Source organism: Chrysemys picta, chromosome 4, assembly GCF_011386835.1.
Source record: "Chrysemys picta bellii isolate R12L10 chromosome 4, ASM1138683v2, whole genome shotgun sequence".
NCBI classification, from domain to species: Eukaryota; Metazoa; Chordata; order Testudines; family Emydidae; genus Chrysemys; species Chrysemys picta.
In genome coordinates, this window is record NC_088794.1 from 30,887,807 (window position 1) to 31,010,506 (window position 122,700).

At 45.7% G+C, this 122,700-nt stretch overlaps 4 protein-coding genes across 8 annotated transcripts; 2 read left to right on the forward strand and 2 right to left on the reverse strand.

Moving 5' to 3' along the window:
- The first annotated feature begins 7,760 nt into the window (after positions 1-7,760).
- Positions 7,761-52,456, forward strand: LOC101940099 (serine/threonine-protein phosphatase 6 regulatory subunit 3-like). 5 transcript variants are annotated; one of them, XM_065591953.1, is made up of 10 exons: positions 7,761-12,241; positions 19,058-19,207; positions 19,979-20,043; positions 28,265-28,379; positions 29,908-29,993; positions 38,241-38,327; positions 42,587-42,684; positions 45,113-45,167; positions 46,685-46,835; positions 50,875-52,456. In XM_065591953.1, the coding sequence occupies exons 1-5, from the start codon at positions 12,164-12,166 to the stop codon at positions 29,959-29,961; spliced, it is 462 nt and encodes a 153-aa protein (XP_065448025.1). In that variant the 5' UTR covers positions 7,761-12,163; the 3' UTR covers positions 29,962-29,993; positions 38,241-38,327; positions 42,587-42,684; positions 45,113-45,167; positions 46,685-46,835; positions 50,875-52,456. The 5 variants fall into 5 exon arrangements, with proteins under 5 accessions (XP_065448025.1, XP_065448022.1, XP_065448023.1 ...); XM_065591950.1 differs by lacking the exons at positions 19,979-20,043; positions 28,265-28,379; positions 29,908-29,993; XM_065591951.1 differs by lacking the exons at positions 19,979-20,043; positions 28,265-28,379; positions 29,908-29,993 and having other exon boundaries at positions 42,605-42,684.
- Positions 46,777-62,300, forward strand: LOC101940276 (glutamine amidotransferase-like class 1 domain-containing protein 1). Its single transcript, XM_065594048.1, has 7 exons — positions 46,777-46,835; positions 50,972-50,997; positions 53,989-54,096; positions 54,972-55,066; positions 57,691-57,784; positions 59,547-59,658; positions 61,933-62,300. Exons 1-7 carry the CDS (start codon positions 46,777-46,779, stop codon positions 61,940-61,942), a joined length of 504 nt encoding a protein of 167 aa, XP_065450120.1. The 3' UTR covers positions 61,943-62,300.
- A 903-nt stretch (positions 62,301-63,203) lies between these two features.
- On the reverse strand, positions 63,204-98,541 carry LOC101932419 (uncharacterized). The gene is made up of 11 exons (XM_005290631.5): positions 97,433-98,541; positions 93,144-93,322; positions 86,164-86,322; positions 84,121-84,259; positions 80,220-80,415; positions 78,960-79,101; positions 77,391-77,552; positions 77,221-77,258; positions 71,093-71,263; positions 64,377-69,392; positions 63,204-64,024 (listed from the first exon to the last, which is right to left on the reverse strand). The coding sequence occupies exons 1-10, from the start codon at positions 97,568-97,570 to the stop codon at positions 69,268-69,270; spliced, it is 1,449 nt and encodes a 482-aa protein (XP_005290688.4). The 5' UTR covers positions 97,571-98,541; the 3' UTR covers positions 63,204-64,024; positions 64,377-69,267.
- Positions 98,542-104,486: 5,945 nt separating this feature from the next.
- On the reverse strand, positions 104,487-119,428 carry TALDO1 (transaldolase 1). Its single transcript, XM_005290610.5, has 8 exons — positions 119,147-119,428; positions 109,824-109,947; positions 108,856-108,963; positions 107,882-108,013; positions 107,371-107,546; positions 106,993-107,190; positions 105,544-105,689; positions 104,487-104,718 (listed from the first exon to the last, which is right to left on the reverse strand). Exons 1-8 carry the CDS (start codon positions 119,241-119,243, stop codon positions 104,686-104,688), a joined length of 1,014 nt encoding a protein of 337 aa, XP_005290667.1. The 5' UTR covers positions 119,244-119,428; the 3' UTR covers positions 104,487-104,685.
- Positions 119,429-122,700: the final 3,272 nt, after the last annotated feature.

Consider the following 122,700-nt stretch of genomic DNA (forward strand, 5'->3'; position numbering starts at 1 on the left):
GCGGGGCTCTGTCTTCCTGCCTCTGTTCCTGCAGAACATCCACAAGGCGCCGGAGCGTGTCCGTTTGCTCCCTCAGTAGTCCAAGCAGCGTTTGAGTTGCCTGCTGGTCTTCCTGCCGCCACCTCTCCTCCCGATCCATGTTTGCTTGGTGCATTTGGGACAAGTTCTCCCGCCACTGGGTCTGCTGTGCTGCCTGGGCTCGGGAGCAGGCCATAAGCTCCGAGAACATGTCCTCCCGTGTCCTCTTCTTCCTACACCTAATCTGCGCTAGCCTCTGGGAGTGTGATGCCAGGCTAGGTTGTGAGACAGTCGCAGATGTGGCTGTGGGAATGGGAAAAAGGGAGTGAATTCCTCAGAAAGATAAATGTAGTTGTGAACAAAGAACATAGTCTTTCTCTGTGAACAAGACCATGCACAGCACCTATCACATGCGCACTCAGCACAAGGTCGAATTCTCAGCCTTCGCATTCAGTGCCTGGGGTCTTGCACAGCACATTTGAGAAGCGGGGCAGGACAACGGAATTTCTGTAGCAGGCAGACATGGTAAGCCGTAGACTTGTGGCAGCTTAAAACTTTAATATTAGCACTGGCCTCATTTCACATTGAAAGCAATGTCAGTCCCTGCTGCCAGCAATCCGGCAAGCAGGAACTCTACTCCTGTCCCACCCCCTCGCGGCTGTCCCCGGGAACGGTCCCTGTAGGCTGCCCCTCTCCCGCCTCCACCGTGTGGCTGCAAACCAGCGGTTACAGTTCTGTAAAGGAATGGGCAAGCAGTCCCAACACTAACATTCCCCTACCTCATTCAAAGCAGGTCACCATGAGCGACATCACCCTCATGAGGATCTCTGACAGCGAGAAAGAGAGAATGCTCCAGGAAAGCCTCCAAAGACCAGGGCCGTATGCCACCCTGCAGTGCAGAGCAATGATTCCCGAGTACTTGCTTGTCTCGTGGCGCGGCAACGTGTCGTACTTCGGAGGACCCAATAAGGCCGCTCTCCCCAGGAACCTAATGCAACGGCTTTCACATTACCTCCAGGAGAGCTTCCTCGAGATGTCACAGGAGGATTTCTGCTCTATCCCCGGACATATAGACCGCATTTTACTGTAGCTGCAGTAGCAGTGACTAAACAGTAGAGCGGCTTGGGCAGGACAATCATGCAAAACCGGACATTGCTAGATTTTTTTTTCAATAGTTGCACTGCCCATGACTGAACCGTTAAGCGCCTAGGGCAAACGAATCATGAGAAACCCATTTTTTTAATTGTTAATATTCCTGTTCTGTTAAAAATAAATGTTTAGATGTTTACAACACTTACTGGCTGATCCTTCCCCAGATTCTGTGTCCGGGGTAACGGCTGGGGACGGTTGGTAGGGGATCTCTGTAAGGGTGATGAAGAGATCCTGGCTGTTGGGGAAATCAGCGTTGTGAGCGCTGTCGACTGCCTCGTCCTCCTCATCTCCTTCCTCATCTTCCCCGTCCACTAACATGTCCGAGGAACCGGCCGTGGACAATATCCCATCCTCAGAGTCCACGGTCAGTGGTGGGGTAGTGGTGGCGGCCGCACCGAGGACGGAATGCAGTGCCTCGTAGAAACGGGATGTCTGGGGATGGGATCCGGAGCATCTGTTTGCCTCTTTGGTCTTCTGGTAGCCTTGTCTCAGCTCCTTGATTTTCACGCGGCACTGCGTTGCATCCTGGCTGTATCCTTTCTCTGACATGTCTTTAGAGATCTTCTCGTAGATCTTTGCATTCCGTTTCTTGGAGCTCAGCTCGGAAAGCACGGACTCATCGCCCCACACAGCGATGAGATCCAAGACTTCCCGATCAGTCCATGCTGGGGCCCTCTTTCTATTCTGAGATTGCACGGCCATCACTGCTGGAGAGCTCTGCATCGTTGCCAGTGCTGCTGAGCTCGCCACGATGTCCAGACAGGAAATGAGATTCAAACTGGCCAGACAGGAAAAGGAATTCAAATTCAAATTTTCCCGGGGCTTTTCCTGTGTGGTTGGTCAGAGCATCCGAGCTTGTACTGCTGTCCAGAGCGTCAACAGAGTGGTGCACTGTGGGATAGCTCCCGGAGCTATTAGCGTCGATTTCCATCCACATCTAGCCTAATTCGACATGGCCATGTCGAATTTAGCGCTACTCCCCTCGTCGGGGAGGAGTACAGAAGTCGAATTAAAGAGACCTCTATGTCGAACTAAATAGCTTTGCGGTGTGGACGGGTGCAGGGTTAATTCGATGTAACGGCGCTAACTTCGACATAAACGCCTAGTGTAGACCAGGCCTGAGTGATGTAAACATCTGAGGAGATGTTTCTCAACTGGTGCAGCCCTAGCACCACTGTTTTTCTCCTTCAGATACAGACTGAGAACTCTGCAGTTTACAAGGTGCAGAAAAACAGGCAGAAGCAACATTAGCCCAAGAGGAAAGTTGGTCTTTTGCTTGAAGCACTGAGCTAGAATTCAAGGGATCTGGATTTAAGTCCCAACTCCTATGTGATGTTGAGGCAGTGACCCTCTGTGCCTTGGTTCTCCTTTGTAAAATGTGACTAGGAAAGTTTCCTTTGGCTTTGCCTACAGCGGAAAGGCTTTTTTTCCAGTATAACCTAAAGTATGAATTTAAACCAATACACTTACACCTGTCAGGGATGGTCTAAATAATACTTAGTCCTGCCATGAGTGCAGGGGACTGCACTAGATGACCTCTCGAGGTCCCTTCCAATCCTATGATTCTGTGATATGGGGTCACAAATTGCGCTAGCCCTTTAAGAGGGTTGGGGTGCCACTGCACTTGTCCCAGCTTAGCTCTCCTCCCCAGATGAAGGAGCTAAGTGCTGAACTCATGTGACAAAGAGCCTGTGACTAAACCAGGCTTGTTGGGGCCGGAGAGCGAACAGCCTGTGGAGCATGAGCAGGGAGGAATTGCAAACAGCAGTAGAACTGGGAGATCCGAGGAAGTCGGAATTAGTGCTTTATAAAGAGTGGGAGGAGAGTGAATCCAGGAAGAGGCCCTGGGAAATCGGAAACCCACAATGAGGCTATCTGAGGGAGGCTAGATAGCCCTGTTACGGAGGGTTCCCAGGATCGGAAACCTGTAGTAGAGAGTGGATGTGGGTGCCCCCATACTGCTGTTGTGTGTGAGGAGGATGGAAAGACTGTATTGTCATCTAGTGAGGTGATGTGGTGAGCCCTGTGACCAAGGGAGGATGACAGGTCTGACTAGTGCCCAGCACCTAAAGTGTTAGATGCCAGTGGTTGGCTGGAGTGAGGGAAACTGAGGCAGCACATGGGCCTGAAGCCAAGCTGTGTAGCTTCCTGCTGCAACTTGTATAATCCCTATGTAGCTGTTCTTGTTATGGTATAAGTCTCTTTTGGGTTAGTTTATGTGGCTTAGGAAGGGGGTTAAGCTAAAGCAAAAAAAGCCACTCTGACTCTGGAATAAGAGTGTCCACATGGACAGTTATGCTGGCATAAATGGAAAAATTCTCCTGTGTAGACAAGGCTTACATCTGCCTTGTCTGTGAGCTCATCAGGGCACAGGCTAACTTTTAAGCTTTGTCTACATGGGAACACATCACCAGTTATAGCAGTGTTTCATTTTTTTCTTGATCCTGAGACCACTGAAACCAATGGTAATTAGGATACTGGATTCCCCCACTGCAAGTGTTCCCAACCTGACTATTGTGCTTGTCAAGATCCAGCAGTTTAGCTTATTAATTACTACTGTTACAAGCAGTTATGATTCTAGTAGGCCTATCTTAGCTGACAGAAAATCTTAAAGCAATATTGTAATCAGAAATAGGACTTTAATATCAGTATTGACTTTGCTTATTTATGGAATTAGTACTTATTATCATACCTCCATCAAAGTCTGGCCCCTGAAATTCTTGAGGGGATGAAATAGGATGGCAGGAGTCTCCTAGCTGTGATATTCTGCCATCTTGGTGGCAGTGGAATAGAGTCCTGTCTAAAGGCATTTGATGTTTAGAAATGTGTTTGAAAAAAACTTTACCTTCCCCTGTAAAATAACATAAATTGCTTGGCATCTGGTCATGTTTTTTGTGCACAACTTCATAATTTCTGGGATGAGAAGTATTCTTTAGATGGTGTGTAGTCCTATACTGCTTTAACAACAACAACCACCATTTCTTTTTCAGAGGCATTCAAATGCATCACAGTCGCTCTGTGAAATTATTCGCCTGAGCAGAGTCCAGATGTTACAAGTGTAACCCTTCTGCTCATCTAAGTTGGCAGCAACAGGGGCCGGGTTCTGTATCTATGGGTTCCGTTTCAATAATGCAAAACCGGCTCGAGCCCCCACCCAGTGACCTGGGACAATTACATACCACCCTCTGGGCGCCTCTAAGAGGCAATACTTCCCCTCTCGCAAGCACGGAGTCTGAGTGTAGCAGAAAATGTTTAATAACATGAGGTAAACGACATCAGCATTAAATTGGAAAAAACACCACAAACAGGATTCATAACACAAACCAGGAGCAAAAAACCCACCCCAGCAAATTGGGCTGTGTCCTTTCCCTTTGGTTCTTGAATCCAGCAACCCAAAAATCACTGAGAGTCCCCAAAGTCCAAGACCCTCAAAGTCTCTTGGGTCCAGCAACCCCCCAAAGTCCCAAAAGTCCAACAACCACCAAAGTCTCTGTCCCTGGTCAGTGCAGCCCCAGAGTAAAAGGTGGGCATGTAGGGTGTTAAGGGGCACCTTACGTGATCCGAGGCCAGCCGGCCATCTCTCCATGGGGTTCTGCTGCAGCCTTCACCACTTTCTGCCATCCCACGAACTGCTCCGCTCCACGAACTGCTCCGCTCCGCTCACCGATCTGTGAGCCGACCTATGAGCCGCTCCAGCCGTCTCCACAAATGGCACCGCTCACCGACCTGTGAGCCGCTCCAGCCATCCCCGCAAACAGTTCCGCTCACCATTCCTTGAGCAGCTCCAACCATCCCCAACGGGCTCCACACCGCTCACTGCTTAGCCAGCCACTTAGCAATATAGCTTCAGGCTCCCCCACTATTTAACACAGCACTCAGTGATCTCAGCTCTTAATAACTTCAGCACTTTTGTGATTTCAGCTCTTAGCAATTTCAGCTCAAGAGGAGCCCCAGTGCACCATTAGCCCAAAATGAATTCAGCTCAGCAGTCTGTAACTAGACTCCTAATGGAATCAAAGTTAGCAACATTCAACAATGGAGAGAGAAGATGGTGCAATTGGTGTTTCAAGCCATCAAAGCAGGCTCAGAGCATCAGGCACAAATACCTATCCCTATCCCCATCCTCTCTTAATTCACTGGGTTTTGTAACCCATGCCCCTTGTCTAGCAAGTGCTACTTAATTACTGGTGAGTCTCTCTGTCATACAACAGTTCCACTGGCCTTGATTCCCAGAATCAGGGTAACAACACTTTATTCTTCCTGCTCTTACAACAGAGAAACTGGGGATCCCACACCAGCCAAAGTAACCACTTTCAGTTGTTCTTGTCCCAGGCTAGGCGGGTAGGTGTGTCTATGCAAACAAGGTCAGCCCCTGAAGTTCTTTTCAACCCTCACCATAATTCACCACCAGATGTCAGGGTAGAGCTTATCCTGACTCTGCTTACAGCAGTACAGAACAGTTCAGAACCAGACCCGCTGCTTGCAACTCTAGAAAAGTATGTTGGACAGTTTAACTTCTGATTTATTTGCCTTGTACCTCTGAGAAGAGGGCCAGTGCAAGGAAGTTTCGCGCCCTAGGCGAAACTTCCACCTTGCACCCCCCACCCAGCCCTGCGGCAGCTCCCCGCCCCCCCTCCACCCTGAGGCGCTCCCCCCTGCGGAGCTCCCCCCCGCCCTGAGGCGCCCCCGCCCCCCCCCGCGGCAGTTCCCCCCTGGCACGGGGGACCGTGTGGCAGCTCCTCCACCGCCCTGAGGCACCCCCCCACGGCAGCTCCCCAGGCCTGGGGAGCCGTGCGGCAGCTCTGACCCAGGGGTTCCCCTGGGCTGCCGGGGGCACGCTGACCCAGGGGAACCCCTGGGCTGCCGATGGCGCGCTGACCCAGGGGAACTCCTGGGCTGCCGGCGGCACGCGGACGAGGGCCAGTGCAAGTTTCGTGCCCTAGGCGAAAGTTCCACCTTGCGTTCCCCCACCCCCAGCTAACCCCGCTCCCCCACGGCAGCTAACCCAGCCCCCCACCCGGGGAGTCCGCCACCCCCCCGAACCGGGGAGCTCCCCCCCCGCAGCAGCTTCCCACCACACCCCCCACCCGGGGAGCCCTCCCTGCAGTAGCTATCCCCCCCCCGCAGCTAATCCCGTCCGGGGAGCCCCCCCATCTGTGGCAGCTAATCCCGCCTGGGGAGCCCCCCCAGCTCACCTCGGCTCCGCCTCCTCCACTGAGCATGCCGGCGCCGCTCTAATTCTCCCGTCCCAGGCTTGCGACGCCGATTGGAGGAGACTTAGAGCGGGGGCTGTGTGCTCAGCGGAGGAGGCAGAGTGGAGGTGATCTGGGGCGGGGAGTGGTTCCCCTGTGCATCCCCCCCTGTTACTGCGGGCGGCCCTCCCCGCGCCCCCCCACCCCAGCTCACCTTCACTCCACCTCCTCGCAGGGGTGGCATGTTTGTAGAAATTTTGGTGGTGCCCAGAACCCGCCCCCGCCCAAACTCTGCCCCCCCAAACTCCACTCCCCACCTGCCTAAGTCTCAGGGAGGGAGTGTGGGTGAGGGAGGAGGTCTGGGGTGCAGGCCCTAGGCTGGGGCAGGGGATTAGGGTGCAGGGTGCAAGCTCTGGAAGGGAGTTTTGGGATGGGAGGGGTGCAGAGGGATGGGGTGCAGGGGTGATGGCTGTGGGGTGTGGCTGCAGATGAGGGGTTTGGAGTGTGGGAGGGGCTCAGGGCGAGAGTAGGGGTGTAGGGGGTGAGGGCTCTGTCTGGGGCTGGGAATGGGGGATTTGGGGTGTGGGAGGGGCTCAGGGCGAGAGTAGGAGTGTGGGGGGAGAGGGCTCTGGCTGGGACTGGGGATAAGGTGTTTGGGGTGCTGGAGGGGCTCAGGGCTTGGGCAGAGGGTTGAGGGTGCGGTGGGGGGGTGAAAGCTCTGGCTAGGGGTGTAGGCTCTGGGGTGGGGCAGAGCTGGGGATGAGTTTGGGGTACAGGCAGGTTGCTCTGGGACAGGGGCCAGGGAGGAGGTCTCCCCCCATCTCTTTCCCTGCCAGCAGCAGCAAGCTCTGGGGTATGAGCCCCCTCTTCCCGCCCCCCCCCCAGCAGCACACTCACCCCCACCACTGTCACTGCATGTGCTCCGAGGGTCCCTCTCAGGTCCTGGAATCTCCCTCGCCTCCCCCATGGTGGGGCACTGTGTGTGCCTCCTCCCCTGCTGTTGCCCCTGACTGTAGCCTCACTGGGGGTGAAGGATGGGGGTGCCTCCTTGCCCAGCATGGGGCAGGAGCAGTGACTGCGGGCAGGGGAGTCCCCTGTGCTGCTGGAGGGTCCCATTGGAAAATGAAAGGGTTTGAGGGGTAAGGGCAGGCTCAGAGTCAGTCTGCCCTGGCAGTGGTGGCAGTGTAGGGGGGGGGCACTAGGACCCTGCGGCAGTAGTTGTTGCAGAGAAGCAGCATGGAGGAGACAGAGACAGACAGGCTCTGCTCCGGGACAGAGACTCTGGGGGCTTGAAAGGCGAGCGGGGGGGCTGGGGCAGCAAGTCGGGGCCAGGGGACACTTGGGGAAGGCTGGGGGGGCTGCAGGTGGGGTTGGGGGGGACACATGGCCCCAAGTATTGCTGGAGCTGGGCCCCTGGCTCTGAGTATTGCTGGTGCCCGAGCACCACGTGGATCGGCTTTTAGGCGCCCCCAACCACTAGGCGCCCTAGGTGGCCGCCTAGTTTGCCTAAATAGTTGCACCGGCCCTGCTCAGCGCCTCGGCTTCGATGTAAAGCACTCTCTGGCACTGCGTGTTTCTCAGCACCTGTCCAGTACTGAGAGAGAAGCACAAGAAACTGGTCCGAGAGAGGACACTGCCCAATATCGAGGAAGGACAAACATGGAAAGTGTGACCCGTGTTGGACCACAACTCCACTCCTGTTCTGCTAGCAGCACCATAGACTCCACCGTGCTCGCAGGTGCCATTGAGTCCGGTGCGGGGCCATCTGCCAATGCCAGGGGATCATCATGGTGCCAGCGGGATCGCAGTGCCTTCCAACCTTGAGACCTTTGCAAGGGCCAGGGCCCTGATGGGACAACTACTGGCTCTGATGAGCGTGTCGAACAGAATGGAGCATGTTGCCCCGATCTCATATCCAGCACCAGGCCCTTCGGTACTGACCAGAGGAAAACTGGCCTTTCTGCCATCGGCAAAGATGTCTCTGGTACGGCACCGGTCGATGGAAACAAAGGGTACTGCTACCCCATGGTCTCCTGAAGAGTTCTCTTCCTCAGAGTCAGAGGTGGAGCCCTGTGCAGAGCCAAAGGGCCACTGCCAATATCTGTCCTACATCCCGCTGGATCTTGGTGTCTTCAAGCTGGCTCCGATCCCCCTCCCTGGCTCCGACCAAGAAGCCAAAGAAAACCACGAGGGGAAGATCCCCCATTTCCCGTAAGGGCTCTCCTCCGTCCTGTCCTTTCCAAGACCCGTGCCGGGCGACTTGACACCTCCATCACGGAGTTGGGCCCCAGCTCAAGTAGAGCGGTCCAGCCCATCCTGCACTATGCCTGCCACCCCAGACAGTGATTAGGTCCTCTGTCATCTAGAAGTCCCGTCGACACCGGAGGCCCTGCAGGCAGCGCAAGAGATCCTGACACTACCAGTGCTGCCCACACCAGCTCTGGCAGTACCCTGGTCAAAGGGTAAACCCACCTTGGGTCCTTACTGTGTGTCCCCACCTCAGCGGCACCGCTCCCCATCACGGGGGATGTCCTGTCAATTCTCGCCCACTCGGAGCCGTCAAATTAGGGAGGAAAGCTCAACGAAGCCGTCTTCGGTCTCCGGGCCCTTGGCACTGACACGCACCCCCCAGCAAGAGCATCGCGACCAGCTGTTCATGTCTCCAAGGCCTCGGCACTGGTCACGCGAACCATCATTTGAACGTGGCCACTGGTAACTGATGCCCGTTGCCGACACATGGACCCCCGCCGTCGGGAAATCAGACAATGCGGTACCAGTCGAGCAGCGTGAGGCGTGGATCGCAGGTCTACCGATGCCGATCTGCTGAACACCAGTGGTCCCTGAGTTCCCGCATGAGGGACTGGTCTCGGTCGGTCAGGTCGACGTCGAGGCGTAGCGGCTGGCACCGCATGGAGAAGGAACGCCGGTCCACTCGATCATGATTGCCTGTCAGCGACCATTCTGCCTCCGGCTCCAGAACTGAGCAGGTGTCCTTGATGGCAGGACAAGCCCCGGCACCAGCGGTACCATCCAATTGTCGGGAAGGCAACTGGCCCCGTGGCCCCAAAGCCAATGGCTACCAGCTGCCTGGTACCCCTGGAACCTGTGGGGGTTTCCCCAGCTCTTGGAGACAGTCCGCTTGGTGGCGGAGTCCTCAGATAGGCCATCAGCCTCAGCATCCCACCCTCCAAGAGAAGTAGAGGCCCTGTAAGTTAGGACACCCTAGGCCCACGAGCAGACAGGGGAACAGTCTGCTGGACCACCAGGGGACGTGGCGACTCCCACAGCACTGGCTTCGTCCTCGAGGAGGGCATGGCTGTGGCCAGGGTGGCCCTCCAAGCAGGTTCGGACGCGGCGGACTCCGCAGCTGGCACCATGGCCTCTGCCATCTCATGCAGCGGGCATCCTGGCTGCTCCTCTCTGGCCTGTTGACAGAGGCTCAGCAGTCAATGCAGGACCTCCCCTTCGACGGCCAGGCCCTGTTTGCAGAACAGACTGACAGTAAGCTGCATGAGCTAAACGACTCCTGCCCCACCCTGAAAACTCTAGGGCTGTACGTCCTCGGTCCAGCCTGTAAGTGGTTCAAACCGCACCCAGCTCAGGGTCAAGACAGCCAACCCCAGTAGGGCCGCCCCCCAAAAAGAGCAGGAGCTACAAACACCGTCCGAGCTACCCACCTTCTCCCTTCGCCCAATCATGTTCGACCTGCAATAAGCAGGGGAGCAAGTGGGCGTTTTGAGGGTGGGCCCGAGGGCGATCTACCAGACTATACCCTGGATCTATCTTTCCCGCCTTTCTCCAATCGCCTTTCTTTTTTCTTCCCAACATGGACTACCATAACTTCAGACCGCTGGGTCTTCAGTACAGTGGCGCAGGGTTACACCTTCCAGTTTCTGTCTTCCCCCCCTACACCCTTCTTCCCCGTCCCTCTTTAGGGACTTCCCTCATGAGAATCTCCTCGCACAGGAGGTAGAAGGGTTGCTGCAGCTGGGTGCGATGGAAGAGGTTCCTCATGAATACAGGAACAAGGGGTTCTATTCCCAGTATTACTTAATCCCAAAGGCCAGGGGCGGTCTACGGCCCATCCTGGCCCTGCAAGACCTCAGCAAATACCTAAAGAAGTTGAAGTTTCACATGGTCTCCCTGACATCCATCATCCCCTCCCTAGATCCGGTAGACTGGTTTGCCACTCTTGACTTGAAGGACATGTATTTTCATACAGCGATCTTCCAAGCACACAGGCACTTCCTACACTTCACAGTGGGGTCGGACCACTACCAGTTTGCGGTCCTCCCTTTCGGAGACAAAGCAAGGGTCATCCTTATAGCCACTACTTGGCCGTCACAACATTTGTTTGGTATGCTGCTGGACCTGGCAGTAACACCCACACTTCCACTTTTGTCCCGCCCAGACCTGATCTTGCAAGATCACAGCTGTTTACTCCTCTTGAACCTCAGGGCCCTCCACCTGACCATGTGAATGTGCCATGGTTGATCCCAGCAGAACAGACCTGTTCAGAACAAGTCTGCCAGGTCTTGCTAGGTAATGGGAAACTGTCTACTAAAGTGACTTACCTAGCCAAGTGGAAGCATTTCTGTGTGGTCTTCCCAACGAGGTCTCTCTCTGACTTGGTTGCCCCTCCAGTCTGTGCTGGAATACCCGCTCCATCTGAAACAGGGACTAGCTTTTTCATCAATCACAGTGTATCTAAGAGCAATCTCAGCCTTCCACCCGCTGATGGACAGTATGTCGATCTTCTCTCATGAAATGTCCATCCTCTTCCTGAAGGGATTAGAAAGATTTTATCCTCAGATTCGCAAACTGATTCCACCTAAACCTGGTCTTATCAAGACTCATGGGCCTCCCCTTTGAGCCCCTGGCATCGTTCCCGCTCTTGTATCTCTCCTGGAAGGTTGGCTTCCTGGTAACAATTACTTTGGCCAGGAGGGTCTCAGAAATCAGGGCCGTTACATCAGAACCTCCGTATATGATGTTCTTTAAGGACAAGGTTCAACTGCATCCCCACCCAGCGTTCCTTCCAAAGGTGGTCTCATAGTTTCATAGTAATCGGGCTATTTCCTGCCGGTTTTCTTCCTGAAATCGCACAGGAATGCAGAGGAGTGGCATCTCCACTAGCTGGATGTTAGACGCGCCCTGGCCTTCTACGTGGAGAGGACCAAACCGGTCTGTAAACCACGCAGCCCTTTGTGTCAGTAGAAGACAGGATGAAAGGCCTATCGATTTCAACCCAGAGAATTTAATCCTGGATCACTCCCTGTATGTGCACATGCTACAAGCAGGTGGGCAGTCCAACCTCTTGCCATCTTGACCATCCATTCGACCAGGGCTCAGGCTTCAGCAGCAGCATTTCTGGCCCATGTCCCGGTCCAAGACCTCTGCAGATCAGCGACCTGGTCGTCAGTTCATACCTTCTCCATCCACTATGCTATCACCCAGCAGGCCAGAGATGATGCCAAATTTGGCAGAGCAGTGTTGCAGTCTGCATGTCCATGAACTCTGAACCTATCTCCTTGGTCACCGCTTGTCATCTAATGTGAAATGGACATGAGCAAGCACTCGAAGAAGAAAAAAAGATTACTAATCTTTCCGTAACTCTTGTTCTTCAAGATGTGTTCCTCATATCCGTTCCACAACCTCCTGCCCCCCTGTCGGAGTTAGCTGGCAAGAAGGAACTGAGAGGGTGTGGGACTATTAGGCCCCTTTATGCTGGTGCATGAGCTCACGGCACCAGAGGATGCTAGTTGCCTTAATAGATACCACTGAGGGAAAAATCTTCAGCAATGGTGAACGTGGCGTGCGCACACCTAATGTGGAATGGACATGAGCCACACAGCTTGAAGAACAGTGGTTACAGAAAGGTTAGTAACTTTTTTTATTCAAAAGCCAGTTTAATGAAAGCTAAAAAGTACATTTTAGCCTGTGTAACGCACAGACTATAAGCCTTTTTCTGAGCCACTTATAGTTTGGTTATTCATTAGTGATCAACTACCTCTGTAATGTATTGACTTTGTTTAATGGAGCAAAATAGAGAAAAAGCAATTGCACTAAAATGCAACAAAATATCCTTTCCTTTCTTTGGAAAGGAGCATGCTTTGGTATGACATACCAAAATAAAGCAGAAATAAGTGGTCCAGAAGAAGGATGTATCATGGGGGGCAAGACAAAGTTTCTGTATACACGGTGGAAAAGATTAGGGAAGCTCACTTTAGAGATATGCTTAAGAGGATCTGAGGTCTATAAAAAGACAGAGGAGAAAAGGTAGATCATTTGTAGATCACCAGGGACATCTGGTAAAATTGAAAGGCTACAGATATAAAAAAAAAAGTGCATTTTTCATAAGGAAACCTGCAGAAATCAGTGTTTTAAGATTATAATTGTGGTCAAGAGCATACAATTTGAAGGATAGTGAGAATATCCATATTTGTAGTAGGTAGTGTGACAGACCCAGACCAGTGGGGTACAGGAGTCTGGTAGAGGGCAAATATACTGGTCACTGGATGAATAGTTTTCTGTTCCCTGAGTGACCAGAGCAGGGGCTGCACTAGAGTATCAGGAACCTGCTAGAACCAGTTAAGGCAGGCAGGCTAATTAGGACACCTGGAGCCAATTAAGAAGAAGCTGCTAGAATCAATTAAGGCAGGCTAATCAGGGCACCTGGGTTTTAAAAGGAGCTCACTTCAGCTTGTGCTGCTGGAGGACTGAGAAGCACAAGTGTTATCAGACACTAGGAGGAAGGTCCCGTGGTGAGAATAAGGAAGGTGTTTGGAGGAGGCGATGGGGAAGTAGCCCAGGGAGTTGTAGCTGTCATGCAGCTGTTACAGGAGGCACTATAGACAGCTGCAGTCCACAGGGCCCTGGGCTGGAACCCGGAGTAGAGGGCGGGCCCGGGTTCCCCCCAAACCTCCCAATTGACCTGGACTGTGGGTTCTTCCAGAGAGGAAGGCCTCTGGGCTGTTCCCCAACCCACATGGTGAATCTCTGAGGCAAGAAAATCCGCCAATAAGTGCAGGACCCACCAAGATAGAGGAGGAACTTTGTCACAGTAGGTAGGATGCTTTCTTAGAAAGGAGATAAAAATCTCCATTCAGGGCACAACTGAACCACTAAATAACAGGGACACTTCTTCCTAATCCCTGTTTGCTGTTTATTGTATAACTGTCCACTATGAGCTTTTTGCCTTCCTTGGAAGCAGCTGGTATCGACCACTGTCAGACAGTTTATCTGAGTACACAAACCACTCGTCTGATTTGGTATTGCAATTCCTAAATTCCTGTTCACAGGGCCGGCTTTAGCAAGAGCGGGGCCCGATTCCCGGGGGCGGGGCTTGCTGCAAGCCCCGCCCCCAGGAATCGAGCCGCACTCTGGCCGTGTTCGCCGGGCTTGGGTCCGGCCCAGAGCCCCTGGGCGGCCGAAGCCGAGCCATGGGGGCCAGGCTGGAGCTGTGCTGCGGGGGCCGGGCCTGAAGCCGCGCCGCGGGGGCCGGGCTGGGGGCCGGACCCGAAGCTGCGCCACGGGGGCCGGGCCGGGGGCCGGACCCGAAGCCGCGCCACGGGGGCCGGGCCGGGCTGGGGGGCTGGAGCCACGCTGCGGGTTGGGCCGGAGCCATGCCACGGGCCGGCGCAGTCGGCCGGAACCGGGGCCGGACTAGGCCATGCCTCCCCGGAGCCCTCCTCGCGCCCCCCACCACCCCGGGTTATCTAGTGCTGCCTGCCCGCCAGACAGATCTAGATTGCTACCTTATCTTTGCTATCTCCCCATGCTCAAATTCTTTCAGCCAACCTACGTAAACGTACTTTGCTTTTATTCTTTCTTCCTGAGTCATTCCTTAATATTTTTGTTCTTTTAATTCCTTTTAAATGTGTCAGCTGTATATAGTGCATTAAGTACAGTCCCATCAGTGACATTAAGGACTGGTTATCTCCCTGGTCTGAAGTGGTACCTCTCTGTATGCTGCCAAACCTGTGGTGGTTTCGCCACTGTATTGCACTTGAAAACCTGTATCTAGTTGGCGATCTTCTTGCCACATAGATTTTCCCACTGAATATGTATTTTTGCCTTATGTTCTAGCATGCATTTTTTCCAGGTTGACTTTTATTTCCTACTTATGCTTCAACCTTTTTATTAGTTGCCATTATTTTTGTCCTCCTTGGCTTTGCATACATCTCCATTTTATATAATCTTAATTTGGTATGCTGTTTGTATAATACGTTATATTAGTGTAGGGTGTAAAATAAAACTAGGCCTAAGCCATTTAAATGTTCTTCATATTCTGCAGTGGATGCCATTTTAAAATGATTTTACAAATGCAAAGTTTACTATGGTATTCCCTATACTTGGAATGGGAAATACCATAAATCTCTTGGTAGGCTTAATTACTGTGAGTAGTAACCATCCAGTTTTAATAGCACCTTCTTAAGGAAGACTGTTGCTATTTCCTAAAGACATTTTGAATGATACATTGTCACAGTTCAGGGCAACTGCACTTGTATTCCCTCTCTATGGTCCCTCGAGGACACCCACTCTAGGCTTCCTCAGCAGTCACATCTCTTGGACAGAGACCCAGGTCTCCACTCCCTCCTGATTAGGGTTTTTCCAGGATGCACAGTCCCCTTCTTACATTGTGTGATATTCCCAGCAAGCAGCATTTGCACTTAGCTGTTTATATCATTTGGAGAGAAAGCAAAGTGCCCACACAACCCTATCTAAGCAAGCACACTTATTCTTAAGGTGAAAGCATTACAGAAAAAAATATTAAACAATAAAAACCTACATGCATGCTAATAAGCTTACCAGAGTTCACCCCAACTAACCTCGGGCTCGGATAGGTGTCAGTTCTTCAAAACCCACAACTGAGTTTTTCCCCATAGTTAAAAGGTCAGAACTATCTCAGATTCAGAACCACCATGAATAGTTTGGTCTTTCCTTTATTCAGCTTGGGTCTTTGATCTTTAGGTTCCAGGAACAGGTAATCAACAATATTGTCTCCTCAGGGGGTAGCTTCAAAAATCTGGGTTTTTGCATAACTGGATGTGGGAAATTTACATTCACGTCCCCCTAGAGATTCCCAGGAGAACCACTTAACACTGTATGTCCTAAAAGTCCATTCTTATCTGGCACATAATTTAATACGGTCATTTGAAGTTCATAACACTTGCCAGGATTCACATAACATTCTCTTTCCCTTTCCCCCCAGCCCCAGGCTATAAACAATACATATTGGGGAGACTACAATGGGTCATATTGGAAGGTGAACTGTTAGGCTGGAGGGAGGTTACCAGTGGAGTTTCTCAGGGAACAGTCTTGGGACCAATCCTTTTAACATTTTTATTAATGACCCTGGCACAAAAAGTGGGAGTGTGCTAATAAAATTTGCAGATGACACAAAGTTGTGAGGTAATGACAGTACAGAGGAGGACTGGAATATCCTACAAAAAGATCTGGATTTCCTTAAAAACTGGATTAATAGAAATGGGATGAAATTTAATAGTGCAAGGTCATGCACTTAGGGACTAACAATAACAGTTTTTGCTCTAAACTGGGGATTTATCAGTTGAAGCATCAGAGGAGAAAGACCTGGATGTATAGGTTGATCACAGGATAAGGCTGGTAAGCCTAATTGGTTGAAACTGTAGTACAGAACAGAATTATCAGACACCTAGATGAATACAATTTTGTTGGGGAACAGTCAACATGTTTTTTTGTAAAGGGAAATCATGCTTCACCCATCTATTAGAATTCTTTGAGGAGGTCAACAGGCATGTGGACACGGGAGATCCAGTGAATATAGTGTACTTAGATTTTCAGAAAGCCTTTGACAAGTTCCCTCATCAAAGGCTCCTAAGCAAAGTAAGGTGTCATGGGATAAGAGGGAAGGTCCTCTATGGATCAGTAACTGGTTAAAAGATAGGAAACAAATGGTAGGAATAAATGGTCAGTTTTCAGAATGGAGAGAGGTAAATAGCGGTGTTCCCTGGGGGTCTGTACTGGGACCAGTCCTGTTCAACATATTCATAAATTATCTGGAAAAAGGGATAAACAGTTATGTGGCAAAATTTGCAGATAACTATTTTGAGTAGTTGGGTAAGTCCAAAGCAGACTGTGAAGAGTTACAAAAGAATCTCACAAAACTGGGTGACTGGGCAACAAAATGGCAGATGAAATGCAGTGTTGTTAAATGCAAAGTAATGCACATTGGAAAACATAATCCCAACTATACATATAAAATTATGGGGTCTAAATTAGCTGTTACCACTCAAGAAAGAGATCTTGAAGTCATTGTGGATAGTTCACTGAAAACATCTATTCAGTGTGCAGTGGCAGTCAAAAAGAATGTTGGGAATCATTAGGAAAGGGATAGATAAGACAGAAAATATCACATTACCTCCATATAAATCCGTGGTACACTCACTTCTTGAATACTGCATGTAGATTGGTTGCCCCATCTCAAAGATATATTGGAATTGGAAAAGGTACAGAAAAGCGCAATAAAAATGATAAGGGATATGAATCAACTTCCATATGAGGAGAGATGAATAAGACTGGGACTTTTCAGCTTGGAAGAGAGATGATTAAGGGGGGATATGATAGAGGTCTATGAAATCATGACTGGTGTGGGGAAAGTAAATAAGGAAGTGTTATTTACTCCTTCTCATAAGACAAGAACTAGGGGTCACCAAATGAAATTAATAGGCAGCAGGTTTAAAACAAACAAAAGGAAGTATTTCTTCACACAATGCAGTGTCAGCCTCTGGAACTCTTTGCCAGAGGCCTGTTGTGAAGGCCAAGACTATAACACGGTTCAAAAAAGAACTGATAAATTCATGGAGGATATGTCTATCAATGACTATTAGCCACGATGAGCAGGGATGGTATCCCTAGCCTCTGTTTGCCAGAAGCTGGGAATGGGTGATGGGATGGATCACTTGATTACCTCTCTGTTCATTCCGTCTGAAGCATCTGGCATTGGCCACTGTTGGAAGACAGGATACTGAGCTAGATAGACCATTGCTCTGACCCAATATGGCCACTTTTATGTTCTTACAATGACTGTGAGCCACCAATGAGCTGCGGCTGTGAAAAAGTAATGCAGTCCTAGGATCCATCAGGCAAGGTATTTCCAGTAGACACAGGGAAGTGTTAATACCATTATACAAAGGATTGGTGAGACCTCATCCGGAATATTGTGTGCAATTTTGGTCTCCCATGTTTAAGAAAGATGAATTCAAACTGGAACAGGTGCAGAGAAGGGCTACTAGGATGATCTGAGGAATGGAAACCTACCTCATGAGGTAGGAGACTCAATGAGCTTGGCTGAGGGGAGATATGATTGCTCTTTATATATATACTTCAGAGGGATAAACACCAGGGAGGGAGAGGAGTTATTTAAGCTAAGCGCCAGTGTGGACCTGACAAAAATGGATATAAACTGGCCATCAACAAGTTTAGGCTTGAAATTAGACCAAGGTTTCTACCTGTCAGAGAAGTAAAGTTCTGGAGCAGCCTTCCAAGGGGAGCAGTGAGGGCAAAAAAACTGACGTCCAGACTGAGCTTTATACATTTATGGAGGGGATGATATGGTGAGACTGCCTACAATGGCATGTAGCCGATCTGTGACTGCTAGTAACAAACATCTCCAATGGCTGGTGATGGGATACTAGACGGGGAGGGCTCTGAGTTACTACAGAGATTTCTTTCACAGGTGGGTGTCTGGTGGATCTTACCCATATACTCAGGGTCTAACTGATCACCATATTTGGCGTCGACAAGGAATTTTGCCCTGGGTCGATTGGTAGACCCTGGGGGTGTTTTGTCTTCCTCTGCGTCATAGGGCACAGGTTGCTTGTAGGTTTAAAATAATGTAAATGGTGGATTCTCTGTAACTTCAAGTCTTTAAATCATGATTTGAAGACTTCAGTAACTCAGCCAGAGGTAGGGGTCTATTACCGGAGCGGGTGGGTGAGGTTCTGTGGTCTGCAGTATGCCGGAGGTCAGACTAGATGATCATGATGGTCCCTTCTGGCCTTAAAGTCTGAGTACCTTTGGACTCCAAGTTACTTAATTTTAATTAAATAATGATTTTCAAGTATATTACAGGAAGTTGCCATGTCTGTCACACATAATGGCATTGCTAAATTTTATTAAAAAATCTCAGATCATTGAGTATTTCTAAGAACTCTCTCATAATTCTGAATGTTGCCAGTGACAGCTGCCAAATTTCTTGTTTCCATATAAGAAACATAATTGATCTTAATCAGAGAGACAGAAAAATTAATATTTAAATGTATATTTTTTCACTATGTGCCTTTGTGTAGCCAGTACTTGAACATAAAAATATGAAAGTATTGTAGGAAATGAAGGGTAGGATTGGAAGTATGGACATCTGGGTTGTCTTTCTGACTCCACTTTTGTCCCTCTATTTCCCTATCTATAAATTGACCAGTACTGATCTACATCATATGGCAACTATGGGTTGTAAAATTGCTATTTAGGTGCCAAATGTGTGTAGATTTGTCTTTCTAAAACAATAAATTGCTATCTAAGCCATATACAAAATTTTAAAGTATTTAAGAGATTGCCAGTTACTGTCTGACTTTCTAGAACTACACTGCTGCTTGTTGTGTTCAGTGAAAAGACCCCAGTATGTGTAATCAAATCCTTTTGAATTTGTCTTGCAGGATATGTTTTTTAAATACACATGGAATAACTTCTTGCATACTCAAGTAGAAATCTGTATTGCATTGATTCTTGCAAGTCCCCTTGAGAGCACAGAAAATGGCATAATTACAGATCAGGACTCCATTGGGGACAATCTCTTACTGAAACATGTAAGTTGTGCTTTTGTGGACCTTTTGATGTTGTAAGCCTTGTTCTTAACTATTGTAGCTGTTTTCTCTTTCTAGTGGAAATAAAACCGTGTCTTATTAAATAGAGGCATGGAATAAAAAAAAGATTTAGTGACAGTTCACTACCCATGTTGAAGGCATGGTTTTGTTGATGCATGGTAGATTGCTCTCCAGTCTGCTAGGGGCTGGGAGGGCTGCAGCAGTAGCTCATCCATCCCTAGGATGAGACTGTTGTGTGGGACAACTAGTGTCTTGGGTCTGTCTGAAGAGGAATCCCTTTAACTTAAGAGTAGATTTGACTAGCTCTGCAGAGAATCCTTTCTGGTTTGCTGGGAGGCTTGTAAACGTTGTATGATTTGGGACCCAAAGTTAGGGTAATCTGGACATTCTGGACTAATTAATTTTGTCATTCATGAAAATAGATTTTCTGAATATAGCTCATAGTTCACTTACGGACAGATTTTCAAAAATGTTCAGTACTCAGCAGATTGTGTTGAGAACAAAGGGACCTGAACACTCACTTAGGTGCCTAAATAGGAGTTGTAGGGTGCTGATCTCAAGAATTTTGGTCTTTAATATAGTGAAAAGGGCTTAATGCACTTTGAGTTTTGTTTTGTGAACTTAAAAACACATTATGTGATCTAATAGTTTTCTGCCTGAAACTAATTGCTACTTCTATTTGAAATTATCTTAATATATGATCCTTTGTACTTAAGCTTCTAGAAACACTAAGCAAACACTTTATTTTAATAGCTTTTTCTTAAGTGCCAATTAGTGGAACGAATACTTGAAGCATGGGAAATGAATGAGAAGAAACAGTGAGTAACAAAGCCTTTACTCCTTTCCCAGAAATTGAAGTGCTACATTAGGGGGCTCAGAGCTGGAGGTTGGGGGGCAGGAGGGGGTGTGGGCTGCTGGATCCGGGCGGCACTCACCTGTGGCAGCTCTCCACAAGCGGTGACATCCCTTCCGCTCCTAGACAGAGGCGTGCCTCCGCCCGCGGGCGCTGCCCCCACAGCTCCAATTGGCCGCATTTCCCGACCAATGGGAGTTGCAGGGCCAGTGCTCAGGGTGGGGCGGAGACAGTGCACAGAGCTGCCTAGCCTCTGTCTAGGAGCGACAGGGACATGTTGCCGCTTGCAGGGAGCTGCCCAAAGTGAGCACCGCTCTCCCACTCCCCAATCCCCTGCCCTGAGCCCCCTCCCGAACCCAAACTCCCTCCCACAGCCCGAGCCCCGCAACCTCTCCCACACTCCGAACCCCTCGTGGCCGTTCCTCCACCTAGGAACAGCAGGGACATGTCTCCCCTTCCGAGGAGCCACGCGGAGTCAGGTAGGGAGCTTGCCGGCCTCGTGCCAACCGGACTATAAATCGGACTTTCAATGAAGATCAGAAATGCTGGTTTATAGAGCTTTCCAGTTAGTAAAGTGCTGGATAACACAGCTTTTACTGCAATGTGTTCTTCCCTACCTCACCTTAAAATAAATTTTACAAGAGGCATAAACAAACATGGAATATGTTGAACATGCTTTTCTTCATTTGTCAGTAGGTGTGAGGTGTAATTATCTTTTGTACATGAATAAAAATACAAGTTAAGCTGGTAAAATAACTTGAGCAAGGAAGCACACTGACACTTGGACTAGAGCTTCTGTTGGCCTTTAATTTTCTGATTTCAATTCCTTATACTTTTCTTCCCCTGGCAATGTTGGTTCTTCCCAGACTGAACCTGTTGGTCCAATAAGTATAGGGTTTGGAAATTCCCAACTGATTCTGGTGTGAGCCCTTGGTCCAACTCTTGTTCATCAGACCCTCCTGTACATCAGGAAGAGGTACTGAGAAGTGCCATTCCTGGCACACTGACCTCCAGGTCTGGGGTTCACAGCCTGGAGGAATCCTTCGCTCTACTCCTCTCATCCAAAAAGAGGGCCTCTTCTCCAACCACTTCCAAGTTGAGTGAGAGGCCATGCCCTGATACAGGAGTGTTAGGATCACACAAGGAGAATGCTACCATTCTCCCAGCTCTGATGGGCAAAAGCACTCTGAAACCAGCACTGTGTGTAGGGGTGGGGCAATCCCTGGTATGGGCAAGAGGAAAAACAAAAGTGGGTACCTCCTACACAGACACACAATTGTAATGAGTCATTGGTACCAAAGACTGCAATGAGACTGATGCTGGTGGCGCCATGAAAAGAAGGGAGCCCATCCCACTCCCTTGAGTCGAGGGCTAGGTATGCTGCCCAGAGGACATGGCCATCTTCACTAACCTGGAATCCCCGCTCCTGTCAGAACAGATCCTGAGCAGGGACATCTCCGCACCATTGGTCCAGGGCATGCAGGAAAGGGAGTGTCGCTCACTGATACCATCTACCAGACGGTGTGTAAGGATCCAAGGATCAATGGCACCGCCCATGGATTTTGAATCTGCTACCTCATCTGATGAGTGTTAGGGGGCGAGTGCCATCACTGAGACAAGGGGTCAGTCCAGACAGAGGATCCAGAGTCTCTTGGGCATAGTCTGTATCTCATAAGAGAGATTGTGCACCTCAGAACCAATGGTACCCTACTCCATGGAGACCACCCCAGTTCCCTTTTGTCTCCTCACATTAGCCTTACTGGGGTCCATGGGATCCATACGTGCGACATCCTGAATTCTTACAGTACCACAGGGAATCCAGACAGCCCTCCCTTTGCAGAGAAGATCCTGAACCACAAAAACTAATGGAGGGAAGAGGAGGAACCACCAGCTCAAACGGGGTTGGAATCTTCAAGCGCAGGCGAGGTGGTTGCACCAACCTCATCATTACCATGTGATGACTACAGACAATTTAAAGACCAACTGAGGAGGACAACTGACAGACCTTTCCACATGTTCCACTTTTACCTCAGGTTCTGAGGAATGTGAAGCAACAGGGAGTATCAATGATGTTGATTTGCTCCCAGATGGCCCAGGCAATTCTGGTTTCCCAGCATTCACCAGATATCAGCATGCCCATGCATCCATATTCAGCTCTTCCCAGACCTGTTGACCAAGGACAGAGGCAAGATCAGACATCCCACTCCAGCATCCCTCCACCTGATAGCCTGGTATTTGGATGGGCAACAAACCTAGAAAGTGCATGTCCAGAAGCACTACAATCTGTCCTTAACAACAGTAGGAAGGATTCCATACAAGTGCTACAGAGAAAAGTGGAAAGGAGTTTTCGGCTTGGCACCAACATTGTCTAATAACCCCGAAAGATGACAACATCCCTGTCATTTTGAATTACCTTTTTTCCTGAAAGACTTCGGAAGTAGCTCTTAGCTCTATGTGGATTCACTTAGCATTTATCAAGACCTGTCACCCTCTTGGGTGAAGAACAACCAGAGGGGTGAAGAATGTTTTTTAAAAGATAGTGTTGGTGTTAGAACCTCTGATAACAAAACATACCTTGACTGGGACCTCAGTCTAGTCCTGTCAGCATTAACAAAGACTGTGTGAACCCTTGGCATCATGTTCATCTGTCGATGAAGGTTGCCTTTCTGGTTGATATCACCTCAGCCAGAGGAGTAGGTAAGCTGGGGGCCCTCCTGGCTGATCTGCCTTACACTTTCTTCCACAGACAAAATTTCGCTGAGACTACTTTGGAAGTGAATTTTTGATGTAATCTCTGAGTTCCATCTAAATCAGAATATTCACTTAATCTGTTTTCTTTCCAAAGCTTCATGGTACCAGTGAAGGATAGGAGACTTCACTCCGGACATCTGTTGGACCTTGGCTTTCTACCTACAAAGGGCAAAGTGCTATTTAAATCCTTCGTGGAATATAAGGGAGGGGAAGTAATCTCCTCTGACACTTTCCAAATGGATTTTGGGCTCCATCCTGCTTTGAGTTAACGATGCCCCTTCTCCACCATTGTGTGAGGACTCACTCAACTAAAGTTGAGGCTGCATCAGTAGGTTCCCTTCAAGACATCCCTCTCCTCAAAAGCTGTAAAGCGACAATGTGGGGCTCTGTTCGCACCTTTACAAAACATTACAGTCTTGTGCAAGCTCCTTCATCTGATGCTTCCTTCAGCAGAGCAGTCCTCTGATCGGTGGTGCAGCAGATGTCCTTGCACCCCCCTCCTCAATTAATACTGCTTGTTAGTCATCCACAGGATTTACACATATAGACGATTACTTGAAGGAATGTTCCCTATCTTGTATAGTAATTGGAGTTCTTCAAGATGTGGGGTTCCTATCTCTGTTCTGCGACTGCCCTCCCCCTCTGAAGTCTTAGGGCTATTTGTGGTAGAAATTGTTGGTCTGCACCACTCCTTATGCCCTCAGTTCACCACATGAGGAGGAAAAGGGCACAGGCACAGACCAATGGACACAGCTGGCAAGAATCTTCTGGTGTTTGGCTCATGGAGCGCATGCATACCAGCAGTGGAATACCAGTAGAGACCCATATTTTGAAGAACTCAGTTACTGTACAAGCTAAGTAACTTTTCATTCTGCAAAGATCTTGGTGTGCTTTGTTGGACAGTGTTGTTGACACTGAACTCTCATGAGGAAGTAGTATGGAAAATGACTCCCTACAGATCTACTAACCTCAAGCTCCCATTAAAAGATGTGCAGACTTTCTCAAAGATGAACCAATGTTTAGCACACAGGCCAGTTCTCTGACTTTTTCATGTAAAGCAGCTTGATACCTGTGGCTGGTAACCTACTACAGTAAAGAACTGAGAATGTATTGCGTACGCATGGAAGTGACTCGTGTAAGAAATATGCAATATGCAAACCCACCTTTAACTCTTATTGCACACTGTAGTAAATGTAACGAAAGAAATCCCAGTTGTTTTGTTCTTCAGTAAGTTTTTTTTTTTCCCCTAAGGATTATTAAAATTGGGAGCCTAATGTGAGACTTAGGGTAGGTCTACACTGGGGGGGCGGAGAATCGATTTAAGATACGCACGTAGCTGAATTCGACGTATCTGAGCCGACTTACCCCGCTGTGAGGACGGTGGCAAATCGACTGCCGCGGCTCCCCCATCGACAGCGCTTACTCCTACCTGTGTTGGTGGAGTACACGCGTCGATTCGGGGATCGATTGTTGCGTCCCGACGAGATGCGATAGATTGATTTCTACCCGCCGATCCAGGCGGGTAGTGAAGACAAGCCCTTACATTCCTGTGACAGGACACCAATTAATTAATATTACACACTATTTATATAGCACCAAAAATTATGCCTGACAATTCAGACAAGGACCTTCAAGCGCTTACAATCTAAACTTCACGAGAGTTGTTTTGGGGGAGGGGATGCATTATAAAGCAAAATTACGGAGGGGCTGTTCTTGGCTTGGTTCTTTAACTTTTACAATCTTTTTGTCTTTATAATAGAACATAGTCTCTCATTTTCTGATGTTGAATCCATATTCTTCTTCCTTTCACTGTTTTTATTCCTGGCCAAATGCTCTGGTCTTGTGGAGTCTGCTTCTCTTTTTGATATAGACAGAAATGAAAGAGACCAGCTATTAGTTAGGTTTTCATACTATGCCCATTTCCGTGATATCCAAATACTTCCAAACCCACAATAGGAAGTAGTACCTCCAACCACCAAAATAGACCATGATTTAAATGGGGAGAGAAACTGCCGGTCATTTCTCTGCCTCATATATGGACAGTTATAAGGATAACAAGTCATCTGTTATGCTAATTTATACACGTTTTAGGCTGATAGGTGTACTGTAGGAATGAGGGAGAGGGAGGAACTGGTAATTAAATAAACAAAAGCAGTCACTCACTTCAGGCCTTCAGTCTCCTTAATTCATTACCAAAAAATAAATAAATTAAATAAATAAATTCCTAAATCCTGAGCAATCACTCATGTAGGATTTATAGAGCACCAGATAGAAAGGGAGAGGTAAAACAATGTTTACGCCTGAGGGCATTCTGCGCCAAAATATTAAAAATTCTGCACCAAAAAAATTAAAATTCTGTACACAATATTTTAAAATGCTGCAAAATTCTTTAAATGTTATTTGTCAAATAAATGTGGAGGCTCCAGCATGGCACTGAGGAGCACAGGCCACTGGCTGCACAGAAGTGAGAGATCACTGTGCAGCTCCCTCCACCCCCATCCCAGACAGACTCAGCAGTGAGGCTGCACCCAATCCTAACACAGTGCAAGGACAGGGCCTGCCCCAGAAACACCCCAGAGCCCCGCCCCTCTGTGCTCAGTCGGGTATCCGGGTGTGGAGGGGATCTGGATGCAGAGGGGCTTGTTGGGGTGGGGAGGGGTTTGGTGCAATAGTAATGGGACTCTGCAGGGGGTCCAGGTGAAGGTGGTTGAGGCTCAGCAGGGTCTGGGTGTGGGAGGCTAGGCTCAGTGGGGTGGGGTGGGGTCCAGATGCTGGGGGAATGGGGCTCAGTGGGGTGGGTATTGAGGTGCAACTGGTTGGGGCTTGGTAGGGCGGAGATCTGAGTGTGGGTGGCTCGAGGCTCATCGGGAGGGTTCTGAGTGCAGGGGATGGGGGATTAGGTTCAGCAGGAGGGTCTGGGTATGAGGGCGTCTGGATGCACAGGGGTTGGGCAGATGAGGGAGCAGCTCCTTGTACAGAGATCCTTCCCCCTGCAGCTGAGGAGCGATGGGTGCAGGAAGCAGAGGGAGAGGGTGTGCGAGTTTGCAGAGCTTTCTGCAGCTGGGGGAGAAATCTGTGGGTGGGTCTGACCTGGCCGCGAATGCTGTCCAGGGGAAGAGGAAATCCCGTCCTCCCTAGCCCAGCCCGGATTAGCAACTGAGCCTACACATGTTAGGAGCCACCAGCTGGGTCTTTCTCAGTTCCATCTCCTGCCCCACAGTGATTTACCTCTCTGCCGGCTGCCCTGGGCACCCAAAACATACTGCCAGGAAGGGTTGCTTGACCGCTCCTGTGGCTTCCCTTTGCTTCCCCATCAGAAAGTCATTTTTCTGCAGGGAAGCAAAGAAATCTGTGGGGGTCATAAATTCTTTGCATGTGCAATATTCTCCCAGGAGTAAATGTTGTACAGATTAAGTCTGGAAGAACACCACACTTGGCTGTAAGTGTGCACACAGTGTATGTCAGTGCTTAAGCTTGCAATTCTTAAATAACTTCTCTGCTTTCACAATGCTCAAAGAGATTCTGCTTGATGGTTGTGTTTCTCCATTGAGGGGCTTGTCTTGCCTCTCTAAATACAGTAACTGACAACACTCCATGTGGATCTCAGTGCTTTAATCAATTAACTTTAAAAGCAAGACCAAGTGAGTTTTAAATTGGATTGAATTGTAGCTAAAAGACTCACGAGAACATCTTGTCTTGGTTCTTATTGTGGGTTGGGGTGGTGAAATATTCACTATAATCAGGTTTGATTCATATCATCAAGAAAGGGCATCAGTTAAGAGACTTTGATAAAAGTGTAACTCTTAATAAGGTGTCTAATATTAAAATGGGGTTGAGACCCATTTTGGGATCGCAACCCACAGTTTGAGAACCCCTGCATTAAGCTATATTTGAATTAAGGCCACTTCCATTCTGAATGTGTCTCCACACAGGGGTTTAATGCAGTCTTTCAAACAGGGCTATGTTAATGTGAATTACGCATCTTTTAGTTTGTGCCAGCAGCATCCATGTGGGGCAGTTAGAGCATAACATTTTGGTGTACTCTGCTTTTCACACCTCCGTAGTGTGCATTGTGGCACAGTGTAGACAAGTCTTTAATTCATTAAACAAAACCTAATTAAGATCACTTTAATTCTGCATGAGTTTCCACACGGGTTTAATGCATTTTAACTAATCTACTTTAACACCTTTAGTTAATTTGGATTAATTTTCCTTAGTGTCCCTATGTAGACAAGCTCTTTGTGCAAGATATGGCGTCTAAGTTTTCTTTCTCCTGGGCTGCCCATCTAGTTGCTTTTATAACTGAGAAGCTCCATTTGAACAGCAGACTGGATGCCTGCCTGCCCAACTGGGCAAGTGGTTCTTTAACCCAATCTTGCTTGTCCTCAAATGAAGCCAATATGTCCAGGCTGAGGACAGATATCCCTGTCCTGCAACCAGCTGCTGGTATTTGGCAGTGCAGCTCAGATCTAGATGTTTGTCTAACTTTCAGTTTCTCAAGGCTAGGCCAGCTCCGGCTAGGCTTAACTGTTGTCCTTCAGCCCTGCAAGGTGTCATTCTGGGAGCTGTTATTTCCAGTTCCTTGTCAGGCATGTTAGCTTTGGCAGCGGAACACTTTGGACAAAGACCTAGGAATTTCTAGTAATGTCCGGAATGCCATTCTCAACTACAGTCCCAATTAATCTAGTATGTAGAAGTTTGTTAGGCTAGCCCTGGGACAGAATTTACAAAATCTGGGAATATTTTATTGTAGCCTAAATTAGTGAATTGTCTTAGCACTGTTAGAGACTCAAAACTCCCTTTCTGGAATATTTTGAAGTATTAAGTGAAAAGTATTAGTTTTCAGGAAAGGTGTCTGAACATCCTATGTGAGGTAAAAAGCAACAGAGGGTCCTGTGACACCTTTAAGACTAATAAGTATTGGAGCATAAGCTTTTGTGGGTGAATGCCCACTTCATCAGACGCCAGTGAGACCCTCTGTTGCTTTTTACAGATTCAGACTAACACGGCTACCCCTCTGATACTTAACACTATGTGAGGTAGGTTCTCCAAACCTGTTAGCAAATTGGATCTAATATTAAATGGATTTTCGCTCTTATTCTGACCAGACTAACTTCCCTCAAAACTATGTAGAAGCAGGAGAATAACTTGATGACTAAACATGCTTCTCTTTCTTTATGGATAGCTTTATGCATTTTAAAAACAGTTCAGAGAGGGAGCCCAAAAAACGTGTTTTAGCAGCCCAAAAACGTTTTGGTTTGAAGTATACATTACTCATTCTCCTTCCGAGTATTTAAAGTACTTTGCTTCCTCGCTTGTCTGGTCTAAATTTTTGTGTTGCTTCCTTGGATTTATAGGCTTAGCATTCCATAACTACAAAATACTTCAACAGCCAGCTATTTGGGAAAATGAACATTTGAACAACTCTTTTTCAGGGCTGAAGGAGGAAGGTGGCATGGTTATATGGGTCATTTAACAAGGATAGCTAACTGTATTGTGCACAGTACTGATAAGGGGCCAAACAGCGCACTAGTACAACAGCTATTAAAGGTAACATTAAACTTCTGCAAGTTTGTTTCACCATTCTGTTAGTTGGATTTGTACAATTAAATTATGCTAGGAATTTAAAAGGCAGCTTTTAATAGGGGCTTTCGTTCCAAAAGCTGTTTGTCCAAGGGAAAGAAGCAAAGGTCTTACTGTTTGTGTAAGTCCAGGTAACCTATTAAATTAGGATACCCTTAAATATATGACTTGCTCTCCCCAAATTTAGGGAAGCAGTGTCCTGGCTTCTTCAAATAAATGTGAGTGGGGGTTGCCTGCTAAATTCCCTGTGAGCTGTGTGGCCATGCAGCAGCCCATTAAGCACTGTGCAGGGGCTTAGGAAACCCAGCCCCGGCGAACCTGCTGCAGCCGGGGGACAGGTGCTCCTCCCCCAACCTCAACCCAGCTCTGGCCTGGACCTGCTGTTGCCGGGGGACAGGTGCCTCTCCCTCAACCCAGCCACGGCTGGGAGAGAAGTGCCCGGACCCCACCTAGCCTGGCCCCCCGACCTGCTGTGACCGGGGGACAGGTGCCCCTCTCCCGGCCCCCACCTAGCCTGCCCCCTCCTCCCCAACCTGCCATAGTCAGAGGATAGGTGCCAGTCTCCCGGCCCCAGCCCACCCCTCGACCTGCCATGGGTGGGGGAGAGGGACCTATCGCATGGCCCCAGTCCCAGAGCTGCTGCAGCGGGGAGAGGTGCCTCTCCCTTCCCAGCCCAGATGCTGCTGTGGAGAGAGAGCTGGGGGGAATCCTCACTCCCTGCCATAGCCCTGGGGCAGCCTGCACCCCAAACTCCTCATCCCTGGCCCCACCCCAGAGCCCTCACACACATACACACCCCATGCCAACCCCAGCCCTGAGCCCCTCATCTCCAACCCCACCCCAGAGCCCGCACCCACAGCTGGAGCCCTCACACCCCTGCATCTCAACCCACTATCCCAGCCCTGAGTCCCCTACCACACTCCAAACCCCTTGGCCCCACCCCTACCACATGAATTTTGTTATGTGCACCAATATGAAGGTGCTATGTCACACATATCCTCCATATTGGTGCACATAACAAAATTCATTCTGCACATGTAGGAAAAATTAGAGGGAACACTGGTGGCCTGACCTAATGAAAACTACACTGAGTCAAGTATCTTCTTCTGGAGAATGGCTTATTTACACAGGTACTTCTCTGCAGCATAGACCTTCTCAGTCTCAGCTATCCCTTGTGTTCCTTCTTGCAGTGTTAATCTTTCCCAAATCCTCACGTGCTCGAGGTTACTCCCACATTCCTTATACTCCTGTACAGTTACAGGCTTACTGCACCAGTGAGCCATTGAGATTGTCATCTAATAGACTGGAAATGTCTGCCTGAAAACCACACCTTGTTAGAATAAACAGTGCCTGAGGAAATTTTCAATTGTATGTATAGCAGAACATGTTCTGCAGTGATTTTTCCAAGTTTAACTTTGGGAGCTGAGAAGAGAGTGAAAACTAACTGCCTTGAGTGATATTGGTACTAAAACTTTTTTCCTCCATTTTACTCTAGAGCTTCCAGATGATGTCAGGGAGCGATGGGAGACCTTCTGTACAAACTCCTTAGGAGAAACTAACAAAAGGAACACAGTGGCTCTAGTAGGTTTTGTAAGATGAAGTTTGAAAAGTTACTGCAGTTATAAGGGCATCCTTTTCCCTTCCCATGTGTCAGGGATACAGTTGCACTGCAGCCTTTTCAGCCATCATGCTTCTCAGACAGAATGTCTGCAAACCTCTCCAGTAGCTGCACTGTGGAATTGGCACCTCCCTGTTTCCTTTGCAAATATGGCTGCCTTATTGGCACTTTAATATGGTTTTGCAAGGGTGTTTGGAGTTGGGCTCATATTGTATTGCACCTCACTCTTAAAGCACCACCCAACAGGAAGATGTCACTTTGGGGTCTTTGCAAGTCCAAAACTGCTTGAAGAATTGAGACTAAAATTGCTGAAGCTGGGGTTTTTCATATGCAGTATGTAAGCAAGCCTACATACAGTTAAAGTGAAACTGCTTCCTGCATCATTGAATGATGCACACAAAAACCTACCTCACTTTTAATGAAGAAATATAACTTTGCCTTGATTACAGTCCTGTTATGACTATTCTGTTCTGCACTGAGTGATTCAGAGATTACATTGGCCTTTTAAAGGCTAAACACATCTAATTGTGAGGTGCAGAAATAGTCTTAAACAGAGGCAGCATTTTCTGTTTGTTATATTTAAAGTCAAAGTGTCAGTGTATCAGCAGTCAGGTCTCTCAATTCAAAATAGGACAAACTTGATTTTTTTTTTTAAACTGAGGTGGTTGCCTACTTGGGCCTCATTATAATTGTGGTGTGGTTTTTTTTGTTTTGTTTTTTTAATTTCTCCAAGAATCACTGGTTTATTTGTGGGTTCACTAAGTGGCAATTATACATCACTAATTTGGACCAAAAATGAATAAAGATTGTTAAATCTGTTCTTAATTTATTAAAATTTTCATGTGAGAATACAACAATGCAAGATTCACAGCAGAAGGCCATGTGTGAAATAAAAATAATTCAGAACTCTAGAGTTGCCTAACAAAGGCATAAAAACAATGAATTCATGGGGTTTTCTGATATCTAATGGATACTAGTCAGAACTGCATTGGATATTTATTCAAGAAAACAATGCATCCTACTGGGGAAGAAAAATGATTTTTTTGGATCTATAGCCTTATTGGAAATGGCCCACAGGTCTGCAGTGTGATTCTGATCCAACTTACCTTGATAGCCTCCTGACATTTAGAAATGTTGCATGGTTTAGGTAAATGTGTGGAACCATTAAATTTCTTTGTTTGAGAAAAGCTTTTTCTTGGTCCTGGGGTAAAACAACTTGCCACGATTAATAATAACCTAATCTGAGAAACATTAATCTAAAATATAGATTACTAGTGTTGTGAGGTCAGAGCCTCCAGCAGGTTTTCTTACAAGTTTTCTCTAGGTCAGTCTACATTTTTAAGACAGGTAGAATATTGGATTATTAACTTTCTTTGATATAGATATGCCCCATTCCTTTTAAAACTGTATATCCAACAGAATTCCAGTCAAAGTGGGGCCAGCAAAGTTTAATGCTGAACCGTCTCATGTTCAGTTTAAGTTTTTTGAATTAACTGCAAGACTCCTAGCTCTTCTGTAGTAGATCCCCTTGAGTCTGACAACTGCAAGTCTCTCACAAATGGGGGTCTGATCTCTCCAGGTACACTAACTGGTCTGACATAAGCTCTAATTAAAATAGCACTTTTAAGCAAGTTTGCTGTTGTAAGTTCATTGAAATAACTAATCGTAAAGATCTCCAATTTTTCATGATTATGGTATCCCTTCCATCAAAAATAAAGCCTTTCTTACATTATTACTTTGGGGCCTTTAACACAATTCTTATTTTGAAAATCTTAAATAGTTAAGGAAAGTGAACCCAGCCTCTGTCTTCTTATACAGCATAAGTTGGAAATTGGCTACAGTGAGTAACTTAGTGTTTCTGTAGTTGTTGTGATTCACTCATGTCTTATTTAGGCTGGTTTATTTATTTTGACTTTTTAAAAATAATTTTAGAATCATAGTATCATAGAATCCTAGAAGATTAGAGTTGGAAGAGACCTCAGGAGGTCATCTAGTCCAACCCCTTGTTGCTCAAAGCAGGACGAACCCCCAACTAAATCATCCCAGCCAGGGCTTTGTCAAGCCGGGCCTTAAAAACCTCTAAGGAGATTCCACCACCTCCCTACGTAACCTATTCCAGTGCTTCACCACCCTCCTAGTGAAATAGTTTTTCCTAATATCCAACCTAGACTTTCCCCACTGCAACTTGAAACTATTGCTCCTTGTTCTGTCATCTGCCACTACTGAGAACAGCCTAGCTCCTTCTTCTTTGGAACGCCCCCTTCCGGTAGTTGAAGGCTGCTATCAAATCCCCCCTCACTCTTTTCTTCTGCAGACTAAATAAGCCCAGTTTCCTCAACCTCTCCTCGTAAGTCATGTGCCCCAGCCCCCTAATCATTTTCATTGCCCTCTGCTGGACTCTCTCCAATATATCCACACTTTTTCTGTAGTGGGGGGCCCAAAACTGGACGGAGTACTCCTAGGGTGACCAGACGTCCCGATTTTATCGGGACTGTCCCAATATTTCCTTGTTTGTCCCGCGTCCCGACCGATGTGCGGTCAGGACACTGGACAAACAAGGAAATGCTCCGGAGCCCAGAAGTGCTCGCGACCCCCGCCCCGACTCCACCCCTTTCTCCCCCGATTGGCTCCCTCCCCGAATCCCCGCCTCTTCCCCAGGCTCACCATTCCTCCTCCCTCCACAAGCGCTGGAGGGAGGCCCGGAGACGCAGGGGAAGCTCAGGGCCGGGATGAGTGAGAGTCTGGCCTGGCCCTGAGCAGGCAGGACTCAGTTGGGTGGTAGGGAGAGGAGGGGGGCGGCCCGCGGGGCCAGGCGGCGGCTGTTCTCCCCCCCTGGGCAGCGGGACTCAGGAGCAGCCGCTGCTGCAGCTCCCACTGCCGCGGGGGGAGGAAGCGGCTGAGGGCCAAGCTCGGCGGCTGCGGCTCTGGCGCCTGGGCCTGCTGCGGGGACCCAGCAGCGTGCATGCTGCACCCAGCCCAGCCCCTGGCCAGTCGCGTCTGGGCTGGCTGCCCAGCTGGTGCTATCCCGCGGCGGCCCTGGGGCGGAGGCATTGGCAGCCCAGCCCCGTTTGTTCCCCTGCGGGACTCGAGCGGGACGGGGGGGCTGGGGCCTGCTGCCCCCACTCCGGGGCCACCGCGGGATAGCACCAGCTGGGCAGCAGCCCAGACGCGACTGGCCAGGGGCTGGGCTGGGTGCAGCATGCACGCTGCTGGGTCCCCGCAGCAGACCCGGGCGCCAGAGCCGCAGCCGCCGAGCTTGGCCATCGGCTGCTTCCTCCACGCGCGGCAGTGGGAGCTGCAGCAGCGGCTGCTCCTGAGTCCCGTTGCCCAGGGGGGGGAGAACAGCTGCCGCCTGGCACCGCGGGCCGCCCCCCTACTCTCCCTACCACCCGACTGAGTCCTGCCTGCTCGGGGCCAGGCCGGACTCTCACTCACCCTGGCCCCGCACTTCCCCTGCGTCTCCAGCGCTTGTGGAGGAAGGGTGTTTTGTTTTGTTTTTTTTGGCCCCGTCCCCCGTCCCCCCCCGCGTGTCCCGATATTTGACTTGAGTGATCTGGTCACCCTAAGTACTCCAGATGTGGCCTCACCAGTGCCGAATAGAGGGGAATAATCACTTCTCTCGATCTGCTGGCAATGCTCCTACTAACGTAGCCCAATATGCCGTTGGCCTTTTTGGCAACAAGGGCACACTGTTGACTCATATCCAACTTCTCATCCACTGTAATCCCCAGGTCCTTTTCTGTAGAACTGCTGCTTAGCCAGTTGGTCCCCAGCCTGTAGCAGTGCATGGGATTCTTCCTTCCTAAGTGCAGGACTCTGCAGTTGTCCTTGTTGAACCTCATCAAATTTCTTTTGGCCCAATCCTGTAACTTGTCTAAGTCACTCTGGACCCTATCCCTACTCTCCAGCATATCTACCTCTCCCCCCAGTGTAGTGGATAAGGTCTATATTTTTAAGCTTTTCTAATTTTTTTTATCAATTTCAGTTTTCACAGTTGTGCAAAATGGTGGGTTTTAAGCATTCTTTTCCAATTCTCTCTTTAAAATTTCACAGTTTTGGTAAATTATGGAAGGGTTGGACAAGGGGGATCAGACAATTGAATGAAAAATACTGAGCTTCAAAAAGATGAAACTTCGTAACTGTTAGAACACAAATTATCACCATCACGTCTAAATATAAAACATAAATGTCCTTAAATTCAGCTCCAAATTCTCAGCAGCATTTTTCTTAATTTGCCTATCTCTCAATTTTGATTATTAATAGAAATATTTGTTCATTGGTTTGTTTGTGTGTGATGAAATTGCAGTTTACTGACATTTACTGATTTAAAAAAAGAAATCTAATCCTTCCAAGCCTAGTCTTATGATGATAGTGATTGTTAGTAGGCCATACTGACTTTTTTAGCTCAATAAATTGGTTAATATACTAGATTTCTATGGAGAAAAGGTATGCATTTAAAGATTAATTTGTGTATCCTAATGGTAAATTGCTCCATTCATGAGACATGAAAAATCTCAAGAAGAAAGACATTAGAACTGGTAGTGAATACACAATGGGTACTTGTAAACAACACTAGTAGCTTCTAATTTTTCTTCTCAAACTGTAAAAACTGTTTTGCTACTGTCTTTGATAACTACTAGAGAAAAAGTTCAGATACTAATCTTTTAATCTAGTACTTACTTGAGCCTACTATCTGTGTTAAATGAAGAGCTTGATCAGAATCCTGAAGTGTTTCTTGCAGATATGCCTAAATTTGGTTTCAAGCTCATTCAGTTAGCTGGAATTTTGACTTGAGGATTTAAGTGTTTACTTTGGTTTGATTTTATTTCTGTGTTTTAGTTACCTATTATTTACAGATTTACTAGTTAAAATTTAAGAAACTTGAAGTTGAAACAAAAGTGATTGGGATTGTGTGTAATCCTGAACAGATGGTTTTGGTAGACTAGAAAGCAAGATCAGATGACATGATTTACTCAGTTCCATATTATAATGCCTAATTGAGGCCTAAAAGAATTTTTCAAGTGAAAAATATACTATATGCACAATCCACACTATAATTTATAAGTAATTTGCAGTTTACTGTTGAATTGTTCCAAGGACTCATTTGGTTACTTAAGTTGTTTAAAACAATTAGTATTCCATTCCCCTGTGGGGCCGTGAATTCAAAAACATTGCATAGAAAAATCTTGCTGTTTTATTTTTACACTTCTATAATTCTTTCTTTGATCTCAGATTATGGGTAGTTTTTAGGGGGTGAAACTGATTTGTTGTTATGCGTGAATTGAATGTTAAAGGTATTCTTTTTTAGGCTGTCATATTTATTTTAGAAAGTGGATAATTTGTTTCAAAATAACAAATAAAAGAATTGGTCCCTTTTCTCTATGCCAGGGGTTTTCAACCTTTTTTCATTGCTGACCCTTAAAGTTTGAATGGAGGTGCTGGACCCCTTTGGAAGTTCAACCTGTGGTCTGTTGGCTCCTACTGTAAAAATCATAGACTGAAAACTGATTGAACAAAATGCAACTATAAACATTGCATGTTCTCAGCACAGCCAGGGCCGGCTCTAGGTTTTTTGCCGCCCCAAGCAAAAAAAATGTTGGCTGCCCCCCGTCCCAGCCCTGGGCTCCTCGCCGCACACCCCTGCTGCCCCAGCTTTGGGCTCTCCCCACCCACCCACACCTCCTGCCGCCCCAGCTCTGGGCTCTCTCCCCCCTCCCCCACCTGCACCCTCCTTCCGCTGCAGCCCTGGGTCACTGGTAACTCGCTCCCACGGCAGGTCATTCAGCATGAATTTTACATGTGCACAGAACACAGACAGGATTGGTTCCCATATGGTTACAGAACTGCAGTAAAGTGGAACAATTTTCAGCTTGTGTGATTGGAGGATATCTGGATGCATATTATAAGACTGTCCTACATAAATGAGGAAAAGTTGAGGTGCCTTTATTATTCTTTTCTTCCACTCTTTCTATGGGGAATTTGCCAATGCAATATCACTGTCTTCCTTTTAAACAAACAAACAAACAAACAAAAAGGCAATGACTGTTGAAAATAGCAATTCCAGTCCTAATAACCATCGAGAAGCATTTCTTGCTCAATTTTATCCTACTTTTTCTACAGCAAGTTACAGTGGATCAGTATATTTGATTTGGGAGAAATGAAGTAACAGCTGCCCAAACTGAGCTTGAGCACTCCTGAATTCGTAGGTGTTCAAATCTGGAAGGCAGGTGTTGCGGGGGCTGTGGCTCTGCGGGGAAGCATGGCAGCATGTACGCAGCAGTGTGTCTGGCGCTGCGCGGAGCCAGACATGCTGGTCTGAGTGGCACAGTAAGGGGGCTGGGGGGTTGGATGGGGTGGAGGTTCGGGGGGGGGCAGTCAGGGGCAGGGAGAAGGGGGGGTTAGATGGGTCAGGGGTTGGGGTGGCAGTCAGGGGACAGGCAGCGGTTGGATAGGCATGGGAGTCCCGGGGATTTGTCAGGGGACAGGTAGGGGGTGGGGTCCTAGGGGGGAAGTTGGGGCGGTCTCAGGAGGGGGCAGTTGGGGACAAGGAGAAGGGAGGCTTAGATAGGGGGTGGGGTCCTGGGGGGCAGTTAGGGGCAGGGGTCCTGGGAGGGGGTGATCAGGGGACAGGGTGCAGGGGGGGTTGGATGGGTTGGGGTTTCTGTGGAGGGCAGTCAGAGGGAGTGGATGGTGGCAGGGTGGGGCTACCCTCCCTCCCTGTGGAGTGTCCTATTTTTTGAATGTTAAAATATGGTATCCCTACCTTCACAGTGCAGCTCTCCATTCATAGCAGGCTGCAGCATGAGGTCTCAGCTATCTCACTCCCTCTCCCTCCTTCCTGTTGGTAGTGGCCAAGGGAATGCTGGGAAATGTAGTTCTTTCCCTGCTCCAGGGCTGGCTCTATAGGCAGGGAGATAACCAAGGAACTACAGCTCCCAGGGCCCCCTGTTGGTTCTCGGCTCCCATGCTGGATCCCTGCCGCCCCTGCAAATGGGCTGCCCCAAGCACCTGCTTGCTTTGCTGGTGCCTAGAGCCGCCCTTGAGCAGAGCATTTGACACCGAGTGAGAGAGAGGACACTAAACTGTGGGCTTCTCCAGTAATGACAACACTTCTGGGGTTTGACCTGTAGGTGGGGGTATTCACATACCTTTTATCAGATAAACAGAACACCTTTTCTTGGATCTGAAACTTTATTTTCATAGTCACCTTTCGCGGACCCCTTAGCAGGGCCTTAACCAGAGCGGAATAGCTGCCCAGGATGCAAAATCATGGAGGTGAACAAATGGGGTGGGAAAATAATGAAAAATGGCAGGGGGCGCAAATGTGCTTGCTCACCTCGGACACTAAAATGCCTAGTTTTGGCTCTCCCCCTTAGACACAGTCTGTGGACCCCCACGGGTCCGCAGACCACAGGTTGAAAACAACTGTGCTATACGATGTTTTAGTTTTCGTAGAAAGCATTACTAAGTAGTTACCAGGTTCTGAGAATTAATTAGGAGTTGTGGGCACTCAGCACTTCTGAGGATCAAGACCCTGATGTGTATCTGTAAAAATGTGGGGTTTTGGTTTTGTAAATCTGTTTTTTCCCCCTTGTTAAATCGTCTCCAGATTTATGGGCACATAACAATTGCTATACTGGACACTGGTGAGGCAAGACGGGCTGACTCCAGCAGTGGTCAGTGCTTCAGTGGAAAGCAAATTGAGCTTCTACCCTCAAAAACAGTGTTCTTACTCAGCTGTGTAGTGCTGTAACTGGGTAAAAGGTGTTTTGATTCACAGTGGATGACTACTACACTTAATTGGTAGAATTGTTAATAAGCACACCTTCATGGAAGAACTTCCTTATTAACCAGAATAATTTCATATTGTATCTAAATGGTAAGATACAGTTTTGTTCCTGTGTTGTCCTATTGGGCCAGTTTGGACCTATTAAGTAGCATCCACTGAAGGAACTCTAGAGTTAGTTTTGCTAGATGTTAAAGATGGAATTATTCACCAAAGGTGTCAAACACTAATGTAATGACTGGTGACATGCAAATATAATGTTAGTGGATGAAATATATGCATTTACAGTTGAAATAGTGTGGTTGCTGGGCTAAAAATCTTCTAGTTCATATTTTTGTGATGAAATTAATGACCTTGCATAATAATTCTAATTTACACTAAGCCTTTTGTTTAATTAAATAGGTGTCTAAACTTTTTTGTCTAGGTTACTACCTGCCACATTCATTCATCCAGCGATGACGAAATTGACTTTAAAGAAACTGTTTTTTCACAGGATTCTTCTTTGCAGCAAGTGAGTTAAATTCATTTAACAGTGTTGTTCTTTGTAAAAGTAGCTTTTCTGTGGGATTTTTGTATTTGGGGATGGGTGGTTGCATTTGATGCAAAACACCATTTGAAGAATTCGGTGGTGAAACTGGAAAGTGTATAAAAAATGTAGGTAGTGTGCAGTTTAAAGTTCTATACGTATTTATAGTTTGCCAATTGACAATGTTACAGGATTTAATATGGTAATACCACACAAGTGGGTGGTGTTTTTCAGAGCACCAACTAACTGTATAGTGGTCTACTTGAGTTAGCACTTTCATTTAGAAAATAGTTTTTGGAAGCACTTTTAGTACTTTGCCATTTTTGATGGGTGAAGGGTGACAGCTATTCTGTACTAGCATCATTCCATTTGCAATGTACATCTTCTTTATTCCTCTGTTGGCACTGGAGGAAAGTGAAAGCTGTCAAAATCTGAATACAGTGTACATTGATTTAGATCTCCAATCCTGAAGGTGCTATAGATTCAAGTTACTAAACAAAAGTTATTTAAATTGCTGCTTGTACCATTAGCTGTTTGTAACTGCCTCAACCCAAGCACTACAATCTGTAGTTCTTAAAGTTTTATACCTTTATCATTTATATAAAGTGCAGTTGTTCCAAAAGTTTGGTTGAGGTTTTTGTTAATTTTAGAAACTATAGTTAACTTTTTCATGTCTGATATTTCAGTGATTTATTGCATCTTAGTTGCACCAATCTAGATTTGATGGGGTTGGTGTCTTCAGCAAGGTAACAGCTTCTGTAGGAACGTGGAATCTTCTAGAAAACCCTTCATAGACTTCAAGCACCATCTTCTGACTGTGTTCTTCAGTGTGAGCTCTGCCTAGACTGTCACAGCAACTGCATGTGTTTAGGTAGTTAATCCAACAGAGAACTGCAAATGGACCACTGCTGTTGCATGCTATATGGGGTAATGGTGGAACACGATATTTTTAGTGTCTTAGCAGAGTTTGTCATGAGGCTTGACAATAGAATAGAGTACCTTGATATTGTCTTCTGTAGAAAGCTGAGTATGACGTGAAAGACAGTAGACTGGAGACACCATTGTAAGGAAGAGCAGATCAGTTTTCCAGAATAAGTGGAGGCACTGTAATGTCTAGCGCACTGGTAGTCTTTTCCTTCCACTCTTCTGATCTTCTGGGAACCTATTAACCTTTCTTAGGAGGGTTTGCTTTGTTTGCCAGCTTTACTGAGGCCCAGACTAAAACAGGCAGCCTCCAGCTTTCTTTTCTTCAGCTTCCTTACTAAGTCCCATTCTAATGTTCGATTTCTCTCTAATGAAGAATCCTCAGTCCAGAAGTGTCTTCATTCTGTCGATCTCTGATCAGTGGAATGCTCAGTCAGTTCAGTCGTCAGAAATAATTTTAAAACTCTATCATTTTGAAAGAAACTTTCATTATCTCATTCTCGGGACAGTTTTTTTGAAAGACCTTCCTTACTTTAAATATTAGAGGGAGAGTCTGCTGCCTCATAACTGGAAATTGGTTCTCCCAATTTGCAAAGCATGCGGCAGGAAAGAATTGGTAATGCACACACAAGTAATCATAAACATTGAGCTCTTTGGGCAAAATTTAAGACTCCATCTAATCTAGTGCTGGTAAGAGTGGGAGTGATACTGTAGATCAGCTGCTGGCATTTTTACTATTGTGTTGTCTGGACCTGCTGTGAGCAAAGTTAGATGACATAGTGGTAAAAATTCTGACAACCTACCAGTGTACACTAATGCTCCTACAATTGCTAGCACCAGAGGAGCTGTGCTGATGTTTGTGCAGTATCATGAGATCTCCAGAAAGTTGCTGCTGTAGGCACAGTTAAGGAATAAATGCAAGTCTGCATAACTGAATATGAAAAGTGGTGTTTTCCTTTTAATGCAAATCTCTCCAAATTTATCTTCAAAGACCTACGTAAAATCTCAGGCTGCCCTAGATGATAACACCTAAAGTAGATTTGATCATGATGACTCAGGCAAAAGGGATCTTTTGGAAATTTTCTTTACGGGCCCTGGATAAGAAATTAATGCTTATAATCACTTAGGTGACTTTTTTTTTTACTTGCCAACCATTTTTAACTGTATTTACATAGCCTGTGCAGGCAAAATGTTTTTCTTTATTGGCTGGAGAAATCCATTCCTTTTTATAAAGTAAATCTTCAGACATGTTTCATAACTTTTCACACCTGACTTCTAACTTCATTTATGATGCCATAAAGATGTTAGGCCTGCTCTGCTATCTTTTTTAGCATTTTTAAAGGTAAAATTGACCCACCCACCCCTTGTTTAGGAGCTTTGTTTAGGGAAGTTCATGACAAACCCTAGAGATGGTACCCCCAAGAAGGGTCTCATGCTGTAAATCTTTCTGCAGATCCCTTTATTTTAAGGGCAACAAGCAGAAGTATATCAGCGATTCTATTCATTTTCCACTTTGCAAAACTTGTATCTGCCTTTGGCCTGTCAAACTGTCAGCAGGTTCTGACTCTTGGCTGACTATCGCTTGGAACGGTTCTCTAGTGCGCTCTTTCCCACTATTAGTCTTTAAAAGATACTGTCACTAGGATGACGTATATATTTGATAAAACAGAAGTTGCTGCCTGCACTTATTTCACTTGAAAACTGATAGAATTTTAAAAATCTAATTGACTTTTCACCATTAATTTAGTTTGTTCTTTCATCATTCCATTTATCATTAACATAACACCTTTATGAATGTCTTCTCATCCACATGCATTCAGTAATAAGAACAGGAGTACTTGTGGCACCTTAGAGACTAACAAATTTTGTTAGTCTCTAAGGTGCCACAAGTACTCCTGTTCTTTTTGCAGATACAGACTAACATGGCTGCTACTCTGAAACCATTCAGTAATAAGTTCTCTTCATCCATAGCTATCAAAGTACTTTACAGAGGAAGTGTTTAGTGCCTTTCTACAACCCAATAATGCTTTATATGGACAGTCAGCGCAGGAAGAACAAAGGTCTAATATTACTAGGCCAGCCATATGTTTTGTCCAACGTAGTGCTATTTACTGTAAAAGACTTGAGGGATTGATTGGCACTTGTGAATGTTTCAGTCAAAATTCTACCTGAAACACATGCAAAAAGGCAGGCTTCTCCAGTGGCTGCTTGGATGGAGGTTCCCCTTATTCACTCCCAATCCCAGGAGTGTGGAAAGCTGCCATTGTATCCCTCTCCTTCCTCATCACTGCCCTGTTTTAGCTTCCTCCAAGCTCCTCCATAATTTCTTGTCCCCAACCCAACCCTGTATTTTCTTTTCCCTCTGCCATCACCTATTCCTCTATACCTTACCTTCTCAGCACCTTGCTCATCTGCTTCTTTTTAGGCCATCTCTGGCTTCCCATATTCCCACGTCCTGTCTAGCTGACTAACCACACAGTCCAGAGAGTGGCTATTTTCCCTGAGGGTAACCTGGGTTCAGTTTCATTAAAAACAATGAGTTTGCAGACTCCCTTCAACATGCAAAGTCTGTAGAGAATGGTGACTGTTTTGGCAGAGAGCAGTTTGGCTTCAGCCCCACTGAAAATAATAGTTATTTTAAATAAGGGAAATTTCACAAGTTTTAAAGCCAGTAATCTGAGGTCAGTTGAGACTTTATTTAAAAACAAAAAGAACCTTAACCCCCCCAAATCTCATGAAATTTGTGATAAAATTGTGAGAGTTGGCAACATTAAATTTAGATGTGTGGTATGTCTGCATTAACTCTTTTGGTTTCAACTTGTGTTTTCTTTTGGGTAATCGAGAGATACTGTTAGTTAGATCTTACTAACTATAGATCTTATAGTTGAGATTGATAACTTCTTACGCACACATTTTTTTCTATTTATAACAATGCCCTGCTCTCCCCTTTTCCATGAGTCATGTGGTTTAAAAGTTTCATGTGGACAAGGTTGAAGGCAGCTTTTCTCCTGCACCTAATAAGCTGTCCTGTCACACAGTGTGTCCTGGGAAATGCATTTGGAAAGTTGGTATTTAAGACCACATGTACAGTGAAGATTAACTTTCCTATTAGAGCTGCTACCAAGCTGGCATCAAAGCCATCAAATGTGGGTCAGTGTATATTCAGTGGCTGAGATAATTTATAGATTTAAAACAAATTAACTTTTTATAATCCCCTGTGTTTAGATTAACAAAATTTATTTCTGGAGCAAAATGGGCAAATAGTATTCAGAGTATTATTAGAATCTTTATATCACTGTCGTTGGTCCTGGGATTTCCAGGCCTTTTCTGATTATCAGATGCAACAAATGACGTCCAATTTTATTGACCAGTTTGGCTTCAACGATGAGAAGTTTGCTGATCAAGATGACATCGGGAAGTGAGTATGACTTTATGCTGGTTTTAACTTGGGATTTTCTTCTTTATTGCATCATTTCACATTTGACTGTGTCCCAGTGATTAATTGCAGCCTTAACTGATGCTGAGCTGTCTGCATTTGGCCTTGTTTATCAGCACTAACATGGTCAGTTCTTACAATTTTTCAGAGCAACACTATTTCTTTCCTCCCCCCAACCCACAGTAGCTACATAAGAGAATACATTGCTTGTGACTATATAATTAGACTTCTTAATATCAGACTTAACCTATGGATCTGTTCTCTTATTCACAAGACCATTGGCACATGGCTCTGGTGTGGGCAGAATTCATAGGTGGGATAGTTTTTAGGCCTAGTAGATAGACATGGGGTATATTCTACACCATGGTGCATAGCATAAATTTACTTTTCCTGGCCAAGTTGGCAGGAGCAACACATCCATGAGTGTTCTTTTCTGTAGGGGACAGTAAGGAAGGGCTTCATAAATCTATCTATGGTGAAGAGCAAAGCAGTTCAGAGATACCCTAACTGTAGAAATGTAAGTGAAGAACTTAAAAATAGGAATAGTTTTAGTCCAGGTAAAACACAACCCAAGAATCTGTAGGATGATCTCTATTTCTTACAAAAAAGTAAAATGGACCATGCTTTTGAGAATCCCTCTTGAAAAATGGAGTGAATTAGTTTCTATCTAATCCCCAAATTTTATTATATTGAATTACGTGTGCATGGCGCAAAGTATCCTTTTCAAAACAAATTTGAAAAGAATCCAAGACAGCAGTTAAATATTAAAGGCAGATTAGTGTTGTCATACTGATTATTGATACTATTTTGTAGGACAAGCTACAGTAAGGTAGGGGAAACTAATTGAGGTTGACTCCTGCCTTCTCAACAGGGAAGGGAATTGTATATGAAACCTCTGAGTGTAGAGATGAAGATTCACTTTCAAGAGGTGGGATTCTGTAGAAAAGAGGTCAATTTAAATTAGTTAAATATACTTGGGTAGCAGTATTGGTATACACCTGCCATAGGAGCTAGCTTACTATACTGCTTGGGTGAGTCTGTCAAGAAGATGACACATAATTAACAAGATGCTTATATAAATATAATGCAGATCCCTGGAGGTGTGCACTCTGCCTAGATGTTATGCCTCTAGCTACCACTATGAATTTGGTCCCTGATATCGCCCATCAGAAACCACACGGCTCTCATAAAAAAAAAAATCATATATATGAGTAACTTCATTGCTTGGAATCTTACCTACTTTCTAGCTGTAAATGCTGGCTATTCTTTAGTTACTTGCATGGTGGTTCAATTATGTGATTCTAGTCCTTTTATGTAAACGGAATATTGTTAAAATTGTTGGGCCTAAAAATTGATCTGCTTTGACTTTGACGATCATATCTAACGAACTGTAAATGCTGTTTCTCTTCTACCCCCTCCTCCAACAGATCTTTAATGCAGTGAGGATTTAGGGGAAGATTAACAAATGCACAGCTAACTTTAAACTCACTCACATATGTGCTTAAAGAGAGAATACCTGTGAATTGTCCTGAAAGGCTGGCAGACTTTCCCCCCTATTTCACACCCGCAGGAAGGGTATTTTAGACATGAGGAATACTGAATGTTTGCAGTCCTTAAGATGAAACTCTGCAGGTGGGCTTGCTGTGGAGAGGTCAGTTTTTAGGCCTAAAGGGACAATAAATGTTAGTTTTTGAACTTAGTATTTCACATGTGAAATTGTTTTCCTTGCTGTTCACTAGTCAGTAAGAAAAGGGTCATCAGGTTTTTTTGCTTAGGAAATAAGTTTACAATTAATTTTGACACTTTACATTTAGGGTCCAGTCTTGCAAAAGAATCTGCCTTGGTGGACCATTATGTCTTCAGAATCCCCCTGAAGTCAGTTGGCAGGTGTAAAATCTGCCTGCATAGATCTCTTTGATGGACTTAAGGCCTTAGTTGACAACTCATTTTTAAAAATTTATTCTGTCAGTTTGGTAGACATTCCTTGGAACTGTGTACTCACTATTTTTCTATTGTAAAAAGAGAAAAAGAAATTGAGATGTGTGGTGTTTGACCACATGATATGCATTTAGTTAGTTTATTTGGATTTATTTTGTCCAAGTATCTGATAAAAGAGAGCCATTTTTATATTGGCTTAACTGTCTTGTAAGATTTTGTGCATGGAAAACATCCCATGATTTGATAAATTGTTTAACTGAATGATAGTAGGAGGCATGTTTCTCCTAAACACAAAAGTTAAAACTATTTTCTTGGGTGGGAAATTGCTACTTAAGTTTTATAGTTTCAGGTCCTCTTAGTATTCTTGCGCAGTAAAGAGTTCAAAATATGAAATGTCTCTTTATTTGTTGTGTAAATTGCAGCATCTTATTTTGCTTTTAGTGCATAAATCTGTACTTTTTTTTTTTTGCAGTGTGTCTTTTGATCGAGTGTCAGACATCAACTTTACCCTCAATACAAATGAAAGTGTGAGTATACATTCCTGCTGCTATCATGACTTTTGTCCTTGAGAGAGTGGACTGCTAAACAAATAATAAAACTTTAAAACTTCTACTTGTCTTCAACCTGGAGGATGGTGGTGGGTCAAATGATTCTTTTCAGTATTATCTTTGAGGAGTAGCTCCTCCACCCACTTTCTTGTAACGACAAAGCATTGGGAAACGTGATCACTGCTTTCTATATCAGCTTCTGAGCAGAGCCATTTTCACTTTAAGGAATGACCAGATACAAGTGCTTCTGTTAGCCGGCTCCAAAGGAAATGCAGTAAAAAGCTGCCTGTTTGCTGTGGTAGAGGTGCCTCAGAGCTTGTCTGCACAGTGCAGCATAGCGTACTAGAGGGGTGCGTGTCCATGTGTTATGTGCTAACTGGCCCGTGTAGATCCATGCTGGCATGCTCTAGGACAGAGGTGCTCAAACTTTTCCAGATGCGCTGCCCTGTCTGCGCCCTCCCCTCCTCCCCCTCTGCATTACTGCCCAGTCAAGGCTTCCTCAGCAGCAGAGCTTGGACTGAAGGCAGAGCTGCGGGAGGAGCTGGGATTACAGGCGGCGCTGGTCTGGGGATGGAGAGGGAATGAGGGCAGAGCTGGGCTGGGGCCGGAGCAGGGTGTGGAGTGGAGCTGTGGGTGAGAGCAGAGCTGGGCCTGGAGGTGGAGCAGGATTGTGGTCTGAACAGGGTTGGAGACTGATCAGATCTGGGGGTGGAGCAGGGCTGGAAGCATGGCATTCCCTTCCTATTCCCCTTTCCCCCCCCCTCATTAGTCAGTGAGACTTGGGCAGAGCTTTAGTTAATTAAGATGGCCTTTAGCATCTTGAGTCTTTGGATGCAGCAGTGAACAGTCTGTGTGCCCTTCTCTCCCTCCTGTCATCTAGCTTTTCCAACACATGCTCAAAGTGGATTAAAAATTACCAGATCAAACCCATGTTACCCCACTTCCCAATTGCATTGTTAATGAACATAACAAGTGCTGGAAGTCCGGGATCTTCAGACCTAACTATGGGCTTGTCTATGTCGGAAACTTACCAGGAGACCTGTACCAGTATGATAATACCAGTATAACTCCCCATGTGAATACTCTTGTTCCAGAATAAGTGTCAAAATGGGGAGTTATATATAAGCCCTAACTACGATCTGTAGCTGCTGCAAATTATCTACATTGCTAATTGATTTGGAAAATGAAAAGATTATTATGAAACATGTATGTTTTCTTCAGTAGCTATTAAATATTTTAAAATATTTGATTACTCTGTGTGTGTGTGTGTATTATTTATATATAATATAATATAATACAGAGAGAGAGAGAGAGAGCTGATGATGCAGAAAATTGATATTTTACCTGCCATGTGGGATTTGTTAAGTAAACAAAACTACAGGGAGATTATGTATGATTACAGTAGACATTATCCTCCTACACATCCTCACTGATTTGTACTTGCTCATTAACTATAAAAATCATTAGCAATATCCTAATTTGTTTCACTGTATCAGCCCAAGGAAGTGTTGCTATGGAGGCCAGCTCAGATGGAGAAGATGATGTGGAAAATGCAGACAAGGTAACTGAGACAGTAATGAATGGCAGCATGAAGGAAACACTGAGCCTTACTGTAGATTCTAAAACTGAAACAGCTGTCTTCAAAAGGTGAGGAAACCTAGTTCATTTCCCTTATTCACTCAGGGTGTACACATTTTTTTGTTCCTCCTTTAAAAGTGTTTTAAATAAATGTTGACTGAGCATTTTATTCAGTCCTTTTGGAAGTATTTCATAGAACTAATGATTTCCAAGACACTAATTAGACATCTGCATGCAGAGATTTTAAACTTAACAGTCTGACTCCAGTTTTCTGTTATCTGAGCTTTCATTCATATGTAAATTTCAATAGAGGTTATGGAGCTAGGTTATGTTCTGCATTGGGACAAAAACAAAACCTTTTGAGCTGTTAACCAAATTGTGCTGAGATGTCAGTTTTTAGACTGAGACTTGTTTTTTCAATTAGGGAAGGTTTTGTGTGACCAGGGCTTTTGGGTGAGTGAGCTGCTTCTTCGAGTATTGGTCCCTACATGTCTTCCACTGTGGGTGAATTCTTTCAATTAGTGTCCTTTGGTCCATATATGCACCCGTGCCTTCTGTGTGCTTTCAACCAAAGGAATTTAAGGGTGGAGCGAAGAGGACTGGACTAATTGCCTCTCCAGTTCCTTCTTACTGCCATATGGCCTGGATCAGAATGTCCAGTGTCTGGAGCTTTCCTTCGATTTCTCTGATCTGTAAATATTCCAAAACTTGCTTTTGCCTATAGTTCTTTAAACCACAGGTGTTTTCTCAGTTTCATTGTGAGCCCCGACCACTTTCAATGTAAAGTGCTCTCTTTTGGCCTTGCCACTGCCTTTACAGTTAGTTTTTTAATAGTTTTATAGCTTTTAGCAGAATTTTCTAGTTAGATTTCCTACCTCAGGAGACTCCTCTCTTCCCCTCCCCTGCCCATATCCCTTCCAGCACTATGATAATTGTTGCTGCTCTTCTGAATTTCTTCTAGTTTGAAAGTGTATTTCTGATCATGAGGTGTCTAAAACTGAATGCAAAATTGCTTGTGCAATAGCAGCAGAACTGTTTAGAGCGTATATCCCCTAAATTGCTACATGATGGTGATGTTTCTCTATATATAACAAAATATGACTCTTTTTGGCCAGTGTTTGAGTAAATCGCACATCTAACTATTCTCCTAGTCTATCCCTGTCTCTTTGAATTTTATAGTCCATTTTTATTTTGACTGGTCCTTATTTTTTGATCCATGCAGCGTGAAGTCAATTCCTACTATTATGGTTCTTTTACCTCCAGCCTAAGCTGCTTCCATTCACAAGTACTTTGCTATAGAATTGTGAATTCTGAGAGCCATAGAAGAGTGAAAAAAACAAACTCATTGTAGAAAGATATCTTGACTTCTAACCCTCTGAAGGAGACTATATAGTTAGACCTGAGCTTCAGATGAAAGTCCTAAAATACCTTTAATTTGAAAGGAAAGTCCCCTAGACTAATAGCCTGCCTAGTAAGACAGAGATCAGGTCAATGTGAAAGATGGGAGAGTAGCTTGGAATAGGAAAACATGTAATTTGTAATCCCACAAACCGGGGGAATGTTCCAGAATGCAGTATGGCAAGCTTTGATCAAATCAACTCTCTGACAATTGTAATCATGTGCCTTTTCATTCCTTGTAATCCTAATCTGTAAATATTTCAAAGCAGTGCACAGAATGTTGTGGGAGCAGTAGAACTCCCATTAGAGTCAATATTTGTGTGGCTAAAACCCCATTTGTTGCTTTGGAAAGCTTTGGGATGTGGGGATGTCCAGAAGTAGTGAGGATATAGAAATTTGCATCAGTCCTTCTGGCTTGTTCCTCCCTGAGTTAGGCACGGTATACAAATTCTTACCATATTCTCTCATTTTGAATGTATTTAGGCTGCTGCTGATAGAAAATTGGTATAATGAAATTGACAGGGTCCCAGAGAGACTTGGATGTTCAGATCAGTCTCCCTCTTTTTCCCTGAACCATGGGAGCGAAACTTGAGATTGCACAAGGGGTTTTCAATAAATGTATTTAGGGCTTACTTTAGGTCAGCTAATTTATTATTACTAACTGTTGTTTGAATTAAGGTAGCACCTGGAGGCTGTAATCAGAATTGGGCCCCTTTCGTGCTAAAATACACACATGGAGATACACATAGTTCCTGCCCCAAAGAATTTTAATTTTAAAGGAGGTATCAAAAACATTTGGGGGAGAAGATGGGGAAAATAGTTATAGGCATGTTTATTTGCAAAGACAAAACAAATACCAGAAATCCCTCTTGGGCATCTGTCATCAGTTGGGGTTGTTTTGTTTGTTTGTTTTTTGGTAGGCACCTTGGGAAAAGTTGCTCTTGAGGAAGGATTTAAAGGAGAACAGAGTAATAGCTTTATGGACTACTTAGGAAGGGTGTTTCATGCACTCTTTAGTGTTGCTGTTTATGGCAGTGCTTATGGAAGAAACTGATAAATGGGTAATGAAAGCTGACAGAGTAGAGGTATTTAAGTTGTGAAGGTCTGTAAAGACCAGAAGTTTGAATTTCAAGCAGTGAAGAAAGGAGAGGAAGTGGAGAGACCCAGAAGTGGGAGAAAATTCTGGCCATGTCACAACCTATCTGAGAGGAGAAGATCCAGACAAGAATTTTAGTAGTATGAAGAAAAAAGGGATTAGCTATGTTAGGGAGTCAATATTAGGAAGATTTGGATATGGCCTGGATGTTGTGCAGGTCTTGAACAAAGGTGGAGTCAAAGCTGACAGCCATATTATGGACCAGTGTGACAGGAAGGATAGCAGGTGTCAGGTGTGATGGAGACTGGGTGGAGTGGGGAGGGCTTTGGAGCAGACAGACTTGAGTTAAGTTTTGGTTATATTACATTTTAGTTAATGGTGAAACATCTAAAAGGAGATGCCAGTTTGGATGGGTGAGCTCTTAGGTGCTACCGTAATGCAAACAAATAATAATGGAGGGAGATGGGTCAGTGGTAGAGAGATGTCAGTATGATTGGCACAGAGGTGGTAGCGGGATCTGAAAGTGTCAGTGAGGTCACGTATAGATGGGATCTTCAGGAAGAAAGGAAGTGGGCCAAGGACAAAGCCTTGTGGGATGGGATACCTGGATAAAGTGAGATATGAAAGCAGGAGGATCCACTGAAAGAACAACCAAAGTAGTAGGACAACTGGGAGAGGAGAGTCGCTCAAATCTTGAGAGAAAAAGGACTTTGTCAGATGACTTACGTCATATGGTGGCAGGTTTACAGTTTGAGAGATGTGGTGTAAGGTTTGCACTTGAAATCAATGAAAGGTGGTTGGCTGACATCTTCTGGGTATGAACATACCCATAACAGAGTAGCTAGCAAAAAAAGAACATGTAGCATTGGAGTGCAAATGGGAAGGGTGAAAACTTTTTAATAAATATAGATGTTTCGTCCCCACCCCCTCGTAGGCTTCACGACTGTAAGGGAAATTCACACGTTTCATGTGTATTTCTAGCTGAATAAAAACCCTACCCATCTACATAAATGATCATTTTTTCTCAAATGTGTGCTGTTCATTGTCCGTCTGTTTTAGTGCTATGCAACATATGCCAGTTGTTCTTTAGCCTCCAAATGAAAAGATGTCTTCTTTAGGAATTTTGAATGAGTAGAGTGTAATATAAATAAGTGGCTTTATAAAAAGAGAAATATAAGGCTGGTTTTGCTGATGTGCTTTTCCATGGACAAATTTAGTCAAAGTGCTAATTTTGAAAGGAACCTCAAGTCTTTTATACTTTTCTCCTTCTATTTTTTGCATACTTTTGGCTTCAGAGTGTTGAAATCCTATCGGTATGTACGGTAAAGGCTGTGATTGTTCTCACTTCAGGCACCAAGCACATTCTTTATTCCCTCCTTGCACTTGTATGTAATCATTGTATTTCATGCATTTTTTCAATCCAGTTTGTGTGCAGAACACTGATGTGCTAATGGATGTCTACAGAGTCCAGATTCCCGTGCTTGATTTCCATGCTTCAATCATAATTCAAAAACCATTTGCATGTAGTCTGGACCCTTCCCTCAGTCTCCAACTATTGCATGAAATTCCCTACATCCAAAACTGAAGTTAAATTGTAACCTGCTTTTTATTTAGTGAGGAAGGAAAATTGTCTACCTCGCAAGATGTTTCTTGTAAATATGTGGTGGAGGAGAACACAGAAGCTGTAGAAGAAAATCCTGCTACTCCACAGCCTGATAGCAGCAGTCCAGAACAGAGGTAACCTTATTACAGGCTGCTTTCAAGCCTATTACCAGCTGTTTATAGCATGTTTTTCTAATAGAACTGATCCATATATCTACAATTTCTGGTTCCAGAATCCATTTATCAGCACTTGGTGTTAAGGGTCTTTTCTGCACACATTAATCTATTCTTTGTACCTGTTATGTGCATTCTTATGAGTTGTATTTTTCTATTAGTTTTTTCAGAACTCCAGACATGATTTCCTCTGAAGTATTTCATCCAAATCCCTTTTACCCAGTACCGTGTGCGTTGTGCTCAGTATACTGTAGCTAAAATGAGCTGTTTCCATTATTTTGCGAGAAAAGGTGGGTAAGGTAGTCTTTTACTGGACAATCTTCCGTTGGTGAAAGACATGCTTTTGAACTACACAGAGCTCTTCAGCCTGAGACCTATAGAGCAATTCTATGTAGCTTGAAAGCTTGCATCTTTCACCAGCAGAAGTTGATCCAGTAAAAGATACTACCTCCCCCACCTTGTCTTTCTAATACCCTGGGACCAACATGGCTACAACAACTCTACAAAGAACATTGTTTTGCAGGCAGTTTATTGGGTTGAAAATATAAAAGGCTTTAATGGTCAAACAATTTCCAAAAGATGGGGAAAACCTTAGTCTTCTCAAATGAAATTAATATTCAGATTCAGTTAGTTGGAAACTGAAGTACCTAACATATTCGTAGGTACTGTAGTGGTGACTGACACTGAATAATGCAAGAAACTGACGTGACTTCACCTAACCTGATGTTGTTTAAAAATGGAGTTAACTTTGGGTGGAATTAACCCCTAAGAGGCAGCACAAGGCTTTATGCACGGCTTATTTTGAGGGCATAACATGACATTGTGATGAATAGGTCTTGTGATGGCCTTACACACAAGAGTGACTAATTCCTTTTGACTTACTGTGGAATATCCTGGAGTCTAGAAGCAGAGAGATACTGGGAAACCTTGAATTTATCACAGAAAGCAGTTTTATCTTTTGACTTCAGACTCTCCATTTAAAATGTGATATACAGCAATTTAATCTGTGGTGTATTTAAATCCACTTTATTCACCTTTTGTTCATTTTGTGAGGTGCTTAAGATATCCATCTTCATTTTGTGTTGTAATAGTCTTTTCAGGATTATATTTTGAACCATGAATTGATATTGTGGCATAAAATGTAAAACAGTCATTTAGAAAATGACAGTTAATTTTACTCTTAGCTCCTCTGTCCTATCCTGCACAATAACCATATTTGACACTTTAGCACAATAAGCATGAGCTCACAAATGCTGCAAACACGGAGAAAGGAAAATAGCGCATTATAAATCTTGCTGTTTCAGTTCTCATGGATTGGTGAAAGTGCCAGTAATCCAACATCCCACCTTACTTTATTGTAATTTATCAATTTATGCTGGTAACTCCCATCTTTATAAATGATGATTTTGAATATATTGCTTCTCTGGATAAAACTGTTCAAAACATGTACAAATCATTTGTCTTGAAGCATAGTCCCCTTAAATCATCGTGAACCTATCGTCGGTCTCCGGCTCCACGTTCGTGGTTGCCGCCTTCTTGACATGATTCATCAAGAGAAAGGCGCCAGTCCCCCGTTATCGACATCAGTCCCAGTTACCGATGCCGTGGGAATGCTCTCCCTCCTGCAACGGCACGGCACCCGCTCCTGGCACCAGCAATACCGGTCACCTCGGGAGGGGTACCGGTCTCCAATGTCGGTGACCTCAAGGCAAACTCAGGCCTTGACAGCCCCTCCGTGGTCCCCGGGAGGGGGCTCTTCCAGAACAGAGGGACATTTGAGTCCATCACCTCGACCTCAGCGGCGAGACTGGCATTCTGAGCCAGTGGCGGCACTGGGACAGTGGCAATCAGGATAGCGGCCTGTTCAGTGTCCATGTTAGAACACCTGGGAGGTTCCGGTTATAGTATTGCCCCCATCGGCTCAATCACCTGCAGCAGCCACGGAGCAGCGACCGCTGGCACCGTCAGTACCAGCCCCAGCGCCGGAGGCACACCCAGTGACCAAGGTTATACCTATACCTAAGCCAGCCTCCCCAGCAGAGGAGAATGACCAAGCCCCCCCCTCCATTGGTTCAGTCCTCCTTCTCATTGCCTAACGAGATCGTCATGGGTCCCTCCAGTGCCAGCCCACCTGATGACTTTAAGGACCCCCAGGCCTTGCTCTGACAGGGGGTGGACAACCTGGGCCTGCAGGTGGAGATGGCCGAGCAAGAGGACACGTTCTTCAACATCCTGTCAGCCTCCACTCCTACACGTATTGCACCACCCATTCATGAAAGGGTCCTGAAAATTGCCAAGGGTATCTGGCACATGCCCTCCTACATCCCTTCCGCCTACATCCCTTCCGCCTCAAAGCGGGCTGAGAAAAAATACTTTGTGCCGGCCAAAAACTTTGAATGCCTTTATATCCACCCTTTTCCAGGCTTGCTGGTGATCTCTGCTTCCAATGAAAAGGAGAAGCAGGGACACACCAGCGCCACCCCACGAAATAAGAAGGCCAAAAGACTCGACAAGCAGGGGAAGCAGTGAAAATGTTAGACTAATAAAAAGCCAATATTTTGGCGAGATACATTTGCTCCTGAAGAAAGAGTATACTAAACTAGGCATACTGGTAACTATGGGGTCAATTAAAGGGCTTCTGCTATAGCAGAAGGAAGAATGGTAAATATTTGGCTTGTTAAGAATATCTCTTTAGAAGCTTGTGATCTTTGTAGGCCTTTATACCACAATACAGCTTTCTTCTTCCCGAGCTCTGGACTTTATAGTGAGCCACATAGGTATTTTATTTTTATTTAATTGCTTTGGTATGTGTTTTTATATAGTGTAGTAGGTGACTGACTTTTTTGTGGAGTATTTTTTGTTTTGTCAAATAAATTTTGAAAAGAAATCATGCTCAGATATTTTTGCCTGTTAATATGGTCTAAACTTGTATTATTCTCTCTTCCTGACTAGGTGCTAGATACCATGCCCTGTTGATTCCTAACTGTCCTGGGGCTTTGACTGACCTTGCAAACAATGGATACCTAGCTAGGATATTGCAGCACTTCAGCAATGAGAACAGTAGGTAAACCCTATTGGGGATCTTTATTTTGTTTTAGTAAAATCCGGAGTCTGTATGTAATTCATTACTTCATTGTTGGTCCATGCAAAAGTCCATTTATCTTGCAGTGAACACTTGTGGGCATTGTAATGGAAGAAGTGGTGATGTGGCTAGCAAACTTCCAATTACTTACACAGCTGGAAGAGTGCAGCAGCATCAGAACTGGGAAACTGCTCTAGATCAGTGTGTCCTTTCACTTAAAAAAAATAAAAAAAAAAAAATAGCAAAACCTTCCTTGTGAAAAGAGATAAAAATAAGATGTTTTGAATGCTTTTGAGAAAGAGAAGAGAATTATTCTGCCTTACCAATGTCCAAACTGGAGTGATGCTCCCTGTGAGTTAGATGGAACTCTTAGTTCATAGCCAGTTGCACAGTATTCCAGAGTCCTCTTCAATAAGTTCCTCATCCTGCAAAGAATCGCATGTGTGCTTTAATTTAAGCACTTGAGTGTGAATAGTCCTGTTGGAACTACCTCTGTTAAGCACATGTGTAACTCTGAAGGATTGGGCCCTAATCTCGTAAATTGGTGCACAGAGAAAACAGTAAAGCCCAAGAGAATGCAAACAATGCCTCATAATATTATTTTCAGAAAGGTAATATACAGTAACTTAAAGGATATTATTTTGGCTGTTCTAACTTTCAGGATATTTACAATTAAATGCATTTCTTAATTTTCTTAATTCCCATGCGTCTGACAAAGTGGGTATTCACCCACGAAAGTTTATGCTTCAATACTTCTGTTAGTCTGTAAGGTGCCACAGGACTTTTTGTCGCTTTTTACAGATCCAGACTAACACGGCTACCCCTCTGATACTTAATTCTCTTTGTTTTTTAGAGCCTATTTGTGCTGTGGGACATGGAGTTGCTGCTTTATGCTGTGCCACAAATGAGGATAAATCGTGGGTATTTCAGGGATACAGCCTGACAGGGGTAGGTACTGTGAAGCAAACTTCTCCCAAAGTGAGGTTTTCACTGTGCATGGGGCAGTGTAATTTAGTGTGGTAGTGCCAGGGATTTTGGTGTCATCCTAGGTCTTAAGAGACTTTGGGCCAAATCAAAATAATCAATCTGACATGTTCAACAACTTGTTATTCGAGAGCTGCAGGACTGTCATTGGCAAGGGGTGCTGTAGGCCAGGATGGTGAGCTGTGTAGGGGCCCAAGACTACATATGAGGGCTCTGCTGCAATTCAGCCTTGCTCTGGTGAGTGCTGTCAGTCTCAGCATTTTATAAATACCAGATGAAGGTGATAAAACCTCTAAACAAATTTGCCATAGCCTCTTTGGCTGATAGTTCATAGTTCTAAATGTCCCTAGATACTATGGTTATTCAATTTGGTGCCATAACACTGCTCGTGAATTTTATTTCTATGAATGCTTTTTACATGTTAAAGGAATCTAACTCAGAAAAGAGCTATTTGTACAAACTAAAAGAAGTACAAACTCAGGCTGCCGTTATTGATCTCTTGCTTATCCTGTTGTGCTGCTAGGCTGTAATGTCTCAGACCACCCACAGACTGTCACCTGTCTATGCAGGATCTAGACTCATTTCTCAATGTGCAAAATTCTTAATTCAACTTTCGTAGTTGAAAATTTACACACACACAGTCAGGAAATTAAAAGTTATGGTTTCCTCAGAAGCTGTAATGCAGACTCCTGGTGCATATATATTTGATATCACAGTATATGCTGATACTTTTAATGTAATATGTGCATTGTGGCCTAGTTATGGTCATAAAAGATGCAGATTTGTTTAAATTGATGATGCAGTTGTACATTGAAATGTGCGATCAGACACAAACACTGTGTCGTGCACGAAATCCATGTAACTGGGCTCTGCAGTATAGAGATCACTACTAAGCGACATTTCAGTGGGGTTAATCTATTGCATGTTGTTTACTGGATGCAGGCATATCGTTTCTGCTGTTAAATTAGTTGTCAGTATCATGATCTTGTGTGAATGCAGAAGTGGGAAGTTCCTTTATATCGTGGTTGAATGGGCTGACCTCAAAAGCAGCAAGGTAGAGAGCTATCTTTTTACCTCCCTTTAGCCAGCACTGCAGGCAAAAGTGCCACAGCAGTAGCTAACAGAAGGCAGATCGCTCATGGGACAGGGCAAAGGGCTTGTCCAATAATCTTTTGTTTAAGAAAAAGTACATCTTATGTGTGATGATTTTGTATGCATGAATGGTTGAGTGTTAACACCTCCTAGACCATAAGGAACTGAAGGTCAGGCTGTGTTTTATTTGAAAGGTAATTTTTCTCACATTTGCATTAAGGTCTTGGATTGGTTCTGTGACCCCCAATGTCATGATTTGAGAATTGTTAATATACCTGCCTGCCCATCGTGGGTTACCTTCTCATTAGTGTGTTATATTTATTTTAACTTTATGAAGTGCTAGGGTTCAAAAATATCCCCATGTGGATTCCATTAAGATACAACACCATAGGAAAACTAACACCTGTGTGAGTAAACAAGCAGATGTAATGTACAATGTGTCAGGTTGGAATAGCACATGGCCGGCACCACGTCCCTGTGGACCCTGAGGGAGCAGGGGCCAATGGGAGCTTCACGGGAGGTACCCCCAGGTGAGGGCAGAGCGTTACAAAGGGGTGTTACAAATCATGAGGTGGAGTTGAATGCCTTTTAACATCCAGAATCCCAGCTAAACATACTCATGGAGTATTTCACTGTAGCTATAAAATGGCCCCAAACATTTCTAACTTTTTACAAAACAACATAGTCGTTAATTCCATCCCAATTTACCATGTTTTGTGGGTACAAACCTTTGCTTATCTCTTCATGTAGGTGATTATACTGGATTTAATGCTGATGGAGGTCAAGTAACAAACTTTTATCAGAGATAGCTTGCTATTATCATTATTGCAAAACAACTTGAAAGTAATCAATTGGAAGTTTAATTAAGTGGAATTATATTTATAATTACAGAGCTTCAGGGTGCATTGGTATAAAGCAGTTCTCAGTCAACTATTGTTTTCTCAGAAGCTTCTCTCCTGGTTTCTGGGCATGATGTTCTACTCCTTCCCTGAGGCTGGCAGACCATTTTCACCTCTCATTATTTAAGATTTGCAGAGACCACAGAATCAGAGAAGGGAGAAGAGCAGAAAAACCCATGACATCCTCTAGCGCCATTGCTTTACTATTCTAATTAAGTGTAACATTCTCAGATGGTGCCAAAACCAAATCCTAAAATAGACAGAAGCCCCAAATCCTTAGTCATGTACTGTTGGTGCCACTATGAGGTACTTGTGTGCTTAGCCTTTCCATGCAGACTGAGATTGACTCCCATGATAATTTCCAGTTTGCTCCCTAATTTGGATATCTGTAGGATACCGGATATTTTGGGGTTTGGGTGTTTTTTTTTTTAAGTACTCCAAAAATAACTTCCGTTGGATGTTTTTATTAAAAATTTTTGGAAGAAAGAAGGGGGTAGAAGAATAGATTGTGACCAAATATTTTCCTTATTGATTTTGCTTGGATCTGTCTTATGTAAAAGCTAAGCAGACTTATCTCATTCTCCTGTTTCTTTTCAGCCCTCTGTGTATGAGCTGATAAGGCAGCCCAGTTTTGCCAGTTTGTCCATTATTGTGGAGGACTTTGTGAAAGATTCTGGAGCTACCTTTAGCGGTACGTCACTTTCTGATTGTTAGCCCTTCATGTCTTATGAATGATTGTTGGTGGGTGAAATAGCTTTTAGATCAGGGGTTGGCAAACTACGGCCCGCAGGCTGGATCTGGCCCGTCAGGGCTTCGGATCCGGCCTGCGGGATTGCCATCCCTGTGGCACCGCGGGGCTAATGCGGGACCCCTGGCTTCGGCCCGGCGCCACTCTCGAAGTGGCCGGCACCACGTCCCTGTGGACCCTGAGGGAGCAGGGGCCAATGGGAGCCTCGGGGGAGGTACCCCCAGGCGAGGGCAGAGCGTGGAGCCTGCTGCCCCCCCCACCGGACCGCAGGGACATGGTGCCGGCCACTTCTGGGAGCAGCGTGGGGCAGGCAGGGAGCCTGCCTTAGCTCCGCTGCGCGCGGCTGCCACCCCGGAGCCGCTCAAGGTAAGTGGCGCCGGACCAGAACCTGCACCCCGAACCCCTCCTGCACCCTACACCCCCACTCTCCCTACCCTGAGCCTCCTGCTATGCCCCACACCATTTCTGCACCCCAATCCCCTGCCCTGAGCCCCCTCCTGCACTCCACACCCCCTCCTGCACCCCAACACCCTGCCCTAAGCCCCAAACCTCTGCTCTGAGCCCCCTGCAACACCCCACACCATTCCAGCACCCCAACCCCTTGCCCTGAGCCCCCTTGTACACCCCGCGCCCCTCCTGCACCCCAACCCTTGCACTGAGCCCCTTCCTGCACACCGCACCCTCTCCCCCCCACCCCAAACCCCTGCCCCAGTCCTACATTCATGGCCCTGCATGCAATTTCCCCACCCAGATGTGGCCCTCTTGCCAAAAAGTTTGCTCACCCCTGTTTTATACCTTTGCCACGCATGTGAGAAGGACCATTACAGAATGTGCTCTGTTACACTCTGTTAAATTAAAATGCAACACATGCTAAAAGACTCTGGAAAGTTAAAAATGGTTTTCCATTATTGCTGCTAATCAAGCTTTTGTGTGTTTAATTAGCAGCTTTCCCCTTTCTAATTAGCTGCCTCTTCCTGATTAGTTCAGTAATGATATTCCAGCATCTGATGTCACAGTCACTTCCATGGTGACTACTTGTGATGTCATACAGATTTGGCTGAAGCTTTATTGAGTGGATTGAGCAGCAGAGGAGGAGTATGTTCAGAGATAAGCCATTTATACCTACCCACGCATTTGGATTATCATTATCAGTTGTCAGGAACGGGGTGGAATACAGAAAAAGAATGACAGATTAATGGAATTTCGTAAAATAGTACGTAAAAAAGTTTGATCAAGGACAAAAGACCAAAGTGGTTGGTGAAATACCAACATGTTACCCTGATATACTGGTGTTTGCTAGTATTTTCACTGGACAGAAAATCTGTATCATTGCAGGCTCTTTGTAAGGCAGTGATTGCTAACCTTGGTTTCTTACCTGAGAGGTATTTATAATGCATTGCATGGGTGAATGGAAGCTAAAGAAATGCACTACAAAATTTGTTTCCCAGGATAGCCTCATGAAATACACAGGGAATTTGTCCATCATTCCATGCAGGGAATTCCTGTTGAAATCCTCAGGAAGCTTTGATTGGAGGGTCAGGTTTATCTCTATCTTGTAGACAGCTCAGCATATCAATTAGTCACCAAACACTATATCTATTTGAAATAGTTAACATCTGTACTGCAGTCTCATCGGACGTGTGAAATCGAAATTATGAAGCAGTGTCCATTGACATCAGTATTCGAATATTTTTCTCTGATTCAGCCAGCAAGCCAGATGCCGTACACATAGTTCTGGACAGGCACCTTGTTACAGGACAGAATGAGAATTCCACTGTTATAGCAGTCCAGAACCTTATTCTTCTCTGCAATGGCAGGTGAGGAACTATGGGTAAAGCACTGTGGGAATGGATTCTTTGACCAGAAATATTTATATTTCAGAAATAACTCTGAATAGTGCCACAAAGATGACAATTTTTCTGATATAACAGAAGTACAAGTCTTTTTAAATTGCAGATTAAGTACATGTTTTGTCTCTTGTGTCTTTTAATTTCCTTTTACTAACGGCATTTTTGATTTACAATTATTGGGTTTGAAATGCACAGCTACACACAGACTGATAAAGGGAAATATGAAATTTGGGTTCACTCAGTCTTTTCATTAGGAGAAATTAATCTTTTAAGAGTAAATTCTTAGTGTCACAGTTTCAGGGGAACGTCACCTGTATTCCCCCCCCCCATCCATGGTCCACTCCAGGAGTTCCCAGATGGGTATCGCATTTCCAGCTGCCACTTGTGTCTGGGCGGGGACTCTTGTCCCACTGCCTTCTGACCAGGGGGTTTTAAGGCTGCATAGCTCCCCTGCCTGACACTCTGATATCACCAGCGAGCCAGTATGTCTAAAGGCCAGCACCTGTGCTTTGCTTTCTCACTTAGGGGTATGAACAGTGTATTGACAAGAGTTAAAAAATTACCACACAGTTCTTGCTAAGCAAGCACCTTTATTATTAAGGTAAAAGCATTACAGTAAAAACATAATAAAAGCAATACACAGATTTAAACATACCAGGAGTCACCCATCAATTTTATTGGACCCTTGTAGGCCAAAATCATTCCAATCCTGTCACAAGGGTTGGGAATCCCCTTGGAGATAAGCTCCTGTCCATTTGCTGAATCAGAAAGAAGCCCTGTGTGTGTTCAAGCTCATCCTTTTATACCAAAAGCTATTTTTTTGTCTCTTAGGCCTTGTCTACACTACCAAGTTTTGTCGCCAAAAACTGCCTTTTGGCGACAAAACCGCAAGAGCGTACACGCTACAATGGGACTTTTGGCGACAAAAAACTTCCATCCCCATGAGAGACTTGTCTTTTCCCCCTCCCATTTTTGACAAAGAGCCAGTGTAGACACTGCTGATTGTTTTGTCAACAGAACTGGCTTCCGCCAGTATCCCACAATGCCTGCCCTGATTGCTCTGCTCAGTGTTTTGATCTCTGCTGCCTTGCAGGCATGCGCCCCTCCCCTTTCAAAGCAGCGGGAAGTATCTGTGTGCTGCTCTGCTTGGGGAACAAACAAAGAGCAAATAATTGGAATGCTCCTGTTCTGCCCTGTGCTAGGAACACAGCAGCAGGCAGACTGCTGCAGGGGGAGTGGGATAGACTGCTGTGCTGCTTTGCCATTCCTCAGCAGGGAGAGCTCACACAGCTACTCATGATGCTGCTCTCAGCAGCTGAGGGGGCTGTGGGAGAATTCAGAGAGAATCCCAAGATGCCCAGCGATCAGCTCTTCCTTCCCACAACGCTGCACTGTGGGATACATACCCACGGTGCATTGCTCACCCTGTCGATGATGGTGCCCACAATGTGGACGTGCTCCCCCTGTCGACAGATCAGTTGTGAACACCCTTTGGAGATTTTTGTTTTGTCGACTTTTGGGTGTCAACATAAATTTTGTCAACAAAACTTGGAAGTGTAGACAAGCCCTTAATCTCTGGAAAACTCATCATGAGCCAGTATATGCAAACCACCAGGGGGGCAGTATGCTTCTAAAGTTGGTTGGTTTCAGTGACTCACCTTAATCACCACCCACTGTTTTTAGTTTCTGTAGGAGCTGCAGTAACCCTCCGCCATGGAGTAGAACACATCATACATAAACCATTTGTAAATTTATTACGATGTCCCCCCAAAATACTGCATGGGATTACAATATCTGTCATACTTTGAGCTTTGATAAGTTAGTATTTAGGCAGCTCCATATATTTTGTATAGTAGGAACGAACAGATTTCAGATACACCTCTACCCCGATATAACGCGACCCGATATAACATGAATTCGGATATAACGCGGTAAAGCAGTGCTCCGGGGGTTGGGGGGGGGCTGCGCACTCCAGTGGATCAAAGCAAGTTCAATAGAACGCGGTTTCACCTATAACACAGTAAGATTATTTTTGGCTCCCGAGGACAGCGTTATATCGGGGTAGAGGTGTATTTGTTGTTAATAGGTTGGTGGTTTCATTGATTTGTTTCTTGGATCTGCCAATATGAAAGACTGCAAATAACAAAAATCTGGATGGGATTAGGTGAATATCGGTTAGAAGTTCCTTTCCAGCTGTGGGCTGGCTAGCCATGTCATGCTGTTGGATGTGTTTCGTTTCAGCAGGAAATGAAGGAACAGGCCTCCTTGTAGCTGGGATGGATGAAGAGCCAGAGAGACTGAAGGCTTTCTTGTCTGTGAAGGGGATGTCTTGCAGATGGAGAGGGCCATCAGCACTTCTGTTGACTCGGTGATCATGAAGAGGCAGTACCAATGTACGTGCAGAGTGGATAAAGCTTGTGAACAAGAAAGCATTAACGTGTATCACTCCTTAAAGATGATCCTGAAATAGTCTCACTTCACTTTCTGGTAGTGAAACCTTTCTTGCAGATTTTCTCCCCCCTGCCCTTGAAAAAAGAAGTTTCTACATTTTACATGGGAAAACATCCTAAAAAGAGCATTTATATTTATAGTACCAACACTTCTCCTTGTGCTAAAGGGCAGAGACCCCACTCCAGGGCTATATAATGCCAGCCCTAGTTGGGAACGTGGTAATTCAGCTCCATAGCAAAACAGTTCTGGAATACTCTCAATTTAGGGCCATTCATTTATCAGCTGGTGCCTGTGGTTCAGATATCAAACTCCACAATTAATGCTGCATTGAATTGCAGTTTGAAGCCTATTCTAGCCCTCTGTCCAATGAGTCACAAAGTTGGCTCCAGACTCTTTAAATGGATTTTTGAAAGTGTGACAGATTTGAGATATAAAGGAAAATGCTTAGATAAATCCTGCATGAGTGCAACTGAACAATTGAGTCTGAAGCAGCTCACCTTGGTGATACCATTGACATAATGTGCTCTTTTCTCATTGTGTATTCAGGTTAATGCACTTCTGTAAAAAATCTACTCAAAGGTTGTTTTAAAGGACCCTCTAAAAAGTCATTTGCAGTACTGTCTTGTGCAGCATGTATTATGAATTTGTATTGTTTGGATTGTCAGAAATATTGATCTTTGGCAAGTACAGTGTCATTGTCTGGTCTTGGAATTAATTTTATTACAGAAATAAAAATGTAGAAATGAATTTACTTGGACCAAATAGATTTCATCCTGTACGTAGTTTCTTAGCAGATCAATGACTCATTCTCTTTGCATTTCATATTGAGCATGTCATTTGTTCCTTTCCATCCATTTTAAAAATGAAAGGGGACAGTCAGACCATGAAGAAGGGTTTTCTCTCCACCTTAGTCCTAACCATGCGAAAGTGTTTGCTGGAAGATGGATGCATTCATGGTTGTTTTTTTTTTCCATGACTGAAATTGAGACCACCCTTTTCTGCAGTATTTTCCAGGGAGCAGGACTCAAAGTTTCTCCTGATTACGTTTTTCCTTAAAGGGAGCATGAGATGCTGTAATCATAATCATCAGGCAGACCAGCCTGGTTTCCTTTTCTGAGGGGAAATGTTTATTAGCTCTACTTGCTCAAAACTGCTGTGTGAGTTTAAATAATCTGCCATGGGGTTTCTAGGATTTCTGGCTGTGTTATAAACTGAAGTCCTGCTTTCAGATTTGCACTTATGATGGAAATGTTGGTTAAATCTTCATCCCTGTCACAGCTCCTGTCAAGGATTTTCTTTTAGTTCTCTGCTGCCAGAACATACATCTCAGCTGCAGTTTTCAGTGGACCATCCAGTGACATGATGTGGAACATCTATTTCATTAGCATGTAGAGGTCCAGACTGAGGCCATGTCTAGACTACAAAATTAAGCCAACTTTATTTACATCAGGATACAGTCACTGCGGTAATTACATCGCTTGTGTGTGTTTACACTTTGCTACTTATGTCTGCGGTGCACGTCCTCACCAGGAGCGCTTGCACCAGTTGAACTATCAGTGTGGGGCAGTGTGGAACAGCCAGCAACAGTCAATGTAAGCAACAGTGTCTGCACACACTGTGTTGACCTAACTAAATCAACATTGACTCTGCGCCTCTCGTGGAGGTCGAGTTAAGTCAGTGTAACGGGCCAGTTACGTCTGTGGAAGCGAAATTTTACTGTAGATGCTTATATAGGTCACTGTAAGCTGTTTTGCGTCTACCTAACTCTAGAATAGACCAGGACTGAGATTGGGGCCCTATTGTGCTGGTTGATGTATTCACACAGAGCAAGAGAGAGGCTCTCCCCAAAGAATTTACAGTCTAAATAGACAAAACAGACACCCTATGTGGTGACGACGCAGGAAAGGAAACAGAACGCCAGGTCTGTGGTAGCTGAAAAGCCCCTCTACCTCCAGGAACTTTTCCTGGGGCTTTTATTCTTTACACTTCCCTGCTTACAACGCTTCTCATTGGTACAAATCTTGCGCATAGAAAAGCCAGGCAGTATACATGCACATAAGATAAGGAACCCATCTCTTGAGCGCGTGAACACCAGCTGCGAGGGTACAATCAAATCAGCCAAATAAGTTTCCCAAACACAAACGCTGGATTGAAGGTCACTCCTGCCTCGTAGCCATGGGAGCAGTTTGCCGCGCCCGTGGGCTGGCGATTCGGGAGCTATGCATCCCTACAACCCTATCCACTAGACCAGAGGTTCTCAAACTGGGAGGCGGGCCCCTGGGTGGGGGGGGAGGGGAAGGGCAGCAGACTGTATTTGGGGGGAGGGGCGAATGAGCTGCTTTAGGGGGAACAAACTTACTGTGCACATTTTACCCACAGCAATAAATAACTAGCAAAGCTGATTCCTCCAGACATCGTAGCTCCTCAGATGGCGCTGTGCATTTGACTCTAGATGGCACTGTGCATATTGATGGATTTTGTTAACCTTGCATTATACAAAGTTGTTATCATCTGTATGTTAATCTGTTTGCTACGACACGGCATGCACATTTCATTGTAAGCATCGACCACAATCGCTGTTTTGCTTTTGCTCTTATTACAATGGATTGTTGGCTCTGTTCGGATCAAAGCCTTACTTGTTTTTAAATATTTAAGTGAGAGCTGCATATTGCTTTTTTTTATTGGTGTGTGTGTGTATATATATATATATATATACACACACACACACTTGTGTAGCAGGAGGAGGGGGCATAAACTACTACAGACACAAGGGGGGCACAATCAAACAAGTTTGAGAAATACTGCACCAGTCTACACTGCCTCCCATATCTCTCTAGCATGTTCCCAGCTTTGATAGTCCATATTCCTGCCTCTCCCTTCATTTCCCCCCTTTCTCTCCCCCATTTAAAAGCAGTTGAGAGAAACCTAGTTCTCTAAGGGCAGGAAACTGAAACTTGCTCTCAAGACTGCCAATCTTTTCTGCTTTTATTTTTCTTATTGAAACATTTAGGGGCCAGTAGAGAAGACTTGTAATTTCACCAAGGCTCATTTCACCCAAAATTAAGAGTCCTAAGTACTATTTTTTCCCCCAGTGACAGCTTGAACTAGAAGTGTGATGGCAAGAACTTGTGGTTTTGAAAGCGCAAAGTGAAACGTAACTTAATTCAAAATAGTTTTTGATTGGATTTGGGTAGTAAACTGGGTTCTATTTCAAGCTGTGCCTTGGGCTTCCTACCTGATTTTGTGCAAACTTATTAACATCTCAGTTCCCCATCTGGAATAAGCACGTTGCCATCTCGGGAGTGCTGAGGCTTGATTCCTAATTGGCAATGTGTTTGGTGACCCTTGGATTGAAGATGCTAGATGAGCTCAAAGTATTAAAAAGGTAACTGTCCATCGTAACACTTCCTGTTGTAGCTGCTTATGTATTTTTTTTGACTCTTGTGACTATCTACTAAACTTTGTATGCACCTGTACGAGGAAGTTTTCCAGGTTAATCATTGTAAAAAATATGTATATGTTAAATGTACTACATAATATTTTTGAGTGCCTCCTTGTTCTCACATTAAGGGACTAGATGAAGAGGCGTCTTCCCTATTTTTCATTATTCCCTCACGTGTGCCCTTTTTCTTTCTGATCTAAATAGTCCCCATATTGGAGCCATTTTTATTGCAAAACAGGGAGTAGGCATTTCATGCCCTAGCAAGAAGTGGCTGGATAGGTGATGCATAATGTCTGCTTGCACTGTCTGATGAAAAAAGAACATTGGCTGTTTGGTAGTGACCTGATTTCTAATAGCAAAGCAAGTAAGTGATTTTGAGAAGGAAACCCTCACCCTAATGTGCATGGTGGACTAGCAAGTGACAGCCTTAGAAATTTTAGTGACAAATAGTGAACAACTGATGCTGACACTATTTTTAAAAAATATAGTTTTCATACAATACGACCAATTTAAACTCAGGGCTGTAGACGGTTCTAGGTTGATGGAAGAATTCTTCCATTGACCTAGCTACCGCCTCTCAGGGAGGTGGATTTACCACTACAGTGATGTAAGAACTCCTCCTGTCACTGTAGTTAGTGTCTACACTGGGGTGGAAAGAATGTCAGGCTGTCTTACAAAACATGTCCAAAGAGCATGTTAGCTTTGGGAGGAGTCTTCCTGTTCTTTGGTCACTGGATAAAAGTGCAAGGACACTAGCTTCTGCTGAGTGGAGCAGTGAAAGGGGTAACGGGATGAAAAAGGGGTAAAGGTAACCACAAAGGAAGCTGCAGATACTGTTTGGCTCAGGCTTTTTTAAATTTTGGAAGAAATCCTGGACTGAGAAAACATTGCAGTGATTTCAGATGGTGAAATATATTTGATTTATTTAGAAATGCAGTTGCTGTATCATTGAATTACTAAAATATGTTAGGGTGAACATTGTTACGAAAGTTAGTGCCATTTATCCCCTCCTCTCCCTCACACATACCGGAGCACAGAGAGCTGATGTCACTTTTAATCAGCTTCCATCTCATGACACACTCTCCTGTCCCCTCGCCCCTGGAGGGGCTGATAGTCTCATAGTTACAGTTTTCATAATTGAAGAACTATTGGAAAATGTTTTCAAACAGCAATATGTCTCTTGAACTTGCTTCTCAAATGCATATATGGTATGTTCTTGGTACCAAAACTACTGGCGTGTTTAACATTCCCATTCATTTTGAAATTAGTTAAATGCAAACAAAGTTGAAGTACAGGCACAGAGAAAGAAATGAAAGCTTAAGTCATTGTTATGTGCCCAGCTATTGGAGCATCTCTCAGCTGTCCCTTATTTAGTCCCAAAGTTAAACATGTTCCACACAAATTTGGCATCCCCCTCATTTTATTGTTGAAAGTGTATTTACAGCAGAAATAAATAATCATGAAAAAAAAATCCCATGACATTTTAAGTTTCCTCCCTGAATAATTTTTGACCCTTTTTGAATCTGCCACACGTTGTGTTATGCAGAGTATTGTTCTGTGTTTGGGTCTTGGCAGGTTGAGAAGTATGCATAGTAGGCATCTCAGTTCTCGCATCCAAGCAGCGACCTTTATTATGTGTGTCAAGTTTCCATCATTAGAGACTTAAATTTGTCCCTATGCCTCACAAATGGCAAGTGTACTTTTACTATTGTAAAAATGTCATAAAACAGTGCCGGTGTCACTCTAAAGAAAAGGCTCTCACATTATCTGAACATTTCTGCTGTTTTTTTCTTATTTCTTAGTGTGGATCTTGTTCTCACACTTGGATTTCACCAAATTGAGAGGTGGATACTGAAGAATAACCTTCAGTGTGTATTTCCTTCTTTTTCTCAGTTTAAAATTAGACTTGTAATGCCTCTTAAAATCCAGTTTTCTTTTGGCTTAATGGCATACTAAAACACAGCTGCAGACATTGTAGCAGCTTTTCAAATGTAGCAGACACTTTGGCCAAGGCAGTGCCCCACAAGAAGCTTTTATGATTCCATTGCAATGGTAGTTGAGACATCTGCTAACGGATATGCATCCGAACACATGGGCTGTAGGCCACGAAAGCTTATGCTCTAATAAATATTAGTCTCTAAAGTGCCACAAGTACTCCTGTTCTTTCTGCTAACACTGTAACTGGCCCTTTGTGGAGTGAAGAAAATTGAAAACTTCCATAGCCATTTTATTGCTGCTTTGGATCTGGTATGGGGTTAGTTATCAAGTGGCTTTAGAATTCTGGACGTAATTAGAGCATTCCGGCTGCTACAGGTGTGGAATATGCCCAGCGAATACACAGCCCTGACTGGGTTCTTTCATATGTAGATTATATTTCATAAATGCATTGTCACTCTGCAGGAAGTACATTTCTGGATCATGAATCATTTAGCTTTCACCCTCCTGTAACACTGCGAGACGCCTGCATCAATAATTTAAAATTCCTGTTCTCACTTCTCTGATTTATCATTTGTGCTGCCCTGGTCTCCCAATATGTTAGGCTCTGTATAACCATACAAGAAGGCACCGTCCCTGCCACAAGGAGTTTATAGTTTAACATGACACTGGAGGGTGAGAGAATGCTCAAAGTGGAAAGTGTAAGGTTTTCGAGTGAGACAGAGAAATAAATGTTATCAGTGAGCCTCACTGATTTCCTTCCAAAATGAGTGGGTGCTTGTTGAACTCCATGCAAAATCCAACAGCTTTGAAGACGCTCTTTCTTGCCTAGGCCCAACCTTACATGCATTTTTGTATAAGCTTATGTAGCCCTGCATATTCATTTCACCATTGGTTCTCCAACTCTTCTTATGCACATCTCTTCAGAAAAGAAGATCTTTCATAAGGCACCTTCCTTCCCAACAGCTAAATCTTGGTTCTACTTGGTACTCAAAATACTACATGCCCACCAGGAAGTGCTCCAGACCATTAAGCCCTGGACTGTAGTTTGAGAGCAGCTTGTTTATATGTGAGATATTTCTCGTAAGTCAGCAGTTCTTACAGAGGTTCAGACTGAAGATTTGTCTTCACGGCAGTGTTAGCTTGAGGTATAACTCAAGTATTGACCCCAACCTGACAGAAGTCCACACACAAAAATCTCTAGCTTTAGTTAGGTGATACTTTAAACCCTAGCTAGCTGGTCTGTCGGGGGGGTAGTTTGAAGTTCTAATGCATTTGATGCTCAAACTAGCAATGCATTAGGGATGCATCTCAAGTTAGCACAACTCATCAGATGCTAATCCATTCCTCTGTGTAGCTTGAGTGTTGTTTCATAGTGTGGTTGCACTCACTAGAGTTAGGCTAACGAGAGGAATAACTTAAGCTATCTGTTGCAGTGAAGACAAGTCCTTAAGCAAATCACATCTAAAAGTCACAAGTATGTGGTGTTTTCCATATTCCTTTTTTTAATCGGTGTCCTAGTGGATTCTAGAATTTAAACCACCCATCCACCACTTGATTGTGGGCTTCGTGCCACCAGGGGAACCTGTACCGAACTCAGAAATGTTGCCATAAGCAATCTGCTCAGCATCTGATTCCCACAAATGTTGATGTTGCTCTCTCGGAATTTTCAGTTGTGTCCTTCAAGTTCAAGTGCAGTAATCTTCCCAGCCATCTGACTTCCTTAAATGCCCGTTGCAGTGATGGTCTCAAATTCTTAGGGATGCATTCCTGTATGGCACCCCCACAAAGGACTTCTTCAACAGCAGAAAGACAACACACACCACTGTGCAGCCCAGCACTATCCCAACCACTAAGGCAGTGTAGTTGGTACCTGCAGGGAGGAGGGAGAGGAGGCAGATATGATCAATGTATTCAGGACCTCCAAGGGAGAACCATCAGAGATTTTAAGTGCTGGAAGTTGTAGGACAGGCCTCACCCCTGTGAAATGTTCTAAACCTCTTCTAAGCACCAAAGTGCTAGCCATTGGTTTATTTTGATACCCTGTCTCTATCTCTGGAAAAGAAAGACGGAGAGGCAAAAATCCAATAAGCCGCCAACAAGCTCTAGTGTTCAAATGGTATTTTGGGGTGCATTGTGGTATTCATGAAAGTGAGGCACCAGTGTTAGCATGAGGTATAACTCAAGAGTTGCCCCCAGCCTGCCAGCTGTCCACATACAAAAATCTCTAGTTTGAGTTAGGTAGTACTTTAAACCCTAACTAGCTGGTCTGGCAGAGGGTGCAGGTGGAAGCTCTGGTGCAGGTGGAAGCTCTTTTCTCTTGAGAACAGGCTGCTCTCCTTTTATAGATGTTTGTTGCTGTTGAGGCACCTTTTGGTTTGGCCCGATTAGAATTTTCCATAAGGTTGCTCCCATGCTCTCATGCACATGCAATAAGGCCTTCCATGCCCCACCAATGGAGATCATTATTTGTATTAACATCTCTCTAGATTTCAAGATGTACAGGTCTACCTGGAGTCTCCAAAGCAGCAGCTAAAGGAAAAGAACATTAATATGGCAGTTTGTGCTTCATTGGTAGTGGGTGGCATGTAAGTTTTGCCAACTACATCTACACTTTGGAGCCATACCAAACTCTGCTGCTGATGGCTAAGAAAGGAGTGGCTTTCCTTCAGTGACATGGAATGATCCCTATATATCCCTTCCTTACCTTTATAGGGCTACCGGGAGGCTTGAGGACTGTTATCTGGCTACTGCAGCCCCTGTAGTTTGTATACTGATGTACTCTGCATTACTATGGCTTGTAGAAGCTTTTTGTCAGATCAGATGACTGATATGGGCACATGGGGAGTATTTGGTACCTGGTACTGCTCTGCTCAGTGGCATAGAGTCAGCTAGCCCACTCCCCTCTGAGTTTTATATTTTCATGTTGTGATCTAGTATCTTGATGAGATTATGCAACATTGTGATGCTACCAATGAACATATAATCACAATGCTGCAATGCCCAAAACAATCCTGGGGACTCTTTGCTGTGTAAACCTGATTCACACACTGATGGACATTGGGATGATCCCATTTTTGTTACAAAAAACTAAAATGTGGACTATCTAATATTTTACAAGTGACAACCTCCCTCCAATTTTGAGGGATTGTCTGCACCGTTGCCTATGGATCCCCCATTACTGTGGACATTGTGGTGCCTAGAGATTGCCCTGCTTGGAAGTCAAACCTAGAGTGGCCGCTAACTCAGACAGGTCCAAATGCCACTACTCTAAATTCTGGGCATAAGCCCACTCTGCCATTTTTGTAAAATCATGTGCTTGGTGATCATTGCAGTCCTCCAAAACCAAAGTCTTTGTGGTGGCGTGAAACCCTGTGCAACAGGAGCACTCCTAGAGCGAGCTGCTGCTTGTTTCTGTTACATAAGGGCTATGAGTTCTACAATCCTATATTCTCAGTGGTGAGGTTGGTGCTGTGGGATAATACACCAACTGCTCCCAGCCTTCCCTCTCACAGCCTGTTTTAGAAGAGCCTATTAAGTGACAAATGCCTCAGAAATCCAATGACCTCTTACCGCTGGAAGGAGCCTTGGTGATCTGGATTGGCCCAGCGGTGATCCGATGGATATTTGTTTCTAGTATCTTCCATGGCGAATCGTTGCTTTTGAAGGACCTGCACCCTGAAGGGCATAGCCTGGACCTGTTCAAGCTGAGGCACAGCTTCACGTCACAAGTTACAAACACCCCTAGAAACAAGGACAGCTGGCTTTAAGTCCTAGCAGCCTTTACAGTCAGCAATATAGCGCCAAGCCTCCTCTACCACAGCCTGGGAATTTTGACTATTCATGGTTCTGTGGCAGAATTTTCCCCTTGGATACACACTGCGGTTTTGCCATTTGTGTCACTCGCTCTCTTGCATATTCCTGAATTTGGGGTGTGTATGAAACAAAGATGATTTTTGTGAAAATGTTGTCCCGTTTTTCAACCAGCTCTGCTGCAGACGTTTCTGTGCAGCATTCAGGGCCGGTTCCAGGCACCAGCTGAGCAAGCTGGTGCTTGGGGCGGCAGATTGTTCGAGGCGGCATTCTGCCCAATCCTAGGGCGGGATGGCCGCTTTTTTTTTTTTTGTTCCACTCCGGCCAGCCTGTAGGGGGCGGCAGCACGGAGAACCAGAGCACCCTGCAGGGCAGTCCTCTTCCTTCCCTCCCTGCCGACCAGAGCAGAGCCCTCGCGGCAGACGGCAGGAGGTGGCGCAGCGGGAGGGGCCGCGTGGCAGCGCCCCTGCTGTAGCCCTGGCCGCCCTCTTCTGTCTCTCTCCCGCCTGCTCCCTCCCCCTCTGCCCCCACAGCCGGTCCCCCTGCACCTGCGCTCCGGCCATGCTGAAGGGTTTTTTTTGCTTTGCAGTTCTGGCTGCCCCGTTTTTTTTTTGTTTTTGTTTTGCTTGGGGCAGCCAAAAAGCCAGAGCCGGCCCTGGCGGCATTGTTTGTGCCTGTATTTCTGTGCAGGGTGGGGAGTGACTTGTAGGAATAGAGGAGTTAATTTTCAGGAGCTGCATGGAGGAGAGTTTCTCTTTCATGTTTTACATGTTCTGTGGGAGGAGGAAGCTAGAAACCAGGTCACACATTTTTCAGAAGTGCATGATGTGTGAGAACATGCACGGCCCTAATGTAAGCTCCTTCAGAGCTCTCTGGGTATGTAGGAAGAGGCATGCATGTGTATTCTTTTTCTCTGTGTCAGTGAGGGAAGTATCTGTATTAATTTGAAGGAGATGGATGGGAGGTGTGTCCTTCATGTTTCTAATTCTGGAGGAGCTGAGAGAGGAGCCTTTATACCCTATTTGCACAGTATCACAGCCTGTTGAACACCTTGGGTTCTCATCCCAGTATCTCCCAAGAGCCCAAGGGTGTGGCAGTACTGAGCTGTTAGCTATAGTGGTATAAGAAGGAGCAAAGTGGTAAAGTACCTCAGGAATGGTGGTGGCTACTGAGGAGAGCCTGAGGCTGTACACCTTGTCCTTGGAATTTTCCAGAATCACTTCTTTGGGTCCCCCTTTCTTGACTCTCTGCACTGGTTCTTCGACATTAAGGAATGGCTAACCTTGGCCCAGTGTCATTTTTGGAGACAGTCCACATTTTCAGGAAAGGAAGAAATATTTCTCTGTCGGGTTTTTGTTTGTTTCTTTCTTTTTAATGGCAACTATATGAAGGTGCTTGGAGGTCTGGGCTATTACACTTTGTTCTGGGGATGAGCTAGTGATCTTCCTTGGGAACCGAACGTAAAATAGGAATTGCCATATTGAATCAGCAGTGGTCCCTCTAGTCTTGTACCTTGGCAGTTCTGCCTTTCCCCCAGCATTGTTGTGGTAGGTGGCCTCTTCCCCGCAAGGCTAGTGGGGCTGACAGCAATACCATGTAGCAGCAACTCTTTCTCAGTGGATTGTGCCTAGCCCCCTTCTTAGGGATGCAAGGGGGGAGGTTTCCTGCACCCTCTTCCTTTCACCCTTGCACATCGACACAGGGCTGGGCACAATCTAGCAAAATCTGTGGCTTCTGCAAACATGAGAGAAAGCTCAGACCTCTTTGATTTTGGATTACTGTTTTTAAATAGACAAAGCAGCTCTGTATGGCCTGGAGAATCTATAGGAAAGGCAGACTGGGATTTTTCAAAAACCCCACAAGGTGGTGCCCTTGCACCACACAAACCTCTACATTTATAATCAGCCAGTGCCATACTTGATTAATAAAAGATGAAACGCAGAAGCAAAGTGTTAGGGTTTGCAAGTGAACTTCCCTCTACTAATTCCTAGCATCTTACATGCTACTTTTATTTACCTATGCCCTGTGGGTAATCAGCAGCTTCTGCAAGAGAGAGGAAGATGAAAAACCTATTAAACAACCCCCTTTGGCAATAGTATGCAATAGGTATTCATCTACAATTAATATTAAACTCAGCTAGTGAGCGGGAGGTTGCAGACACAGCTGGCCCTTGCCATGTGCTATGGCTGCTGTTGCATTAAGCCCCACTCTCCAGAACCACAGAGAAGAGGAGGGCAGGCTTGCTAGCCATGAAGTCAGGTGTCTACACTCCTCTTATGCCCACCTTTCAAACCTTCGGCCAGTGACAGAAGCCTTGGCTTCCCCACCCCAGTGCCCTATAATAACATGTACCCAGCCACACTGATACGTGCCCCCCCTGCTGCCACAATTATCCTACATGCGTCACCCTAATGGCTAACCCCCGCCCCTCCCCCCAACCCTGACCTACCCAGCTAAACTGCTAAATACTCCCTCTCCGGTGGGTTATGTATGTCTGCCTGCCTGCCTGCCTGCCATCCGGACCTCTTCCTGTGCACAAAATCTAGAGCCAGCCCACCCTGCTGTGTAATCAGCAGCAAGATACTGTATCTGGGCTAGTTACTCACTCACAACCCGGGGGGGTGAGGGGCCAGGACAGCAGTTTAGTTTAGTTTGATGAGTTCCTAGTTTTATGGTGAATCAGCCTGAAGGTTATACAGATCTCCTGCTGTCCTAGACAAACATGCAACCAGGAGCAATGTGGTGAGGGCACTAGGGGAAAGGAGTTCACTGGAATGACGTCACCTGGAGGTAAGAAATGTGATTTTACTCCCCTTAGTCAGGCTGCTTCAGAGATGCTGAGACTGACCCAGGAGAGAAAGCTCCCATTCATCCCTGCAATGCGACATCACACTGAACATCCAGCCAGGGCCGGCTCTAGGTTTTTTGCTGCCCCAAGCAAAAAAATTTTGGGCTGCCCCCAACCCCAGCCCTGGGCTTTCCCCCTCTCCCCCCCAACTGCACCCTCTTGCCGCCCCAGCCCTGGGTCACTGGTAACTCGCTCCCAGGGCGGGTCATTCAGCAGGAATTTTGGATGTGCACAGAACACAGACAGGATTGATTCCCATATGGTTACAGAACTGCAGTAAAGTGGAACAATTTTCAGCTTGTGTGACTGGAGGATATCTGGATGCAAATTATAACACTGTCCTACATAAATGAGGAAAAGTTGAGGTGCCTTTATTATTCTTTTGTTCCGTTCTTTGTTTCTATGGGGAATGCACTATCACGGTCTTCCTTTTAAACAAATAAAACTAAAACTTAAAAAAAAAAAGCAATAGCTGTTGAAAATAGCAATTCCAGTCCTAATAACCACTGGGAAGCATTTCTTGCTCAATTTATTCTACTTTTTCTACAGCAAGTTACAATGGATCAGTATATTTGATTTGGGAGAAATGAAGTAACAGCTGCCCAAACTGAGCTTGAGCACTCCTGAATTTTGAGGGCATTCAATTCTGGAAGGCAGGTGCTAGATTCCCTTTCTGAATATTAGCTAAATCTGAAAAGGAAAAGTCAATTTCTGCTTCCACGGCTCAGAAGTGGAAATCCTCCTAAGTGCCTGGTACTGTATCTAAAGCTGCCCAGTCTAGTAGAGCCTCCCCTCCCTTACTTTTCATTTTAAATTCTAGTGAGATCCACATACCTCCCTTGCTAGGCTTCAGATAGAGAGGTGCACCATCCATTTAGTCCCCCCCAATTCCTTCTTTGGGGGAGAGCCCAGGGCTGGGGCGGCAGGAGGTGCGGGGGGGGGGGGGGGGGAGAGCCCAGGGCTGGGGGAGCAGGGGAGTGCAGGTGGGGCCAGAGCTGGGGCTGCACAGGGTGTGGGTGGGGGAGAGCCCAAAGCTGGGGTGGCAGGAGGTGCGGGTGGGGTGAGAGCCCAGGGCTGGGGTGGCAGGGGGTGCAGGAAGAGCCTAGGACTGGGGAGGTAGGATGTGTGTGTGTGGGGGGGGGGAGGGAGAGCCCAAGGCTGGGGCAGCAGGAGGGTGCAGGTGGGGGCCAGAGCTGGGGCAGCAGGGGGTGTGGGCGGGGGAGAGCCCAGGGCTGGGGCAGCAGGAGGGTGCAGGTGGGGGCCAGAGCTGGGGCAGCAGGGGATGTGGGCGGGGGAGAGCCCAGGGCTGGGGCAGCAGGGGATGCGTTGGGGAGAGAACCCAGGGCTGGGGCAGCAGGGGGTGTGGGCGGGGGAGAGTCCAGGGCTGGGGCAATACAGGAGGGGCGGCAAAAAACCTAGAGCTGGCTCTGTTCCTACCATTCACAGCAAGCTGCAGATTTCAGTTCCATACTCCTTCCCCCTCCCTTTCCTGTTGCTAGTGCCCAAGGGAATGCTGGGAAATGTAGTTCTTTCCCTGCTCCAGAGCTGGCTCCATAGGCAGGGAGCTAACCAAGGAACTACAGCTCCCAGGGCCCCTTGGTGGTTCTCAGCTCTCATGCTGGATTCTTGCGGCCCTTGCAAATCTGCCGCCCCAAGCACCTGCTTGCTTTGCTGGTGCCTAGAGCCTAGGGTTACCATATTTCAACAATCAAAAAAGAGGACAGGAGGAGCCCCGCCCTAGCCCTGCCCTAGCCCTGCCCCTGCCCCTGCCCCTTCCACTCCCTCCCACTTCCTGCCCCCTCAGAACCCCCAACCCTCCCCCCCATGCCTTGTCCCCTGACTGCCCCCTCCTGGGACCCCTGCCCCTAACTACCCCCCAGGACTCCACCCCCTACCTAAGCCTCCCTGCTCCTTGTCCCCTGACTGCCCCCTCCTGAGACCTTCCCCACATCCTAACTGGCCCCCTAGGACTCTACCCCCTACCTGTCCCCAGACTGCCCCAACCCTTATCCACACCCCCACCCCCAGACAGACCCCTGGGACTCCCACGCCCCATCCAACCACTCCCCACCCCCTGACAGCCCCCCCTCAAAACTCCCAACCCATCTAAACCCCTCTGCTCCCTGTCCCCTGACTTCTCTGATCCCTCTCCCCACTCCTGCCCCCTGACAGCCCCCCCCAGAACTCCCAAACACCCCCTTGCTCCTTGTCCCCTGACTGCCCCCTCCTGGGACCCCTGCTCCTAACTGCCCTCCAGAACCCCACCCCCTACCTAAGCCTCCCTGTGCTTTGTCCCCTAACTGCCCCCTCCTGAGACCCCCCCCCACCTGTACTCTGACTGCCCAAAACCTTACACCCCCAACCCCCAGACAGCCCCGCCCGAACTCCTGACCCATCCAACCCTCCCCCTGCTCCCTGTCTCTTGACTACCCCCCCCCCAGAACCTCCCTGCCGCTTCTCTGACCCCCGGCCCCCTTACTATGATGCAGAGCAGCGCGCTGGGCAGCGGGGGAGGGGAGCATGGTCGGAGCTCCAGACTGCCGGAGGCCGAGGCGACGGCTGGCGATCTGTGAATGCAGGGCGGGGGGAGGGAGGGAGAGGAGGGGACTGGTCTCAAGTTGCAGGGGAGAGGAGGGGGGAAGTGAAGGAAGGGCTCTGGCTGCCGGAGCCCTTGCGAGTGGCACCATCCGGCCGGCTGCCCTGTAAGCCCCGCACGCTCTGCATGGGGGGCGGGGGAAGTCCAGACATTGATAAATTCCCCCCGGATGCTATTTTTAACTGAAAAAAGCCGGACATGTCCGGGGGAATCCGGACGAATGGTAACCCTACTAGAGCCGGCCCTGCATCCAGCACTGTCTTGTGACTGAAAGGGGCTCAAGCTGCAGCAAGCTCAGGATATACGGTGCTTCCTGTGAAATCTGCATTTCTGCATGTAGAACTGACCAGATTGCTGCCCTAATGAGGAGGGATTTGCAATTATTACACAGACTGATGGGAAAATATGAGAGATGACAGAAAACAACCCGTCCCAGATACTCACTCTGCACAATCCAAATGCATCTGAGCTCAGACTGTAACCTAGACGCCAAAGAAGAAGCAAAGAAGATAAAGTCACCTGCCAAGCAGAGCAGGTCAGACCTTAAGCTACCCTAGTGACACTGAAATTAATGCAGAACAGCTGTGCTCACAATAGTCTTTGGCAGTTCTCACCCGGACAATGTGCTGGCCACAAAACATACAGGAACCTGGTGCGATCTTGCAGGGTTCCTGCTCTCCCAGGTGATATTCACAGAGACAGTGCAGAGATCATCTGCCATCCACAGACCCAATGTGTGTAGCCCGTAAGGACCCAGAATCTGCAAGTCCGCCATCCTGCCCGAAAAGAGAAAAGGGTTGCATTTCAAGCCTTGAGGATCACCCAAATGTGAGCCTGGCACTGTAATCATGCACAGAGCGGAGAGGGCAGATAATGTCAGCGCAGCAGATAATGACATAGATGCAGTACTGATTGCCATCAGGCTGGATTTATTAATTCAGCTGCACGCCTGTGCCTTCTGTGCAGGGTCATGAATAATGCTGTGCAAAACCTGTCTGCACTGGTACTGCTGCTATCCTACAGGTCACTAAAGTGGGCATAAAATACCAGGCATACCTAGTTTATCTTGCAGCCCATGCACTGGGTAAGGTATGGTTTGCTTTTCAATAAATGCTAGAGAATATAATTTTGAGTGGCCTTTCCAAGGCATTCAGGGCAAAGTTACAGAGCCCAACACCCCTCTGCAGAAAGGAATTGAAAAAGAATGGGAGCTCCCACTTCCACTGCTGTCAATGCTGGCTGATCCACTGCCCCAGCTCTGCCCACACAGCAGCTATAATCCCCCAGGGTAAGACATGCCGTTATATGCAATCCAATCACTGCCACAGCAGACGCAGTACAAGAAAGAGAGAGCTCTAACAGCATGCTATTAACAGGCCTGATGAAGAACTAACAGTCTGAGCATCACCCCACAAGAAATGTACCCAGGAAATTTAGGGTCTGATTTAAAGCTCCCTGAAGTCAGTGAAGAGACTCCCATTGACCAGTGGGTTTTGGATCAGGCCCTACAGATGCATAACATCTGTCTATGCTCACCAGATAGGACATACAAAGGTGATCAATTTATTGTCAGTGTATTGGATCAGTAATGGTTAGAGAAGGAAAAGGTTGATTAGATCATCCATGTAAACTGTTGGCCAGGGCACAATATAGTCCCTGTATTAAGTAGACGTCAGATATTGAACTGATACTGCACGTTAGTCACAGTCACAAAGCACTGTCCTACAGGCATTACAAACCAAAAAGCAAGTTGGCGCATCAGTGCATGGCATTTATTTATCCCCTTATTGCAGAGCAACTGGTCCTGTGGAAGGTACCGAGTTGCTAGCCCTGGAGAATGAAGTCCTCCTCTACTACCCACAGAATAGGTGGCTGCAGTGCAGTTTTCCCCAGTCTGAGCCATGCTTTAACATGTGTTAACACACAACACTAAATTCTAGTGCAGATCTGCCACACACATTGGTTTGCTGATTGTGGCTGCAGATCCTATAAGGTTCTGGCGCCTGTTGAGCCAGTGGGAGTTAAGGACGCTCAGGTGCCTTGCAGGACCACACTCTGAATGAGCATCATGTTAGCAATGATGAAGCCTGCAAGGGCTGGCGTTGTGTTCTCTGAGCTTGGGAGGCCGTGGTCCTGTTGTGGGGTTCAGTTTAACTGTGCAGCCTCTCTTCCATTTCAGTCACCTTTCTTTTGCGCTGACAGCCATCACTGTGAAGGAAACGTCCTCGTAGGGCAGCACGGTGATCCTGTCCCCATTGCCTGGGGTTGGGCTGATAAATATTGGCCTTCTAATTCCAAAGGCACAGTCCTCTACTGGCTTCTCCACTGGAAACAAAACAGGAAGATGTTGTCTTAAAGCCACTTCCTTTCTTCTACTGAGACCCTTTTCATCCCCCTCCCAACACACACACATCCCAATAATACCTTTGATCCATTATAGGAGAGGACATCTACGTCTTCCCAACCCCCATCCTCAAAGGTGTATTCCCTTACTATATCATGGGAGTTAGGCACCTAAACGCCTTTGAGGACCTGGGACCCCTTACCTACAGTAATACAGACATCTCCAATGTCCTCCTTCCATTCTCCATCCTGATGGGCATCCTGGCTCATCTGAATATAATTCAGGATGAACACCAGAGGATATCTCTGACAGAGGATATAGGCTGACAGGAATGCTGAGCTATTGCTCCAAGTTATAACAGAAATAGTTTTATTTATATTATTTTAGTACACAATTGATCTCCCCAAGATCCAGTAACTGATTTGATGTTTGTTCCTCAAATCATTAAACTAGTTTCTGGGATGAATGGCAGACTTTGATTTCCCCCCTCCATACAAATTTTCTCCTCTTGTTTAGAAAACCTGAAGTGCCAAACCTGTGACATAATCAGGTATTAATAATAACATATAATGTCATAGATAGAAGGTGATGACATCATAATTGATTATTACAATGACTAAGATGTCATGAATGCCTGTGAGGTTACCTAGGAAGTTGGTGGAATCTCCTTCCTTAGAGGTTTTTAAGGTCAGGCTTGACAAAGCCCTGGCTGGGGAGATTTAATTGGGGGTTGGACTAGGTGACCTCCTGAGGTCCCTTCCAACCCTGATATTCTATGATTCTATTCTATGATTCTAATGTAAAATTTTGATACCACAGCTCTGCTAATAGTTCTGATGAAATACAAAGAAGGTGTGACATCACATTGTGAGGTAGGCAGAAGGAACCAATCGTTAGGGAGACAAATTCTGCTTCCATATAAGATTTCCCAATAAGTCAATGTTTGTCTGAGAAAATTCCCAATAGATTGACACAGGAAGGGCATATATATATTTATTTATTTCACAACTTTGATGGATGATGGAAGTTAATTGCAGAAGAAGTTCCCTGGGATGACACTTCAATCCTTAGTGCACATATTTGGGACTGGCACTGTTACCTGTTAAGGTGAACTGAAGTGGGACAGAACTTAGCGCTTCGTTCCCGCCCCCTCCTGAAGCATTGTATGGCTGAATCTCATGCATCCCATCCTCAAACTTCAGGACCACCATTTTCCTGGGGAAATCCTCCACCATCAGCTCCACTGGGTGGGTGCCTTCGGAGCCCATTCCATCGTATCTAAGGGTGCATCCTTCCTGAAGCCACAAGAAAGATCAGTCAGAAGCTGTGCAGGCTACAGGGCCTCAATTTTAGCCCTTCGGTGCCAATCTCAGCTACAGGGCGCAATGTACACGGTGGATTGGAGCAGTAAGCATTGTGGCTTCAGCGCCTTGTGTTCAGCTCTGCAATGGAACCCACTTCAAAGACATGCAGACTAGAGCAGGAGGCCCAAAAACAAGGCTCCCGGTGTGAATTCAGAGAAGTGAGAACCTGAAGGAGTGGTTAGATTTTGGGTGCTGGGCAGCGGCATTAAACACTTTGGGGCGGGCAGTATCTTTGTGTTCTATTTGTACAGTGTCTAGCACAGTGGGGTCCTGGTCCATGGCTGGGGCTATTCGGTGCATTGTAATAAAAAATAACAAATAATAATAATTGTAGCACCTCAGACAGGAACTCCTAAGCTATGGACTTGGCTACTTTTTATTGAGTATATTAAAAGGCTAGTGCTATTTCCTGATGGACTTTTTTTTTTAATTGTATTACTATCAAATATTTAACTGCCTGAGAACTGCAATTAAAATAGCATTTTAAAATGTGCATGTAGATAAAAAACTAAAATATTAGGTTATCAGATTATTACTGTATTATTTTTTTTTAATTTTGTACTGCAATAACAGTCAAAGGCCCCAGTCAAGGTCAGGGCCTTGTTGTAGTAGGTACTGCACGTGTTGGACGTAGGAAGACACAGCCACCCTGCTTCTGCATTGGTACTTGTCACTTGAACGAAGATACCAAGAAAATCTTCCCCGGTTCCAACTTTACACTTTTGCCACACTTTGCCAGAATTGGCATGGAGGTCTCTGGGACATATTTCTGCTCTCCAGATGTGTACAGGGGTGCCTCCTAGACTTGCCAAATGAGCTGCCACACTGAGATGCAGGGCCAGCTCTAACTTTTTTGCCACCCCAAGCAGCAAAAAAAAGTGACGCCCCGCCGTAACCCCCCGCCCACCGAGTGCCACGCCTCTGAACCCCCCCACGCCAAGCGCCGCAACACCCCCCACCCCCACCGTGCTCCTGAACCCCCCTGCACGGAGCGCCGCCGAACACCCCCCGCCGAGTGCCGCGCCGCCGAATACCCCCCGCAGAGCACCGCGCCGCCAAACACCCCCCGCCAAGCGCCGCGCCGAAACTCCCCCCCCCCCCCCGCCGAGCGCCGCACCAGTCTGCCCCCCCGCCCCTTACCAGGGGCCGCCCCAAGCACCTGCTTGGTTGCCTGGTGCCTGGAGCCGGCCCTGCTGAGATGTTGTCTCTGTTCAGAACGTGGACTCATCCAGCTGAGAGTTGGAGAAGACCAACAAGAGCTTGGTGTGTTCCAACAGGAACACTGCCTATTGCTGTTAGAAGTACTTGGTCCTGCTAGTGAAGGCAGGGGGCTGGACTCAATGACCTTTCAGGGTCCCTTCCAGTTCTATGAGATAGGTATATCTCCATATAATAATAAAAAAAGGAGTGAACAGATTCAGAGAGAAAACTGCTCTCAAATCTCAAACCAAGCCTCTTTTGAGATTTAAACAAAGTTAAGGAAGGACCCAGGAGAGCTGAGTATGATTCCTGGTGTGGTTAAGGCACTGTGGTGGGACCCATGAAATTGGGGTTCAATTTCTGGTTCTGTCACCGGACTCCCAGAGTGACCTTGGACGAGTCTCTTAGAGCCAGATTTGTCAAAAGTATTTAGTCACCTAAAGTTGTAGATGGATGCCTAGTGGGGTTTTCAACAGTGATTTCAAGTGCCTAGGCAGCAGTTGTGTGCCGTCTGTGTGTGCAAGGCATGCATTGCATACCCTACATTTCCCAAAAACGGAGTCCAACTGGCAGCCCTCAGGCCAATCCTGTCTGGCCCCCCAAAGTGCATTGTAGAACAAAATGGTCTCTGCCCAGCATGACCTCCCATGCACCATTCATGTGAGGTCATAGTGCATGGAGAATGCCATTTTGGACCCCTCTAGGGCATGTAGGTGCTGGAACTAGGGGTGCGCGGGGTGCTGCCGCACCACGTGGCTTGAAGTGGTTTCCATCATATACAGGGTTTACAGTTTGGTTCAATGGCTCTCAGCACCCCCACTATACAAATGGTTCCAGTGCCCCTGCTAGGGCATGCGAATGTAGCATTGCATGCCTTCCTGAAATGTCATGGCACACCACTGCTGAGCATTGTGAAAATCCCACCTATCGGCACCATTAGGCACCTAAATACCTCTAAAAACCTGGCTCTTAATCTCTTGGCACCTCAGCTCCCCAGGGGGAAAATGGGGATGATGACAAGGCTTCCTTTGTCTGGCTTGTCTATTTAGATCACACACTTTGGAGCAGGGGCTGTCTCTCACTCTGTGTGTACAGCACCCAGCAGCATGAGGCCCTGACAGAGGCTGAGAGCCTTTCAGTGCTACTGTACCTAATGCACTAATGATAATGTTTTGGTTGAGTATGACAGCAGGAGCTGGCCTTTTAAGGGAGGGAGCTCCACCAGTGTTTGGTTTTCTCATGAATCGTGGGACTTGGGATGGAGTCCCCAGGTGACGCCACTCTTCAAAGGGAGCAAATTGATTGGGCAGGCTCATGGACTGGGATCATGTGACTGCAGGCTAGCGGCAGGGCCTGCTATAAAAGCGGATGTCTTCCTTTCACTCTCAGTATGTGTAGGGGTAAAGTAGGATCAGTGGTGGGGCTTGCCATAGTGTCCAGGCAGCATTGCTAACCCCAAACATTCAAAAAGCCTGAAATTGGTTTAAAAGTGATAAATCTGGGGTGCTGTTAATTTGCCTTCTGGCTCATGAAACTGCAGGATGCTTCCTTCCCATTGCCGAGTGCTTCTGCACAACTACGAAGGCTAAAAACTTACCCTTTAAAAAAAAAAGAAAGAAAACTGAGAGTCTCCCCTAATTACATGATTCCAGGGGGCTGGGGCTTCCGAAACCCCCCCAAATACTGTGAGAGTTAGCAGCACTGCAGGAAGCTTGGGAAATGGTTAGGAGGCTCTTCTAGGCTGACTTCAGAAGGACCCAGGGAACAGTGGCTGGAGGAAGAGACGTGGGCAGTATAGTGCAGTGTGGGATTGAGGCCTGAGTGGATGCCTGTAGGTAGTGGCCCAGGCTGGGGCTTCCTGTATTGGTGGGAAGACGCCCTTTTCCTCTGGTCCTGAGTCAACAGGACTGGGAAGGCCTTGGAAACAGCAAGAGGCTGGGTGGAAAATTGCTTTTTGGTGGACTTCTTGCCTCACCTCAGATAGGGTGGACTTTGTGACTTAGCTGCCTGCTCCAAGTGCACTGAAGATAGCAGCCTATAAGACAGCCCAAGGTGCTGGCAGAGGGAAACTGAGGCAGCAATGAAAGAAGGTAAGGGAACTTGTTACAATGAGGATTCAAACTTCAGGTAAATCCTGCTCACCCTGCACATTCTTGACTCCTTTCAAGGTGGACGGCTTGTCTGTTAGTAAGAGGAGTTGGAGTTGACCATTGATATTGTCTAAGCTGAGACAAACCTCTGTGCTTTTTGCTGCTTGCCCATTACTAACTACTGTGGGCTTTTACTACTGGCTTAAACAAGGTTTTATTTGTGTAAGGCTGAAATGACATCTCACTACTGACCACTGCAAATTCTCCCATAAGTATATGACATATCTGGTCCCACTATTGCTTGCTTCTGCTGCTGGGTGCGAGGGCACAGGACCTACATACTTGCCTCATCCAAATGCAGAAAAGGGTACTTCTTGCAGAAAGCACAGGCAAGCTCCTCTCGACGCCCATATCGGCACCTCACTACATCCCCATCTTGGTCTGAGACACTCAGATTATACAATGTAGCACAGTTTTGGGGAACTCTGTGAAAACAAACACCATGGTTTTGAAGAACTCTCTCTAGCTGATTTTGTATTTGGTTCTCCATTGAGCCCTTTCGTTCTTGCATGGCTGCTTGTGTTGGGGTTTTGGTTTTTTGAAAGTGAACACTTTCAATGAGCCTTTTTCAAAAATGGTCCCTATTATCTGACTAGCTGTAGTTACGTGTGTTTGAATGTGTGACGTTGATGTGCACTGTTAAATACTTGCCACTTCCACTCCCAGAAGTGGCTGCATTTCAGTGGTGAATGGAATGATACCTCTATGTATAGTTTATAGAAAAACTTAGTAAAGCTCTTTGGGATCCTTTGAAATGGAAAGTAGTATATAAATATGAGCTATCAAATTTCTGTTTATGTGCCAGCCAGTCTGCCTCCTATAATAACTGTATATAGGTCTTATATAGCACTCTTCATCAGTAGATCTTCAAGCACTTCACAACCGTCAGTATCATTCTTCTCATTGTACAATTGGGAAAACTGAGGTACAGGGAGGTGAAGTGACTTGCTCAAGGTCATCCAGCAGGCTAGTGACAGAGCTGGAAATAGAACCCATGTCTCCTGAGTCCCAGTCCAGTGCTCTATCCATTACGCCACACTGCCTCCCTATGGGCACTGATGCCTTCTATGGGGTGAAATATCAGATTTGATCAGGTGTATCATGTCTCCCTCTACTGGCTAAATACTGCTCCCTAGCCTCCAGTGCTGACGTATCTATCATGTGTATGCACATGTGTGAGATCTTGCCACTAGTGCTTCAGCCTACAGAGGATACACACCCTAATGCTACTACACAAATGTGAGAGCTTTGTGGAGTATTGGCAGCTTATCATGATTAATGCTGCTGCCAGTGTCCTGTGCTGAGATCAGAATTTCTAACCCTGTTGTGTTAGTGTTATAGGAAGAAACATTTGAAAGGAGTATGTCATGGTTCAGGCAACTGCACCTGTATTCCCCCTCCATGGTGTACCAAAAGCACCCACTCTAGGCTCCCTGCTCCTCAGCCATCACCTCTCTTGGGCAGAGACCTGCCTCTCCCCTCTTGACTGGGGGTTTTCCAGGCTACACAGTTCCCTGCCTACACAGGTATCCCCAGCAAGCCAGACTGCCTAAGTAGACCAGTTTGTGTGCTTTGGTTTCTCTTCAAAGGCTATGAACAGTGTAGTTGCCAGTAGTTCTGAATAACCACACAGCTCTTTCTAAGCAAGCACATTTATTCTTAATGTGAAAGCATACAGAGAAAACATACTAAAAACAATACGGATGCCAAAAAGCTTATCAGAGATCACCCCAACTCCAGCCTTGGGCTTAGGTACATATCAGTCCTTCAATACCCACAGCTGAGTTTTTTGCTATGGCACAAGTTCATAACTGTTTCAGATTCAGAACAGACTGAATTATCCATGATTTTCCTTTATATAGTTTGGGCCTCTGATCTTGGCTTGATGTAACAGGGGATCAGCAAAGGCCCACACCTCAGAGCATAGCTTCAAAAGACTGAATTTTTGCATGACGGAAGGTGGGGGATTGCATTAACCTCCCCCTAGATATTTCTTAGAAAATCCATTTCACACACATTATCCCAAAAGTCCATTCGTGCCTGGCACACTGTTCAATACAGTCCTTTGAACATCCAGGCCTTATAGCCCATCTCCTGCCTAGAGAGTTTACATGCAATCCTGGCCCATAATATTACATAATCTTTGCATTTAGTGCAATGGACCCCAAAGAGACCTAAACTTAATTCCATACGTTGTTTCCAAGAATATGGCAGGAAACGGCCATCTCTGTCACAGGACACAGCTGAGTACAGCATTAGTTAGTGGGACTCTGCTATTCTTATTACCACTTGTAGCTGACATGCAGTGTACTAAATGGAAGGAAGTTACCTGAGAGGAGGCAGAAGCGGAGTCTGCGGAGACGTGTTTGTCGATCCTGTATCAGAGCGAGCACCCAGGGCATAAGTCATCACCATCTCAAACTGGACACTGGAATTGTTATCCTCACTGGGAGAGAACACAGTCTGGGACCAGCAGCAGCTGGAGAGCCTAGAGGAACACAGGGGAATGTACAAGAGGGAATATTTGAAAGCATCTGCATGATTAGCTGTAATAAATCAAACAACAATTTGACTTGTCCATTCCTGGAAAGTGATTTTTCCCCCTATTACTGTGTCCCAACTCCTCTTCATTGAACCCTGGGGAAAGCTGTCTACATGAGAGAAAAAACATGTAAAATCTAGTTCAATGATAGGTTTCAGAGTAGCAGCGGTGTTAGTCTGTATCCGCAAAAAGAACAGGAGTACTTGTGGCACCTTAGAGACTAACAAATTTATTAGAGCATAAGCTTTCGTGGACTACAGCCCACTTCTTCGGATGCATATAGAGTGAAACATATATTGAGGAGATATATATACATAGTTCAATGATGTTTCCATTTCCCGTTAGGGAAAATTCTCTACAACTCTACTGACTTCAGTGGCTTAAAATATGTGCAAAATTTGGCCCTTCCTTTTGAAAAGGAGATTTGACCTACTTTAATATTATTTGAGTGTACTGAGTTCTCCAGACTCACTATGGTTTCTTTTCTCATTGCAGACCCATGTCTCACTGCTGAGATGGTGTGAGCTGCTTTTGCAATGGGTCCTACAAAAACCCATCTTTCTCTGCTGCCTCTTCAGCAGCAGTGAACTAACAGGACAGTTCTGGGAACAGCAGACGTTAACAGGATCGGGTACAAACCAAGTTGTTTTGAGGTGAGATGGCTGTGGCATATGTTGGCTCCACAACAGATTGGCTATGTTAATTTCAGCTTCATTGTAAATGAAGGGAAAAGAAACTAGGTTCTTTTGACAAATGAAAAGGGATGTGATGTTTTTGTTTTGTTGTTTGAGTTCCCTAGAGAGAGGATTAAAATCAGCTGAGCACTCAGTTAGTTCAGTGCTACTTTAAAAATACTCAGCTATGCCCATTTTCTTCCTATGATATTAGGGCCTGATCCTGCAAGCTGCTGGCCCAGATATTTAAAGGTATTTAGACTTTGCTCTGCTTTTGAAAAATTGGACTTTGCCATCTAAGTCTCTTAGGCCTGAGGATCTGGACCTTACGCCTTGCAACGCTGAATGGAGAAATGCCTAAATACCTTTTAAAAATCTGGGCCTAAGTAAGAGCCCTCAACCCTCATTGGGAGTTGGGAGCCCAGCACTTTGCCTGGAGTGCTTAGCACTTTACAGCATCAGGCCCCTAGCACATAACTGCATTAGAACTACTGGTCTCAGTGCAAGACATTTCCTGGGGAAGTAATATGTGATGGGCTGAGCGGTACTTCATTTCATTTCAAGCTATCCTGACTTCCAGACAGTCATTAGCCACCAGGAAGTGCTTTGGGCCCAGGGCTATTAAATGGCCATTATTTAGACTTCATCCATATTAGAGGCAATATCTATTTAGGGGAGGATCATTTTTTGTAATTTTATTTCTTTATTTAGCATCGTCTGCTATCAGTTACCTAGGGAGTCTGTTTGCATTATTGCTTTAGAGTAGCCTTATCATATAATAACTTTAAATTATTATTCTGCTGGTGAAAGAGGCCAGCTCTGGAGGAGGATGTCTGCTGATTCCCAGAACAGGCAAAACGTGGGAGACAGCAGGGCAAGCATCTCCCAGCGGTGCCCTGTCGTTGTGTCCCAGCTGTGCTAAAGGAGGTTGGAGCAGGAGAGGGAGCCACTCACTGCCACACCCAAAGAAGCGGGGGGGGGGGGGGGGCGGAAGCAATGGGGGAGTGCTGGGGACCCAAGCCAGAGAGCAGAGGGGGAGCTGTGCTGCCTCCAGTTCTCCCTCACTTTATCCTTTGCCTGCCATCACTTCCCTGGGTGACTGGTTCAGTCTCTAGAGCCTTGCTGATTCTTGGCATCTGAGCTAAGGCTGCTAATTAGAGCCAATCGTGGTAGTGGGGGTTGTAACCTCTTTGGGGCAGGGACCATCTTTTTGTTCTGTTTCTACAGCACCTAGCACGGTGGGGTCCTGGTCCATGACGGGGCTCCTAGATGCGAGGGCAATACCCCTGAAGGCCTGGCCTGAGATCATGAACTTGCTTCATGTGGGTCCCGGAATGGTTATTGGTCAATACTGACTTGCAGCCATTGCCAATGCCCTAGCAGTGCAAGGGTCCAAACTGGCTGTTGACAACCTCCTGAGCCACCCCTGGCTTGAGCACTGGTGTTTTGGGAGTCTCACACTCCTTTAACACTAAGAATCTGGAAACCCTTGTCTGGGGGCTGGAATTACCTGTCTGGGAGCTGGAGGCAGTTAGTAAGCCCTTTAGATTTGTCCGGCGTTAGGAGCATTTCAGGGTGTTTACTGTGGGAGCGAGTGCTCTGACATTGGATTGGAGAGAGCAGGTGGTTCTGAACTGAAAATGGTTAATTTTGGTCTTGGACATTTGGAAAGCAGCTGGGAGTCTGTGGTGTGGAGATGAGAATGCTAAGATGTCACCCAGGGTTAGAGCAATAGTCAACGATATCCTTCCAAAGTACATTTTTTGTTGCATCTGTATTTCTCATAGATTCTAAGGCCAGAAAGGACTATCAGTCCATCTAGTCTGACCTTCTGTGTAACACAGGCCAGAGAATTTCACCCTGCCCCTCCTGTACTGAGCCCAGTCACTTATTTGGCTAAAGCCCATCTTCCAGAAAGGTACCAACTCCTGATTTGAAGATGACAGAAGGGGAGGGGGTGGGGGGAAGCCTAGGGCCAGCTCCCCAGTTGCTGTAAGTCTGTGTAGTTCCACTAACTTTAGCAGAGGCAGGATGACTGAAATCAGTGGAGGATCTGGCCCACACTGTCGGAACTCCTGTTACATGCAAATCACCCCACCTCGCTCTTTAATCCTGCCACACAGTTGTACCAAGAGGAAGTGAAACACAATTGGCATTAATCCCTGCCTGAGAGTCCCTCACACCAATTTCCAGAGAAGCTGTCTGCTTCAGCTACTCCTGGTTAAGATAGTTACTAGGGACCTTGACTTAAACCTTACTTCAAATACGAGTGACATTAAACGTAGTCCAAGTGCTGAACCCTTCCAGAGTAGCTAAAATAAAAAGTCAGTACAAGAAACACAGTGAATCTGAACAGCCAACAGTACCCATCATGCCTTTGGACAAATATGCAAATGACAATGGGCCTGCCTTGGAACAGCTAATCACTACAATGCCCCTTGTGGCTGCAGCTAGCTGTCACTCTGTGGGAGTAGAGTGGCTGTCACTCTGTGGGAGTAGAGTGGCAGTGTTTCATGTGAGCCACGTTGGCTGATCATATTGTCAGTTGTCCATGAGATCCTTTAAGTGAATGGTGCAATAGTGATCTCTGTTGCCTTGTAGTCACTGTGCTGCTGTTTGGTGTCTCAGTGGATATAGGATTTGCCATTCTGAGAGTGGGGAGCAGTGCCTGAAGCACCAGAAGAAGGTGGCTTGGGGGAAGGAGGGAGGGGGCATATTGCTTGATATCACTGTAGTACAGTAGTTCCCAAATTTTAACAACCCGCGAACCCCTTTCACTAAAATGTCAAGTCACGTGAACCCCCTCCTAAAAATGAACATTTCCATGGATTTTCTCCCTTACCTCAGCATAAGTTACAAAAGCATTGATCTTGGACATATAAAACTTGTTTTTATGACATGCTTATTACACACTATTAATTATTATTTATCATTACAATATTTTTATTATGTTATGAAAATGACAACACTCTTCCAAGATCTCACTTCTGTAGCTTGTATTACTTTTGATTAAGCCTGTTATAAGACAAGGCTCCTATCAGAGGTGCCAGTAGAAAAAAGGGGTGAGGGAGCAAAGTCCCCATGCACCACAGGGACTGGGGGGGGGCACTGCCAGAAAAGTGGGGGGCCCAGGGAGGCCACCGGAAAAAAAGGGCAGGGACCCATAGGGAGGCGTGCTGATGTGGGGGCGTCATGTGACCCTCATCACCCCCCATACTGGCGCCTCTGGCTCCCATGTTTCATCAAGGAGTATCAGATGTGAAACAGCATGAAGGTATTTAAGAAGCCAACTCAAAGAGTTCCTCCTACACAAGCATTCAGGTCTTGAGCAGTCCAGGTAAACAATGCACGTTACAACAAAGCTTAAACTTGTTCTTCATAATAATTTAAAAACAACAGTAGCAACCTATTTAATTTTAAAAACAGCAAAAAAATATCCACCTCCCTTTCTATTTCGTAAAAGGAGACTTGAAGTTTAAATCTCCTCAGCGTGATAGATATGCTTGCTTTGAACTGCTTAGCTCTTGGATGTGCCCAAGGCTCTGGGCTGCTGGCCCGTGCTGCCCGGGGTCCTTATGGACAGTTCTGTCCGCCATTAGGGAATTTTTTCCTGAGAACCCCTTGTAACATTTTGTGAACCCCCAGGGGTTCACGAACCCCAGTTTGGGAACCACTGCTGTAGTAGAATGCTGTGCACTGCTGTTTGTATTACAATAGCACCTCCAGGCCCCAGCTAAGATCAGAGCCCCGTTGTGCTTGGCTCTGTACATACACCTAGTAGGAGAAGGGCTTACCATTTAAATAGGGAAGACAGACGGTGGGAGAAAGGGAGTATTATCACTTCCATTTAACTGGTGAGGAACTGAGGAATGGAGAGAGCAGGGGCTAGACTCAAAGACACTGAGGTGTGGGGATGCCAAACTTTTAAGCTCCTGGAAAATCACTGGGATTCACAAAGGGGGTTAGGCGTCCAGGCTCCCTATGCAATGACGGGATCGATAGAATGAAATTGATAAAAGCCAGTATGCTAGGGTGCACCTAAGATAACCAATGGAAAGAGTGCTAAGCCCTGTCCCTCTCACAGAGATAGGTACCCAAGTCCTGACTGCCATGAGGCACCTCCCTCTGCTTGGGATTCTCAGCTGCAAACCCTCACTTGGAGATAGGGGCCTGTTTTTGCAAGAAGCCAGACAGGTGCAGTGGGGGCTCTCCCTTGTAACTTTTAGCCCAGCAGTTAGGGTACTCACTTGGGATGTGAGAGACGCCCAGTTCAAGTCCCCCCTCTGCCTGAGGGGGAGAAGGAATTTGAGCAGAAATCTCCTGCCTCTCAGGCAAGTGCTCTAACCTCTGAGCTATGGGATATTCTGATATTGCCTCTCTTGACCACTTCTGTTGAAGCTGTTTCACTGAGTGACAGACTGATTGGACCACAGAGAGAGAGAGCAAGAATGAGAAGGCCTCTGTAGCCTGCTGATCAGAGCACTGACCTGCAATGTGGGAGATGCACAATCCAGTTCTCTGCTCCAATGACTAATTACATTATTTATCCAAAGTGGAATGGCTTCAACAGGAAAGACTGAGGGAGTGGTTCCATACCCTTGATTATCTTTGTTGCCCTTCACTGAACCTTTTCTAGTTCCACTATTTCCTTTTGAGGTGGGGCAACCAGCTCTGGACACAGTATTCAAGGTGTGGGCTTTGGGCACCGTGGATTTATATAGTGGCATCATAATATTTTTGTCTTATTTTCTACTCCTTTCTAATAGTTCCTGCCATACTGTTTGTCTTTTTGCCTATTGCTGCTATGCATTGAGTGGAAGTTTTCAGAGAACTATCTACAGCAGTGGTGAGCAACCTGCGGCCCATTAGGGTAATCCACTGGCGGGCCGCGAGACAGCATTTACATTGACCATCCACAGGCAGCACGGTCACCCGCAGCTCCCAGTAGCCGCGGTTCGCCATTGGGATTATTTTTTCCAATATTCATTACTTCGCACTTTTCAGTGTTGAATTTCATTTGCTATGTTGTTGCCTGGCAACCCAGTTGTATGAGATCCCTCTGTAACTCCTCAAAGTGTGCTTTGAACTTCACTATCTTGAAAAATTTTGCATCTGCAAACTTTGCCACTTCACCATTGACCCCCTTTTCCAGATCATTAATTAATATGTTGAACAGCACAGATCCTGGGGGGACCATGCTGTTCACCTCTCTTCATTTATTCCTTTCCTTTGTTTCCTATCTTTCAACCAGTTACTGATCCATAAGAGGACCTTCCCTCTTATCATATGGCTACTTAGTTTCCTTAAGAGCCTTTGGTGAGGGATCTTTTCAAAGGCTTTCTGAAAATCCAGATACATTATATCAACTGGATCACCCTTATCCATGTGCTTTTTAACTCCCTCAGAGAATTCTAATAGATTGGTGAGGCATGATTTCCCTTTACAAAAGCCACATTGACTCTTCCCTCAACATATCATGTTCATGTATTTGTCTGATAATTCTGTTCTGTAGTGTAGTTTCAGTCAATCTGCCTGATACTAAAGTTAGGCTTACTGGCCTGTAATTGTCAAGATCTCCTTTGGACCCTTTTTTAAAAATTGGTGTTACATTAGCTATCCTCCAAACATCTGGTACAGAGGCCGATTTAAGTTACATACCACAGTTAGTAGTTCTGCAATTTCATATGAGAGTTCCTTCAGAACTCTTGGGTGAATACCATCTGGTCCTGGTGACTGTTTAATTTATCAGTTTGTTCCAAAACCTCTTCTACTGACGCATCAGTTTGGGACAATACTTCAGGCTTGCTGCCCAAAAAATAGCTCTGATGCGGCTATCTCTCCCCCCATCCTCTGCAAGGAAGGCAAAGGCTGTTCCTGGCTAGCATCACAAACCCACCTCCCCACCCCGATCTGAGCAGAGAAGCGAACGGCTGGATTTGGCTTTTCCAACCCTCGAAGGGTTGCCTGAAAGTCTGGCTGAGGCATGCTGGTGGGGCAGTATGTGGGGCAACTGGCCCTGCCATGCTCTGTACCTGTCAGCCAAGCACTTTTCACCAGCTCTACATTCACCGAAGACATTAACACCCACCTTACCTCATGGGGAAGGATCCAGGGGAAGCGGGGAAGATGGCCGCCTCTCCCTCTAGCTGGCACAGGGCTGTGGAGTTCTGTAAACCTGCGGAGGGAACTCTGGAAGTGCAGTTCACAGCCCTGCAAATCCCATCTTCGGTACTGGAACAAGGAGAAGCAATCCCTCGGTAATATAAAAGTACCTGACAATGGCATGTGAACAGTTAATACAGCATCCCCTGGCAACATAAGAGACTCTTACAGCACTTCATTCCTTCACTTCCAATCTCAGAGAAATATTTGCAGAGCGGGGAGTGGGATCCCTGCCCTATGTGCAATTAGCCAGCTATGAATTCAGAGATTTGCTGTAGCTGAGTTTTGGCTAGGAGCAGGTTGTAGATTCAGGGCTGAATTTTCAAAGCCAGAGGGCAGAGACGGGCATGTGCAAATATTATAACTGGCTGCAGATGGGGTAAACACACATGCATTTGGCCTGCAAGATGCCCATCTGGCTGTTGGCACTGGCTGGTGCCCAATGCACGTGTGCACTTGTGGTACTTGTGTTAGCAAATGCAGCTGCCCAGGCAAAATGGGCTTCTACCTTTTAGAGATCTGGCGCACACTGAACAGTCAAATGTTCATGAGATGTCTTTAAAGCAGAGATCCCCAAAGTGGGGACATGCCCCCCCTGGGGGGCATGGAGGAACGTCTGGGGGGGCGCAGCGGGGAAGGAGCATATTTAGCCCTTCCCCACCCCCAGCTCTACTCTGGTCCCTCCCTCAGCCACGCTCCCGGCTCCCAGCCCTGCACCTGGCCCAGTCCCCAGCCTCGGTGTGGCTCCGCTCCTGGCCCCGTGCCTTCCACGGCTGCTGGCCGCAGCTCTATTCCCGGCCTACGGCTGAGGCTGGGGGAAAGGCCGGGAGCAGAGCCACAGCTGTCCGCAGGCCCAGCTGCTAACCCCAGACCCAGCCTCAGCCCCCTTGCCCCTGCCTGTATCTTCCCCTCCCCCAAGCTGTGGCCCCGTTTCCAGCCCCAGCTCCCGGGGAGGGGGACGTGGACAGGGGTGAGGGGGGCATGACCCTCAAAAGTTTGGGGATCACTGCTTTAAAGTCATGCCATGTGCTACTGGAAAGGTTGATAAATGTGCTGCAAAATCATCCTCCAACTATGAATAATCCCCTTTGGTCACACACTTACCCCCATCCCCTCCAGAGCCCAGTGGGCACTGAGGCCCAGATCCTCAAAGGTATTTAGGTACCTAACTCCCGTTGATTTCAATAGAGCTATTCTGACATACACCAGCTGAGGATCTGGTCCAGTATATTGTGGTTTCTCTTGGTTTCCGTGCTTCAGTTAATATACACACTGCAGCAGGAGATGCGACAGAGCCCTGCACTATTTAAAACACAGGGCTGGATGCTCAGCTGCTGGAAAATGGCTTTGCTTCACTGAGACCCAGTTACACCTAGACCCATTTACCCCTGGCCTAGAGCTTGTAACTCTTAAATGGTTTTGATGTTCAGCTGTCTTCTGCTTTAAAATGACCCCTCCTGCTCTTGCGAGCCCTGTAACACAGTCAAGATGATGGCTTTGTCTCTTCCAGACTGGAAGAAGAGAATAAACAAACACCCATGCGAATATTAATCAGTCAGGAATGCTTCCATCCTGTTTAATGTTCCCAAATGCATCTTTCTAGGAGCTTATGTGACATGTGAACATGCAAACTGCTCAGTACTGGCAGCTGGGTGAAATTCTGGAGGGTTGAGGTGAGCCATGTGGATAATGGATATTTTTTCTGTAAACAGCGCAGTACAAGAGTATAAGACAAGGTGTAGAAGTGACGCAGAGGGACTCCTTTAGGATCGGTAACTAGACTGATGGGTAAATAAAGAAGACACATTCTCCACCGGCTAAATAGAAGAAGCCTGTAGTAATGAGAGCTGGCTAAAGACAAACTGGGGCAGGCCAGGACTGTGTGAGATAACCCTGGGAAGACGGGACCTAATCCACATGCTCCTTTTTAGGGCTGGGAGAATTTGATTAAATTCTGGATCTAGCTGCAAAATTTATCAAAGCTGATTTGAGCCCTGCCGTGACACACTGTCAGGGCCGGCTCTAGGCTTTTTGCCGCCCCAAGCGAAAAAATTTTTGGCTGTCCCCCGTCCCAGCCCTGGGCTCCTTGCCGCACCCCCCTGCTGCCCCAGCCTTGGGCTCTCCCCACCCACCCACACCCCCTGCCGCCCCAGCTCTGGGCTCCCTCATTCCCCCCCACACACACCTCCTGCCGCCCCAGCCCTGGGCTCTCTCCCCCCTCCCCCACCTGCACCCTCCTTCTGCCGCAGCCCTGGGACACTGGTAACTCGCTCCCACGGCAGGTCATTCAGCATGAATTTTACATGTGCACAGAACACAGACAGGATTGGTTCCCATATGGTTACAGAACTGCAGTAAAGTGGAACAATTTTCAGCTTGTGTGACTGGAGGATATCTGGATGCATATTATAAGACTGTCCTACATAAATGAGGAAAAGTTGAGGTGCCTTTATTATTCTTTTCTTCCACTCTTTCTTTCTATGGGGAATTTGCCAATGCAATATCACTGTCTTCCTTTTAAACAAACAAACAAACAAACAAAAAGGCAATGGCTGTTGAAAATAGCAATTCCAGTCCTAATAACCACCGGGAAACATTTCTTGCTCAATTTTATCCTACTTTTTCTACAGCAAGTTACAGTGGATCAGTATATTTGATTTGGGAGAAATGAAGTAACAGCTGCCCAAACTGAGCTTGAGCACTCCTGAATTTTGAGGTGTTCAAATCTGGAAGGCACGTGCTGGGGGGGAGAAAGGGGGCTGTGGCTCCGCGGGGGAGCACGGCAGCATGTATGCAGCAGTGTGTCCGCTGCGCGGAGCCAGACATGCTGGTCTGAGTGGCACAGTAAGGGGGCTGGGGGGTTGGATGGGGCGGAGGTTCGGGGGGGGGGCAGTCAGGGGCAGGGAGATGGGGAGGTTAGATGGGTCAGGGGTTGGGGGGGCAGTCAGGGGACAGGCAGCGGTTGGATAGGCATGGGAGTCCCGGGGATTTGTCAGGGGACAGGTAGGGGGTGGGGTCCTAGGGGGGAAGTTGGGGCGGTCTCAGGAGGGGGCAGTTGGGGACAAGGACCAGTGGGGCTTAGATAGGGGGTGGGGTCCTGCTGGGCAGTTAGGGGCAGGGGTCCCGGGAGGGGGTGATCAGGGGACAGGGTGCAGGGGGGGTTGGATGGGTTGGGGTTTCCGTGGGGGGCAGTCGGAGGGAGTGGGTGGTGGCAGGGTAGGGCTACCCTCCCTCCCTGTGGAGTGTCCTATTTTTTGAATGTTAAAATATGCTATCCCTACCCTTCAGAGTGCAGCTCTCCATTCATAGCAGGCTGCAGCATGAGGTCTCAGCTACCTCACTCCCTCTCCCTCCTTCCTGTTGGTAGTGGCCAAGGGAATGCTGGGAAATGTAGTTCTTTCCCTGCTCCAGGGCTTGCTTTATAGGCAGGGAGCTAACCAAGGAACTACAGCTTCCAAGGCCCCCTGTTGGTTCTCAGCTCCCATGCTGGATCCCTGCCACCCCTGCAAATGGGCTGCCCCAAGCACGTGCTTCCTTTGCTGGTGCCTAGAGCTGCCCCTGCACACTGATCATTACATCACAGCACTACATTGTAGTGTCAGCACGCCAGCCCAGCCGAGTCTGTGCTCTAGGGTTGCGCGCCAGGAGCAGAGGGTTCTCCTTGAGTTCCTGTTTCCTCATATGGTCAGCCCAGATGGGCTGGGAGACTCTTGAGTCTGGATTCCTGAGTAGTTGCTACATTCTTCCGACTGAAAAAACTCCAGAGCTGTGGGAGCAGCACAGTGCAGCTCTGTAATTAGTCTTCCCTGGGCAGGGTCTTTTAAATCTATTACATCATTTGCATAAAAACTGCAACCTTATCAGGTATGCAGCCTGCTTCTGCCACCTGTGCTCTGGGAATGGAAGACATCAGCTGGCATTACATACTTTGTAGCACAGTATTCACTGCATAACTGATTACAATTACGGATGGGGCTTTTGAAATCCAGACCCTGGCAATATGTATCAAAGGGGATGAAATCTCAATGGAACTTGAGCTCCTAGGTCATTTTGAGCGCTCTTGAAAATCCCACCCTAAAGCTCTATGTACCAGCAAAACACAGGGTTTGATTAGGCAGCCAGTTAAATAGTAACATCATAGTATAAAGTCCAGGGAACCGCAACTGGGTTTCCATTTAGTAACAAAAGATGCAAAATGCACTAAATGAGAAGGAACCCACCTGTGTTGTGTTCTCCTGGAAGGAGGACTGCAGGCTCAGGGAGGATCCCAGGTAAGAGAAATCCATGGAGAGAACCCTTCCAAAGGACAGCACAGTTATCCAGAGGGAAAAGGACTCACACCTTCCCAGAATCTCCATGCTCTGTGCTGTTTGCGTGCTGGCCAGAGATATTGAGCATACAACTCCCAGATGAAAACAACAGGGACCAAGTGACTCTGGTCAAGTGCACCACTGTTGTGAAAGCAGGAGGAGAGAAAGGGGTCTGGCAGGTGAGCTTATGGCAGCATCTCTGATCCATGGACCTTAACAGCTGTTTCCTTAGCAAAGAGCTATTTAAGGGCTGGAGCTCAGCTCCAGCACATGGAGGCTTTCGAGTTCTGATTGGAGCAGAGGCAGTGCACGCAGCTCTGGGAAGTGGGGAAAGGAGACTGGATGCCAGCCAAGCTCAACGTATGATTTTGTTTAATTGTAAATGAGAGATGATCCAGACAGCCCCATGGTGCACCACGGCTCAACAGAAGAGTCCTAGCGCTGTCTATGGTCATTATCAAAAGGCAGGCTAAAGATTTTTGTGTGTGCGCTGTATGATGGATGTAGCTCATGCAGCAGTGGCTTTCAAGTGCCCTGGTACTGCAAAGGAGGGAGGAGGCAGAGAGAGGACACAGTCCATGGTGTTTATTTCCATACAGTACCAATTCCACAGTGCACACGGTACATTGGAATAAGTATATAGCAAATCTGAAAGCAGCTTCCAGAAATCCACAGTAGTAAAAGAGGGCCTGGAGTTTTGTAGGGAAAAATAAAAGAATTGACTAGAGATGAGCCCAACCCAGAAGCTGAAAATGTGACTCTAGGGCCAAACATAACAGCTCATGTTTAGCTTCATAACAGGCATGTAAGGGGTTAGCTGTCATGGTCATTTGATTGCCTGCCATATGATAGTGACTTTGCAAAAGCTAAATTAATTGTAATGGAAAAAACATTCCTCACACTGTTTGAAAGGACAGCAGCAATCCATCTGCAGACTGCAGGTCAGATCTGTCACCTGAGATTTTTCTGTTCAATGTCTATTTCTATTTGAAAGAAGGGATTAGTCATGTCCATGTGAATCCCCTCCCCCCCCCCCCCCACTTTACAATGACATTAACCCTTCTCATTCTGAAGAGCTGCATGTGATTCGATAAACAGGCCCAATGTTCAGCAAGTTTAAATTGTAATCACTACATTGACTTCAACGGAGTGCTACCAGTTTTCACCAGCTGAGCCCAGGGAATGTTACCAAGGCCATTCAGTGCTCCTGTTTACCTTGTCCTACAATGCAAGGAAAGTCAATGAAATAGAAATGCAATACACTGTGAAGAGGGAAGGGACTGGAGTGCTAAAGCTTATGGGTAACAGGATTTCTCTCCCGAGTACTTTAAATTTGGCCCAGTTTGACAATGACCAAATGTTGTTCCTACATGATGACTCTGGTCTAGATGAAACACATTAGTGATTTGAATCCTGTTCTTGATGGTAAGGTGTCACACAAACCACGATGCTAGCTGGTCCAGGCAGCAGAGAACTAAAGCATGGGATGGATGTGGAGAAAGAACTACCCTTTTGTCCCTCGAGATGGTCAAGGATGAAGTGCGTTGTTGGGGCAGGGCCAGGAAACTTGCATTGCAGCTGTTCATGCTGAACCTCTTCTGCAGTGAGAGGCTGTCAGGCCCCAGGGCTCAATCCCATTTTAAATTCATTTATATGTTTCTTTTAAAACCATATAAGTAACCTGTGGAATCCACTGGCACAGGAACATCAAACAGGGCCTGATCCCCAGCTCAGTGTAATCAATGGTATGATTCCCGTTAACATCAATGGGATTTGGATCAGGCCCATGGTGAGCTAGGTTCAGAGATGGATTACCCTGTTTTATGAGCATGAATAGCTCTCTCCCCTCCAGAAGAGGTAAGCTGATTGCTTGTGGAGGGCTCAGAAGGGAACTCTTCCTTCTCCCCTTATACTCTTGCAAAAACGTCCATGTGCTTTATAGGCTTTCTCTAAAGAACATTACTGGAGACAGGAAACTAGATTAGCTGGACGAATGGAGTGCAGCGCAGCAGTGTCTCCATCCTTAGTGACTTCAGAGGTAACAAGAAGGCCTTATCCTGTATGCCTTGCATACCCAAACCTCCCACTGCGTTCAAGGGTGTTAAGGCAGGTCAGATTGCATTGTGATAGTGTACCACTGTGCCCATTGGTAGGAATTGATGATGTCTTACTGCTGTGGTGCCATTAGTTCGCATTATTTAGATTTGTAGAAGGTACATGAAGGAATAACAGCACCATATTGTCAAGTCCTTAAACCATTGCTCCCAAACTCTAAAACGCCCCCAATAGCATGGGATTCCTGGTTTGCTACTAATGGTGTGTATTGCCACTGTTTTGCTTTATGTAAATAAGACCCCTGCAGCAAACACTGGTGGCTCTCAGGAGGAAGCAAGAGGAAAACCACAACTATGATTGTGTATTTGCACACATCTAGCTTTTAAAATCTGAGGCCAAATCCTCAGCTTTGCTGAGTGCACTGCTTAGGTGTGTGTGTGTGGGGGGCATTAAATGGGGCAGCGAGAGCAAAATGGGGTAGGGAGGTAACTGTAAGCCACCTTTCTACACCAATCCTAGCACCACTGAGGCCGAAATGGCCCTCGATCTAAGAACAGCCGAGGATCAGCTGGAGTCACTGTATACGCCAACCTTACCTTGGACATGCGTTGTCTTATCTCTGCCATGCCTCCTATACAGAGATGCGGGAGCAGATAGTGTATAATATATTATGGAAGCATTTGTCATGGCCATGTTTGTAGTAGTATTGTTAATATGTAGCATTTTAACAAATTAGTATGTTCAGCAGGCTGCTTATGTGCTGTAAATGGCTTCCTGGATCCAGCTCTTAACAAGGTAGAGCAACACAAATAACCAGACTAGAAGCCAAGGATCTGGTTCCTGCCCCATACTCTGTTCTGTTGACAATAATATATATAACCACATTCTTAAAAATCTCTCATAGTTACATCCCTGCTCTTGCTTTATATGCTCCAGGAGGTCTCCAGTTAATTTGGCTAGTCCCTTTGCAGCTGTGCCCCTTGCCAGGTCTAACATGTCTGCAGCCATCAGCTCTCATGTATGGTGCAATGCAGCTGTTGGATGACAGCGATCACACAATAGTATTTTATCATCACTGAACAAAGGCCTCTGTCTCTTGTTGGAAGAAGTCATAACTTACCATGTACTTCACTTATCACATGGACTAAGGCTGCGTGTTTTGGAATTTCAGCGTTTACAAAGTAGCTTAGTAGGAACTGAGCATTACCCCCTCAATGTATATTCTAGAACTGAAGTCAAAAACCACTTGGTGAAGGAACTACCTCAAAACCAGGGAACCTACTGATGTTTTCTGAAGAGTTTCCCTCACTATAATTTAGGTTCAGCTCACCTTTTAGCAGAGGATAAACTCCACAGGTTTGCAGATGCCTAAAACCTGTGCTAGCTCTCAGAAAGTTGTCTGCTTTTTAACAGGACCTGCCCTGGCTTTGGTAGGCGGTTGGTTCAAGATTGGTGCCTCTTGAGGTCTGGGCTGGTTCACAAAAGGCCTGAAAGTTGTAAGTGCGTCTTGACTCTGAGAAAACCTCAATGTCCTATTTTCTTTGAAAGACCTTGCTGCAGTGACCCACATCTCCGGAAGTATTTCTATTGTTGTAGTGTTCAGGAGCCTGAGTTATGGACTAAGACCCTATTGTGCTAGCTAGGTGCTCTACAGACACACAACAAAAAAATGGCCCCTACCCCAAAGAGCTCATGTTCTGAAGAGACCAGACAGAAAAACAATAGGTTTTACACAGGAAACAAAAATTAAGTGGCTTGCCAAGGACATCCAAGAGAGGGAGGGGAGTATATTTGGCAGAGATTGACAATAGTTCTGGGGCTAGGGAAGTTTTAGTGCAGTGCTGCTTACTACCCTGTGGGAGAGCTAAATTCCTGGGCCTTGGCTCTTGCTTGCAGGTGTCTGCCATTCTGAAATCTAGGGGACTGTCCTGATTCTCAAAGTACAGCCTGCAACCCTAAGGCCTGCATGATGAGAGTCCTACATGTATTTTTACTGTTTAATGATAGGCAGTTTGCAAACTCTCCTTTAAAAGCTTAGCTAAGCCTTCAGTTGGGAAAACTAGGAGGATTTTGCCTTTCAGGGGCTTGGTTTTTCTCTTTTTAAGGTGCTGGCTTTTGACCTATTTATCCACAGAAAAGATACAGCAAGGCAAGCTTAACTGTGCCTAGAATGAAGCTGGGATACTTGATCTTCCATCTCAGGTTGAAGGGTGGCTGAGAAAGGAATGCAGTTTTCCGATGTAGCTCTCTTATATCCTCAGTATAGGCACGTGGATGAGCAGACACTACCTACTGAAATGTCTCTGTTCAAAGACACAGGTGCATCTGAAGTGGAGTACCTATAAGGATACAGTTTGAACACTTCACTACCTATTCTCTGCACCCAAACAAATTCATGTAAGTTAATGGGAGTCTTACTATTAAGTTTCAATGGGAATTAGAGCTGCCTCTAAAAACATTAATGGAGATCAGCAAAATGTTCTATGATTCTGAGTGGCTGAATTACAGAATGCAAGGAAAAGTGAAAATTACCAGTCAGCTTTCTTCCTCCATCGTACTAGCACCTGAATGCAGATAAGGCGCAGTGAACCAAATTCTGCTCTCAGGGCCCAGTGAAGTTAGTGAGTTACATGTACACATTCAATGGAAGAATTTGGGCCCTTGCATAGCTTGTGCTGTTAGGGGTGCTTAGCACAATTTTGCTAGAGAAGAAAATGCTCAACACCAACATAAGAGGAGCATTCCCTGCTCTGGCCCTAGCTAAATTAGGTTGTCAACCTTTTGCACAGTTACCTAATGACAATGATGATTAGTCCTGTTACTTGTTTTTTTCCCCCTTGTACTGTTCAATGCAAATGCATAGGTATAACGGAGCAGAATGTTCTTTATGTACAAGTTTAGTGCTGCTTTTTAGGAGGCTGAAACTTCAAATTAAATGGATAACCCAGTAAATTGTATCAGGAAGCAGTTAATTGTGTCAACCTAGGGCCACATCCTCCTGACATAATTGGACCCCTATAAACTAATAAGACAGGAGGCAGATTTAATTATGAACCAGAAAAGAAAAATACAGCAAAAAGGATAGAAGGAGCCAAGCACTGATTGAGCTCCACTGAGCATTCTTCACCAGAGAAAGAACTCACTGAGTTTAACGAGTGTTGTAGTAGGAATAGCCCTTTCTTTAGAGGAATGGGAGTATATGATCTTCTGCTATAATGGCTTCATTTTTGTGAAGGGGAGAAAGCTATAAACAGGGAGCTGTTCAGAATGGAAAAAGGAACTTTGTTGAGATGGGAGTAGTTGGAACTGTTCACTTACTATGCAATAGCAATAGAGTAGTTTGTTCCAGAATTTCAAGTTAATAGAAAGCTGTAAAGTAATGAGGTTGGATTGGTGTTTCAATAATTTCAGCAGGTTTGGGGGCCTCTCTTGATTGTTTAGAGTTGCATGGATTTTGAGTGTCAAGTAAAGGTTTCCATGTACTTATATAAAATGCTTTTAAATGTTTTAGTCTTTATACTGATTCTGATTGCCTGTGTCTAATTTTTGGTCAGTTAAGTGGTAGAATCCTCGTACTGGAGCAGCAGAAATCAAGGTTGGCAACTTTAATTTAACTGACTTTCATTGCCTCATACCATAAACTGCCTCAAAAAGAACAGGAGTACTTGTGGCACCTTAGAGACTAACAAATTTATTAGAGCATAAGCTTTCGTGGACTACAGCCCACTTCTTCAGATGCATATGTACTCCTGTTCTTTGAGGATACAGACTAACACGGCTGCTACCCTGAAACCTGTCAAACTGCCTGCTTTCTTTCTGCAGGCTTCTGGCTTCCAGTGCCTTTACTGGTGTAAATTAGAGTTATGTCTGCTCAAAAGCCTGTCTGAGTGACAGTAATTAGTCCAGTACATAAGGAAAGGGAGGCAGGGGGAGGGAATGACTAGAGTCATCTGCAAATAGCAAGTCAGTAAAGCCACTGATAAGTAAGATTTCTTAACACCAAGTGGGGAAAGGTCTGAGATCACCCTAGGAGTGCAGGTGTCCTGGCCCTGTATAATGAGGGTCCCTAACCACTTCACAGGCTGCCTCAAACAAATGTTTGATAGAGCTAGGGCATGCACATACAATACAATGGAAAACTGGCAGTCTCAAAATACCCCCAGGGAATAAAATACTTGCTCTTACTTCAAAAATGGAGTATGACCAAGTCAGGACTCCAACTTTCTATACCTAGCTCTATTGCCAATTCATTGTTTTAGGTCTGAGCAAGTCTTAACCCTCTTCAGCTATAAAATGGGGTAGCACCTCAGAACTGTTACTTTATGCTTTTAGATCAGTAGATGAGGTAGCTGAGTGCAACTGTCATTTTCAGTGGAAGGAGTGAGGAAAACCCATGGGCTCAACTTCTACATAATTCTGAAGCTGCTATTCCATGCTTACTTTCACAGCCACATATTCCAAGAGTACAGCTCTTGGTTTGTTTCTTTAAGTCCACTTACAATAAGAGGTATTTGGAGAGGCTGCTGGACTGGGATTCAGGAAACCCAGCTACAAGTGACAACTTCAACCCACTTCCAGAATGATACTGAAAGAAAGCTAAAGATCACACATACTCAAATAGATTAAAACTTGATAGATCTTCCTAGCCTAAAGCAGTAAGTTTGATTAGTTATTTTACTGGAAAGGCACTCTCATATGTACTGTGGTTTTGGAGGCTGTGTAAGTACCTCAAGGATAAAATACTTGGTTTCCCTATGATCTGGAGGTACATTTAAGGGTTTAAAAATAAATATAGTTCTCAACAAGTAGTTAAACCACTCACTTTCACTAGAATTAAATTGAAAATAAGTGGCAAGGAGTACAGCAATATGCAAATATTGATGTAAACAAATGCACAATAGTGAAACTCTTTACACAGAAACTATTTTAATACATTGCCAAAATTGCTACAAATTGAAACTCTTGTCCCTTTGCAAATTGATAAAAAAGCATGGAATACAGAAAACTCTCCATACATAGCATAAGACTTTACATGTAGATATTTGTACATCCATTTTTAATAATCCCACTCATTCAGCCTCCACAATCCAGCAGGAACTTTGGTTTGTCTACTTTCCATTTTTAGTACTGAACATTCGTTCCTAGGAAAAAAATAATCTGCAGTTAGCATTTCCAATAGAGTCCTAGAGAAGTCTGGAAACTGCAGTACTTTGACACCGGACTAAGCCAGTACAATAGTCATTATGCAGTCAACGTGAGCAGTGTCTACAACTGCTATTAAAAATATACATGCAGATTTAGTACAGTCAAGATGCTATTAATTCACCTAATTATTTCAACTGGCATTTTAAAATAGATGACTATATAAAAATGGACCTTATTCAATTCCCCCCCTCCCCATGCATCCTGTAAATCATAAGTGTTTTACTGCCAAAGTTAGACCTAATCACTATGGAAGTACTGAATTTTAGTGTGCCTCAGACACCAATACGGCTATAGAATATTACTGATTTGAGGTGGAAACTTAATTTTCAGATTCTATGTCAGGAATTTCTGACAGCCATACAAACTCCTCAAAATGTCACCTGCTGACGCACATCTAGCTGTAGTGCAGTCTAAATACTGCCGTGCACTTGGGATAACATTCATGTTGCTTTACATCTTGCATTCGTCAGTGCTCACAGGGGGTATCAAGACAATTACCTATACATTAGAATGAAGACACCCAGTATGTGTTTCATATGCTATCTAGGCAGCTAAGTGTCTTTGCACATAGGAATGGTGACCTAATACTTATCACAATTTGCATGGTTTGTATACAAAAGTCTAGCTACCAGAATAAACACTGCTTTAAAAAAAAAAAAAAATCAAGACAGCATCACACCTCACTAGTGGGTCAGCTGGTGTCATTCTGAGGGGTCTGGAAAAGGGGCATATAAAAGTTGCTGAATTCTATGCTGAATTACCTTCAACATTCTCTCCAATTTAACTGCATCAGCAGCAAATTTCCTGATCCCATCTGATAATTTCTCCACAGCCATTTGGTCTTCATTATGTTCCCAGCGGAATGTCTTCTCATCCATGTGAATCTTCTCAAGGTTAGATGTCTGAGCTATACAAAAAGGGAGTTGTAACAGAACATCTTAGAGAGATTATCTCAAAAGGCAAAATCCTTCAATTCAAATACAAGATTGCTATCCAAAAATAAAATGCTCCTTAAGCTCCCTGATGTAGGTCTCTTCCCACCCCCATTAGCTGAAGTTTGAAAATGTTTTCCAGACACTGCAGACAAGGTGGTCAGACTTACTGTGTGACCACATTTTTGGTGATATTGTTAATATTGAAAATCAGATATTGTTGATTCTGAACTCCTATCTTAGGGGAAATTATCCTGCTAGTCTAAATTTTAGGCTAGGGCATTCATGTTTATCATGTTTGTATCTGGCTCCTAATGGCACTAAACTTTCAGCCCACTGTACAAAAATATTACACAAGACATTGTGGAAGTGAGCAAGGACTCAAGCAAACAATTGGTTCCCATTATTCAGCAGATTGCTAACAAAAGCTCAATTGATAACAAGCCTGCCCACTGCTTAGAGCCTTTAGTAGAGCTCATGATTGCAGCTGTGCACAATTCCCAGCTTGAATTTTGTAATTTAACATTTGTTTATAAAGCTAAGAGGAAGGAAAAACAAAAGTGGTACAGCTACTAGGACCACATGCAAGAACCACCACAGCAAAATATTGCTAAACCAAATAAGTTGCAACACTTTTTAGTACCATTTCAAAAAAGATCAGTTTTTAAAAACTCTTGTTTCAAATGTTGACTGTTGTATAGGCATATAATCTTTTCTAGCCTTATTTGAAGTCCTTCAGATGACTTCCATTCTTGCAAAATTAGTCTTAAACTAAGTTTCTTGACAGTCTTTACAAAATCCTTAGAGCAAGTCCCAGGATACAAATTAGAGGTGGTTTCTCCCTCCCACCCCACCAATTTTTGTTTTATAGAAGTATCACTGTTTAAACTGGATCTGTCGTCTTGACTTGAATCTGGGGTAGTTACTGGCTAATGCACTCAAAAGGACCCAAGATATTAAGTAAACTGAATATAAATGGCTATATACTAGATCAAAGGTGTGGAAAAGACTGGATTCCCTCAACAGCAGTGCCACAAGGACTGCTGATGGCCACTGTGGTCATGAAGACAGTACAAGGCAGTTACTGTAGATCAGTCAAGACTTACCCCTTTAAAAAAAGTTCGGATGGAGGCAAGAAGCACTAAGTTTAAGCTGAAGCTATGTACTACCACTTGCCAGAGCTGGCTTCTTCCATATATCAGCTATGTTCAGTAGTAAAGAGGAGTCTCGGGATTATGGAACAAGTCTGTATTATACAAGGAAAGAAAACTGACTTACCATCTTTAGCACTGAGTGTGGGAGTTAACTTGGTGTTCTCTTTACTGAGCTCTCCCAGAAGCTTAGGTGAAATGGTAAGATAGTCACAGCCTGTCAGTGCTTTAATCTCACCAGTGTTTCGGAATGAAGCACCCATCACAATAGTTTTGTAGCCAAACTTTTTGTAGTAATTATAGATTTTAGTGACACTCTTCACCCCTATGAAGAAAACACTGGTGATTTTCAAGACAATGAGTTTTAAAATGCAAAGATTCTTAAATCAGAGACCTTTTATTACCCAATACTGTATTTTCTAGGAGCATTCATAAGAGAAGATTTAAAAATGTAACTTGTAGTTTGTAGTGAACTTTTTCCAACTGCATTCAGAGGCAAGCTTACCTGGGTCCTCTGAGGGCTCATAAGTCTTCTTGTCTGTGTTTGCAACATGCCAATCCAGGATACGCCCTACAAATGGGGAAATTAGTGTGACCCCAGCTTCAGCACAGGCCACTGCCTGAGCAAAGGAGAAGAGTAAGGTCATGTTGCAATGGATCCCATACTCCTCTTCCAGAACCCTGCAAAAAAAGGGGTCATCTTAGAATGGAGTCTGTCCTCCCCCTCAATTCAATCAACAATCAAATAATTAGTTTAATAACTTCATAAAGTTAAATGTCAGTTAATTACTGACCTATAACATGTTACTGAGCTCTAAAGCAATGATCTAGCATAGAATGAGTATATTTGTCCCACGAATAAAAAAAATTCTTGCTAGTGTTAGATTTAACCCCACTAACTGAATTTACTGGTGCATGGTTCTCAAAACAGCCAACACACTGATAGGATTTTTTAAGTTTACAGGACCAGCCATTAGAAGCATAAATTAAAATAAATACCAGCTACAGACACTTACTTGCCTGCCTGAATCCCCTCCCACGTTGATGACAGTTTTATGAGAATGCGATCTTTACCAATTCCTGCTTCCTTATAAAGGTCAATGAGGCGCTTAGCTCTGTTAATCATTCCTTCCTTATCAAAGGACAACCTTTGAAACAAGAAAGACATTGATCCAAGTTATAAACATTTGTTGTCTTGTGTCTATCCCAGATCCATCTTTTTCTAGCTTCCACCAACAGATAATGGTAGCCAGTGATGCATGCTCTTACATGGAGTAACAGTGGCTATTAGAGTGTCTCTAATTTAGCCATAATAACCAGAAGAACTATCCTGCCTCGTATATTAAAATTTAACTCCCAATAAATAGCTTTTCTATTTGGGGCTGTAGTTAGAAAGTGACCAAAACTGTAAAACATTCTCTAGGATTAAGTGGGCCCAGAGCTCAAGAAAACCAAGGATGTTTCTCAGGGAAAATTAAAAGATTAAAAGTTATTGGTTTAATTTTAATAAAGAATTTAGATGCTGAAAAAGTAGAAAAGAATCAAGGAAGTTAACAGGCCTTACCCCATGTGCATGTTAAAACAAAAGCCATAGTGTACCATTTTGTAAGTTTTGATGGGAGAAGGGTAAAGAAAAGAAACCCAACTCAACTCTTGCATTTAAATCAAGTAAACTGGATGCTTGAATTTCTTTGAGTCCAAGAAGAATGGTGGATAGACTGAGAATGTGATCCGTGCCTTAGCTATGCTGAAGGTGAACCCTATTTACAACTGCCTTGAAGATTATCCCTATTTCACACTTAGTTTTGTCTAGCATGCAGTAAAAACCTAGATAGGCAAATTGTGACTTCACAGTTCAATTAAACAGAAAAGGTAGTAATTTAAACTCTGAACATTTCACTGTTACGAGATCAGCAGATTAACAACACCTTGGTTACAAATTGCATAAAAGATGCATACAAATCTTGCTCTGGTTCAGAAAAAGCCAAACCTTGCATCTACTTCTGTGGACACACGACCTGGTATCCTCTTCAGTATTTCTGCCCCAAATAACACGAAAAGTTTGTCACTTGCATTTTGGACCTGTTCATCTTCTGACCTAAAAGACAGAAAATTTAATTAGTGAAATGTGGGAGACTGCAGCTAGTATCCTAAATCTCTTTGGCTCCCTCCACATACAGTTCAGGCCTTTAAATCAGAGTAATTCTCCCATTCTCTATTTATCCACTCTGGTCTTTTGTCCCATTTGTTTCTCCCATAAATATCTGTGCTTTCTTTCATGATGCTGCCTATTCATGGAATGCTTTCCCTGAGCAAGCCCACAAAGCTATTTCAAAAGGGATTTCAATTAGAGTGAAGACTCACTTCGCTTCACAGGGTATGTCTACACAGCATCTAGACACCCACGGCTGACCTGTGCCAGCCAACAGGCTCACACTACAGGGCTGTTTCATCGCTATGTAGGCTTCTGGGCTCAGGCTGGAGCCTGGCCTTCAGGACCCTGTGAGTGTCCCTCAACTTTCAGGTTCCTGGAGCCCCTGGGCTCCAGCCTGAGCCTAGAAGTCTACACAGCAATGAAACAACTCCATAACCAGAGCCTCATGAGCCAGAGTCAGCTGGCACAGACAAGCCATGGATTCCTCTTTGCAAGGTAGATATACCCATAATGCTTTCCAGAAACTACTCACTGGGGAGAGTAGTTACAGTGCTGAGGACGAAACCTCACACTGGATTATACACCTATCACATGTAGTCTGTCACCATCTTTGCTGATTTGTATGCTGAACCCCTTCACCCACACTGTTAGCTAGCCTTCTAGTCTGCAAGTTCTAAGGAGCAAAACTCATGTGTTTGCTTAGGTTATAAAAGGCCATCAAACACTATGGCTGCTACTGCAAATAGTTACAGAAGGCATCAGCTGTCAATTGTAAGCCTAGTTAAATTAATGGTCTTACTTACCCACCAAGTTTTTTTCCATATTCAATAGCATCCTCTACTAATTCCTGGTAAGCTGACATTTGAGCAGCAGCTAGTATCAAGGATGGGTTTGTAGTGGCATCCAGAGGCTTGTACTGATCAATTGCTACAAAAATAAAGATTGCTAGTTTAAAACAGGTTATCCAGCCTGACCAATCAAGTATTATCCTACTACTGTAGGATCAGTTAACATGCCTCTTAACTCTGATATAGATTTTATTGCTTAAGTGTTTTCTTGAGGCAGGAATGGTGCAGTTAAGAGGCTGCCTGCAAATCTGGGGAATGGTGCCAAAAGGGACTATACCAGAGGGTTTCAAACTCAGGGGGGGGTCACACTCAGGCTTGCTGTGTGAAAGGGGTCACAATACAAAAAGTTTGAGAACCACTGTACAAAGCAGTGACTGAAAGCTATAGTGACAAGATCAAGCAAGGTTTATTTAGGACTTAAGCTCTACTGTTTCCAAAGAGTAACAAACCATTGGTCAAGACACTGTAAAAGTCACTCATCTATCTTATCTAGGTCCTTATTGTGTCCATCACTGCCGCAAGCAGGTTTTGGGGGGCTGCCAAGCAGGGCCAGCATTAGACTCACTGGGGCCCAGGGCAGAAAGACAAAGCGTGGGATTGAAACCTGGGCCCTGAGCCCCACCACCCAAGGCTGAAGCCAAAGCCTGAGCAATGTAGCTTTGCAGGGGCTCCTGTGGCACGACAACCCCAGGCAATTGGCCTGCTGGCTACCCCCTAATGCTGTCCCTGGCTTTTATATGTAGAAAACCTGTTATGACAACACAGGTGAGCCATGGAGTTTAATAGCATGTTGGGGGGCCCTCAAAGAAAAAGGTTGAGAACCTCTGTTTTAGATGACACTATGTTTACCACAGAGTGGTTCTTACTGTACACTGTCTGGTTCTAACATGCCTGAGTAGCTGAACAGTCTGGCATGCAATGTTTGACTCAGCAAATAGCTTTATAAGCAGAGGTCACTGTAGAGGACATAAGGTATCTTGAAAGAGCTAAATGTCAAAATTATGAAAAATTACCAATTCATTTTTCTAAACATTTTGCATTCCAGGAGGAAAATTTCATTTTAGAAAATTCTACTTAATTTCTAAAGATAATGTTCAGAAACATTATACAGAAAGCTACACTTTCCTAGCAGCTTCCTTTAAGTAAAGATCTTGGTTCTCTGTACATGTTCATCTTACACATAGGTCCTTCAGATATCTTATTTTTTCCAGTTTTTCATTCTTCCTCCATGTTTTATCTGACAACACAATGCAACGCCAAGATGGGTAAGTACTGATAAAGCTCATTTATCCTCTTCAGTTACTGAAGTCTGCAAAACTCAGTTATGCTAAAGAGTAAAAGCAAATGTATGACACTTCTGACAGGTCATCTGAGTATATGATAAGGACTGACTTTTACAGTATCCCTCCCTCTAGAAGGAGTGTCATTTGGCACTTTCCAGTCACTAATTATGTTGTCAACACAGTTGAAGGTAGAGTTCAAAAGTTCACTCCCTATAATATGGGGCTACATTTCAGCCTTCCAGAACAAGTTTTCAGCAAAGGTTTAAATGGGGATTCTGAATCCTGCTCACTGCTACAGCATCTGTTTAATGTTTACTGGCTGGAGAACTGTATAGAAGTAGTACATGCTGCTCTGGCCCATACTGCCACACCAACAAGAGCAGCAGACTGAAACTAACAGTTTCATAATTTATCAGGTGTTCTTTGCTTTTGCTGGGAACATTGCTTTTCTGCAGATGGAGACAAGAGGCACCTGGCCCAATGTTGCAGTGGAAGCACACAGGTGGTCAGGACTAGAATGGTCCTTTGCTCCTTAGGCCTTGGCTACACTTGCAGCTGTACAGCGCTGTGAGGTAAACCTGTCTTTGTACAGCTGAGTAGGGAAAAGCGCTGCAGTCTGTCCACACTGACAGCTGCCAGCGCAATGGTGTGGCCACACTTGTAACATTTGCAGCTGTGTTGGAAATGGTGCATTATGGGCAGCTATCCCAGCATTCATGTGGCTGCAACGTGCTTTTCAAAACGGGGGGTGGGGTGGGGTGGATTGTGACAGGGAGTGGGGGGGGGGGGGGAAGAGAAGAGTGCTTTTTGGAGCATGTCAGCTCTCTATTTTCCAAGTTCCAAACTCCCGGCCCCCTGCTCATTAGTTTACTTACTCAAAGCAAGCTGCAAATTGTTTGCTTTTCTCTGCAGTACGAGCTTTGAAACCGGCGGGTCACAACAATGGAGAGGATTGGCCACTTGACAAGGTGATTAGTCCATCGGTGATCTTCCAGAAAACACCATCCTGGCCACTATGGACGTAGAAGCCCTCTACACCAATATTCCACACAAAGATGGACTACAAGCTATCAGGAACAGTATCCCTGATAATGTCACAGCTAACCTGGTGGCTGAACTTTGTGATTTTGTCCTCACCCACAACTATTTCACATTTGGGGACAATATATACCTTCAAGTCAGCAGCACTGCTTTGGGTACCCGCATGGCCCCACAATATGCCAACATTTTTATGGCTGACTTAGAACAACGCTTCCTTAGCTCTCGTCCCCTAACGCCCCTACTCTACTTGCGCTACATTGATGACATCATCATCTAGACCCATGGAAAAGAAGCCCTTGAGGAATTTCACCATGATTTCAATAATTTCCATCCCACCATCAACCTCAGCCTAGATCAATCCACACAAGCGGTCCATTTCCTGGACACTACTGTGCTAATAAGCGATGGTCACATCAATACCACCCTATACCAGAAACCTACTGACCGCTACACTTACCTACATGCCTCCAGCTTCCATCCAGGACACACCACACGATCCATTGTCTACAGCCAAGCTCTAAGATATAACCGCATTTGCTCCAATCCCTCGGATAGAGACAAGCACCTACAAGATCTCTATCAAGCATTCTTAAAACTACAATACCCACCTGCTGAAGTGAAAAAACAGATTGACAGAGCCAGACGAGTACCCAGAAGTCACCTCCTACAAGACAGGCCCAACAAAGAAAATAACAGAACACCACTAGCTGTCACCTTCAGCCCCCAACTAAAACCTCTCCAGCGCATCATCAGAGATCTACAACCTATCCTGAAAGATGATCCTTTACTCTCACAGATCTTGGGAGACAGACCTGTCCTCGCTTACAGACAACCCCCCAACCTAAAGCAAATACTCACCAGCAACCACACATCACTGAACAAAACCACTAACCCAGGAACCTATCCTTGTAACAAACCCCGATGCCAACTCTGTCCACATATCTATTCAAGTGACATCATCATAGGACCTAATCACATCAGCCATACCATCAGGGGCTCGTTCACCTGCACATCTACCAATGTGATATATGCCATCATGTGCCAGCAATGCCCCTCTGCCATGTACATTGGCCAAATCGGACAGTCTCTACGCAAAAGAATTAATGGGCACAAATCTGACATCAGGAATCAACATACTCAAAAACCAGTGGGAGAACACTTTAATCTGTCTGGTCATTCAGTGACAGACCTGTGGGTGGCTATATTACAACAGAAAAACTTCAAAAACAGACTCCAAAGAGAGACTGCTGAGCTAGAATTGATATGCAAACTAGACACAATCAACTCCGGTTTGAATAAGGACTGGGAATGGCTGAGCCATTACAAACATTGACTCTATCTCCCCTTGTAAGTACTCTCACACTTATTATCAAACTGTCTGTACTGAGCTAGCTTGATTATCACTTCAAAAGTTTTTTTTTCTCTTAATTAATTGGCTTCTCAGAGTTGGTAAGACAACTCCCACCTGTTTATGCTCTCTGTATGTGTGTATATATATCTCCTCAATATATGTTCCATTCTATATGCATCCGAAGAAGTGGGCTGTAGTCCACGAAAGCTTATGCTCTAATAAATTTGTTAGTCTAAGGTGCCACAAGTACTCCTGTTCTTCTTAGTACAGCACTGCAAGCTTTTACACTCACACCTGTGAGTCATAGCCACTCTGCTGCAGCTGTTATTCCTCTCGGAGATGTGGAGTACCTGCAACGGTGTACCCAGGGAGATACAGCGCTGCAAGTGCCCTGCCAATGTGGACGGGGAGTGAGTTACAGCGCTGGGGGAGGCTTTACAGTGCTGTAACTTGCAAGTGTAGCCAAGGCCTAAGACCAGAAATTTTCCCTACTATATAGTGCAATAAATATTTATCAACACTTGGAAAAAACCACACTGCTGGCAACTGGTGTCAACAGCTGCAGCTGAACCAGTACCAAGCACTAACCACAAATGTAGCCAAGGACAAACTATGTTCAGAATGGTTTTAAAGTGCATGGTTAAAACTTACAGCTAGACGGTGCTCAGCACCTGTTGCTGACAACAGATAAGGTATTTCATACTGTAGACAAGGTGTGATGGGTTGGATCACAGAAACCCCCTTGGGAGCTGCCACCCAATGTGCAAAGACTACCCCTGCTTCTGTTTTCCCTGCCAGCTCAGGACTCCAGCACCCTGTCTTGCTGAGCCAGGCACTCCCGTCTGGCTCCAGACACAGACCCAGGGTCTGAATCACTTGTCCCAAAGCTGCAAGTTTACTTGAAAAAAAAAAGTCACAGTAGTGTGCTTGTCTTTAGCACCAGATGCCCAACTCCCAATGGGGTCTAAACCCAGATAAATCCGTTTTACCTTGCATAAAGCTTATGCAGGGCAAACTCAAATTGTTTGCCCTCTATAACACTGATAGAGAGATATGCACAGCTGTTTGCTCCCTCAGGTATTAATACATACTCTGAGTAAATTACTAAATAAAAAGTGATTTTATTAAATACAGACAGTAGGATTTAAGTGGTTCAAAGTAGTAACAGACAGAACAAAGTAAGTCACCACGCAAAATAAAATAAAATGCGCAAATCTATGTCTAATCAAGCTAAATACAGATAATCTCACCCTCAGAGATGCTTCAGTAAGTTTTCCTCAGACTGGACACCTTCCAGGCCTGGGCACAATTCTTTCCCCTGGTATAGCTCTTGTTGCAGCTCAGGTGATAGCTAGGGGATTCTTCATGATGGCTCCTCTCCCCCCTTGTTCTCTTCCACCCCTTTATATATCTTTTGCATAAGGCAGGAACCCTTTGTCCCTCTGGGTTTCCACCCCCCCCCACTGGAAAAGCACCAGGTTAAAGATGGATTCCCGTTCAGGTGACATGATCACATGTCACTGCAAGACTTCATTACTCACTTGCCAGCACACACATATACAGGAAGACTCTCAGGTAAATACAGCCATCTGCAGACAATGGGAGTCATCAAGATTCCAAACCATCCTTAATGGCCCACACTTTACATAATTACAATAGGCCCTCAGAGTTATGTTTTATATTTCTAGTTTTAGATACAAGAGTGGTACATTTCTACAAATAGGATGATCACACTCAGTAGATTATGAGCTTTGTAATGATACCTTACAAGAGACCTTTTGCATGAAGCATATCCCAGTTACATTATATTCACTTATTTTTATAAAACCATATAGACTGCACAAAGTCACACAAGGCTACAGAGTCAATGTTTTAAATTCCCATACCCTCAGACATTTAGATCCTAGAAGTTCTGTTAATGGCCACCACTAGCCATACTTGATAGTGCTGAAGATTCAGAAATCAGCAGATAAATTATGCAAGTTATTTAATACATGAATAATTCATGTATTAACAAAATATATGGGTTAGATCTGGGTTCAGAACACAGCACCATTGTAAGAACTAATTTTTCTTTGTACAAAAAAGTTATGAGACTGACTTGAAAGTCCCAAGGAGGTAGCCAGTGCTCAGGAGAGTTAATCCCTTTGTCCCCATAGCACCTAGACATGTCCTGTGAGGACTGTGGCTTGTATAAAAAACACAAGTTGGTTCAAAATTTTACATGCATTAAAGTTTCTTATCCAATTAGACAAAACCAAGATTATGGGGGAGTTAAAGATCTCATGTGGCTCTTGATGATCACCTCTGCCCAGGGATCAGAATATGGACTTGAGTCCTGGCAAAATCAGAGCCTGAGAAATTCTCCCTTAAAATCCCTGTGGTTTCCACAGTAGTTGCCTTCCCCTGAAAATTCTTACGAGCCTGTTCCACTTAAACCTCTACTGCTCCCTGCTGATATCTGTACCCACTGTTCACTGCTTGTATTTACTTACTTTTAGTAACCATTCCCATCAGCAAGGTCTGCTCTCTCAGCTACCTTCAGGACTACTGAGTTCATGCTGCAGGAACCTTGCTATGGCTGCTCTTTCTATATTCTTTTGCCCTATGGTCCTCTCTACCTCACAAGGTGTACTCTTGGGGTCAATTAAGATGCTCAAAAGCCAGCACCCCATATGAGGAGTTAATAGGTTTGTATAACCTAGTCTAATGCCTTCAAAATACTCATTTAATGTGTATTTTTACTTCGTCTTTTTGACTTTGGGTCACCAATACTGAACCCCACCAATTACTTGTTCCCTACTTTTTCCTGGATCTTAGATGAAACTCCAGTACTGTACCAAAACTACTGTACTATACTCTTGGTCTTCTAGAAGTCATTAAATATGAGACTCGCTACTAAAGGCCTTTAGACACAAAACTAAAACATGATTCAAGACTAAGTCAACTAAGCCCGCATATTCAGACATCCCCCAACTTATGCAATTGTTCCATTCCGGAAAGCCTTGCGTAACTGAAATTTTGCATAGTCGGAAACGTATACCTGTACGTTACACAAATTTCCGCAACTTGAAAATCCTATTTCTGGCTTATGGAACTTTTTCCGTAAGTGCAAATTTGCGTAAGTTGGATCTTGTGTAACCCCGGGAGCATATGTAGTTCACTGAAGTTGGTGAAGCAAATCTTCAATTTTAAATGTACTGAGTACACTATATTGCTACAGGATTTAAAGAGTACTGTATAAAGTCATTTGTGTTTAAGATCTCTCTTGTACAGAAAAAAATCTACCCCACCCTTTTTAAATTAAGGAACAAGAATGCTTACTCATTTTCATGCTAAAGTAAACAAAATTCCTCTTACATTAACTCCTCTCTGCCTCTTAACTGTTTTGCTTCACCATGAAAAAACTATACAGGAAGCTATTAAAAAAATCAAAACCAGCTGAGTAAAATTTAACAGCTTTCTGAAGAGAAATGAAGACCAGTCTTGTAAAAATAAGCCTTAGGTTTATAAATCTATTTATAATTTTTATAATATTTCCAATTAATTTACCAAACCTTGATTTGATCAGGATGAAATATTTGAATCAGAATCAGGGTGTTAAGTACCAAGGGCCATTAGTTTCCCAAATGGATAATTTAAACAAGATTTATGGTACATATAAAAATTAACTACTTGTTAATGGTAATAAATGCTAGCTCAGAGCCCTTCACTTGTTTCCACTATCAATTTAAAGACAGCTACACTCAGGAGTTCTGGTGATAACAGTAACTAGAAGAGTAGAGCTACAATAGTTTAATACACTATGAAACAACCACCGTTACATTTTAATAATGCAAACAACTTTTCAAGATCCCAGTTCAAAAGTCAGTGCTCGTAGGTCATTCTTATGACATTTGTTTATAGATTCATTACACAGGTTATTGCAGTGAGGTCACATTTCCAGTAACACACCTGTACCCACACATGCATGGCTAACCATTTCATATTACTACTTTGGATTTCTACAGTCCCTTCCATCCAGAGAGCCAGAGTTATTTTACAAAACTAATTATCAGCATGAGGCAGATATTACCCTCATTTTAGATGTGAAGCAGCTGAATCATAGGAAGGCTGACTTCCCAAGTGAGTCACAAAGGAAGTGTGTAGAAAAGATGGTATTATGCATGCGTGATTCTGGCTACTAGGCTGGTATTGTGGTAAAGGCCCTTCTCCTGTTGTGAAGTCTTTTCAGTTCCTGATGCATTTATATAGTTTTGTTCAGTGTTCTTGTGTTGAGTCCAACTCTTCTCTGTACTGGCAAATTGCACTGCCATAAACCATAGGATCCCACTGTGTCCTGCAAGACTGACCACAATTTGCAGAAGGCTCTTATCCTCTTCATCTGCAAACTCACCACCCATCACACATTAAGCAACTGGGACATTTCAGTCTTTCATAACAGCATACAAGTGACAAAACAGCTTTAGGCAAAGAACTCTTAGCCAAGTTTAACAAAGGGGTTTCTTTTATTACAAGGTTATGTTCTCCAAGCACATTACACCTTAGATTAGATCTACTATAGAGAGCTCCCGGTGGCACTGCTGTACCAGTACTGTAAGATCTCTTGTGTAGCTGCTCCCAGTGACAAAATTAATCCACCCACAAAGAGTAGCAGTAGTAGCTATGCCAAGGGTAGCAGTTCTCTCACTGACACAGCACTTGTGCACACTATCACTTATGCAGGTGTAGCTTATGTTGCTCACGGAGGTGTGATATTTGCTGACATAAGTAGTAGTGTAGACATAGCCTAAGTCTTCCCTTCCACCAGGGAATGAATAATTCCCACTCAATACTTCATTCTCATGACATGCTATCTCCCACAGTGAAAGTAGAGTGTTCCATTTATTTTTTGCTCACTTGACAAGTGAAGCTGTTGGTGGGTGGGATCAGTGTTTCCCATATTCACTAAGACCCCAAAGCTCAATAGGATGGTTACACTTTGCCAAACAGGAAGTGGATGGAAGGAAGGGGATAGTAGTAGCAAGTGGCCAGACCTCACTTCCCCTTACAAGCAGTACCAGTTAAAGCAAACAAGGCTCCCACCTGCCTGCCAGACCCCCCTCTCCCCCCGCGTGAGGTATCCCTGCCCTGCTGCTGCGCCCCCAACCCCACTTCATACTGAGACCCCACGAGCTGGGTCAGGTGAGGCAGAGGCAGCAGCCCCACCCCCCTGCCCTGGACACGGGGGAGGGAACGAGCCGGAGGACTTGGCCCTTGCAGAACGGGCGCGCACCCTCCCGCACCCGCAGAGGAAGGACCGGGCCCCCAACCGCCTGCCTCGGGAGGGGCGGCGGCACCCAGGGGTTACAGCGAGCCGGGGAGCGCGCACGTCCTGCCCAGCGCTCAGACCCTTGGAGCAGCCGCCTTCCCGCCAGAGCCGAGCCCGCCAGAATTCCGGGCTCCCCTCCCCCACCCTCCCGTGTGTGGGGGGCGGACGCGCCCACTGTCCCTGTAAGTGGGGGGTGGTGGTGATGGAAATCAGCCATGGTGGACTGGGACCGCCCCATCCTAATGGGGGTAACGAGCCCCTCATGCCTCGCGAGGGCGGGGTATGAGCTCACCATGGAAGTCGCCGGTGTCCGCCACCACCGTGGTGTGCTGCTTGAGCTGCTCCAGCGTCGACTCCATCTTCGGTCGCTTCACGGGGGACACTGACATAATCCGTTAGGGGTACCGGCCCAGAAACCCTTTATATACCTGCCGAAAGGCCACCCAGCGCGCGCTCGCCGCAGCCGACGTCCAACAGTAGCGCCAGGGGGAGGAGGCGGGGCTCACGAGGCGCGAGACCAGCGCGGAGGGCAGAAGCGGCGACGCGCGCGCCCCCGCCATGACAGTCATTCACTACCGTGGGGGGGAGGAGGCGATAGCCAATCAACAGCGAGGCGAGAGGGAACTAGCCAATCAGGACGGGGGAGGGAAGACGGCATCTGATTGGGTGAGTAGGTGGCGTGTGAGGATTAGTACATCCTGGAGACTCCTGAGCATGAGCATGGTGATGGATCACCTTATCAGACGGGGGCGGGGCGAGAGGAGAGACACCCCTGCCCCCAGGGGAGGAGGCAGTAGGTCACAAGGGCGCACAGGGCTCTCCAGGGTCTGGCCTCTGCCCGAGGGTGTCACGTGAGTCCTCCCGGAAGTGACGAGTGTGACACTGACTCTGCTGGTGTCAAGAATCGGGGTAGCCGTGTTAGTCTGTATCTACAAAAACAACGAGGAGTCTGGTGGCACCTTAAAGACTAACAGATTTATTTGGGCATAAGCTTTCGTGAGTAAAAACCTCACTTCATCCGAAGAAGTGAGGTTTTTGAGGTTTTTACTCACGAAAGCTTATGCCCAAATAAATCGGTTAGTCTTTAAGGTGCCACCAGACTCCTTGTTGTTTTTGCCTCTGCTGGGGCTGCGGTTGGTGCGTGAGCAGTTACGTAGCTGCCCTGGAAGTATCTTGTTACGGGCTGTGGCTAGGCCCCGGTCAACAGGAACTGACAGAAAACCTGTTTTCCCCAGACCAGGAAGGTTCACCTGGCTGGCTGTTGGCGTGGAATTTCAGGATTGTGTGTTTCACAACGGGGCTCTGCTCACCAGCCTGAACTGGATGCTAAGGAAGGCTTGTGGAAACTTCAAAGAGGAAACAGTAAAAGGAAGAACTAACCAGTGGGGGAGGGAACCCTAGCTTGAGATGCGCATCAAAGGTTTCATGTAGTTGGGGGACAAAGAAGACACCCTGGCATCCTTCACCTACGACACTGGTTTTTAACCTGTGGACCCCGCAGTCTATACCTAAGATTTCCAAAGGGTTCTGCACCTCCATTAGACATTTTTAGGGGGTCTGCAAATGAAAAAAGGTTGAAACCCACGGATCTAGGAAGTAAACCATATGTTTACTTCATGAAAGAGAGGTGTCAACCAGTGTTGGCAGAAAATTTTGGAAAGAACTCTGCGTGAAAGCAGATCCTTTAGACAGGAGGATAGTTTGTTAGTCAAGGTTAGTCTCTAAAAAGTGTGTTATGATTTTGGTTTATAGGTAACCATTTGTTTCCAATATTCTTACAATCACTTGGATCTCTGTTCTTTGACAATAAACTTATTCTTGGTTTCATTATAAATATATCTCTGTGCTGTGGTGTTAAGCAAAGTGGTGATCCTGAGTTGAATCTTACAAACTGGTGTGCACTGCCGTTCGTTTGGGAATAGCAGGCCTGGCAATTTTGTGAGTGTTCAGTGGATAAGGGGCTGGACACTGCCAGGAATGCTCCAAGGACTTGGGGCTGTACTTATCGCTACCTGTACAGCAAGAGGGAGGCCTGAAAGGCACTGCTTGTACTGCCAGAGGCTGGTGGTTTCAGGAAGGTGATCCACCACAGTCACTGACAAGCCTTTCTCACACTAAAGGCAGGTGGTGGTGAGTGTTACAAGCCCAGGGCCGGCACTTCCATTTAGGCGACCTAGACGGTTGCCTAGGGTGCCAAGATTTGGGGGGGCGGCATTTTGCCGCCCTTAGCGGCAATTTGGCGGCGGGGGGTCCTTCCACGCTCTGGGTCTTCGGCGGCAATTCTGCAGCGGGTCCTTCACTCGCTCCGGGACCCGCCGCCGAAGTGCCCCGAAGACCGGGAGCGTGGAAGGACCCCTGCCTAGGGTGCCAAAAAACCCTGGCGCTGCTCCTGTACAAACCCATCTCAGAAATGAGATGAAAGCAGATGCTCCTCTCCATAGAGGAATGGGGAATTTGGCTTCCCATTGATGTGGAGGGAAAGGTGGTGCTCCTCCCTTCCCTGGCACCAGGGTGGTTGGATGCCATTTTATGGGACAGGACAAGATGCCCCTTCGTTGGGGAAGCTAGCACCCCCCACCCTGTTGATGGGAGAAAGCTGGTACGCCCATGTTAGCGGGTAGTGGGTAGCTAATGCTTGAGGGGATATATGGGGAAAGAATGAAGATCTATCAAAGGACCCAGAGTTACTATGCTGTTAATAACAGGTGAAGTTGCATTTGGCAATTAATTGAGTGCTCCTGTGTGTTTGGTAACTTCAGGCAGAGAGTGAGCTGGCATGGTGAAAGGAGGCAGATTGTAGGGAAGGCCTGTTTAAGGTATCTGCCCCTTTTACAGCTGGCCCTTTCTGTCTGGCTCTGGGGGTTTGGAGCATTGCCATGATGCAGATGTAGTTGCTATCTCCCCTCCTCCTCCCACCCACCCCCATGCTGGAGCAGGCTGCATATTGAACAAGGAGGCAGGTGTAGGATTGCTTTTGGTCTGATGTATGTGGGCTGCATTCATTTGTTTAGTACCTGTGAAGCAAGATTCAGGCTGTACATGCTGGCCAAAGACATTAAAGGAGCTGTGTCAACATGCTCATTTCCCCCCCTCCCCCATCCTCCCAGCTATTGTCAGGGATGTATTTGCCCTCCTTGTGGATCCCTTGGTCCTGTGCACTGGACCACTTTGGGGGTTTTGCACCCCTCCAAACAAAGTGGCAGCTATTCTTAGCGTCAATGTGCCCACTAATTTTAACAAAACTCCTCCATTTTTAGATATGTTGCTACTCTCTATTAGATGATTAAAGGACCTGTTCACAGTGCTGTGTTGCTTGAATAGTTTAATAGAAAAGGGTGTTGAGAATGTACCTCAGCCTGTCGACTGGCCTTTGAACAGGCAAAACACACTGGCTATGCTTAAGGCTGCGAGTCTGTCACGGAGGTCATGGAAGTAACGGATTCCGTGACTTTCCGTGACCACCGTGACTTCTGCAGCGGCTGGCTCGGGGTCTCCTGAGCAGCTCGGGCAGCCCCTGGGCCAGCCGCACTGGCCGCTGCTGGGGCAGTCTGGAGCCATCGTGCCCCCCCAGTAGCAGCAGGAGTTTGGGTGTGGGAGGGGGCTCAGAGTTGGGGCAGGGGGTTGGGGCGCAGGAGGGGGCAAGGACTCCGGGCAGCGCTTACTTCGGGGCGGGCTCCCCGGAAGCGGCAACATGTCCCTTGGCTCCTAGTCAGAGGCGCGGCCAGACGGCTCTGCATGCTGCCTCTGCCTGCAGGCAGGGCCGTCCCTAGACATTTTGGTGCCCTACTCAGCCCCCCGGCCGGGGGTGGGATGGCCCCAGGCCTGTCGGGGAGGGGCAGAAGCAGA

Bases quoted from the DNA above. Each gene is read 5' to 3' on its own strand.
- LOC101940099 (XM_065591950.1), top strand. From the start codon at position 12,164: ATGGTGAACGTGGCGTGCGCACACCTAATGTGGAATGGACATGAGCCA. The intron at 12,242-19,057 runs GTTAGTAACTTT...TTTGTCTTGCAG, and splicing joins AGAACAGTGGTTACAGAAAG to GATATGTTTTTTAAATACAC. The intron at 45,168-46,684 runs GTGAGTATACAT...TCACTGTATCAG, and splicing joins CCCTCAATACAAATGAAAGT to CCCAAGGAAGTGTTGCTATG.
- LOC101940276 (XM_065594048.1), top strand. From the start codon at position 46,777: ATGAAGGAAACACTGAGCCTTACTGTAGATTCTAAAACTGAAACAGCT. The intron at 55,067-57,690 runs GTAGGTACTGTG...GTTTCTTTTCAG, and splicing joins AGGGATACAGCCTGACAGGG to CCCTCTGTGTATGAGCTGAT. The intron at 57,785-59,546 runs GTACGTCACTTT...TCTCTGATTCAG, and splicing joins TTCTGGAGCTACCTTTAGCG to CCAGCAAGCCAGATGCCGTA.
- LOC101932419 (XM_005290631.5), bottom strand. From the start codon at position 97,570: ATGGAGATTCTGGGAAGGTGTGAGTCCTTTTCCCTCTGGATAACTGTG. The intron at 79,102-80,219 runs GTAACAGTGCCA...TTTTGTTTCCAG, and splicing joins ACTTCAGTTCACCTTAACAG to TGGAGAAGCCAGTAGAGGAC. The intron at 69,393-71,092 runs GTAAGAGGTCAT...TCCTCCCTGCAG, and splicing joins CACCAAGGCTCCTTCCAGCG to GTACCAACTACACTGCCTTA.
- TALDO1 (XM_005290610.5), bottom strand. From the start codon at position 119,243: ATGTCAGTGTCCCCCGTGAAGCGACCGAAGATGGAGTCGACGCTGGAG. The intron at 108,964-109,823 runs GTAAGTAAGACC...TCTGTCTTTTAG, and splicing joins TATGGAAAAAAACTTGGTGG to GTCAGAAGATGAACAGGTCC. The intron at 104,719-105,543 runs GTAATTCAGCAT...TTTTTTTCCTAG, and splicing joins AATTGGAGAGAATGTTGAAG to GAACGAATGTTCAGTACTAA.